The sequence below is a fragment of the Erythrolamprus reginae genome, chromosome Z, assembly GCF_031021105.1.
Source record: "Erythrolamprus reginae isolate rEryReg1 chromosome Z, rEryReg1.hap1, whole genome shotgun sequence".
Classification (NCBI taxonomy): domain Eukaryota; kingdom Metazoa; phylum Chordata; class Lepidosauria; order Squamata; family Dipsadidae; genus Erythrolamprus; species Erythrolamprus reginae.
This window is the reverse complement of record NC_091963.1, coordinates 42,092,964-42,222,192: the sequence shown is the minus strand read 5'-3', so window position 1 is coordinate 42,222,192 and position 129,229 is coordinate 42,092,964. Positions and strand designations below refer to the sequence as shown.

The 129,229-nt window shown below is 39.9% G+C and overlaps 2 protein-coding genes and 1 long non-coding RNA gene across 6 annotated transcripts; 2 read left to right on the top strand and 1 right to left on the bottom strand.

Annotated features, from left to right (window-relative positions):
• The first annotated feature begins 8,056 nt into the window (after window positions 1-8,056).
• TMEM196 (transmembrane protein 196) lies at window positions 8,057-31,445 on the top strand. 3 transcript variants are annotated; one of them, XM_070767375.1, is made up of 6 exons: window positions 8,057-8,390; window positions 21,294-21,350; window positions 27,004-27,258; window positions 28,833-28,906; window positions 29,953-30,034; window positions 30,876-31,445. In XM_070767375.1, exons 1-6 carry the CDS (start codon window positions 8,238-8,240, stop codon window positions 30,933-30,935), a joined length of 681 nt encoding a protein of 226 aa, XP_070623476.1. In that variant the 5' UTR covers window positions 8,057-8,237; the 3' UTR covers window positions 30,936-31,445. The 3 variants fall into 3 exon arrangements, with proteins under 3 accessions (XP_070623476.1, XP_070623475.1, XP_070623474.1); XM_070767374.1 differs by having other exon boundaries at window positions 8,057-8,408; window positions 29,956-30,034; XM_070767373.1 differs by having other exon boundaries at window positions 8,057-8,408.
• A 6,857-nt stretch (window positions 31,446-38,302) lies between these two features.
• LOC139154396 (uncharacterized) lies at window positions 38,303-46,642 on the bottom strand. The gene is made up of 3 exons (XR_011556901.1): window positions 46,553-46,642; window positions 39,124-39,232; window positions 38,303-38,464 (listed from the first exon to the last, which is right to left on the bottom strand). It is a non-coding gene; the product is annotated as an uncharacterized lncRNA (long non-coding RNA).
• Window positions 46,643-46,923: 281 nt separating this feature from the next.
• On the top strand, window positions 46,924-54,791 carry POLR1F (RNA polymerase I subunit F). Of its 2 annotated transcripts, XR_011556727.1 has the most exons (5): window positions 46,924-47,281; window positions 50,889-51,030; window positions 53,304-53,512; window positions 53,926-54,346; window positions 54,599-54,791. XR_011556727.1 is itself a non-coding variant. In XM_070726259.1 (4 exons), the coding sequence occupies exons 1-4, from the start codon at window positions 47,007-47,009 to the stop codon at window positions 54,263-54,265; spliced, it is 966 nt and encodes a 321-aa protein (XP_070582360.1). In that variant the 5' UTR covers window positions 46,924-47,006; the 3' UTR covers window positions 54,266-54,791. The 2 variants fall into 2 exon arrangements, 1 of the variants encoding a protein (XP_070582360.1); XM_070726259.1 differs by having other exon boundaries at window positions 53,926-54,791.
• Window positions 54,792-129,229: the final 74,438 nt, after the last annotated feature.

Here is a 129,229-nt window from a genome sequence, read left to right as displayed (position 1 = left end):
TGTCTATCTATAAAACTTTCTGAGAGTCTTCAGCCACTCAGTATTTCTCAGTCGAAATCTACCTTATGCTTGTTGTGAGCATGAAACTGCAGAGGCATACAAAATATTTGTTGAGATCATGAAGAGAGACTGCTAAATAAATATAACAAATATAATAAATAAAGCAAAATTAAGAAATTAACCACATCCACTGTACTGCAAGCCACTCAGGCTGAAAAAAATATGTAGCTATTTTTTTTTTCTAAGACTACCTCTTTTCACCAGAAGACAAAATATGGCTGTTGAGGATAATGTACTTTTGATTACTTCTAATGTACTTCTCCATGGAAAGAAGTGTATAAACCTGTCATAACTCAGAGGGAAAGAACCAGATTTGCTTACAGAAAATTCTTAGATAAATTCCTGGCATTGTCAGGATTGCCAGCCTGCTATGCCATGCTTTGCTTACTACCTTACAGTCTAGCATACTCAATGGAGAGGTGAGGAACTGTGAGGTGGAATAATATGGGGATTAGTAAAAGAGGAATTCAAACTAAGCATCTCATGAGAGTCATTGGCAGTTCCAAGGTCACACTATGGAATGCTGCACCATCCACACTGTGAAGACAGGGGTTGTTACCAAAAAGTATGCTTGAATCCAATTGAACACTTAAAGATCAAATGCCGAGGTGGCGCAAAGATAACGACAAAGAGCCGAGGTGGCGCAGCAGGTAGTGTGCAGTACTGCAGGCCACTGAAGCTGACTTCTAGATCTGCAGGTCAGCGGTTCAAATCTCATCACTGGTTGACTCAGCCTTCCATCCTTCCGAGGTGGTTAAAATGAGGACCTGGATTGTGGGGGCAATATGCTGGCTCTGTTAAAAAGTGCTATTGCTAACATGTTATAAGCTGCCCTGAGTCTAAGGAGAAGGACGGCATAAAAAATTGAATAAATAAATAAAATAAAATAATTAAGGTGGGAGAAAGGAAAAAGTGAACCGTCCATATGCTTTGGGCATGAAAAACTCAGATAGAGCTGCTTCGTACCAATGTGGTTTTTGTAAAGTATATTTTTGCTAACAATGGATTTGAGAGTCTTTCTTTTCTAACTGACCAAATTGCAATTGTTGATAGGCATCTTCAGATAATATTGGAAATCTTCTTTTTATAAATGTCAGAGACTACCACAGCCAATGTTAGTTGCTATTCACTAATAGGCAGCTTCCTGAGATTTATTGTTAATTTACCCAATGCCAGTTCATAATGTATTGATGCAGAGAAGATCATTTAGATTTTCATTCATACATGAGCATATGATTCCTATATACCCTTTATATTTTAAGAATCTTATAGCCATAATAACTCAACTACTTGGAGTACTAGAAACTTTCTCTCCTTCCAAATTACTTGTAATGTCTGTTGTTTATATCTTTTGAGTGGAAAGAGCAAGAGGAACGTTAATATTATACATGAAGTATAAGGAATATAATATTGGAGCAAGAATACGATCATTAGGGTGTAAGCAAACCATCTGTCAGCTTTGCTGCTGCTTAGCAATAAAGTATTTAGAGATTTAGAGAAATAGGAATGGACTGAATTAATGAATGTCCTTACTGTATATTGATGTAGGGGGTGAATTGGAATTAACATGAGGATAAAAATATGTTGCAAAAGTTGTTTAGATAAATGAAAATCTTTGACTTTTTCACTCAGCTGCAATATAAAAATATGTTTAAAACCATTAGAAATTGGAGTCACGTTGTAACGGCTGCAAGAATGCGTATGTGCAAAAATGGAAGAACTCTGGAACTGCCTGCTACCGCACGAATCCCAGCGACTGATAAGGTCCCACAGAGTTGGCTTTCTCCGGATCCCGTCGATCAAACAATGTCATTTGGCGGGCCCCAGGGGAAGAACCTTCTCTGTGGCAGCCCTGGCCCTCTGGAATCAACTCCCCCCGGAGGTTAGAACTGCCCCCACACTCCTTGTCTTTCGTAAATTACTCAAGACCCATCTATACCGCCAGGCATGGGGGAGTTGAGACACCTTCCCCCCAGGCTTTTTTATATTTATGTTTGGGTATGTATATGTTGTTTGCTTTTTAAAATATGATAGGGTTTTATGTGCTTTTTAATATTAGATTTGTTTTTCACTGGAATATTGTTTTTATTATTGTTGTGAGCTGACCCGAATCTTTGGAGAGGGACGGCATATAAATCTAATAAATTGAATTGAATTGAACTCACAGATACCCAACAATAAGGAAGTAATCAAAAAATATATGAATGAGCAGAAATGGACAGATTAACTATGGAATTAAATGATCACAGATTCTGATTATTATTCAATCTGGACAAAGTAGTACACATGGATACAAAAAAGAAATGTAAATTTACAATAAGAGATGGAATAGTATATCATATGCACAAATGTACAATTGTAGAAAATATTGAGACAAATGTAAATATATGATGATGATCCACCTGTAAGCATTAACATGTAAATATTTAAAAAAGAAAAAAAATCAATCAATATATTTTTTTTAAAAAAGAAAGAAACTGGACTTACCTCTGTAATGAAAGAGCATTTTAATGTAATTTTGAGAATGTTGACCTTTTCCTCAAAGGGATGGTATTTTCCTTGCAGTGGAAAACCATCAATGAAGGAACTAGTTGATCTTCTCTCACAAAGGATTCCTGGAATCTAAGCATAATTACCAACAACTTTTTAATATTCCAAATGTCCAGTCTACAGCAAGGATGATCAACAAATAATCCTAGGACGGCATGCACAATGTCTTTGGCTCCTTCCTTGTCATTCTTGGTTTAATTTCAAAGTTTCTATGAAAAGACATTGGTATTATAATTACCTGTTTACACCATTGGATTCTTGGGAATGTCAGAAAGAAAAATAAGTTAAGAAAAGGAAAAAAAGATATTAGACAGAAGGAAAGTCACTAGCTTGTTTTGGCTCTGATCATGCAGACAACTTTCTTCAGTTTGGTCAACCAAACTGAAGACCATTTTATTAAATACAAACCATTTTATTAAATATATAACAGAAAACAAATCCTGAGCAACTCACTGCTGGTCTCACCTTATTAAATATTATTGTATACAATAGGTTATAGTCAATCATAAAAATAACCATATTTTTCATAAAAATATGTAAAAACCCAAGTTTGCAGAATATTTTGTTCATTTACTTCCAGGGATCAGTGCATTATGTAACAGAAACAATGGAATTCCATTTGGCAGAACAGAAGAGAAATACAGGCACTTTCAACTAAAAAAATCCTCCTCTAACCAATTATTTTTTGCTTTGAAATATAAAGAAAATATTTTAGAAGGCAAAGGAAAGGGAGAAAATTGCATCTTTTGTCTTTTTCACTTTTAACCAGTGAGCTTACTATGAAATCCCAGCAAGCTTACTATGAAATCCCATAGCAGTAACCAGGTTATTCTAGTTGATGAAAAGCAATTAATAATAATAATAATAATAATTTATTAGATTTGTATGCCGCCCCTCTCCGAAGACTCGGGGCGGCTCACAACAAGCGATAAAACAATATTGTACAGCCACAAATCTAATATTAAGAAAAAACTAAAAACCCTATCAATTTAAAAAACCAAACAGCACATACATACCAAACATAAATTATAATATGCCTGGGGGAAAGGTGTCTCAAATCCCCCATGCCTGGCGGTATAGATGGGTCTTAAGTAGTTTACGGAAGACAAGGAGGGTGGGAGCAGTTCTAATCTCCGGGGGGAGTTGATTCCAGAGGGCCGGGGCCGCCACAGAGAAGGCTCTTCCCCTGGGGCCCGCCAGACGACATTGTTTAGTCGACGGGACCCGGAGAAGGCCAACTCTGTGGGACCTTATCGGCCGCTGGGATTCGTGCGGTAGTAGGCGGTTCCGGAGGTATTCTGGTCCAATGCCACGTAGAGCTTTAAAGGTCATGACCAACACTTTGAATTGTGACCGGAAACTGATCGGCAGCCAATGCAGGCCACGGAGTGTTGTAGAAACGTGGGCGAATCTGGGAAGCCCCACGATGGCTCTCGCGGCTGCGTTCTGCACGATCTGAAGTTTCCGAACACTTTTCAGAGGTAGCCCCATGTAGAGAGCGTTGCAGTAATCGAACCTCGAGGTGATAAGGGCATGAGTGACTGTGAGCAATGACTCCCTGTCCAAATTGTAGACTGGCATTGTTAAACTGATGTTATAAAAGTGACTATTGTTGAACCTGGCCAGCATTTTCCATCCATGCTACTTTCTGATAATTGCAAAGGAATCAGGTTGCAAACACCAATGAATTAGAAACGGTATAGAATTCAGAGTTTCATATCAAATTATTACCAATTTATTGGAGAAAGGAACAGGGAAACCTGGTTTGAAATAGTAGCATGTTCCATACAGCATATCTGGGTTGTTCTTGTAATGTTTTTATTTTGCTTTACTTTTGTTGTTCTTTATATTCAGCATACCATTGGCATTTTAAATAAACTACTACTAGAAATTGAATAAACATTATATTAATTTATTTCTGTCCAAATGTTCAGTGGAACTTGGTAGGATCTTCCATCCTAGCCCAGATATGCTTTCTTTTTGTAAAGTTGTTACACGTATTCTGATCATTACAACTAACCTAGACGAACAACATAATGCCATGCAAGATATGTATATTAACTGTTCAAATATTGTTTTATGTATCTGAAATTAAACATGAGCAAACCATTCAAATTTGAAAATATTCAAATCTGAACCGTTTCAAATTCCTTTTGAATTCTGCACACCTAATAATTGGACGATGAGTGAGAAATGGAAGATGAAAGCCTGGATTGATAAAAAGTACAACTTTGTTAATGTAAAGTTTAAACAATGAGAAAAATAATTTTGCACTCTAGCTTAATCATTTGTGAATGTGAATAGGCTTTGTTACATTACCAAAATCAGTGTCTTTAATCTGCAGAGTAGTATCATAGTGTACCTAGATAATCAAATTAAGTAGACAACAATCAATCTATGTGTTAGCTTGTTTCCTTCAAAGCTTTTCTTGGGGAATGGAATTAAAAAAAAACCTGCCTTTGAGTCAATAAAAGATGCAAGCCCTGCCTTGCTTTATTTGAAGTTTATAGCATTTTTCTGCCAAGTGATGTAACTTTAGGCACTGATTTAATTGAATGTCCATCACTGTTCTGTCTGGGTGCCCCCAGACTTCAACACCAACTGGAAAAAACAGCCAGACACGCTGGTAAAAGCAAAGGCACTTTATAGTTTGAAAAATAAACACAGAGAAAAACCTGTTCTTCCCAACAGGCAGGCTATGAGGCTTCACAGCAGAGTCCTGACGGCCAGACAATATAGCAGACTTCTTGCTGGCACACACACCACTGTAGAGAATAAGACCCACGCCTTTCCCCCCAAGGTTTCAGCCTTCAAGGCCACAAGCCAGAATCAGAGACGCCAAAGATCACAGCCAGGTCCCAGGACTCCCAAAGATAATACTCCACAATACAGGAAGGGTGGGTCTGCCTTTTCAGCCTTTCTGGGGAGAACCACACCCAAACCCAGCTGTTGCCTATTTAGGGCTGGAAATACCTGGCTAATTGTCCCCTTCGTTGTGCTGCTCTTCTCTGCCTGAGATCGATGATGGCTTGTGCATTTTCATCTAAGGACTCCAGGCTGCTTGCTGGGGAGAGCTCCACCCCGGGGGACTCAGGCTGTTCTCCCTCTCCCTCGGTCTGATATTCCTCCTCCCCGTCTGCCTGGGCCTCCTCCTCCTCCTCCTGTTCCTCATCCTCCCCCTCTGAGCATGGATCCGGCAGAGGTTCAGCTGTTCCCTGAGGAGCCTCAGACGGAATCACAACAATCACTAAATCTAAGCTATTTTCTGTACCCAATTTTTCTAAACAAAAATTGAAATTAAAGAGAAAATTACTTATGTCAAATCAGAAACTTAATTCTGTGTTGGGCTGGTAATGGAGACTAAATGCATTTCCATATGAATTTTCCCATGAGTTCCTGAGCATTGTTTTGTATTTTTCTATCAAAAGTTATCTGGAAAAAAGAAGGAAATATAGCAACCTACAGACCTATCTGAAAAACCTCAATTTTCATTCTGATTACATTAATCAAGGCTATGGCACTCCAATCCTTCTGCACATAATATAAAATGTCAGGGGAAAATTAAGTTAAATGAACCATTCTATATGAATCTTATGAGTGGAAACATTTTTCAATGCAGGAAGTACTACATTTTTCAAATCTTCCTCCTCCTGTGTGATATGATATTTTCCAGTTTGTGACAAACTATGCTGTGATTTGGTGGTAGGTGATAGGTATCTGATAGGTTAGGAACAATATATCAGTTGTAGCATCAACTAATGTTATTCCCCACTTTTTATCTTTGATTAATCCTTTATTTGGATATTGTCATCTCTTGCTGGTCAATATATTTTACTAATATATACCTATATAGATCACCAGAGAAATGAAGCAGGGCAAATGCAACAATTCAAATAAGGTATTAAGTCCATCTGATTTTGATTTTGAAATGGTGATATGGTTCAGCATGTAACAAAAAAGTTATGACCCTGACAACAACAGAATAGATTTGTGGGAATAGATTTGTGGGAAACTGTGAGAATGTTGGCTTTTTAAAAGAGATTACCTATGTCCATACTAATCACTGCCAACCAATCTTAGTTTCAACAGTCCTTCAATAAGGACTGCATGTTGTGAGTCACTCCGGGTCCTTGGAGAGGGGCGGCATACAAGTCTAATAAATTGAATTGAATAATCTTACCCCTCCTTTCAGTGAATGCTCTGAATATTATGTAACCACATTTATGAAATAAGTAAATAAATAAATGAAAAGTATTAAATAAAATAAGCAAAACAAAATAAAATATGGATTCATAATATTGCAAACAAATGAGAAATGGGAAAAATCACATTATCAAATTAACTTTCTTGATTTCATTGAAACAATTTATATTTTAAGGATGCTTAACATTTTTCTATCAAAAAAATTGCCCCTCCAAATGCTTGTATGCAATGTAGAGGAAGCACATGACTGCAGCCATAACATTTTATCTTCCCCAACATTTTAACATTGATACTATCTCTTGCTTCTTAATTGGACAGCTAGTATCATAAAGTCACATTCTATGTCACTCTGCTAATTGTTTGGAATATTTTTTTAAAGAAGTTATTAGGTCTTTGCTGAAATCAAGGGAAATGATGGGGTGAGAAGAAACAACGTGTGTGGATAGATTTTCAGTTTGAAAGTTATAGATGTGACAGTAACACAGGTGCACATGGTGGAGCTAATGTTGCTTCACACATTTTTAGTCCTGTGATGGCATTGCTATGTAAATCTTTGACTCCATCAGAGTAGTAGTGCCTAACCCTTCTAGGGGTTGGACTTTCTAATTCAGTCTCCAGTCACTACAGTCAACTCTTTTCTTATTCCAATGAGAAAGAAGCAGGCGGTGATCAGACAAGATTGACATCTGTCCTATATCTCTTTTCTGTGTGCTGAATTTAATTTGCCTCTGCAAGGGCTCGGGGATATTTTTTGTGTTTATTTTTGTTTGTTTATTTAATTCATTCATTCATTCATTTATGTAACACGTGTATATGACTAGCCATATAATAAAAACGTGACTTCATTAGGACATCAGCAGTGGGGTTGGGGGAAGACACGTGCTTTCAAGAGATCGAGCTTGAAAGACCCTTGTAATCACAAGGACCTGAAGAGGACGCTCATTGCGAAAGCTCGGGAAGGAGGGATCAGTACTGCGGACAGCTCTCCACGAAGCCCTCATTAGCCCTGAATCTGCGAAGCAGCGAACACCTCTTCGCTCCCCCATCTTCGCTCTCTTCCCGGGACGGGGGACAAAAAAAAAAAAGGCTGCGCGCGCGGGGGTGGGTGGGGGGTGGGGTGGAAATTACGTCCAGATCCAGGCTGCTGCATACATCATCTAGACGACGCGCGTCAAGCGTCCAAGTCGGTACTGCAAAGCATAGAACCGCTTTTTATTGGATCTCCAACTGAGGCAAAAAAAAACCCACGCCCTGTCCTGGAGCGCCGTGGCCTTATGGACTGTGGATATCCCTGGCTGCTAACGAACAGAGAAAAGTTTCAGCGGAGGGGGGTGGGGAGGAGAGCGCTCCTTGTCTCCCCACCCCAGAAAAGGCGAATGTCTGGCTTTAGTAGCTGAACTGGTAGGAACGATGACCGAGAGAGGATGTGCACCAGCAGCCAGATCATCGGAAGCCTCCTGGTGTTATCCATGCTGGAGATAGGGCTGGGAGTCTCTAGCGTGGCCGTGGGGGCAGTCAGCTTCAGCTTCGTTCTTGCAGGTTCTGAGCGTTCAACTCAGCTGGGAGACTCTTCTCCGGTATGGAGCGGGGTGTGTGTACGTTAGTTATTTCACTCTCTTTTAACTCTTGGTGGTGAATGCAGTCTGCTCTCGAATCCCCCTTCTTTTGTGCAGCTCTCTTTCGTTTCCTTTCCCTTGCTTTCCTTGCATGCTTTGTGTAGACTTGACCGCATGATCCAAGCTTAGAAGCTGCATCTCTAATCCCTTCAATGCATTTTAGAGCAAAACCTGAACTTTATTTGAGCAAGTCAATGGAAGGCTAACCCCCACATCCCTTCAAGAACACTGGAGCTCACATATTGTAGGGCCAAAAAAATGGGGGTGTCAAACTCTGCCCTCTCTGACCACACTCCATTGGGACGGTATAAAATAAGCCTGCTCCCAACATCTGATAGTTTCAAGTCAGAGTATATAAATGTCTATATGAAAAGTATACATTTTTGGAAAAAAATGGAAGATCTGAGAGCTCTGAAGCACTGCATTATATGCTTGTGCTGAGGCAAAGTTCCTATATCTTTTATTTAAGGTTTCAGTAGCAATTCAACAGGCAACTTTATATTTGAGAGAATTCATTTTTCAATGTGGCATCTTATATTGTTGATCAATTTTTGGTTTAAAAAAAGCAAATAAAATGCTGGTGTTTACATTGTACAGTTTCATTGTATTCAATTTCATGAGCTGAACACTTACAGCATTAACTTAGATAACCATAATCTTAAACTCCTTCTGTAAGGACTAAAGTAAACTATAAATTCAAATGGCTTTTGTGTAAACAAAGAATATTCTGTGTAAACAAAGAATATTCATTTCCATAGATATTAATTTAACAGTAAATTACTAGTATTAAAAATGTAAGATTTTAAATGAGCTTAATTTTCTAGAAAGTGCTCAGTACTGTTTAAGATTACCGTGATGGCAATAATAATTAAACAGTTTCTTTGAAGCATCAATGGAACTTTTCTCCCAAAGAGGAGGGATAAATCGATTGAAGAATTTTTTTCCCAGTTATATTTCCTGTAAATATAACATGAAATTCACAATTTTAGTTCTAATTTGCTAGAACAAAATAAAAAGAGATATATTTTCATAACCTAACCTGTTTTTTAAGACAATCAAAAGGAAATAAATGGAAAATTATTTGTAAAATTTCTGCCTCTTTGATAGAATGAAAAGTTGTGCAGGAATGCTTATGAGTACTTATACTGTACTCTTTTGTTTTAAACCAAAAACTTGTTTGTGGTTTTGTTTTGTTTAACTGTTCACTTCTGTATGCATCTATACAATTACTGACATTTATAATAATGGAAAACAGTAACATCCAGATTAATTTTGTGGAGCTGAAAAAGTATCTATAGATAATTATGATAACTAGAACTCACATCTTCATATTTTTAGATTATATCAAATATTTTTGTGCAACTGAACCGGGAAGTATTCAGGCCACCTGGAAGGGGAACCAAGATGGCTGTTGAGTTACTTACTTTTTTAAATTCACAAATTGGGCACAAATATTGTTCTATTAATATTATCCTATTTGAAAATGGACCCTACATCTGTGGGAATATGCTAGAAAAAAAAAGAATAAGAACCCGGATAAGACGGAGTGGCTGTGGGTTCTGCCTCCCAAGGACAATTCCATCTGTCCGTCCATAACCCTGGGGGGGCATTATTGACCCCCTCAGAGAGAGTCCGCAACTTGGGCATCCTCCTCGATCCACAGCTCACATTAGAGAAACACCTTTCAGCTGTGGCGAGGGGGGCGTTTGCCCAGGTTTGCCTGGTGCACCAGTTGCAGCCGTATCTGGACCGGGACTCACTGCTCACAGTCACTCATGCCCTCATCACCTCGAGGTTTGACTACTGTAATGCTCTCTACATGGGGATACCTTTGAAGAGTGTTCGGAAACTTCAGATCGTGCAGAATACAGCTGTGAGAGCAATCATGGGCTTCCCCAGGTATGCCCATGTTACACCAACACTCCGCAGTCTGCATTGGTTGCTGATCAATTTCCGGTCACAATTCAAAGTGTTGGTTATGACCTATAAAGCCCTTCATGGCATCAGACCAGAATATCTCCGGAACCGCCTGCTACCGCACGAATCCCAGTGACCGGTTAGGTTCCACAGAGTTGGCCTTCTCCGGGTCCCGTCAACTAAACAATGTCGTTTGGTGGGACCCAGGAGAAGAGCCTTCTCTGTGGCAGCCCCGACCCTCTGGAACCAGTTCCCCCCAGATATCAGAGTTGCCCCCACCCTCCTTACCTTTCACAAGTCCTTAAAACCCACCTCTGTCGTCAGGCATGGGGGAATTGAATTTTTCCCTTCCCCCTAGGCTTATAGAATTTATACATGGTATGCTTGTATGTATGGTTGGTTCTTTAAATTGGGGTTTTTTAGATTATTTTTAATATTAGATTTATTTGCATTGTCTTTTTTATTGTTGTTAGCCGCCCTGAGTCTTTGGAGAGGGGCGGCATACAAATCTAATAAATACAAAAAAGAACAATATTGTTCTATTTATAGTTTTTAGATTTAGCCCTGCATCTATTATGTTACTATATAGTTTAAGAAAGATATTTAACTTTTTTTCCTTTCTAGATCACTTGTCTCTGTGAATACACATGTTCAGAATTGTGTGTCTCCTACCTAAGCAACATGTGGATTGTTGGACCATATTCATTTCCATTGTAAAATGGCTTTTTGTAGATGACCTATATGTATTTTTCTCCATGAATACTATATCCTTAATAAGGGGAAGAAAAAATAGTGTGACTACCAGATGGCTTGTAAATTTAGCATTTTTACCAACTAAAACTGCTGTTCTTATGGACCTCCAGTTTTTATCTTCTAAATTGTTATTTTCAAGGAGTTTAGGAAATTGCCAGTCTCTATATTGTAGTAAAGTATTCTTAGTATTATTTCAGATGTAAAGCTCTAGTAGTTGCTTGGGACAAGAAAGGATGAGTTTATTTATATAACTAAATGTCTCCTAATCTCTGGCTTCTAAAGGACTGGTTAATGTGACACTTCATATGAATGGCTAGTCTTACTTTTTATGACCCTAGTGTAAACCCAATGCTTTTATAATTAGGGTCAATAATATTTTAGTTTGTATGACTTCATGTGTAAGACATTCTTAAACTGTGATTTCATATAACATACCAGGCCCTAACATAAATGACTGTAAACTTTGCCTTTAATCCACTGTCTCTAGTCTAGGAATTCAATATCTGAAGAACCCAAATTAAGTTTAATTTTTTTTGGTGGTGGGGAGTCTGAAAGCCTATTCAAATAATAGGTTTGATTAACCTGTGCTATAATTTCAACTATGATAGACTGAAGTAGCAAAAATAGGATGAAGCAAAAATCCAAAAATGAATAACTTTTGAGGCATAAGCATTATGGCAAAGCTAATTTGCATCCACTTCTTTTCTAAAAATAACATAACATAAAAATGCAAAGACCTTTGACCCACTTCAGTTTCCAAATAGCTAGATAGAAGCCCAGTTTCATACCTAAGGGGTTAGCAGGAAGGTTACTATGGAAACCTTAACTCTGAATACTCCATTTTACATAGATGGAAATAATCCATATCTCTATTTCATCTACCTCCTTACAAACTACAATAATCTCTAAAACTATCATGTTTTCTTATTTATCTGCATCTTTCTCATCTGTCTTACAAATTGCTTTAGCAGACTCCATGTGATATAATCTAAAGGCCCAGAATAAAATTATAAAATACCAAATAACAATGCAATAAATCATTACAAGCTGTAATTGTTAAATGGCTCACTTTAGAATTATTAACATGGAATTAAAATCTAGATCACAAAAGGTGATATTTAAAAACTATGTGAATTTTTTAAAAATCAGACATGTTTTCCAAAGGCAAAGACAGATAAAGCTAGGTGGAATAATTTTTTTAAGCATAGTCCTTGTTGTTCAATCACTAAGACCACAGCTCACGAAGCATGGTCCTTACTTACCATTATAAAAATAATTCTTAACAATAATAACAATAGGATAGACAAAAACAACCATATAGCATGAAGGTATTCCAATTCTCAGTGTTATCCTGATGTTTTCAAAACCCTTCATTAATTAATCTTGATACTTTCTGAAAATCTTTGTATTAAAATAATAAATATTCATAAATAGAAATTAATTAACTGTTTAATTATGCTAAAATTACAAAAACTAATCGCATTAGTTTTACTAATAGCATTAGACAATTAACAAAGTCTTAACAAAGGTGGTTAACATATCCTGTTAGCCTTTATCAATATTCAAACTGGTAGGCAGACAATCTCTGACATTTAGAGATATAACTGGATGACTTAGAAATCTTAATTCTAAAAGCAAAAAAATCAGGGGTTTTGTTATCAGTAAATATAATCACATTTATTTATATAAGTGTGTATATTTATTTATTTATTCATTTGTTGGATTTGTATGACGCCCCGCTTCGTGGACTCTATATATTGTAATAATTGAACCACATGATATTCATAACTATTATGTCAAAATATATTCTGTACTGTCAGATTGGAGCCACTGTCCATGAATATAAAGATTTCCTTTTACATGCGTAAAGAATCATAAAATTGAAAAGAACATTACATTTTTGGGTACAGCCCTCTGTTCAATGTACAAGTATCCCCAATCAATAAATTGCTAACCTGTGTTTGAACACATTTAATGAAACACGTTGAAATGAATGTGTTTCAATGAAACTTTCAAGAATTGCTTTATTATGAAGAGTCTTCCCTCCCACCACCCACGTCAACATTTAAACTGCCTTCCTGTATTCAGTAATCCATGTCTTTTACTTGTATCTGGACTGCTACAAGGCTAGATTATTCTCCTGTGTGGTTTCTTTTCAGATATTTGAAGAGTCCTCCAGGGATAAAATGCTCCTGATTCGCTCGTGGCTGTCAGTCATCAGAGAGCCAGTCGCAAAGGGAGCTTTAGGCTCTTTCCGGACACAATCTGAGTTCTTTACCCTCTGCGCATATGCAAAACGCTTTGTGCATGCCCAGAGGGTAAAATAACCCAAATGGTGGCATCCTTGCAGGTGGAGGACCCTTGCATTCCCTTCACAACAGGCTCTTTGACAACCGACAGTCATGAGCATTCCACCCCTGGACTCATCCCTCAGTCCTCTCAAACTATACATTCTGGCTCTTCCAATTTCCTTTTATAGGAATTAGATCATTTGAACTTCTTTATTGCTTGTGTTAGAACATTCTTCACTTTGATATGGTCCTTGAAACACCATTTAGGAGTTTTAGCAGAGCAGAATGGAATGAAATAATGATTTCCTGTGGTTTGGAAACCCTTCTTCTGTTGATACAGCCTACACTTCAATTTGCATTTTGGCAGCCTTGACACATTGCTGACTCATACTCAATTTAAATCAACTCCTTCTCTGGGATGTTTTCTTCAAATATTTTTAGGGGCCAGGTTAACCCCAATCTGTACCTGTACATTGATTTCTTTTTCTTAATTGAAGAATTTGGTATTTTCTATTTGCATTCCATTGTGTAATTTTCACATAATTTTTAATTATATTTATTAGCGTATACATTTTCTGTGGTCTGAAAAGACTGAAGAAAAGTCCATCAAAACGATTTCTGAATTCTCAACAATTTTGCATATTGCACTAAAAGATCAAATTCAGATGAATTTATGGAGCTTGTGAACCAGATCAATCTAATATCTCAAAATATAAATATGTAGAATAGAATGGAATAGAATAGAATAGAATTTTATTGGCCAAGTGTGATTGGACACACAAGGAATTTGTCTTATGCTCTCAGCGTACATAAAATAAAATATACATTTGTCAAGAATCATGTGGTACAACACTTAATGATTGTCATAGGGGTCAAATAAGCAATGAAGAAGCAATATTAATAAAAATCTTAGGATATAAGCAACAAGTTACAGTCATACAGTCAACATGGGAGGAAATAGGTGATAGGAATGATGAGAAAAATTAGTAGCATAGAAGTGCAGATTTAGTAGAAAGTCTGACAGTGTTGAGGGAATTACTTTTTTAGTAGAGTGATGGCGTTCGGAAAAAAACTGTTGTTGTGTCTAGTTGTCTTGGTGTGCAGTGCTCTGTAGCGACGTTTTGAGGGTAGGAATTGAAACAGTTTGTGTCCAGGATGTGAGGGGTCAGTAAATATTTTCCCCGCCCTCTTTTTGACTCGTGCAGTATACAGGTCCTCAATGGAAGGCAGGTTGGCAGCAATTGCTTTTTCTGCAGTTCTGATTGTCCTCTGAAGTCTGTGTCAGTCCTGTTGGGTTGCAGCACCAAACCAGACAGTTATAGAGGTGCAAATGACAGACTCAATGATTCTGTTTCTACAATGTACATTGTATTTTGGGGGGTATAAAACACACATTATTTTTCCCTAAAAGAGGCTGAAATTTGAGTGTGTCTTATACTCTGAATGTAACTTTTCTCGAAGCTTTTTTTCTCAGCCCCAGATAGGTGTTAACAATCTTCCCAGCTCTTATGAAGGTTATCCAGAAAATAGTTACAAAGCACGTAGCTCTCGTGAGTAATGTTCGCGGTGAAATTGGTATTACTATCGTGTAGCAGGAAGTCAGTGGAAGAGAACGAGCAGTGCCAGTGGTCGGTAGATTATCAAGTGGTGCTGTGGTGAAGGTTAGAGATGAGGATCCTCATTTCATTTCCCTCCAAGTGCGAAGTGCATGCTGTAATGCGCTACCTGAATGCCTAGGACATGAACGCTGCTGCAGTGGTTGCCAAGATTTGTGCATGATAGGGGCCCAACATTTTTCTTGCAAATTGCTGAGTTTTGGATTTTTTGGCTGAAGGAGAATGGGTATGGTGCCACTGTATTGACTGTTTTTAGCTGAAATATATATATATTTCCCTTCTATTTTATTGAAATTAATAATAAAACAAAACCAAAATCTATTACTATTAAAACTAAAACAACCAGCAAAAACAAAAACAAAACTATTAATAAATTTATGCTTTAAAATCCACTTAAATAGTTGAGCTAGTTTCAAACTAGATTTTGATTTTCTTGCTCCCATTCTTTTCTATCTGTTTCTGTCTCTTTTCCTCTCTTCCTCCCTCCCTCTCTTTCCCCCTTCTCTTCTTTCTCTCTCCCTCCCCCCTCCATGCCTCTCACTCTTTCCCTCTTTCTCATCCTCCTTTCCTATTTCTCCATCCCGCCCTTTCCTTCTTTCTCTCTTCCTTCCTCTCTTTTTTCTCTCTGTCTTACTCTCTTCTTATTTTTCCTGCCCTGCAACACCACTCACTCGCACAAATATGTTTTTTGGGGCCAGAAGCACGGGGGCTTCCTGGGAAACTTTCCTTTTTCTCTGGGACCCGGAGAAGGCGGCCGTCGGATTTGGGGTGAAAAGGCTCGGAGGCAAGAGTCCCGCCATCACCCCGAGCAATTCGCATAATGAAGTAGACTGCTGAGGCACCGGGCAGTACCCATGGGAAGGTTGGGGGAATTGCGACAGGGCGGCGGCCGGGCTTGGGCGGTGGGGGAACCGCGGTAGGCTGGCGGCTGGTTCTGGGTGGCGGCGGGCGGGCGGCGGCAAGCCGGAGAAGCCACGGCGGCACGGGAAGCCGCGGTAGGCTGCTGGTTGGGTCTGGGCGGCCGCAGGCGGGCCGCGGCAAGCCAGGGAAGCTGCTGTAAGCTGGCAGCTGGGTCTCGGCAGCGGCCGGTGGGCCGCGGCAAGCCAGGAAAGCCGCGGGAAGCCGGGCAAGCCGTGGCGGCGCGGGAAGCCGCGGTAGGCTGGTGGCCAGGTCTGGGCGGCGGCGGGTGGGCCGTGGCAAGCCATGGAAGCCGCGGTAGGCTGCCGGCCGGGTCTGGGCAGCCGCGGGCGGGCCGCGGCAAGCCAGGGAAGCCGCGGTAAGCTGACAGCCAGGTCTCGGCAGCGGCCAGCGGGCCGCGGCAAGCCAGGGAAGCCGGGGAAGCCGCGGCGACATGGGAAGCTGCGGTAGGCTGGCGGCCGGCAAGCCGGGGAAGCCGCGGTAAGCTGGCAGCCGGGTCTCGGCGGTGGCGGGCGGGCCGTGGCAAGCCGGGGAAGCCGCGGTAGGCCGGCGGCCGGGTCTGGGCGGCGGCGGGCGGGCCGCGGCAAGCCAGGGAAGACGCGGTAAGCTGGCAGCCGGGTCTCGGCAGCGGCCAGCGGGCCGCAGCAAGCCAGGGAAGCCGGGGAAGCCGCGGCAGGGCGGGAAGCTGCCGTAGGCTGGCGGCCGGGTCTGGGCGGCGGCGGGCGGGCCGTGGCAAGCCGGGGAAGCCGCGGTAGGCTGGCGGCCTGGCCCAGGCCCCCCGGTCATCACCCTCCACCCTCGTTCCCACCCCCTCCCCATGGATGCTTAGAAGGCTTGGCAGCAGACCGCGCCGCCAGACCCAGGGACCCCCAACGCTTTTCTTACCTTACCGGGCCAGCAGCTAAACAACCATTTGACTGCGGGGTGTGTGTGTGTACGCCGAGAACGTCTGGGATTTAAGGGGCGGGGAAGAAAGCGGGCCTATAATTGGCCCCTTTCTTTCCCGCCTTTACTTGAAGGAACTGTTGCTGCAAACTGTTGTTTACAGAGCAGCGGCAGTTCCTTTAATTTCAAATTCCGGCGCAGCAATCGGTCCTGTGCGCTGGAATTTGAAATTCCCGGGCTGGGGGTTAAAAACCTCTGTGCTATAGCGCGCTGCGCAGCTTAGAGGGAACTATGGTCGTAGGCCTTCCTAGGCATGTCCATGTTTCTCCAACAATTCACGGACTGCATTGGCTGCCGATTGGTTTCCAGACACAATTCAAAGTGTTGGTAATGACCTGTAAAGCCCTACATGGAATCAGGCCAGATTATTTGTGAGATCACCTTCTGCCATATGAGTCCCAGCGACCGGTGACGTCTCACAGAGTCGGCCTTCTCCAGGTCTCGTCAAACCTTTTGCCAGACCCATCCTTGAATACAGTTCATCTGTCTGGAACCCATACCACATCTTGGACATCAACACCCTTGAAAATGTCCAAACATACTTCACCAGAAGAGCCATTCATCCCTCCACTCAAAACAGAATACCCTACGAAAGCAGACCATCAATCCTAGGTCTTGAAAGCTTAGAACGACGATGCCTAAAACACGATCTAAGTATTGCCCACAAGATCATATGCTGTAACATTCTACCTGTCAATGACTACTTCAGCTTCAATTGCAACAACACAAGAGCACGCAACAGATTCAAACTTAATATTAACCGCTCCAAACTTGACTGTAAAAAATATGACTTCAGCAACCGAGTTGTAGAAGCGTGGAACCCATTACCTGACTCAGTAGTGTCAACCCCTAACCCCCAACATTTTTCCCTTAGACTATCCACGATTGACCTCTCCAGCTTCCTTAGAGGTCAGTAAGGAGTGTGCATAAGTGCAGCAGTGTGCCTTCCATCCCCTGTCCAATTGCCTCTCCTTATCTCATTTATCTTTTCTTCCTTTCAAATATGTTCACCTGTACTGTACTTTTATATCTTTTCTTCTATTTTTAATTTATTTATATTACTACGTATCTATTCTCTTCAATGTGTATTATGTATTGGACTAAATAAATAAAATAAATAACTAGACAATGCCGCTTGGCAGGGCCTAGGAGAAGAGCCTTCTCTGTGGGCCCCAGCCCTCTAGAATCAGCTTCCCCCAGAGATTCACACTGTGCCCAACTTCCTCATCTTACGCAAGAATCTTTAGACTCATTTATGCCATCAGACTTGGGGCGATTATACCTTAGCCCTCTGACTGACGAATGTTATGTATTGTTGTTGTCTGAATGAGTATGATTGATTTTTAATATAATGGGGAATTTTAGACTAGTTTACTTAATTTTAATTAATTGGATTTAGCCTATTGTATTCTATTGTTTCCTTTTATATGTTGTAAGCCGCCCCGAATCCTCAGAGAGGGGCGACATAGAAATCCAATAAATAAATAAAATAAATAAATAATGAATAAAAGCCTCACCTTCAGTCTTTAAACGGTCAAGAAATTCTCAGATGGCCCTGACTCTGTCAATTTTTTTGCGCTTCAGTAAACATCTTGGACACCCATCGCAGCAGTGTTCATGCCCTTAGCATTCAGGTAGGAGATTACAGCATGCACTTCTTACTTGGATGGAAATGGAATGAGGACACTCATCTCCAACCTTCACCACAATACCAGTTGATGATCTACTGACCACTGGCACTGCTCGTTCTCTTCTGCTGGCTTTCCACTGCATGATACTAATACCAATTTCCCCTGCGAACAATCCCTGCTCTGTCACATAAATAACAAAATATGAAACTTTTTGGTATTTGGGAATGTTATCTTCTTTTCTCTTTGCTTTTAAATGCCTTATTTCCTGGTTCTGTAATTGGTTTTTTGAGTGGAATACACATACTTTCTAAATTTTTGAAACAACCAAAGAGTTAATTCTCCATAGAAACAGAACAACCAATCACCAGAGTATGTGCAATACTGAGATATTCACTGTTAAGATGACAGCATATCCACCCTGAAACAAAGATTCATAAAAAAATAAAGAATACTCTTAGTAAACAAGCCTGTACTGCAACAGCCAACTAGAAATGAATTTATAACATAATTCTGGTTAAATATGTTTATTAAACATAAATAAATATAGGGGGTGGGTGGGTTGGTATGTAATTTTCCATACAAAAATTCCTAGGCTCTATAGAACAATTTTCTAATTTAATATAGATACTGTAATTAGGAAGGATTTGGAAGCTATTTTATGTATGCTATTCTGTTTTACTTAATCAGGGCTAACCTCTAGTACAGGATGTGGGATTTCTAGCTTCTTAAGAATATTTATGGAAAAGATACTGGGATAGTGGCTGACTATATACTGAGTATGAGTCAGCATTTGATGTGGCTGCCAAAGACAAATGCAATTTTAGACTGCATCAACAGAATAAAGTTTTGAAATCATGGGAAGTGAAGTTCCATTATGCTGATGGCTGAATGTTGTGTTCATTTCTGGATCCTATCCTTTAAGAATATCCTTTAATTTGGATTGGTGCACTAAGAAATGAATGGCATCTAGTGGCCAGACGATTTCCTCAACGTCTATGATTCTATAATTATATTTAGAAGAGATCTTGGATTTCCATTCTTATATTGATTCTCAAATAAAGATTCAAAAATAATTCTTTTTCAAACTCACAATTACATAGATACCTGGACACCTGGTTGCAACCCCTTTAATGATTAACACATTTAGTCTGCAATCTCCATCTTAAATGTCTATGGAGATTCTCAGTCTTAAGTCTCCATCTTAAACTTTAAATCTCTATCTTTAATATATGAATCTAATGATTAAAACAATTGTTTCATTTTATGCATTGTTTTCTTTAAACTATTTGGTGCCATGCCATTTTTTTCTATCAGAAATCATTCTGATGAATGAAAAAAATACCCTAGCTTTCTGAAGTAACAGCACCTGGAAGCTGGGATCCAAAGTACATAGGTTTGACAAGACAGAATGAGGTCCCCCCGGAAATTCATACTGCCCCCACCCTTCTCGCCTTTCGTAAGAGTCTTAAGACTCAGGCCGATAAGATCTTAGCCCCTGCCCCCTGGCCAATGAACAATTGTAGGGTTGCTGTACGAATGGGTATGGCTAATTTGGTGAATTATTGAGATTTTAATTGGTCTTTCCCCCCTTGATTTGCATATTGGAAGGTGTTGGTGTTTTTATCTTTATTTTTTTTAATTCCTTTTATTTTTTTAAAATTACTTTTTAATGGGCATTTACTAATAAAAAAGGTTAATAAATATCCATGAAAATTGAAATGGAAGAGATGTGGAGAAACTTTACATTAGTGATTTGCAATCACAGAATGCTTGCAAATTATTTTACAGAAATAAAAAACAAATTCTGGGCAATGCACCTACTATACATGCTGTAGTATATAGTTAAGAGAGATCTTGCTATACCTTTGAACTTGAAAATAACATTAGATGATTGAAGAGTATTCTCAAACATCTGATCTGTTACAGTTTCCTAAATATGAAAATTATTATTCTTATATGTTCCTGAAATTTTTTTTGCTACAAATTCTCTTTTTCCCTGTTTGAAAATTTGTATGTATATATGTGTTTACATATATATAATGTATATAACTAGTGTTGGACGAACTTCATGAAGTTCGGGTTCGGCGAACTCACCCAAACTTTGCCGTGAAGTTTGGGTGAGTTTGCTGAACCCGAACTTTACCCGAACAGCAGCAGCGCTTTTTAAAACTTTCTTAAAAGTTTGGGTAAAGTTCAGGTTGGCGTGAAGTTCGGGCAAAGTTCGGGTTCAGCGTTTGGCCGAACACCGCAAAACGCCACCACCTGGGAGGAGAGTGCGAAATCCCATTGTTTTTAAGGAATAAATAATTATTAATCAAAGTTTGTTTGGAGCTTTGTTTGCATCTCTTGACTTTTCATTATACCCAGTAGACACTCCTATCTTTTAGTGTTTGCTTTGCTTTGTTGCATATTATCATGAATATTCTTACTACTTGACCAAGTTTGAATTGATAAGTGAAAATAGTGCATTACATTAGTGATTTGCAATCACAGAATGCTTGCAAATTATTTTACAGAAATAAAAAACAAATTCTGGGTAATGCACCTACTATATACATGCTGTAGTATATAGTTAAGAGAGATCTTGCTATACCTTTGAACTTGAAAATATCACTAAATATACAAAGGTTTGGTGAAATTGAATTTTGACAGACAGAAATTATAATCTGCACATCACCTGATTTGATAAGGATATTCTGTTACTATTTATGTACTTAAAATACAGGAAGGTTTCAACTATTGTCCTAGACCTAGACCATAAAAATATCACATATGCCTTTCTTCTCCTTACAGTTTTTACTTTGTGGAGTATGCGGAATATACTGTGCCAAAAAAAAGTCAGGACTTATTGTAAGTGTTTTACTAAACCTTTCGTAAGTATTCATAGGTGACATGTAAGCTGTGCATATCTTGACTCTTTATATTTTTTTCATTTCTGGCATCAGACTCAAAAAGTTAGATATAAGTTAGATGAGAGGTCTTTAAACTTGGCAACTTTAAGACTTGTGGACTTCAAGTCCCAGCATAGCTGGCTGGAGAATTCCGGCAGTTAAAATCACAAATCTTAAAAGTTGCCAAGTTTGAAGACCTTTAAGTTAGGTGGTTATATAAGAAAATATATTGAAGTTAAAAATGGCCACAATAATTAAAGCCATTAGATAAAATGAAGTCCTCAGCCTATACCAGTGATGGCGAACCTATGGCACGGGTGCCACAGCTGGCACAGGGAGCCATATCTGCTGGCATGCAAGTAATTGCCCTAGCTCAGCTTCAATGTGCATATGTGGGCCGTCCAGATGATTTTTGGCTTGCACGGAGGCTCTGGGAAGGCATTTTTGGCTTCCAGAGTCTCTTGGGAAATAGGGGAGAGTTTGTGGTGTTTCTTTCATGCCCTTCTGTTTTTCTGCAAACAACAAAACAGACGCTCACAAAAGAAAAACATCTTACCTCATGCTGCACTGCCGGTGTTGGGATTCCCTGCCTCCCACAGGCCAACTGGTTTTTGGGTCTCTGCAATTCATGCACGTATGTCTGTGCATGCATATGTTGACACATGAACACACATGGGCAGATCCATGCATGTCTGCACATGCACACATTCACATGTCCATGTGCACTTTTCAGTTTGAGCATGTGTGTGCACACAGTGTCTAAATGGTTCGCCATCACTGGTTCTTGACATTATTCCAGTTTTGGATTGATAGCAAATACTGGACACAACATTCAGTGTTTCTGAACTATGAGATGAATTTATAGATTTCTTAGGGGCAAAGATAGACTTGTTAAGGCTATAGAATTTACTGAGTAGGTAAAACTGCTTAGGAGTCATCCTTTAATTAGAACAGAAATTGAGCACGGATTTATTTTAAGTTAAAGTTCAGTTAATTTATTTTAGGTTATCTTAAATGGGTCGGCTGGTTTTATGTGATTACAGCTGATTTTATGGCCGGTTTTTTTGCAGTGATCAATAAGCAAATGTGGTAATCATTAAATGAATATGGTGGTCATTAAATGAGGCTGTTTTTCCCAATGGGTGGGGCTTTTTGGAAAGGCTAAAAAAATCAGTCAGATGATTGTGGGATACTGCAAATATCCATAAACATGAGCCACTTGCCAAGAGTTCAAAATGCAATCTGATGACTGGAGTCACATTAGAATTCTAAAATGAGTTCTAAATAGCTCATAACTTCAAGTGGTCATTAAAGCAATTGGTCATTAAGCAAGGACTACCTGTATATTATATATTCATGACAACTAGATAGTAGTTTAGATAGGACACAAATACAAATTAAAAAGAAATGCAATAGTTCAATATTGATGTTGATTGAGGGAGAGGTTCAAAAGATAATTTGTATCTTCCTTTATACTTACTCATCATTCTACAGGTTTCTACTGTTTGGCTCATTTTTCAAAAGGATTGTTAATGAAACAGGCCTAAGTAAGATTTAAGTAAGCATCTAATAGTGGTAGATTTATTCAGCTTCTCAAATTAATCCATCTTTAATCATTACAGTTCCATATGGTCAACCAATGCTGCTAATAAAATTTAAGCAATCATTGAGGGGGGGGGGAACAAGACACTGAAACTGGTAGATATACCCTACTTTCACTTTTCGTATCTTCTTCCTTTTCAAGTACAGTGTTCCCTCGAGTTTCGCGGTGGATGGTTCCAGGACCACCCGCAAAAGTCGAATTTCCGCGAAGTAGAGATGCGGAAGTAAATACACTATTTTTGGCTATGAACAGTATCACAAGCCTTCCCTTAACACTTTAAACCCCTAAACTGCAATTTAACTGCAACCATTTAGATTATTACTCACCATGTTTATTTATTAAAGTTTATTAAAAAAAATATTTATTAAAGGTGGACGAAAGTTTGGCGATGACGTATGACGTCATCGGGCGGGGAAAAACATGGTATAGGGAAAAAACCCGCAAAGTATTTTTTAATTAATATTTTTGAAAAACCATGGTATAGACGTTTCGCGAAGTTTGAACCCACGAAAATCGAGGGACCACTGTAGTTCAGAATTGAAAATCTTCCAAGTGTACTTGATGTTGGTTGCTTTGGTGTGGTGTGATATGATGTACTCCAAACTGCTGTTGGTTAGCTAGTCCAATATATTATTTGCCTGAGACTTATTGCTGCTGAACAGCACGGTTCCTAGCATAGGATATGTTTGACCACAAAAATCATTATTTCACCATTAGAGCAAGTAAAAAATGAATACAGTGATCCCCCGGTTATTGCGTCCCCGACCATTGCGAACAGGGTAATTCGCGATTTTTCAACCCGGAAGTCAAAATACCATCTACGCATGCGTGCCGGGCACGCATGCGTAGATGGCAGCGGCTTCCCTGGGTCTTCCCCCTCTTGCTGGCGTCAGCGAGGAGTTTCCCCACCACCCACGCAAACTCCTCGCTGCCGCTCGCCCGCCCTTCGCCTGCCCATGCCGTTCGCTCCCCCCTCTTGCTGTCGGGAGGGCGAGAAGCCCTCCCCAGCACCCGCTCGCCCGCCCTTCGCCCTGGCAGAGAAATTCCAGCCCCCACCTGGTCCCGCCCGATCCTCCTCCCTGAGGCAGCTCGCCCTCCCATGGCCGCTTCCTCCACCCTCTATTGCAAGCCTCTCTCCTCCCATATTCTGCCCCCCTCCCAGCTTCCAAGCCGCATTCGCCTTCCTCCGCCACCACCAGCATCCAGCTCCCGGCCAAGCAGCCAGGAAAGCCGAGCCGGGCGTGGCGGGGAACATCGGCGCGGGAGGCAGGAGACGGCCGCCATCACCGCCATACGCGGCTCGGCTTCCCTGGCTGCTGCTCCGGTCGCCCGATCGTCTCCTGCCTCCCGTGCCGATGTTCCCTGCCAAGCCTGGCTCGGATTCCCTGGCTGCTTGGCCGGGGGGGGGGGGGGGCTCGGCCGAAAGGAGCTGGAGACGCAGAGCTGAACACACCCCTTCATCCCCAAAGGCCGGCCTTTTTGTCTGGGAGGGAAGATGACGTGCCGGTGGCACAGGGGCGAGGGGCGGGAGGCAAATCGCTGCGTCTCCAGCCCCTTTTGGCCGAGCCCCCCCCCTCCGGCCAAGCAGCCAGGGAAGCCGAACTGGGCTTGGCGGGGAACATCGGCACGGGAGGCAGCTTCTGCCGGACATGGGCAATGGGCGGGACAGAGAAGCGGGGAGAATCAGGAGGCTCCTTTGGCAGCTGGGGGCTGCCTGGCTTTGTTGTTTTGGCTGCAGCGGGTGCCAGGCAGCCTCCAGCCGCCAAAGGAACCTCCTGATTCTTCCCGCTTCTCTGTCCCGCCCATTGCCCGTGTCCAGCAGAAGCTGCTGCCTTATTGCTCTTTGCCGGCGGGATGCAAAGTGCTGGGGTGGGAGGGTGTCCTGACAGCCCCCCCACCCATATGCTTCGCCTCCCGCCGGGCAAGAGCGCTCGGGTGGCAACTTCTTCTAGATACGGGCGATGGGCGGGACAGAGAAGCGGGGAGAATCAGGAGGTTCCTTTGGTGGCTGGAGGCTGCCTGTCACCCGCTGCAGCCAAAACAACAAAGCAGGACAGCCCCCAGCTGCCAAAGGAGCCTCCTGATTCTCCCCGCTTCTCTGTCCCGCCCATTGCCCATATCTAGAAGAAGCTGCCACCCGAGCGCTCTTGCCCGGCGGGAGGTGAAGCATTGGGGTGGGGGGGGCTGTCAGGACACTCCCCCACCCCAGCACTTTGCATCCCGCCGGCGAAGAGCAATCAGGTGACGGAAGGCAGCCGCTTGGGCCGAGAGGAGCCGGCCTTGATCCGCCAACGCACGCTACGATCTTCCGGGCCAGCCAGGCTCAGCGGATCAAGGCCGGCTCCTCTCGGCCCAAGCGGCTGCCTTGATCCGCTGAGCCTGGCTCGCCCGGAAGATCGTAGCGCGCGTTGGCTGCAGCGGCGAGCGATTTCGCCGCCGGTGCAGCCAACGCGCGCTACGATCTTCCGGGCGAGCCAGGCTCAGTGACGGAAGGCAGCCGCTTGGGCCGAGAGGAGCCGGCCTTGATCCGCCAACGCGTGCTACGATCTTCCGGGCCAGCCAGGCTCAGCGGATCAAGGCCGGCTCCTCTCGGCCCAAGCGGCTGCCTTCCGTCACTGAGCCTGGCTCGCCCGGAAGATCGTAGCGCACGTTGGCTGCAGCGGCGAGCGATTTCGCCGCCGGTGCAGCCAACGCGCGCTACGATCTTCCGGGCCAGCCAGGCTCAGCGGATCAAGGCCGGCTCCTCTCGGCCCAAGCGGCTGCCTTGATCCGCTGATCCTGGCTCGCCCGGAAGATCGTAGCGCGCGTTGGAGACAGGCTTTGAGTTTTGGCTGCGGGGCGAGGGAGTTAGGAAAGTCCTACTTCTCCCCCCGCAGCCAAAACTCAAAGCCTGTCTCCTGCTGCCCGGTTTAGCCAGGACACGAGCGGCGAAATGACTTGGAGGAATGGTTTCAGCTTCACATTCCTCCAAGTCATTTCGCCGCTCGTGTCCTGGCTAAACCGGGCAGCAGGAGACAGGCGGTGGGCTGGGAGCCGCAGGCGAAAGGAGCTCGGGCATTGTTCTCCGGACCCCGCCCGCAGCCTGGAGAGGGAAAGGGCCGCCACGGGGCTGAGCGGGCGGGGTCCGGAGAACAATGCCTGGCGCCGCGCTCCGATGCCCGAGCTCCTTTCGCCTGCGGCTCCCAGCAGCACTTTGAATCCAGCAGCTTCTGCTGGATACGGGCGGTGGGTGGGACGAGCAGCGCGGAAGCCAGGGGCTGTGGCAGCTCGCCCCCCCCATCGCCCGTATCCAGCAGAAGCGGCGGGATTCAAAGGGATTCAAGGCTAACTTCTGCGCTTGGCTTGAGGACTCAGCTCGGAAGCTGCACGGGTGTTTTAAAAGGTCTCCGCCGGCATTGGGGGCTTCCTACCACCTCCCGAACCCCCAACTCGGGTTTGGGGGGGTGCTAAGAAGCCCCCCATGCCGGCGGAGACCTTTTAAAACACCCGTGCAGCTTCCGAGCTGAGTCCTCAATCTTCGGCTCCTCGCTAGCGCTGCGGAAGTAAAAATACCATCTGCACATGCGCAGATGGTGTTTGTACTTCCGCAGCGCTACTTCGCAAAAACCCGCTCGTTGCGGGGGTTCCTGGAACGGAACCCTCGCAACGAGCGGGGGATCACTGTACATATTTTTCTTGCTATGAAGTTTCCAAATAACAATTCTTGTCTACCAATAAAAACATTGAATAGAAATGGGAAACAATGCCACATTGCTTTAATCAGGCCATATTTTGTAGGTAAGCATTAAAACAGTGACACTCAATTTTGTCAGCTGAAACACAAGAAATATAGTAAACAAAGGTAGTACGGTAATTGAAAGGTTTGCAGTTGCTACTCTCATTATTCAAATGTATTTTTATCAACATTAGATTGTTTTGATGTGGCAGTTGAGTTCAAATGAATACATAACCTCAGTTGCTTTTTTCATCTTATCATCTCACAGTAATGTGAATTTTTGTTTCCTATCAGATGATACTTTTCTCTGCTTGCTGTATCTGTGGGTTAATTGGAGGAATATTAAATTTCCAGTTTCTTCGAGCTCTAACAAAGAAATCCTCATCTCTCTATCCACTGCATCTTACCTCCATGTCTCTAGCATGCATTGGGATTGGTGGTTGTACCCTTTCTTCATGGTTAACTTGTCGACTAGCCAGTTATGAACAAAGAAGAATGTTTTCAGAAAGAGAACATTCTTTACATCACTCTCATGAAATGGCTGAAAAAGTAAGTTCACAATTTTTGATTTGTTATGCTGTTTTTTAAAGCACTTTTTCGAATATATACAGTCAACAATACAAGAAAACTATCTGATCAATTTATAAGTCACTGAAAATTGATGCACATCTATGTAATATCAACTATATTATGGATAAAAAGTTACCTTTAGATATTCCAGCTTTTCCAGTACTCTCAATTCAATAAAATGCATCCACTAACTACATAGCTTCATTGTGTAACTATAATGCTTTGCACTAAATATAGAGCTCCTTGGCCTAAATAAGCTAATGGCTGCGTAATTGTATATCTGTTCCGCTTCCTGCATGAAAATACATTTTATAGTTAGTAGAGCTGGAGCTTACCAAAGATTAAGATCATGTGTAGCTGGACAAGCAACATAATCTGCAGATACACACAATGAATATGTCATTGGATGATACCACTTTAGATTGCTAATGGGACAGCCAATGATTATATCCTGATTAGTCCTTCGTCAAGATTGGGCAATCTACCTTTAGTATAGCTAAGGATACAGAACTACAGTGATCCCCCGATTATCGCGAGGGTTCCGTTCCAAGACCCCTCGCAATAATCGATAACTCGCGATGTAGCGGCACGGAAGTAAAAACACCATCTGCGCATGCGCGCCCCTTTTTCCATGGCCGCACATGCGCAGATGGTGGAGTTTGCGTGTGGGCGGCGGGGAAGACCCCTTCGGCCGCCCAACAGCTGATCTGCTCCGCAGCGCGGCAGCAGCGAGGAGCCGAAGATGGGGTTTCCCCGTTGCCCAGGCAAAGGGGAAACCCCAAGATTGCTTGCCGCTTGCCCGTTCACCCACCCGCCCGGCTGCTCGCTTGCCGCTCGCTTGCAGCGCGGCAGCAGCGAGGAGCCGAAGATGGGGTTTCCCCATTGCCCAGGCAACGGGGAAACCCCATCTTCGGCTCCTCGCTGCTGCCGCGCTGCCGAGCAGATCAGCTGGTGGGCGGCCGAAGGAACCTTCCCTGGGTGCCGCCCGCCGCTCGAGAGCAAGAGGGGGAGAGATAGAGAAAGAGAGAGAAGAAAAGAAAGAGATGAGAGAGGGAGGAAGAGAGTGTGAGAGAGGAAGAAGCAAGATGGAGAAAGAGAGAGAGAAAGAAAGATGAGAAAGGAAGGTAGTGACGTCATCGGGTGGAAAAATCGCGATATAGCGATTCGCAATGATCGGGATCGCGAAACTCGGGGGATCACTGTATTTTGAAAAAAAAAGACAATTTTCTAACTCTTAAGCTTAGTAGGTATTTCAGATAACTATTTTTTCTCATGTTTTTATTGGAAACTTGTGTATGTATGAGACCTGAAACATTCAGCTTTCTAAATACCTACATTTTGCTGCTGAATTTTAGAAAAAGTATCTGAAGGAAGTCTGAAGCTGTCTGCAGATTATGTGCTGCCTATTCTTGCCCTACTGAGGAAAGAGTAGGATGTTAATTTGAAAGCTGAAAAGTACTCTGTTGAATAGGAAGTACAACTTTGTCTAATACTGATATGCACCAAAACACATGCAAATGATTGTGCTTTATTTATAATTTATTTTGTATTAGAGATTAAGGGGTATTGAAATAATTGAACTGCCCAGCTGCCCAGTGATACCCCCAACACCAGAATTACCTCCAAGGTATGCTGAATTCTAGGGAAATATGATGAATTTGAAATATTGCTTTTAACAGAAATGCATAAACCAACTTTATTTTATGCTTTTAAAGAAAATTCTTAACTTGATGATTATTCCCAGAAATCTTCATCCATATTATAGGAAAGACTTTCTTAAAATCTATGTAGATTAATGCTAGAGTTGGAGGCTTGTCACTTAATATTTTGAATATACAAATAGTTTGTTTACACATATGCAAACACATTTTATTTATTATTATTTTTTGGATTTGTATGCCACCCCTCTCCGTGGTCAGTAAAAATGATGATTTGGGTATAAATATACAGTACATAATTAAATATAAGTAAGTAATCAAGGGAAAAATCTAGGGGTTGATTACTAGTAGAGAAAAACTAAAAAAACTACCACTATGAAATTATTTGTTCACATAATTATTATACTTCTTCAATTATTCTATTTTACACTTAGGCTATTTAGCTCTGTTCCTGTCATTTGACTGGCCCAAGATCACCCAGACTATTTATTTTCATACACACGAACACGTACAGAGATAGTTATTTTTAAAGAAAACGTATCTATTTTGTATGAAAATTCTAAAACAAAAGAGGGAACGGTCTTGAAGACCAGGGGAGCCACTGCCAAGGTGCAAAGGTAGATAAAAGGGGTTCAGGCCTGGACCAAGAAAGTAACCTGAGAAAATGTCTCAAAAACCTCTTCCTAGTTCACACAAAGATAAAAGGAGAAAGGGGAAGAACATTTAAACTTTTTTTTGTTTGATTCGTTTTTGAAGCTTTGTTGCCCTAGTTGTTACAATAAAATAGTCCTAAACCAATCTAAATGGCATTAATTTCTTAGTTTGGATTACATTGTATGGCACACACTCTTCAAGTAAATAAGCATCATGATTCTCTGTTCTATATTTTGGGACAGTGACTTGGGTGAGTCATGAACTCCCCTGAACTCATTTTAAGAGACCAACTTCCATTATCTCCCTCTATTGTTTCAAAACAAAAAAAAGGTGAATTTATGCATTTCACTCTGTTTCACAGCAGACAGGTGTCTACATCACCACACCCTCACCTCAATCAACATTATCTGGCACCTTATCTGGAAATACCAGCTGAGTCCAAGGTATGGGCATTGGAAAATGTTCTATCATCATCTCTTTTGTCAATGAACATGTAGTTCATTTCCTTAGATTGTGATAAAAGTGGAGATAGGATAAATATACAGAAAAAACAGTGTATCGCAACCAATTCCAATGCTGCTTCTTACAGGAAAAAAAGATCTTCCTAAATGTGTTGCTGCTTAGGAATATTAGTTGGTGTATGAATAATAGTTGTAGACAAGTACAACACAACCAGGAAAGGAATCATGCCAGGAAAGATTCAAGATCTAGGTTTGGTTAGGCCCACTTTGAAAAGGAACATGAAATATAAATAAAAGCTGAAGGGAGAAGTAATCCAAGAATTTAAAAAAACCTACCATAAATGCCTCAATCAATGAACAAGTCTGAAGATCAATAAGCCTATTTTACTTCAATGTCTTTTGCAGGCAATCAAGAATGTCTTCATTTTAATATTTTGTATATGTGCTAGAATGGCTAAGGTCAGTTTATGAAAAAGATTGTGCTCTGCATACTTTATAATTTTCTGGATGAAGCATGGCTTTCACTAATCTCTCATATTTTCATTATATCACATCGTATTGTAGATATGTAAGTTATAGCTAGCTCAACATTGGCCACTGTAAGCAGTCTGAAACTTTGGGGTTGCATAAGACCAAAGCTTTCCCCATAATAACACAATTTATCATTGTACATCAGTTTATTTACAGGTTCATTCTTTCATGGAAAATGATCCTTTAAAGTAATGCTTATAAGGGCCAGATGTTAGCTACAAAGGTGTGCTGTTTAAATCTGGGCTAGGTTATAGCAGTGTAATTGATTTTGACTACCCTTCGATTCTCACAGGAAATGACAGATATGTGTAATGGAGGACCACATCTAATTTATAATGGAAGAGCATACTGAAATATTTACAATGTTTAAAGAACAAGTATGTTTAGGATTTTCTTCAAGAAGAAGAAGAAGAAGAAGTCAACAGCTTGCAGACAAGGTCTTAAAACATTATGGCTCTAAATTGCAATAATTTCACAACTTCAAGACACCAACAGCACAGTCACATTTTCTTTCAGAGATTTGCTTTTATTCCCATTAACTGAACTTATACTGTATAACTGCACATTTGGAAGATAAATACATTTGATTTTTTTTTTTGCCTGAGTAATTTTTAATGGCTGGGATAATATATGAAATTGACTTTTCAGATTTTACTCAGATTTTTTTAGGAATTACTTTTCGATTTAAAAAAAATCCCACTGCTATATAAAAAATATGAGGGTTTAAACATTAGATTGCACACTAACAGGAAAAGAATTTGGAAATGAAAATGTTGTCTTTCCTATGCAGATTGTAATGAATTATGAGCATGCAGCTCTTTGCACTGCTGTGTTTTGAAAAATGAGAGGTTTTAAGGATATTATGAGACAATGTTATCAAACAATGTTATCAAACAATGTTTTGCTATTAAAATATGTAATTTTTTCCCAATTTATGAGGTATATTTCCTAATTTATTCATGAAAGATATAAAATGAAACAGGAATTGGATTATTTTTAAATCATCCTACCAATTTTTACAATGATCTACAAATCCAAGTGAGACACAAGAAGTTGTAGTTTTCAATCAAATTTAAGGCAAGTGTTCAGAAAACTTTCAGAACCTCTTTATTTAACTACAGTTCACGCAATATATTCTTGTTGTTTTACTACTGTATGGTATATTTGCATCACTTAGCAGATGATACTTTGTCATCAATATTATGCATTAGAAATAAATGTAACAGTCTATTATTATATAATATTAATAATACTAATAGTACTATAAAGTACTATGACCTTTCTCACAATCAGCTGAGATACTCACCAATTACATAATCATAAAAAGAACAAATACAAAGAAAAGTACAAACATTGATGATACAAATATGCAGAAGGAGGATGATATAAACTTTGAACCTCAACTCAATGGTAAGACTTTCAAGATGCCAACCTGAGAAAGTAGGGTTATGAACAGTAATGATGAACCTATTAAATGCTTGTTAAAGATGCCATACCACGACATTTTGGGTGACATTTCAGCATCCACCAGTATCTACCATTATTCTTGAAAATATGCCCTATTCTCATGTGATTTTAGATGACTATAGAAGCACCTGAGAATGGGCCGGGCTCTTAAAGTGGCTTCTGAATTCTCTGGAAGGCATTTTTGTGAAGCTTATGCAGAAAATTAAATGAGAATAGGTGTGCTTTTGCAGTTTTCACAAAGTTGTAAGTTAGAAAAATCCTCCATATTTCTCATTAGGTGATTGCTCCAAAATCCAAACCTAACATCCGTACCCCAAATTGCAAACATCCTGGATTTCTTCCATTTTTCCACTGGTTGGGTCAGAAGTCACCAGTTTTATGGAGTTCTGTCATCTTTCTAAATTAGTTACTGCAAAAGCTCCTATTCCAGCATCGCTGCTGCTACATTGGGAAATAATTGTCCGGTAAACAATATCTGGAGTGCTTGAAATTGCTCATGGAGAGAAGATGGTCTGACCTACATCCAGTTTGTGAATTGCAATGGCATGATTGCTGTTACTTTTTGGGACAAACAAATCTTACTATGTATGTTTGTAAAAGCAGGATAAGAGCCAAGGACAATAAACTTAGTATAATTAAATTACTTTTTCAGTCACAGCTGCCAAGTTCATATAATATAGATAAGTAGGCAAAGGACTTTGTAATTAATTTCATCTTAGCATAGAGACTTTGCTAAATTAGAAACTCCAAAAAGAATATTTATGTGACACCCTTTGATTAAATGTAGATGTGTGTTTCATAAATATATTGTTGTAATTTTATTATTTTCCCCATTTTCAGAAACATAATATTGTCTCCTTTATTAGAAATGCTAAGCATATTTGATTGCCATGGTAAGTATAATCTAAACTGTGAAAGTAAAAGGAAGCAAGAAAATTAATTAACCAAGTTCCTTGTTTTCATTTCCATTTTTATGGTCACTATTACTGTTTTTCCAACTTGCATCGACTGAAATATGCCATTATTATTTGTTGGTATCTTCTATAGACTTTCTCCTACTGTAAATAGGAATGGATCTCACACAATTTTTCACAGACAAAATCGCTCAGATCCGGACTGACCTTGACTCCAATTGGAGTGCAAAGTCAGCTGACAATGAGTCATTCGAGGTGACAGGGGCCCGTCTTAGTCCACTTGTTTAGAGCAAATTTGACCTGGTGACACTTGATGAAGTAGACAAGGCCATTGCAGCTATGAGTTCCGCCACCTGTTTGCTGGACCCGTGTCCCTCCTGGCTGGTCTCGGCCAGCAGGGAGGTGACACAGAGCTGGATCCAGGTGATTACCAACTCTTCTCTGAGGGAGGGGTCCTTTCTGGCTCCGTACAAGGAAGCACTTGTGCGCCCCCTCCTCAAGAAGCCTTCCCTGGACCCAGCTGTATTTAACAACTATCGTCCTGTCTCCAATCTTTCCTTTATGGGGAAGGTTGTTGAGAAGATGGTGTCACTCCAGCGGTCCTTGGAAGAAGCCAATTATTTAGTCCCTCAGCAGTCAGGATTCAGACCTGGCTACAGCACAGAAACTGATGGATGATCTCTGGTGGGTCCGGGACAAGGGCTTATCCTCTGTCTTTGTGCTTCTTGACCTCTCAGCAGCTTTTGATACCACTGATGATAGTATCCTTCTGCACCGACTGGAGGGGCTGAGAGTGGAAAGCACCGCTCCTCCTACCTCTCTGGTCAGTCGCAGTTGGTGTTAGCGGGTGTGTGTGTGTGTCAGAGATCGATTCCTAGGTCCCTACCTTGTGGGGTTCTTCAGGGGTTGGTTCTCTCCCCTCTGCTGTTTAATATCTACATGAAACCGCTGGGTGAGATCATCCAAGGGCATGGAGTAAGTTACCACCAGTAAACTGACGATACTCAGCTGTACACCTCCACTCCATGTCCACTCAGTGAAGCAGTGGAAGTAATGTGTGGGTGTCTGGAGGCTGTCAGGGTCTGGATGGGTGCCAACAGGTTCAGACTCAATCCAGACAAGATGGAGTGGCTGTGGGTACTGCCTCCCAAGGACACATCCATCTGTACGTCCATTACCCTGTGCGGGGGAACAATTGACTCCTTCAGAGAGAGTTTGCAACTTGGGTGTCCTCCTCGATCCACAGCTAACTCTAGAACACCATCTTTTGGCTGTGGCAAGGGAGGTGTTTGCCCGGGTTCGCCTGGTTCACCAGTTGTGGCCCTACTTGGACAGGGAGTCTCTGCTCACGGTCACTTGTGCCCTTATCACCTCGAGGTTCAACTACTGCAATGCTCTCTACATGGGGCTACCTTTGAAGAGTGTTCGGAAACTTCAACTCGCCCAAAATGCAGCCACATGAGCAGTCTTGGGCCTTCCAAGAAATGCCCATATCTCACCATCACTCCGCGGACTGCATTGGCTACTAATCTGTTTCCAGACACAATTGAAAGTGTTGGTTATGACCTATAAAGCCCTACATGGCATAGGACCAGACTATCTCCGAGACCGCCTTCTGCCGCATGAATCCCAGCAACCGGTGAGGTCCCACAGAGTTGGTCTCCTTAAGGTCCCCTCGACCAAACAATGTCAGCTGGCGGGACCTAGGGGAAGAGCCTTCTCTGTGGGGGGCCCAGCCCTCTGGAGTCAGCTCCCTCCAGAGATTCGCACTGCCCCCACCCTCCTCGCCTTATGGAACAGTTTAAAAACTCATCTTTGCCGCCAGGCCTGGGGTTCCTTAGATCTTCCCCCCTGACCAATGAATGCTTTAGTTTGATTGTTGAATGAATGATATTGATGGTTTTTTGGATTGGAATTTTAAAGACTGGTTTTTAATGTATTAATTAATTATTGTTTCTTGTTTTTCTGTACATGCTGTGAGCTGCCTCGAGTCCTCGGAGAGGGGCGGCATACAAATCCAATTAAATAAATAAATAAATTACCGTACTTCTCCATATCAGTCATGCAATAATCCAAGAAATAGAAAGCAATCTCTTTACGGCAGACCAAGTTGCATCTTTTTCTATATATAGCTTTTCGTGATGCATGCCTTTTCATATGCAACTGAATAAATATGTCTTTATACATTTTTGGAATTGACCACACTGGGTACCCAAATTTTGCAATCTGAGCAACAGGTTTAATATATATATATATTTATAAACATTTATCAGATAAATTGCTTAACTCATTCTTAGGTTTAAAAAAATCAAAATAATATTAAGTTAAAGCATAGATGTATTGTTCATATACTGAAAATTTTTATAACATTTATGTCTAATGTTAATTTAATTATTTAAATTAAATTAAATTATACATGATTCTTAGCTTGACCCTTCTCCCACTTTTTATCCTAGTGTCTAGTAAATTGTAGTGGATGAAAACTTTTCATGCCTTTAATCTTTTATTTAGATTCTTCTCCACTCTTGTCAAGTTCTAATCAAAATAATAAAATTATTTCAGTTCATCTTGTCTTTTGTGTAATTTTTTTTTGCACGCAGCTCAATTCTTTTTCTCCCTGGAATCTACCTTTTCTTCCACTGTCTGCTTGTTTTTCTTTTCCAATTTCCATTTTTTGAACTGATTAATTCCTTGGCAGTTTCACTTTGATAGTCTTCTAACCATCCCTCCTGGAATTTGGGAAACAGAAGGAAGTAGAATATAACTAGTTAATTTTAAATGCTGGGCTTAATTGTCTTAAGTACAGATGCTGTACAGAGGTTTTTTTGCAGAAATAAAAATTGTGTTTAAACATAAATAATTAAATCATCATCCATAATTAGCAATCTTTAATGCTATTCATGTCTAGCACACTTCTAACTAGAGCAAGAATGTTGCATCAACCATTATCAACTAACACTTCTAACCTAGAAGCAAGAATGTTGCATCAACCATTATCAACTTGTGAATGAGTCAACATTGACATTGGCTTTTTTGGGTAATCATCTGAGATATTCTTGGTGTCAAAGCCCTAGACTTTGACCCTGAGATCTGCCATAAATGCACCACTGCTAGAATGACCCATTCAATAGCTGTCACCCTGGGATGTCTACAGAGCAATGGTGCATTTGACCTCATTTGCTGTATTTGTTCAAGCAAAAGCCATCAAGGCTGTTAAAATGGAACAAATAACAGCACAGCCATTTACCTTACAATCTGCTTGAGGCACTACTTTCCGGATAATTGGCCTCACTCTTAAGCTTTAAATAGGATTATCTGATCATTTTGCACATGAGACAGAAAATCTCACATTTAAAAAAACCCTGTCACTATAATAGCAAGGTTGTTAGTAACAAAGTTTTAATTTAAAATGTTTTAGGTAACATTAATTATTATTTTTTTGTTAAACTGTTTAAGGCTAAATTTGGATTTAATTTGTACTTTGCTTATTAGAGTCTTTATAAAATAAAACTAAATGAATAAAATTAATAGAAAGACCTTTGCAATAGCCAGAAGTTAGAAATCCCTACAAACATCTCCCATTCATGAAGCAAGGGTGATAACAAAGTAAATAATTTATCTATAGCTACTGCAAGATGGGCATTGCTTTAACCATGGGAACACAGATGTGAGGTACTCTAATTGCCTCATTGTGAGATAAGTTATTTAAAAATTTCAGCAGGATCCAGCATGATTCTTATGGTATAATGATTGTTTAATTTTAAGGATATATGTATAATATATCTTTAAAATATTATTTTATGAAGCACTCAAAATTGGAACAAGTTGCATAAAAAGAATTTAAATAATTTTTAAAGGCTAGAAGGTTCACTTTTCATTGTGTGGATTAGTCCTAAAATGCTGATTATTATTCTAGTCACAGGTGGTCTACAAAAGGCTTAATCAAATAAATTTCAATGTGTCAGAATGATTTTAAAAATTCTCGCCCCGGTGTATATTAACATTTAGACAAGCCATAGAATATTTATGCCTAATGTCTGATGGAAAATGAGTTATGCATTTTTACAAGACAAGATGGTTTAAATTTTAACAATCAGAAGAGAAAGTTCCAGATTACAAGAGGCAAATTGGTTTTTGTGATTTATGCTTAAAATTTTACATTGATATGTCCTGAATACATATTTATGGCATTAAGATGAATTAGCCCAGAACAAGATTTTCACAAAGAATTTCATTAATTTATACCTATGTTATGCATATCCAGAGGCCTGGGTTTTGCCTTAAAATGTTATTTCTGAGCTGCAAAACTATCAAGAATTGAAACACAATTGGATGCTGACTAACACATTTTATAATATCATGGTTGGTCAAGTTTTCCATTTTTAGATGACACACTTTAACTATAGTTTCAATGATAGCTGCATCACCACATGATAGATGGGACTTTGAACAGAATTTATTTTGGGGACTGAAAGGACTGAAATTTTTAGAGGCTGCTGTCTCCTATTTATCCCAGCTAAAAATCATTGTTAAATGGAAATTCTGTTGTTTTCTTTTTGAGAACACAGTGTAAAGAAAAACTTTGTATCAATTTCAGGTTCTATCTGACAATTGTCACTTTTCTAGGTTTTTTCTGACAAAGCCCTTCTTTTTTATGGAATGAAAGAAACATATTAGAGGCCTGCGTTAGTGTTCAGATCCATAAATGCTCTCAAACCAGAGCTTCTCTACAGATACAGGCAATGATGGGCTACCAAATTTTTTAGTAGCACACTGTGGGCGTGGCTTATGTTTATGTTGTTTGTTTATTTAGATTTGTATGCCGCCCCTCTCCGCAGACTCGGGGCGGCTCACAACAAAGTGAAAAACAATTTACAACAAATCTAAATTTCTAAATTATGCAGGATGCCCTGCATTTTCTTTCAACTTTCAGTGCAAATTGTGTGCCCTGGGGTTGGGACTCCATTTTCGCTAACCCACTGCGTTCCCCCCCCCCCCGTCCGGGCAGCAGCCCATCCCTGGATACAGATAATAGTGGCATGAACTTTATTTTATCAATGCATTTGTTTCCATTCCTAAAATTTTCTTGTATAATCAGCATCTCTATTTATTTATTTATTTATTTATTTATTTATTTAAATTACAAACATATATTTTTTCAATCACAGAAATAACTACACTAGAAAAGGTATGGTTCATATTTAATGTGGCTTGTTTGGCAAGCATTTTAAATAAACAATTAGTGATTTATTTAACAAACCATGGCTTAACATTACACATACGTATCCATCTTAGTGAAATATTATCTATGTGGACATAAAACTGGTCCTCACCTTGATAATCTTTCCAAAGCTCTTGAAAATGTGTGGTTTTATCATGGGGCCTTGGATTTCAAAATGATCTGGAGCTCATCCAGTGGTTTATTTGATTGTGATGGCCATGATAGATTTTTGTAGTTTTTTACTTTTGTTGTTTTCTTTCTGTAATCTGTCAGTAGTCACTGTAAAGTGAGTTGGGCAGACATATAAATTTCCAGAAAGAAAGAAAGAAAGAAAGAAAGAAAGAAAGAAAGAAAGAAAGAAAGAAACAAACAAACAAACAAACAAACAAACAAACACAGTGGCACCTCTACTTACAAACTTAATTTGGTCCGTGACCAGGTTCTTAAGTAGAAACGTTCGTAAGTAGAAGCAATTTTCCCACAGGAATCAATGTAAAAGCAAATAATGTATGCAATCCCAAAACTCACCCCCTTTGCCTTATTACTGCCAGCATTCTGATCCTTGTTCGGGGGCAGGTAGAGGAAGGGGGGAGAAACAGCGGAGGCTGCCCGGACGGGTGGATTGACAGCGTGGGGAGATGCCTGGCGGCTTGTCAGCCGCTGGGGCTTCTGCCCTCCTTGACAGCCCTGCTGCCTGCTTCTCCTTTTCCTCCCCATTCTTTTCTCCTCCTCCTTTCTTCTTCTTCCTTCCCTCCTCTTCTTCCTCCTTCTTTCTTTCTCTTCCTCCTCCACCGGCATTCAAACAACCGCCTCCCCACCTCCTCTCCCTCCAGAGGGCAAAGGGGAGGAAAGGAATCCCGTAACCAACCCCTCCGCCCTCAGCCTGGCTTCTACACAGGCCGGGTAGGAGAGACTGAAAAATCCTGCTATTCAAGTACCTCTGAAGCCGAGGGGAGTGGGATCAACAGGAGGAGGGCGCGCATCTCTCCTCCTCGCTTCCACTTCTCCGTTCGCCACTTCTTCTTCCAATTAAGAAATTTCTCGAGCCTGCAGGGGGAGGAGTGGAGAATTTGGTGTGTGTGCATGTGCATGTGTTTGTGCCGCCACTGTCCACTGGGGAATCCCGGCGGCAGCAATCACAAGGTAGGGGAATCCCTGCGGCAGTATGAGCCCACGCACCCAGGCTCAAGTTTATAAGTGGAAAATGGTTCAGAAGTACAGTAGAGACAAAAAAATCTTAAACACCAGGTTCATGTCTCAAAAAGTTCATCAGTAGAGGTGTTAGTAAGTAGAGGTACCACTGTATTGCGTTATTATTATTATTAAATAATAATAAAGTTCATAAATTCAAAGCAACAGTAGTATGTCAATAATAGTTAAAATAATGAAAGGATGAATAATTAATAAAGGTATTTCCTACAGATAAGAAGCAAAAGTGATAATTGATAGTAAAACTCGAAATTGATTATTATCCAATGTGATTGTGGATTAAAAAAAACTAATAAAAGGGGGTGATTTTTTTTCTAAAGAATGAACAAGCAACTAAAAAGGCAACTGTCTATTTATACCTTGCTCTGGAAAGCCATTGGATGACTGCCAATATACAACAACTCTGAAGACAAACAAGGAATTGTGCCATGTGATAGTAGACTGTTCTTCTGGTAGGGAAGGTAACTCAACCAATGGCTGGTTGTATAGTTTCATTCTGCTTTATGATGGGCTTTGACATTCATGTACACTGTCCTGACACTGTCCAATATGACACTGTCCTATTAATGGCATGGGACTTGCTCATCAAATGAAGAAGAATGAGGAAGGATTACCATTATTTTCTTACCCAGATGCTAAATGGTTAATTTATGGAAAGATGGTGAAATATTTTCATGGCTAGCAAAAAACCCACACTTCTTGACTAACATCTGCTCATTTTGACTTATTTTTAAAATGACTGTTTATCTTATTAAGGGCATCAAATGACTAAATTTATTTGCTGGCAATGGAGAATGTGGGCAGTGGTGTGGACTGCTTTCAGCAAACTTCTTTCCAATTTATTTTAAGTTTTCATTAATTCTTCTAACCAATTATTAATCTTCTATTATTAGTTAATAATTAGTTCAAAAAGCCATATACTATTACTCTATTGCTAATCTCAGCACGCTATGAATAACTATAGCCCATAGAGAAACTAGTTTTTGGTGGTTATATATGCGGAATGTTGAACTGTATATTTTGGCAATGTATTGCGGGAAATATGATATTATTCAATGTATTTGAATCTTTTTACTCACAAGATTCTACCCTCATGCTTCTATTAACTTAAAAGAAAAGAAATAAACATTTTTAAACTGAAGAAATATGAATACCTAGCATAAGAATATTTTTGACTACCTAGAATGTCTTGGTTGCATGTTTTGTCTGGGTTCCCCCAGACGTCAACACCAACTAAAAAGGGTAGCCAGACACGCTGGTAAAAAGTAAAGTCATTTAATATCTTTGAAAACAAACACAGATAACAAAAACTGTTCTTACAAACTGGAATGCTATGAAGCTTCACAGAAGAGTCGCGACGGCCAGACAATACAACAAGCTTCTTGCTGGCACACACACCACTGTAGATAATAAAACCCACGCCTCCTCCAAGTTTTCAGCCTTCGAGGCCACAAGCCAGAATCAGAAACGCCAAGGATCGAAGCAAGGTCACAGGACTCCCAAAAGATAACTCTCCACAATACAGGAAGGACGGGCCTGCCTTTTCAACCTTTCTGAGGAGAACCACACCCAAACCCAGCTGTTGCCTATTAGGGATGGAAATACCTGGCTAATTGTCCCCTTCATTGTGCTGCCCTTCTCTGCCTCATATCTATGATGGCTTGTGCGTTCTCATCTAATGACTCCAGGCTGCTTGCTGGGGAGAGCTCCCCCCCGGGGGTCTCAGACTGTTCCCCCTCCTCCTCGTCCTGACATTCCTGTTCCCCGTCTGCCTGGTTCTCCTCCTCCTCCTGTTCCTCGACCTCCCCCTCTGAGCATGGAGCCGGCAGAGTTCCAGCCGTTCCCTGAGGAGCCTCAGACTGAATCACAACAGTTGCATATACATACAACATATGTATACATGCATATACACACACACATCAAATCAGCCTTGATTTCTGGCCACAGACTTGACTAGTCCCTGAAGTTTTCTTGGCAAGGCTTATTGGAAAGGGTTTGTGATTGCCTACTTCCTAGGGCTGAGAGAGAATGTCTGAACCCCGGCTTTTTGCTTAAGGTGTTTAATGAAATCCTTAATGCATTTCACTACAGTTCTCATAACAATCAATCAGTACACTTTAGAATAAAGGTAGTTTGTTTCTTGTAAGAATAAAAAAGGAATTTTGTCACTGAATCTTGCTGAAAGCAAATTTAGATCTTTTATTACAATAAACTGATTGCAGTATAATTGCTAAAGGGACTTTTTGCTTCAGCAGGAAAAATATCCATGATAGAAGAAGGCAGATCTTTCTCAATAGCAATATGAAATGATTGTTTCTACTCCTTAAAAAATAAATGTTTAAAGAACAAAACAAAACTTTGTTGGTGCTTCTGGAATTGCTCATGTGACAATGCAACTTCTTTTTTTTTACTCAGGCTTATTTTATTTTGCTCTTTGTAAATGAAACTGAAGTTTATGTGACAATTCTAATAAAGATTTTAAAAAATGTAAGTGAAAGGGAAAATTACAAAGTTACAATATGTTACTCAAAGCGACTTCTAATTGAACAAAAAGTGAACAAAAACTGAAATAATATCATTCTCAAGTCAGCTTTGTACAGTGACCACTTTGCTTGTGAAATTATCAGTCCCAATTTGGATAATCTTTCTTCATATGATAGGTTCTAACAATTAATGCAATTTATGTTATAAAATTATAATCTTATGGTTAAAGATTAAAGAGAATGGAAGGATTTATATTCCTTGCAGACAGCTGGTAATCTGCATCCTTTTTAGCAGGTCTTGGAGGTTTATCTGTGTCCTCAGGGTCATCTGAGTGGTGCTTCTAGTTCCTGTAGTCTGGAATTTTTTCCTCTGGAAATCCACAGCGTTCAAAGGGTGTTCATCCCAAATTATACACCTAAGTCTGTAGATTCTCTGTCATCCAGGCCATGGTTGTCCCAGAGGTACTTTTTCAGGAAGCAACTGGACTTTCTTTTGAAGACGTCTTGCTTCTCATCCAAGAAACTTCTTCAGTTCTGACAGGATGGATAGTGGTATAGCTATACAATTTGGGATGAACACTCTTTGAATGGTGTGGGAGTGGATTTCCATGGGGAAAATTGCAGGCTACAATAACCAGGAGCACCACTCAGGTGACCTGAAGACAGATAAACATTCAAGTAAGTGCTTCAATGAACCGCTAAAAGGAATGCAGATCACCAGCTGTCTGCAAGGAATATAAATCCTTCCATCCCCCACTATCCTGTCAGAGCTGATGATGCTTCTTGGATGAAAAGTGAAATGTCTTCCAAAAACCACCCCAAGACAGTCCAGTTGCTTCTTGAAAAAGGACCTTTAGGTCTGTCTGCCTTGGCTAAAAAAAACAGAGATGAGCACCATTCCGTAGAGTAAGGAAACACTGGACAGGGAAACCTTTACTTTTATCTTTTAAAAAGTTTAAACTTTATGAAATGTTTTTAGCGGACATAAAGTGTTTAATGTTTAATAGATTATTTTATTACTGTTAAAATCCAAACTCAATAATATTATGGTGGTAAGAACGAAGGATACAATCTTTTCAATAAATTAAGATTTATTTGAAGAAGTTAGAATCAACACTGTATCTTTCCCAAAACATTAAGTGTGTATCTTAAATAAGTATAAATACATTGAGAGAGTTGATGAAAGTTCCAGTGTGAAGTATTTTCAAATAGAAAAAAGATGTAAGATTATGAAATATATTTATAAGTAAGCATAAAATTTCAGAGACTTTCAATTTCCAAATGCTAATGAAAATGGTTTGCAGATTGTCTAGTTCACAATATTTAAAAGGTTCTTTTTGGATGTTAACATTGCCTTACCAAATGCTATTAATATCAACAAAGTGAATAATGTAAAGGTGTTGCAATTTCCTTAAGATATCTTTGTTTTCCCGAAAAGATTTTTAAAAACCCTACACTACCGTGATGGCAAACCTACGGTATAGTACATGTGCCACAGATGGCATGCAGACCCATATTGGAGGGCAAACAAGGCGTTGCCCTATGTCAGCTCCAGCATGCATGCCCATGCTAGCTAGCTGATTTTCAGCCTTGGGGAAGCCTGTTTCATCTTCTGGAGGCTTCAGGGAAGTTTCCCTTAAGCCTGGGAGTGCAAAAAGCAGCCCAACAGACAAACCAGAAGTTCGGAAAAAAGACTTCCAGTTTGCCTTTTGTGCTGCTTTTTGCACTCCGGGGCTTCAGGAAGCTTCCCTAAAAGCTCCAGAGTGTGAAAAACAGCCCGACAGGCATGCAGGAAGTCCGTTTTTTCTGAATTTCCAGTTTGCTCATTTTTTCAGCATCCCAGGTTTCAATGAGGCCTGTGTGCATGTGTGGGGACCGTGGGGAGGGAACTGTGCATATGATCAGGGGCAGCATGGGGAATGCGCATGCACATGGGGGAGAGAATGAGTGTGGGCGTGTGTGCTAGCACATTCACACATACCTTTTTGGCATGTGAACCAAAAAAGGTTTGCCATCACTGCTATACTACAAACAGAAACAATTAGAATAATTTGAATATAAATTCAAATTATGTTCATATTCAGTAAAACATTGTTCAGAAGTGTAGAACTGAGCAATTTGATATTATGGTGGGAAATGGTTTACTGATTTCCAAGAATTGAATATCCATCCAAGGTTTAAGTGTGCCACCCGGTGACACCTTCTTATATTACAGCTATTTACTTATAAAGGTTTTATTTCATCTATCCACAAAAGATTAGAGACATTTGAAGAAAAAAAGAGGAAAAATTCAAATACTCCAACTATTTATTCCATTTATATATTCCATTTATATTTTTATAAAAGGAAACAAAATATTTTTTTTCATCCATAGAATCAAATGTTGAAAAATGAAAACTTAAAAAAAGTTTAAAAGTGCAGAGAATATTTAATTGGGAAAGGAATAAAAAAATTAGGCTGTTTACACAAATATAAAAAGAAAATTATAAAATTAGAGGTTGTGAATTTGAATTTAGTCATTTTCACCTTCCAGTTCAGAAAATCTGGGTGATAATATAATTGATTTAAAAAGCAATTTTGGTTGAATTATTTAATGAAAATAATCATCATTTTAACACTAACAGAGTTGGAAGGAACCTTGCAGGTCATCTAGTTCCTGCCCAAGCAGGAGATCCTACATCTGCCTGTACCTAGGATCAAACTCACAACCTCCTGATTGTAAGGCAAGAGCTCCGCCTCTAGGGCACAGCAGCTCAGCCATTGTCTATCCACTACATGATGAATGTCTCTTCCACGTTTCCAACCAATATAGTCCTGAGTTTTCTTTTGCCAATTGGGCCCGCAATACTTGCTGGTTTCATCCATCCATCTTGTTTTAAGTCTCTTTCGTGGATTCTTTTTTACTAAGTGGGACCAATTCTACTAATGCCTTGGTCCACCTGCCATACGTTCTTCTTGTAATGTACCAGCCCATTTCCATGTAATATTGCCCCTTAAAAATTATCTGTATTTATATCTATTCTCTTATGTTCTTGAAAATCCTGTAACTTTAAGCCTAAAATGCTGATATACTTTTTGTTTGAACATCTTTTTAACCCCAGTATTTTGTTACAGGTGCAGGTTGTTTGAGAATACAAATACCCAGTAGCTAAAGCTCAGTTAAAGTTCAATGGATATGTGAAATAGCCTTATACCAGTAACAGGCTAAATCAAATGTGATGACATTCAAAGTATCTAAATTAGTACAATGATGAAGGGACTGTTTGAACCTTTTTCATGGTCTCCTGTTCCATTCCATACGTATGAAATAATATTGGCTTAAACTCCTGAAGGAGAAACAACTACAAATGTAAATATTGTTATTGTATTCTACTTCAAAATTTCTGAAAAAGCAAAAGTGAGTAAAACTGGGACAATTATTTATCAACAAACATTATTTACAAGTTGAGTCCATGATTAATATATAACAACAGTATTTTTATTTTGCTTCATGTATCCTGTCTCCAGTATAAAGTGACCTACAATCTTTGTCAGAACAAAAACTACATAGAATGTGTATGCAGCCCTGGACAGCTAGGAATGCGGTCCCAACAAAATAATAGGTAAAATAAAGCTTATTATTTACATACACTAATGATATTATATACTGTGTGTTTTTTATGCAGCACAAGACCATTCTTCTTCACTCATGGTGGCGATGGTGATGGTGAACCTTTTTTTCCTTGGGTGACGAAAGAGCATGCTTGCATGTTATCGCTCATGCATGAGTGCCCACACCCATAATGCCTGGGGAGGGCGAAAACTGCTCCCCCATCTTTCAGAGGCCCTCTGTAGGTCAGATAACGGTCTGTTTCACAACTTCTGGTGGGCCCAAGAGGCTCACGTTTCATCCTCTCCAGGCTCCAAAGGCTTTCTTGGAACTGGGTGAGGGTAAAAACGCCCTACCCCATCCCCCTGGAGGCTCCCTGGAAGCCAAAAATGCCCTCTTGGAGCCTCTGTTTGAGCCAAAAATCAGCTGGCCAGCACACACATACAAGTTGGCGTTGAGCTTGGGCAGCGTCTCACGTGCCAGCAGATATGGTTCCGCGTGCCACCTGTGGCACTTGTGCCATAGGTTCACCACCACTGGCCTAGGGAAACCAAATGTTTGGTCTGTCATGACAGAGAATTTGGCTAACCAATTAAATACAATAGCATAGTTGTAAAATTGGGTTTACTAAGTTTTAGCCCCACATTTACATATTATAATATATTGCTACAGTCTAATCTCAAAGAAAAAGGGTGATAATACATAAATCATGTCATATTTCTTCTTTTGAAACTTTAACAGGAAAATTCCTTCAAAAAGTGTGGAAGGATACTTTGAAAAACAAATGGCCTAGTATAGGATACAAGTTACCATTTATGATCATTAATGACCAAAAAAGTGGTGCAGGAAGGATTTTTATTTGGAGCATAACCTTTTTCAAAAGTTGTCTATGTGGCTGTGCTAAGAGTCGAAAATAACTTGATAGCACATAACCAATTGTTAAAACCATCCAGAATTGAAACAATTTAAGCCCTGACAACCAGTAGACCAGACCAGATCACCGATCCCTAAACTTGGCACAATAGATTTTCATATAAACTTTTAAATGTTTTCATTATGTCTATTATGTACTATAAGTTTTAAAACCTTTAATAAAATTCCAGTGCTGATCCTTTGAGCCGTCTAGATTACTGGATTCGTGTAATATCGGTTTACATATGTGATGTCAATGATTTCCCCACCTTTCCGCCTTTGTCCGAGATCTATTTCCGGAGAAATAATTTCGGATTAGTAACACGGATATCGTTAGAGCGCCACCCACTGGTTTAAGAAACTCCCTCGGTTTGAGGAACCGGAAGAGCTTCACTCTCGCACGTGCAGATGGTAGGAAGCAAAGCCACCACACGCAGGATGGACGCTGAATCACATCCGGAAATGGAAGAGCCCCGTTTCCTTTTCTATTTTCAGCCATTTGATAGGTTAGTCCCAGCCAAAAAAAAAAAAAGCCCTCACACAAATTCCTTTATGGTAACGACGTCATCACCAAGTGACAACAAGGAAAGAGGGCGCCTTGGGACATAAGAGTGATCCATTTTTTTTCATGGCGGAGATGGAGGCCGGCTCGACTTTGGGAGCGACGGAGGTTGCAGCGGCTGTTGTGACCTCAACGGCGGCGCCTAATGGTCCGACGCCCCTTCCCACCTGCGTCGAGCTGCCTTCTTTTGAGGCTGCGCGAACACTGGCGGAGAACCGCTACTCTTGCCTTGTGGTGGTGCTGCACCGGAGGCATGTAGCGCTCCCGCCGCGCTTCCTGAATCGCAAGCGGACGGGGATTTGCGCGCAGTTAGATGCTGAACTGCGTCGTTACTCAGATAGGTATGTGCCATCGTCGTATGTAAAAATACTCATTTCTATACTTCAGGCTCTAAAGGATAAACTGGTGAGAAAGCTAGTTGTTTTAGAGGTTGTTCCATAATTTTCTTCTTATTGTTATCCCGTTCTAAAACTGAATTACAGGTTCCGGGGATCCTATTTCAAAGTATATTTCGGGAAACCTGAATCTCCCCCCCCCCCCCACACACACAAGGCAATTAACCAATTGCACACCCCTTCTCCGCTTGCCCCGCCGTGGATATTATTATATTATAAACTTTGTAGGCTGTTTTATACCTCTCAGTAAAACCTCTTGATAAGCCTCTTCCATATAGAGAAACATAGAAGATTGAGGGCAGAAAAAGACCTCATGGTCCATCTAGTCTGCCCTTATACTATTTCCTGTACAGTATTTTATCTTGGAATGGATACATATTTATCCTAGGCATGTTTAAAATAAGTTACTGTGGATTTATCAACCACGTCTGCTGGAAGTTTGTTCCAAGCATCTATTACTCTTTCAGTAAAATAATATTTTCTCACATTATTTCTCATGTTTTCTCCAACTAACCTCAGATTTTGCCTCCTTGTACTTGTGTTCACTTTCCTATTAAAAACACTTCTCTTCTGAACCTTATTTAACCCTTTAGAATAGAATAGAATAGAATTCTATTGACCAAGTGTGATTGGGCACACAAGAAATTTGCCTTGGTGCATATACTCTCAGCGTACATAAAAGAAAAAGATACATTTGTCAATAATCATTTAACATATTTAAATGTTTCGATCATGTCCCTCCTTTCCCTTCTGTCCTCCAGACTATACAGATTGAATTCATTAAGTCTTTCCTGATAAGTTTTATGCTTAAGACCTTCCATCATTTTTGTAGCCCGTCTTCGGACCCATTCAATTTTATCAATATCTTTTTGTAGGTGAGGTCTCCAGAACTGAACACAGTATTATAAATGTGGTCTCACCAGCGCTCTATACAGCAGGATCACAATCTCCCTCTTCCTGCTTGTTATAGAGCTACCCATCCTGCTGTTCCTTTTCAGCTTTATAAGCTACTTTATAATACAGAAGACAATTCAGAAATACCACCCTCCTCAATTAAAGATTGATTTGATAAATACCATTTTTTATTTCTATATTTTCTATTTTTGTCCTTGTACTTGCTGTGAAACATACAGAAACAGGGTGGGAGGGGGTTGTTTTCCAAAATACATTAAAAAGTGGTTGCAAGGGGAGCTCAGTGACTAGGAACATAATTAGCAGAGGTACCTCATGATTGGACAAGGGAAATTCTTGTCCTCTTTGGGGGGGGAGGCACTTGGGGGGGTGATTGGGGTGAGGAAGGGGGAAATAAGTAAACCAAGAGCAAAAGATGAGGGAAAAGGGGTTATTTTTGTATATTATGAGTGAGTGTGTTATAATGGTTTTAAATGTGAATGGTTTGGGGTCGGACTTGAAACGTTATAGAACAGTAATGGCGAACCTATGGAATGGGTGTCACAGGTAGCACGTGGAACCATATCTGCTGGCATGTGATCTGTTGCCTTAGCTCAGCTCCAATGTGCATGTGTGTGCCGGCCAGCTGATTTTTGGCTTGCACAGAGGCTCTGGAAGAGTGTTTTTGGCTTCCAGAGAGTCTCTGGGGGGTTGGAGTTCAGGGGAAAATAGGATTATATAAATCAAAACTGTCATCGTTATATGTAATAAATAGAGATAATGAAACAAATTTAAATAGTGTTATAGGAGAGTTGAAGGGAAGAGGGATAATTAAGATAGAACAGCTATATGAAAAGGATGGGAGGCCAAGTAGAAATCGTATAGAATGGTGGTTGGGTAAGGGAAGATAGCTACAAATAAATGCAATATGCAAATATCAATAAAAGGGAGAATAAAGAAGCACTATTTAGGGATGAGATAGAGTTAGAGAAAATAATAAGAGAAAAAAGTGAGGGTACCAAGGCGCAAGCAAGTAATATATATATAAGATGTTAGTGCAGTCAGATGAGTATGTGACCCAAGGATTGACTAAATGGTGGCAGAATGAATTACACGTAGATGTGCAAGAGATGAAAAATATAGTGGAAATATAAGGAAAATTAAGAATACAAGGGTTAGGGAAATGAAAAGTCTTCGGAGAGGGGCGGCATACAAATCTAAGTAATAAATAAAAGGAAAATATTACATAAGTGGTATCAAACACCCATTCAACTTGCATATTTCCAGCAGAATGTTAAAAATACTTGTTGGCATGGGTATGCTTTGGGAATGCCCGAACTTTTGCAGTGCAGAACTTTTGGCAAAAAGTGCAAGAGGATATTAATAGGATCCCACAGAGCTGGTATTCTCCAGGTCCCATCAGTTAAATAGGGGAAGAAGGATCTTCTCTGTGGCTGCCCTGATTCTCTGGAACCAACTACCCCCTGAGATCCAGACTGTCCCCACTCTATTGATCTTCTGGAAAGCATTGAAGATCTGGATTTTCTGGCAGGGTTGGGGTCATTGATCTCACAATTTTACGAGGCCCAGCCTTGAATGATATGTACCATATTTTTTTGGAGTATAAGACACACCTTAGTTAAGGGCTTTAAAAACAGTATTCTGAGAGATTAACAATGAAAGAGCTGGGAACATCATTAGCACCTGGAAAGAAACAGTCTGAGCAAGTGGAGCAATGAAAAAAAAACCTGCAAAGATTTAGGACTTGGAAAACATTCTTCTTTGCAGAGAGTAATAATGAAAGAGCTTGCAAGCAGGTAAGTACTGGGAACTTACTCAGAGCAAGTTAGAGTAATGAAACAAATCCTGCAAAGACTTAGGGCTTGGAAAACATTCTTCACAGAGGGTAACAATGAAAGAGCTTCGGTATACCTGGTTAGGGCTGGAAAGAAATATCTGGAGCAAGTAAAGCAATGAACCCCCCCCCCCCTACAAAGATAGGGTTTGGAATACATTCTTGGCAGAGAGTAACAATGAAAGAGCTTGCAAGGTGGTAAAAGCTGGGAACATTGTTAGCACCTGATTAGGGCTGGAAAGAAACATTTGGAGCAAATATAGAATAAAAAAAATAAAGACAGGGCTTGGAATGCATTCTTGGCAGAGAACAACAATGAAAGAGCTTGCAAGCTGGAAAGAGCTGGGTAGCACCTGATTAGGGTTGGAAAGAAACTTACTCAGAGCAAGTTAGAATAATGAAATAAACCCTGCAAAGACTTAGGGCTTGAAAACATTCTTCACAGAGGGTAACAATGAAAGAGCCTGCAAGGTAAGAGCTGGGAAAAATCTTCCCAGCTAGTTAGAGCTGGGAAAAAAGCTACATTCAGACACACCCTAATTATCAGCCTCTTTAAGAGAGGAAAAGGGTGTGTCTTATACACTGGAAAATATGATATGTATGATTTTTAATTATTTTTATCTTAATGTTTTATCATGTTTTAAAATGCATTGTATACCCTGTTGTAAGTTATCCAGAGTCCTTCGGGAGTTGGGTGGCATAGAAAACAGTCAACCAACCAACCAATAAATAATTTCTTTTAAATCTTAGGTACACTTATGCTGATTATATTGCTAAATGATTTATTTAATTTGTTTTGTCCTGTAGTTTTCAAGGAGTTCCTGTGGCTTATGATAATATTAAAATAACTAAAGAACTGGGTGATATAATTGATGACATTGGGGCCATCCACCTGGATATAGAAGCTACTTTTGTTGTCTTTCAGCCTAAACCAGGGAAAAAACTCGTGGTATGTATATACATAACTCAGTTCTTTTGTTTGTACAGTTCTTCTCATGTCAACTTACATAGTAAGTTCATTTGCTTATTTAATTACTTATTGGGTTTATCCTGCCATAATAATGATATCAACAGTAAATAGCAGTTTACAATACAGTCAAGAAAATGGTAAAGCATACATGGTATAATTAAAAATACAGTAATACCTCATGATACGAACTTAATTGGTGCAAGGAGGAGGTTCGTAAGACGAAAGGTTCGTAAGACGAAACATTGTTTCCCATAGGAAACAATGTAAAGTCAATTAATCCGTGCAACCAAAAAACCCCCCGCAAAAAAACAGCTTTCGGCGACTGCTGGGAAGCTGCGCGGCTGTTTTAAAAGGTGACAGCCGGCCTGGGGGGGCTTCCCAGCACCCCCCCGAACCCGGGTTCGGGGTTCGGGGGGGTGCTGGGAAGCCCCCCAGGCCGGCTGCGACCTTTTAAAAGAGCCGCGCCGCTTCCCATCTATCTCCTGAAGCCGAACGGCAAAGCCGAACTTCCGCGTTCGGCTTCAGGAGACAGCTGCGAAGCGGCGCGGGTGTTTTAAAAGGTCGCAGCCGGCCTGGGGGGCTTGCCAGCACCCCCTCGAATCCGTAAATTATTACTGTTGTTACTATTTGACCCTGCATGCACATCCGCACGTACACACATTTTAATTCTTAATTTTCCCTTTAACAACAATCATGTGGGGTAAGTTGAGCTGAGACGTCCATAATGTTTTAGTTTTCTTTCATGTCTAAGGAAGATCAAGAATTTAGTCACCTGGTTTCTAGGACAGTACCTTTACTCTTATGCCACTCTAACTCTTTAGACTCTGGGTATAAATAATATCTTAGATTTTTATATTACAATCTTTAAGAAATTTTAATTATAATTCATTGTACCTAAGCATGTTTAAATTTTACATTTTGTGATTTATTAGGTTATAACAGGGGTGCAAAAAGTTGTCTCTTCTATGACTTGTGGATTTCAACTCCCAGAATTCCGGAGTCAATCATGCTATCTCAGGAATTCTGGGAGTTGAACTTCACATGTCATAGAAGAGCCAACTTTGCCTACTCCAGGTTATAATAATATTTACAATCCTTGATCTTTTTCAAGTATGGTTCTTTAGTTAATTATAGGAATAATGGGCTAAAATTATTTTATATGAAAATATATGAAAATATCTTAACATGTTTTAGAACAATAACAAATGGTCTTGTTCATAACTTTTGAAACATTCTGGCTGGTAAAAATTAATTCCATTGTTGATCTGTTACAGAAAAACAGTTTCTGCAGTATTAGTCATCTGAGCAAAAGCAGAACTAGATTCTGACCAATTCGGGATGAAAAGAGATTGGACCAGTTGAAACCTGAAAACTTAAAAATAAATTGTTTATGTATATTAATATTCAAAATATATAACAATGCACCCTAGTTCCATATACGGTGGTACCTTGATATTCGACTGCTTCAAAACTCATTCAGTGTGATACACAACACATTTTGATGTGAAAGTATTGTCCCACTATTTGTAGTTATTGCATGCTTCAAGATAAGATGGGGATATTTGTAAAAAGCTGACAGGAAGTTGCCCAAGCTAATAAAGTTGCTGCAAAAGGAAGAGGAGGATGGCCAAAACAAAGGGTTTGTCATTTGGTTTGTTTGGCACCCATATTTTTTAGTTCCCATCATGCCTCTCAACCTATTAACGTCAAGTATCGAGGTATGATACATACAGTGATACCTCATCTTATGAACCCCTCATCATATGAACTTTTCGAGATATGAACCCGGGGTTTAATGCCTCTGGACTTCCATTGCCAGGCGAAGGCTCCCCTCATTGTGAAACCCCACCTCCGGACTTCCGTTGCCAGCGAAGCACCCGTTTTTGAGATGCTGGGATTCCCCTGCTGAGATTCCCTTGCAGCATTGCAAAAACGCGGAAGTCTAGAGGTGGGGTTTTCCATGGAGCGAAGCCTCAGGGGAATCACAGCAGCGCAAAAACGGGCGCTTCGGCTGGCAAAAGGGGTGAATTTTGGGCTTGCATGCATTGATCGCTTTTCCATTGATTCCTATGGGAAACATTGTTTCGTCTTACGAACTTTTCACCTTACAAACCTCATCCTGGAACCAATTAAGTTCATAAGACAAGGTATCACTGTACTTGGTATGTACTTGTGTTGATTACTGACTTAGTACAGTATTTCCCAAAACGCTATGTGGTACTAACATTTCTTTTTTTCCTTTCTTTCTCTAGGGTACAATTAATAAAGTGGCACCTAGTCATATTGGTTGTCTAGTTCATGAGTGTTTCAATGCTTCTATCCCCAAACCAGATCACATATCAATAGAAGAATGGAAAACCTTTGGTTTTCAAATAGGTGTTAAACTGGTTTTTAAGGTGCTACATTTTGATTCAGACGCTGCTGGAGTATTCTGCATTCGAGGGAAACTGTGTAAAAACAGGTAATACATATTTTTTACAAGATAAAGTAGTTTGATTATAGAATGTAAGGCTTGATAAGCAAGGTTCTTTTATTATATATCATACCACAAAAATGTTAAGATCTCATTTATGAAAAGTTTAATGGAAAAATATGTGAGATCTATCAGAATTTGAAAAATAAATGTGGAAAATAATAATAATAATAATGGTTTGTGTCCCAAAATGTCTGTTTATTGATAGCACTTTTGTCTTCCATTTAAAGGATATGTCAGGATAATCCATTTAAAAAATAAAGAATAATCTAGATATGAAGATACTATTACAGTCGAAACAGTCAGACGTGAATCATTTTTGAATTTTGCTTCTGTATTACTGTAGGTATTTACTAGTCTTGTAAAAGTTGTTTTTTCAATATTTTTAAAAAATTTTTTAGCCTTGGAGAAGAGATGCTGAAGGAAAAATGCAAGAAAAAATATGAAAAACATTGTGATGTGCATACTGGCTCAGAGGAGATGGAAGTTGATATATCAAGTGTTGGGATAGAAGACAGAGAAATGCATAACGGTGATGATGAAGATGATGATGGTATATATGATAAGCCTGAGACAGAGAATGGGCAAGATGGAGCAGAGGTGGGAATGCATGCCAGTGACTCCAGTGGTTACCATAGTGATCATGGCAAATCTAAGAAAAAGAAAAGAAAACTTTTTGAGGAGGAAAATGGACTCTCTGGTTCGTTAAAATCTAAAGCTAAAAAGAAGAAAAAAGAATGAAAATGTCTGAATAATACCAATGTGCCTTACCTGCAGTGCTGGGCTCACTAGCTGGAACGCTAAATTGCGCTCACCGCCGCGGCTCCTAAGGGCTTGCGGGGCCAGCACGATTTTGCTTCTGCTCCTGTGGAAGTAGAAAAATCACGCATGGAGCTGCAGTTGAGATGCTTTCAGAAGGGCGGCATAGAAATCTAATAAGTAAGTAAATAAATAAGGTGCGCCCGTGATTTGGCATGCGTGGAAGCAAAAAAACTTGCTGAAGCACGGGCGCACCTGCGGCTCCATTTTGCTACCTCAACAGGTGCAGAAGCAAAATCGCGCTGGCCCCGCAAGCACTTACGAGCCACTGCGGCGAGTGCAATTTAGCGTGCCGGCTAGTAGTCCACCGCTGCGTGCCTGTATTCAGAACTCTTCTGTCAGTAATATTTTGACATTTTTATTTCATAGCAGTTGATGTCTGAAGAATTCTATTGTAGATGCTGGACTTTAATAATGCCTAAAAAAATAAATAATATGAGAAAAGAAATTTATGCTATTGTCTAGCCTTTAACTAGCAGTATGTATATATGTGTGTGTGTGTGTGTGTGTGTGTTTTTGTAGATTTTCACGGGTATATGTATGTAGATTGTTCTGAGTTCAGGTTTTGGCCCATGTAATATTTTGCATGTCTATGCGACGTTTCGGTGAAATCACATTCACCATCATCAGGCTTAAGTTGTAAGCTTCGTGCTGCTGTAAATATAGTTTGTTTGCAACTGCCATTTGTTCCTTATAAATAGTGGTGGGGGTGGAGATTTGGTTTGAATGTAGCAAATAGATTGGGTGGCTATGTTTTAATGATTTGATTGGTTGATGGAATCACATTTAGTTGAAGGATTGACATGGTGATGATTATGATATGTTTTTTTGTTTAGGGCTGGTTTCTAAATTTCTGGTAGGCGGGATGTGTCCTCACGTTTATTCATACTGAGGGGGTGTTTTTCTATTTATTTATTTTATTTTATTTATTTATTATTTAGATTTGTATGCCGCCCCTCTCCACGGACTCTATGGCTTCCATGATTATTCTTTTATATATGTGTTCTGTTTTGGAAAGTAATTTAGTTTTTTTGAAGTCAATTTCATGTCCTGTTTTTTTAATGTGCTGGAAAAGGGAGGAAGTTTTTTCTTCTTTTTTGACTGCATTTTTATGTTCTGCAATGCCTGCCTACAAACGTCTAAACACAGATCCTACCACCTACCTAGAAAAAACCACCAAATACAAAATAAAAGCCTCTCTCATCAGTGAAGAGATCCAACAAAGAATCATCCCCAGAGAAAAATCTTCCATATGTCCAAAACTCTATGGCCTCCCAAAAAAATACATAAAGAAGGAATACCTCTCAGGCCAATAGTCAGCTCCATAGGCTCACCTCTGCAAAATCTCACCAAATTTTTAGCCAAATATCTTCAGCCCTATATAGAAACTATCACCTCATATGTACAAAACTCATTCCACTTTATAGAAATAATTAAAAAACAAAACCTACAACCCAGTGACCTACTTGTGAGTTTCGATGTCGTATTCCTTTTCACCCAAATACCAATTAAAGAAGCCTTAACAGCTATCCAAAACAAATACAAGCCCCCCCCCAAGTATATCTTAGATCTGATCAACCACTTTTTAACAAATACATACTTCATCTATAACGAACAAAGATATAAACAAATAGAAGGAGCTCCCATGGGATCACCCCTCTCACCTGTCATCGCAAACCTCTACATGGAACATTTTGAAAACAATGCCTTGGAGAAATCTAAACAAAAACCCAAACTTTGGCTGAGATATGTAGATTACTCTTTTGTAATTTGGCCACATGGGAAAGAAAAGCTGGACAATTTCCTCACACATCTCAATAGCCTACACACCAAAATACAATTCACTATGGAAACAGAAGCCAATGATCAACTTCCCTTTCTGGATGTCCTAATCTATAAAAAACCCAATGGCACCCTAGGACACACCATCTACCAAAAGAAAACACACACCAACCGTTATTTAAATGCACACTCTCACCACCACTCTGCACAGATCACCTCAGTAGCCAAAAATCTCATCACCAGAACCAAACGCCTAGCTGACCATGGCCACTTAAAAACTGAATTGAACAAACTCAAAGATGTATTAATTTCTAATGGATTTGAAAGAAAAACAATTACAAACCTAATCAAAAAAGAGACATCCCCAAAAATCAAGACAAAGAACAGAATAATGGTATCACCCTCCTCCCTTACATTAAGGGCACCACAGACAAAATTAGTAAAATTCTCCACAAACATAATATCAAAACTTCATTTGTCACTAACCAGAAAATATCCAATATCCTAAGAAACCCAAAAGACAAAATCCAACTCGAAAACCAAGGAATCTATGAAAATACTATGCAAAACGTGTGCAGCCACATACATTGGACGAACTAATCGAAGAATAAACGCACGCATTGAAGAACATAAAAATGCATTCAAAAAAGAAGAAAAAACTTCCTCCCTTTTCCAGCACATTAAAAAAACAGGACATGAAATTGACTTCGAAAAAACTAAATTACTTTCCAAGACAGAACACGTATATAAAAGAATAATCATGGAAGCCATAGAGATAGAAAAACACCCCCTCAGTATGAATAAACGTGATGACACGTCCCGCCTACCAGAAATTTGGAAACCAGCCCTAAACAAAAAACCATATCATAATCATCACCATGTCAATCCTTAAACTAAATGTGATTCCACCAACCAATCAAATCATTAAAACATAGCCACCCAGTCTATTTGCTACATTCAAACCAAATCTCCACCCCACCATTATTTATAAGGAAAAAATGGCAGTTGCAAACAAACTATATGTACAGCAGCACGAAGCTTACAACTTCAGCCTGATGATGGTGAATGTGATTTCACCGAAACTTTGCATAGACACTCAGAACAATCTACATACATATATCTACATACGTATATACATCTACATACATATATATATATATCATGTATAGATTATTCTTTATTTTTTAAATGGATTAACGTTTTTGGGGAAAAGTCCAAATCCTAAATTAAGTTTTTTCTCTGAGTTATATATTTACTTTTAAATATTTGTTTTCAGAGTGATATTAAAGTATCTTCCTGAAAAATTACTACATGAGAACTTATTTGTTGTTGTTGTAAGCTGCGAAGTCGTGTCCCACCCATTGCGACCCCTTGAACAACATTTCTCCAGGCCTTCCTGTTCTCTACCATCCTCTGGAATCCATTTAAGTCTATTGCTTCAGTGAGTCCATCCATCCAGCCACCTCATTCTCTGTCACCTCCTTTTGCCCTCAATCTTTCCCAGCATTAGGTTCTTCTCCAGTAAGTCCATCCTTCTCAGCAGGTGGCCAAAGAGCTTCATCTTCAGGATCTGGCTTTCTAAAGAACAGTCAGGGTCAATTTTCTCTAGGACTGACTAGTTTGATCTCCTTATAGGAGTCTTCTCCAGCTGTGTTAAAATCACCGTAACTTTCAAGACTATTTTATGCCAACATAGTGAAGGAGAAATTGATCCCTAATTATAGATGTAAATATATAATTAGAAGTGAGACTTGGCATTTCTAATTTGGTGTTTTTGAACTTACCTGGATGCCACTACATTCTCTCACCATCCTATGAATAAATAACCAAGTAAATTGGCATATTGCAAACAAAATTCCAGTATCATCTTTATATACAAGGATGGTTTGGGGCTCAAATAGATCCATTAGCTTTATTTAAAAATAAAAAGAGTTTAAGATTGTATCCATGGACCTTTTTTAAAAGTTTCCATTACTACAAAAAATGTTCTTTGATAGTCATGCCATTTCAATTGCTATTTTATGAAAATGCTCACAATGTTTCAAATTTCTAATACGGCCACAAGTTTGTAAAGAATTAGTAGTCTTTTAAAAGTATTTATTATTACAAAAACATTTGAAAATGATTCATAATAACAGAAATCACCACCTATTTTTGTAATGAAAGATGGAAGGGATTGAGATTCTTCTGAGGAAAGATAATTGAGGATGACAATACAATTTTTAATGGTTTTACAAATCACACAAATGAATCTATACATTTTTTACAGTCTTTGAAGTCAGGACTTTAATCAATGGGTTTAAAAAAAATATCTTAAAAGTTGGGTAATCTTTCCTACAAAATGTTTAAATAGTAGAACGTAACATCTTGAAAGAAAGTGGACAACATTTCATTAAATGTTAGATAGCCACTTTGGAGTACTTGCACCAAGAACTTAAAAATACTATGAACTATAGTATAAATCATATACAGTGATCCCCCGCTCGTTGCGAGGGTTCCGTTCCAGGACCCCCCGCAACGAGCGGGTTTTCGCGAAGTAGTGCTGCGGAAGTAAAAACACCATCTGCGCATGTGCAGATGGTGTTTTTAACTTCCGCAGCGCTAGCGAGGAGCCGAAGATTGGGGGGCAGCGCGGCCGCCGACATGGGGGCCTCGCTAGCACCCCCCCGAACCCCCAACCCGGGTTTGGGGGGGTGCTAGCAAGCCCCCCATGTCGGCGGGGATGTTTTAAAACACCCGCGCGGCTTTCCAATGAGTCCCGAAGACAAACGCGGAAGTTTGCCGTTTGTCTTCGGGACTCATTGGAAAGCTCCGATCGTTTTAAAACAGTTGCGCCGTTCTCCGCTGACTCCTGGCGAACTTCCCCGCTTTAGGAGTCAGCGGAGAACGGCGCGCCTGCTTGGCTTCCCTCGCCAGCGCAGCCAACGTGCGCTACGATCTTCCGGGCGAGCCAGGCTCAGTGACGGAAGGCAGCCACTTGGCCCGGGATGCTGGGCCGAGAGGAGCCGGGCTTGATCCGCTGAGCCTGGCTGGCCCGGAAGATCGTAGCGCGCGTTGGCTGCAGCGGCGAGGGAAGCCAAGCCGGCAGCAATGTCACCGCCGCTGCAGCCAACGCGCGCTACGATCTTCCGGGCCAGCCAGGCTCAGCGGATCAAGCCCGGCTCCTCTCGGCCCAGCATCCCGGGCCAAGCGGCTGCCTTCCGTGACTGAGCCTGGCTCGCCCGGAAGATCGTAGCGCGCGTTGGCTGCAGCGGCGGCGACATTGCTGCCGGCTTGGCTTCCCTCGCCGCTGCAGCCAACGCGCGCTACGATCTTCCGGGCGAGCCAGGCTCAGTCACGGAAGGCAGCTACTTGGCCCGGGATGCTGGGCCGAAAGGAGCCGGGCTTGAAGATCGCAGCGCGCGGTGGCTGCGGTGGCGAGGGCTTGCGATGGAGGGTGGAGGAAGCGGCCATGGGAGGGCGAGCTGCCTCAGGGAGGAGGATCGGGCGGGACCAGGTGGGGGCTGGAATTTCTCCGCTGGGAAGAAGTGGCCAGGGCGAAGGGCGGGCGAGCAGCGAAGGGCGGGCGAGCAGCGAAGGGCGGGCGAGCGGGTGCTGGGGAGGGCTTCTCGCCCTCCCGCCAGCAAGAGGGGGAGCGAACGGCGTGGGTGGGCGAGCGGCAGCGAGGAGTTTGCGTGGGCGGTAGGGAAACTCCTCGCTGATGCCAGCAAGAGGGGTAAGGCCCAGCAGCTGATCTGCCCATAGAAAAAAGGGCACGCATGCGTAGATGGTATTTTGACTTCCGGGTTCAAAATTCGCAAATTACCCTGTTCGCAATGGTTGGGGACGCAATAACCGGGGGATCACTGTATAGGAATACTTGTACTGTGGATATTGTGTTTTTGTATCATTTTAATACAAAAGTGTAAAAGAATTCACTTCTTTGAGGTAACTTTTAGGAGACAATATGCAACCAGTTTTGTCCTCTGAGATTCTTCAAAGTATACACAGTGATCAATTCAGCTGTACAGTTCAAACTTTTATCATTGACTGATGATTATGTACCATATCAGGTTTGAGCAAGCAATGTTTTTTTCCCCTGTGAAAAGGAAGTTGGGTTTTGAAGAAGCAGGATGGAAATAATATTGATGCTTTTGAAATTGGTATTGGAGAAGACACGAGAATGTCATGGAGAGCCCAGGAAACAAATAAATGGGTGGTAGCAGACTCACAAATTATTGTGTTTTGAGCATTGATATATACTATCTTCTAGTGGTGAATATATATAAAATAATGTAAGATATTCACTGTATAAAGACAGGGAAATTCCCTCCTTCCAGTCTAAGGAAGGAAGGTCTACGGATAAGTAGGTCAGATTAATGTATAGGGGTGGACAAAAAAACGGAAACACCTTGAAAAATCATCAAAATATCTTTTAATATGGTGTTGGTCCACCTTTTGCGGCAAATACAGCCTCAATTCTACATGGTATTGATTCATACAAATTGTGAATTATTTCCAAAGGAATTGTAGCCCATTCTTCAGTTAAAGCACCCACCAGTTCTTTTAGAGATGATAGTAGTGGAAATTGACTTCTTACTTGAATCTCTAAAATCAACCATAAATGCTCAATCATGTTGAGGTCTGGTGATTGTGGTGGCCAGATGAGATGCTGAACTTCATTAGAATGTTCCTCGTGCCATTTAACAATTCTTGCTCTATGGATTGGTGCATTATCTTGAAAGATGGCATCCCCCTCTAGAAACAGTTCTTGAACCATAGGATGAATTTGGTTGGCCAAAATTCCTAAATAGTGATTGCTGTTCATTCTTCCATGAAGGGAAATCATTGGCCCGGCAGATTTCCAAGAAATAGCACCCCAGATCATCACTGAACCCTCGCCATGTTTGGTGGTTGGGAGAAGGCTGTCTGGATGAAATGATTATTTTGGCTATCCCCATACGTAAACACGGACAGAGGTCAGAAAAAGGGTAAACAATGATTCATCGGAGAAAATCACATTTTGCCAGTGCTCAAGGAACCATTTCTGGTGGTTTCTACACCACTCTAAAGCTTTGAAACATTTGTCTTTGAGAGCGGACGTTTTCTAATTGCAGCTCTTCCGTGGAATCCAGATTTGTGAAGCTCCCTTCGAACAGTTTTTGTGGAAACTGGGTTCTGTACATGTCTATTGAGTTCTGCGTGATTTTAGGAGCTGCGGTCTTGCAATCTGCTCCAACAATTCTCTTTAGAGTCCGACGGTCTCTCTCAGACAACTTCGACTTTCGACCAGACCTGTGCTTGGCTGAGGACGTTTTCCCTTCTCTTTCAAAAGCAGTCATTACTTTTGAGACATTACCTCTTGAAATGCCAAACATTCGGGCACTTTCTGTTACACTAGCGCCTGCCATTCGAGCACCAATTTGGCCTCTTTGAAAGTCTGAGAGGTCTGCCATTTCTAGAAGGTTATAACCAATTTCCTTAAATTTCTGTTTAAAAAAGGTAGTTTAAAAAAACGTATCAAATAACAGAATTTTAAGAAAAACATTAAAATATGCCAAGTTTTGATTGATTTGAACATGTTCAAACATGATCACAAAAAGTCAAGTGTTTCCATTTCTTTGTCCACCCTTTGTATGTTATAATGTTATATTGATAACTGGCTTAAAAACTTAAGAAAAGGAGGATAGACTTATCAATCATGCCAGCTAGGTGACTGGGCTAGTCACTCATTATTAGCTCAAATCACTATATAGGATTGTTGTATGAAAAATAGGAGGAAAAAGTATTAGGTATTTTCACTGTTTTGAGTTACAGTGTTCCCTCAATTTTCGTGAGGGATGCGTTCCGAGACCCCCCGCAAAAGTCGAATTTCCGCGAAGTAGAGATGAAGTAAATACACCATTTTTGGCTATGGACAGTATAACAAGACATCCCTTAAGACTTTAAACTCCTAAATTACCATTTCCCATTCCCTTAACAACCATTTATTCACCATTATTACTGGTACTCACCATTGAATAAGACACTTAATGATCCTGATATTTATAGACATAATTATTTATTAACAATAATTTTTTTTTTGTTATTTATTTGCAAAAATTATTAACATAACTAAGGATCTTCTTCAATCACCACTTCATCAGGCACTTCTGCAATGGACGCTGAAGGTGATGGCGTGACAGCCCTCTTGGTTTTCATGATGAACATAGTTATGGGTAGTTGTTGGTGCAGTTTATTTTTCTGGGCTAACATGGCTCTATATGGTGCAACGATGTTGTCAAGGGAGGCCTTAAATTGTATAGAGCGAGTCATGTTGGGATCCCAAAGTTCCACAATCTGTTGGAGATGTGCAGTGTTTCTGTGCACTTCTGCAAGCTGTTCAAGCGTTAGGCCAACCTCTTCTTCCTCAGTTTGTTCAGCTTCCACATCTTCCTCTTCTTCACTCGCTGATTTGGTCAGCTTCTCCAGATCTTTGTCTGTCAGCGGTAGGCCATGCTCATCAAGCAAACCATTGACTTAATCGGATGTCATGTCACTGAAGCCTTCTCCATCCAATAACTGTGCCAGTTTCACAAATTTCTGGACTGCAGCATGTTGAATTTCTTCGGGAGCGAATCCCTTGTAATCGTGCACCACTTCTGGCCACAACTTCTTCCAGCAGTCATTCATTGTCTGTGTCTTCATATCCGTTAAGGCATTCTGAATGTTCTTCAGACACGATTCAGTGCAATGCAATGCCATGGTATCCAATGCAATGCTCTTCTTGCAGCAGTCTTGTACTCACACGGACAAAGCAGCTTCCAATTGCATAAGCCGTTTATTTCTAGGCGTCACCATCCTTTTTGCTTCCTTGTTGAATGTGATCACAGCTGTTTGTCTTCTTTTCATTCTTTCAAATGTATCTCACACTCGATTCGTTTATTCCATAATGCCACCCAACTTCCGCATATGAGCGCCCCCCTTTTAGCATATCTAACAGTTCAGTCTTCTGTTTAATCGTCAGCATCTTCCTACTCTTTTTACTGTCGCTGCCTCCACTCCGCATAGAATGTTTAGGAGGCATCTTGGGCATGTCTTCTAATAAGTGTTAATAGTAAAAGTACTAATGCATGCTGGGATAACACCGCTGATTGGCAGAGATTTCGGGCCATCAGCAATGATGGGTGAAATTTTTGTGATAACAACGCTGATTGGCCGAGATCTCAGCCAATCAGCAATGGCAGATGAAAGTTTGGCGATGGCGTATGAAATCATCGGGTGGAAAAAACCATGGTATAGAAAAAAACCCACAAAGTATGTTTTAATTAATATTTTTTTAAAAACCGTGGTATAAGCTATTCGTGAAGTTCGAACCCGTGAAAATCAAGGGAACACTATTTATAAAATTAATATAAGGATAAAAAAATCTTTAAAAAGTCTAACGATAGATACTTTCTATAGGATAAATATTAAGTGCTCTGTTTTGCACTTAAAAATGCTCCGCTGAATAAGATGAACAACAACTTTAGTCTGTTACTTCACATTGTCAACACAGGGTGCTCACAAGCCAAAGTTAGAGGCTTGATTTGTGCATTAAAATATTAAATATGCAATGTAGACATTTTCCTGCCAAAGGAATGCTGTTGGCTGCCATCTAAAATGACCCAAAGTTTATATTTTTATTGTTACCATGGGTTTAAAAATTCAGAGTGAGCAGAATCCAATCAGTTGGATGTAAAGCTCTGTGAAAACACTTGAATGAACTATATATCATCTTCAACTGTAACTGTGAGATTATAGTCCACTGTGGAAAAAAAGAAATTACGAGTTCTCAGTTCCACGTAAAATTGATGACTGAAACGTGGCAACTCAACTGAGGGTTGGTGTTAATGTGAAATAAATGTCTTTTAAATGAATAAAGATCCTTTCCACAGTGTAAGGTGGATTTGTGATTAAAGGGGGAAAATACCTGGCAATCTCAGTGGAAATGTACAGAAATCCAGCTTTTACCTCCCTTACTATATAATCGGGGTTACTATATAACCTCTGTGTTCAATGGCGCGGCATTGCTAACTGCACATTCCATTGAATCCCAAGTGGAAAATCCTCCAAGGCCTTTTTTCCCTTCTATATCAGCAATGGTGGACAGTCAGATATTTTTTCTTATTTTCAAATTATCTTCCTAATCCACCCATCATCACAAATAACTTAGAACACAAATTCAGAAGAGACATGATTATATCTGTAAATTACCTGAATATAATAGGTTAAAAACAAGATCGAGAGATAATTATAAGCAATACTGGAATGCTGCAGACAACAAATAGGAAATAAAGACTTGCCAAAGTTGTTAGTACAGTGATCCCCCGATCATTGCGAGGGTTCCGTTCCAGGACCCCTAGCAATGATCGGGTTTTCGCGAAGTAGCGCTGCGGAAGTAAAAACACCATCTGCGCATGCGCAGATGGTGTTTTTACTCCCGCAGCGCTAGCGAGGAGCCGAAGATTGGGGTTCCTGTTTTAAAACGTTGCCGCCGGCATGGGCGGCTTGCCAGCACCCCCCCGGACCCCCAACCTGGGTTTGGGGGGCTGCTAGGAAGCCGCCCATGCCGGCGGCGACGTTTTAAAACAGCCGCGCGGCTTTCCAATGAGTCCCGAAGACAAACGTCAAACTTCCGCGTTTGTCTTCGGGACTCATTGGAAAGCCGCGCGGCTGTTTTAAAACGTCGCCGCCGGCATGGGCGGCTTGCCAGCACCCCCCACCGAACCCGGGTGAGCGGCGGGTTGCCGGGCGAAGGGCGGGCGAGCGGCGAAGGGCGGGCGAGCAGGTGCTGGGGAGGGCTTCTCGCCCTCCCGCCAGCAAGAGGGGGAGCGAACGGCGTGGGCAGGCTGCGGACAAGCCGTTCGCTCGGGCCGCTTCCCAGCTGAGTACTCAGCTGGGAAGCGGCCCGAGCGAAGCGGCAGCAGCGAGGAGTTTGCGTGGGCGGTGGGGAAACTCCTCGCTGATGCCCGCCAAGAGGGGGAAGACCTAGGGAAGCCGCCCAGCAGCTGATCTGCCCGGCGCCATCTACGCATGCGTGCCCATAGAAAAAAAGGGCACGCATGCGCAGATGGTGTTTTGACTTCCGGGTTCAAAAATTGCAAATTAGCCTGTTCGCAATGGTCGGGAACGCAATAACCAGGGGATCACTGTATTACTATTTAAATCCTGGTCCAAAACTTGAATAAAAGAAGACAGTAAATTGAGAAATTTGGCAAGGATCATGTTCCAAATTGAACTGCTATATGTTCCACTGATTTAAACCCTTAGACCAGGGGTGTCAAACTAGGGCTGGATGTGTCATATGCAGGCCATGGCCACCCTGGCAGAAGTCTGACACTTGTGACTTAGATGTTTATTCGGTAAGAACTTATCACTTACATACTGAAAAGACTAAATTAAATGATATTACTTTGGTGAGAGAAAGCTTTTACTGTAAGAATCAATATGGTATCCTGTTAGAGCCTAGATGAAGAACATTATTTTAAAAAACAATTAGCTTTCCTTAATCACAACTCATCAGTTTTGATTACATTAATTTATAACACTGGTCCCCAATCTTTCTGACTCCATGGATTGGCAGTGGCGATGGAGTGGGACATGGTTTGGTATGCACTATCAATAGAATAGAGCAGAACAGAAGAGTGGCATGGCATAGAATAGAATAGAATTCAATTCTTTATTGGCCAAATGAGTGGACACATAAGGAATTTGTCTTTAGTGTATATAAAATACATGCATCAAGAATAAAAAGATACAAACACTTAGTGATAGTCAAGTTATCAAATCATTGGAAAACAAATAAAACAATATAAATTGAAAGATACAAGCAAAATGATTATAGTAATAAGTGGGAAGAGATAGATACTAGTAAGGAAGAGAAGAAGAATAGTAATACGTCTCAGTAAAATATTTGACAGTGTTGTGGGGATTAGTTCTTAAGCAGAATGATGGCATTTGAGAAAAAACTGTCGTCATGTTTGGTGTTTTGGTGTACGATGCCATATAGCGTCTTTTTGAGGGTAGAAGTTGAAACAATTTATGTCCAGGATGTGAGGGGTCTGTAGATATTTTCACAGTCCTCTTTTTGACTTGTGCTCTATACAGGTCCTGAATGCAAGGCAGGTTGGTAGCAATTGTTTTTTCTGCAGTTTTGATTATCTTCTAAAGTCTGTTGGTCTTGTTTGGTTGCAGATGACTGAATAATTCCTCAGTAGAACTGAATCAGCAGCTCTTTTGGCAGTTTGATCTTTCTGAGCTGGCACAGAAAAAACATTCTTGGTTTGCTGTCTTGATGTTAGGTGACCATTTTAAGTCTTGAGATATGTTAGAACATAGAAACTTGAAGGACTCTACTGTTGTGTTGTCTAATATTGTAAGAGCTGGTAGTATAGGAACTTTTCTTCTAAACCCACCAGCATTTCTATTGTTTTGAGTGTACAGTATTTAGTTCAAGATTATTCTAGTTGCACTACAAGGCTAGTTGTTCAACCTCCCATCTGTATGCAGATTCATTGTTGTCTCGAATGAGACCTATTATTATTATTATTATTATTATTATTATTATTATTATTATTATCATCATTAAACATATTTATATGCCGCCCAACTCCCGAGGGACTCTGGGTGGCTTCCAGCAAATATAAATCATTTCTAAAACATTAAAAACAGATTCTAAAACAATAAAAACATTCATTAATACCCCCAATTAAAACATACATACTCACACTAACATTCCTCATTCAATGGTCCCAAGCCTACTGGAACAGTCAAGTCTTTACAGCTTTGTGGAAGGCTGGCAAGGTGGGGACAATACGACTTTCCAGAAGCAGTTGGTTCCATAGAATCAAGGCCGCCATTGAGAAAGCTCTCCCCCGGGCATCACCAGATGATATTGTTTGGCTGATAGGACCCAGAGAAGGCCAACCCTGTGGGTTCTTACTGGTCACTTGGAGGTATGCGGCAGAAGATGGTCCCAAAGTAATCTTGTCCTAAGCCATGTAGGCCTTTATAGGTGATAACCAACACCTTGAATTGTGTTCAGAGATTGACCGGCAACCAGTACAGCTCACAGAACATCGGTGTTATATGAGTGTACCTTGGTACTCTCATAATTGCTCGCGCAATTGCATTTTGCACCAATCACTGTTGTATCATCTGAAAACTTCAGTGTTTTAACAGATGGATCTTTTTAGATGCAGTCATTGGTACACAGAGAGAAGAGAAGAGAGCACAGAGTCCTGGGGGGCTCCTGTGCTAATTGAGCAGGTAATTGATGTGATTTTGCCTAGCTTTACCTGCTATTTCCTGTCTGTTAGGAAGCTTATGATCCATTTACAAGCGTGTTCAGATACCACTAGCTTGTTTAGTTTAGTTAGAAGAATGTCTGAAATGATGGAATTGTATGCTGAGCTGAAGTCTACAAAGAAGACCCTTGCATAGGTCTTTGGAGATTCAAGATATAGGATACAGTGCAGACTCATATTAACAGCATCATCTATCAATCTTTTTGCTCAGTAGGCAAATTACAGGGGGCCTAACAGCAGATCTATGATAGTTCTCAGGTGGATGAGCACTATCTTTTAGCACTAATGCCCTGCACATGCACAAAGGAAACTACTGCACTCATCCAGCCTACCTATACAATAAGACTATTTCTTCAACAATTAAACACTCCAGTTAATCAAATTCATATATTTTAAACATCAGAACTGAATGTTCTTAATCTACTGGCCATGACTAACTGGTCATGACTAAGGTACTGTATTGGTCATAACTAAGGTTTCTACTTGTTACAGAAAAAAGATACAGTACAGTATATTGTTCTGCTCATCTTTATCAAGAATTAATTCCCAATTAGTGAAATAGATTTATACTTAATCTCAGTAAACATGCATAAACTTCTAGCTTTAATTTTCTTTACAGCTATGAAATCTGTTTTTAAAATTACCAAAATGTTTACTGCATAATTCTAAAGAGGAAAATATAGAATGTAAATAGGGTTTTATATAGGATAAGAACAGGAAAAGAAACATTCTGAATTTTGGGACCATTCTTTGAGAATTACTTTCTTTTTGAGGATTACCTATCAAAAATGAGTCCTTTTCACAGGTTCTATGCTGATCAAGTTTGTTATTTTCCTAGAATAATGATGGTGAACATTTTTTTCATTGGATGCTGAAAGCACATGCGTGCGTGCACTATTGCACATGTGCAAGTCCCCACACCCATAATTCAATATCTGGGGAGGATGATAATGTTCTGTCCCCACCCCCCCGGAAGCCCTCTGGAGGCCGTAAACAGCCCATTTCCTGACGTCTGGTGAGCCTGATTGGCCCATTTTTCGCCCTCCCCAAGCTCCAAAAATGCCCTCTGCTGTCACCTGGAGGTCCCCTGGAAACAAAAAAAGCCCTCCCAGAACCTCTGCGCAAGCCAAAAATCAGATGGTTGGCACACATGCATTCTAGAGCTGAGCTAGGACAAAACTTGTGTGCCAGCAGATATAGCTCTGCATGCCATCTGTGGCACATGTGCTATAGGTTCGCCATCACTGTCCTAGAATGAGGAAACAGATGGGCATAGTTCCAAACAATGGGAGGTAGGCACTAAACTTTTTTTTAAAGTTCTACAAATATCTGTATGACTTCATAATCACTTCAATAAATAATATTTTGTAGCAATATTTGAAAAAAATTATGAGCAGCAGAGAGCATGACGGACCCTAGTTTTCTGTTTACTGGCTTCATTGTGATATTTGAATGTTTCCCCATCTCATTATTTCTGTCTGGTTTTATATGGCTCTTTATTTGATTCCCGGAACTGGAAATGCCAAAAAGCTCCCTGTGGGACTTTCTGATGAAGAATGCTCCTCTCCTAAGGAGTAGGCAAGCTTATTGTATTTACTTATATTTTTCTAGCAGAAATTTTAAAAATGCTTTTAGGATTTATTTCATTTTGAAACTTTCTCAAAACATTTGTATGGGGGAATATACATCCCCAAACTATTTCTACTTATTACTCAGTAATAAGAATGCCAAACCATGTGTATTGAAATATTCTAAAAGACTGTTTTATTTTGCTTTTGTATAATGCCACAGGGTGGAGTATTGTTTTATATATTAATAATAGATCCTATGCTTACATAATAAAAATTGTTGAAAAGTCATCAGATGTTTTTCATTTATAAGCCACATGGAAATGAAAGGACTTTTACTGTACACCCAGTGTGTGGAGGAGGTGTCAGAAATAGTAAGCCAATTATATTAAACTTTTATAGGAAAAAACAAAATTAAAATAATTACATCACCATCATTTACACCTCTATTTCTGTTCTTGCAAATAATTCTTATTTGTTGAAATATTTTCACTATAATCATTTTCTTGTCTTATTTGTTTTTAAAACTTTTCACCTCACTTTCTCAAAATCTCAACTTTATCTAAGAATGCAATAATCTTTTCTTATTTTTGACAATTTAATCTTTTTTCATATATGTGGTCCCCATTCATTTTTTAAATTTGCCACAAACTATACCTCTGCCACAAACTATACTTGTATACTTTTATAATCAGTTCTCATTTATCAACATCTATTCATGTTGGATCCCATTTCTTCTCTTTTTATCCCCTACCTACTTCTTAAGCATCCCCTTTTTCCTGTATTCAACTTTGTTTCTCTGTTTATATCAACTATTATTTCCATTCTGCAAAACTGCCAGTTATATGTTCTTGTGTATTGCCATTTTATATAATTTTAATTATTGTAACAAATTCCTTACAACGTCCACTCATACATTTTTACTAACTTTCTCTATCCATTCTCTTAACTTTAATAATCATTCTACTAAGGTATCATAATTCTTTCTCTACCTTTTGCCATGTATTTATAACCTGCTACTGTTTCCTCACTTTCCTTGTCCTGCTTGGTTTTAGATATATTGATTTTCAGATACATACTGTATCTTTGCATTCTCAATAACATAGAATCATTGCCATATTAAAATGCATATACCTTTGTCTTCAGTTACTTGTAATAACATCACAAGCATTTTTATTCATTAATACATGGAACTACTAAGATAATATATGCATCCTTATTTCACACCTATTTAATGTTAACTGATTGGTTGGATATTGTATTTCGTCTCACACATGCTTGAATTCTGTCATATTGCTCTTACTGCATCTAGCAACTAATTTTCAACTGAATCATTATAGCGAAACTTCTACAATTCAAGTCAATTCACTTTGGCATATGCTTTCTCTAAATCAAAAAATGCACAGTAAACTTTCTCACTTTCATACATTTGTAAATGATGTGAAGAGAAAAACCTTTTATCTAATAAAAAAGAGCACTCTTTTTGCAAAAAATTAGGTCATACTCCACAAACTCTACTCTACAAACTTCCAGCAGCCTTCACAAATTAATCCCACTTTAATTTTGCTAGCATTTTCTTATTATAAGGAATAATGTAGTTTTGACATGTGTTATACAAGTGGCATAGCAACTCCAGGGCAACAATTATATTTTAACATTTACATTAGATGTCTTTCTTCTTTTTCTGCTGTCCCATAACATGCTTCTCTTCATCATTCCACAAAGCATTCTTTGCTTCCCATGAAACAAAGTCTTTTCAACCTGTTCCAAGTGATTTTATATCTATGGTGTTGAGACATGTTCTCTCAGCTTGATGACTAATGTTCCCTGCAGACATTTCATTGCCAGTCTAGATAACATCATCTTTCCACTAACATTGTTAGTCTTTACTAGCTTGCCTTACCAGTCTTGTTTGGAGTGTAGTTTCTTCCTTGATTGTTGCTTGAATATAGTTTCCTCCTGCCTGATTGTTTATTTGGACTTTGGCTGCTATGAGTGATGTTTGTTTTCTTACTTGTCTTTAGGTGCTATGTTTTAAATGGCATGTGGATGGAGTTTATTTCTATGTGTCTGTTGATGATTGATTTATTGGAATGTCAAGCCTCCAAAAACTTTCTATCTTATTTGTTTGTTTGTTTGTTTATTGGATTTGAATGCCGCTCCTCTCTGAGGACGCGGGGCGGCTCACAACATATCAAAACAATATACATATCTAAAAAACCCAGTTAATATAGCTACAATAGAGAGAGATTAAGGAATTTGTATCCTGGTTTCTGACTACTACCGTGTTTCCCCGAAAGTAAGACAGTGTCTTACTTTCTTTTTACCCCCAAAAGCCCCACTACGTCTTACTTTCGGGGTATGTCTTACATTGGAAAGGAGGCGGGCGAAGGAGGGCGCAGCTCCGGCCGCTCGCCTCGGAGCCGGTCGGCCTCGCTGGCCGCTTGCAGCCGAGCCACCGGCGCCACCGCCTCTTCCCCTGCCGAGGCTCGGCTGCAAGCGGCCAGTGAGGCCGACCGGCTCCGAGGCGAGCGGCCAGAGCTGCGCCCTCCTTCGCCCGCCTCCTTTCCGGCAGCTCGCCGCGGCGCCACCGCCTCTTCCCCTGCCTTGCTGGCCGCTTGCAGCCGAGCCTCGGCAGGGGAAGAGGCGGTGAGGCGAAGGCGAGGGGCGCGCGGGGAGCTTGGAAGCGACGTCATCGGGCTTCCCCCCCCCCCGGCAATACCCCCGTGTTTCCACGAAAGTAAGACATATGTCTTACTTTCGGGGTACGGCTTATATTAGCCGACCCCCCTGAAACCCCCGATACGTCTTACAATCGGGGGTGTCTTACTATCGGGGAAACACGGTAGCTGATATTCATGGATATGTCATGGTTTTAATATGAAAGGGCAGAACATAGATCATGGCATCATGATGCATCATTCTGATGTCATCATAATTAGGAACAGGCAAATTTGCACCAACGGAGCAAAGGAATATATGCAATGTATTACATTTGTAGGCATGTACCCGAGATGAAGAGCGTCTTTTTGAACAATTGAAAAAACTATCAAACAAGGAGATGTGGATGAAAAAGTTTAACTTTATATTAATTAAGAAGTTCCAGTCTTCCATATTGCAATGCAGCTGTAGGGTGTTGGTATCTTAAACATCTTTTACTTAACTGCCAATATCTCAACACACAGATTTGGCAGCTTGTCTTTGATCAAATGCTTTTTTCTGCTCTGCTTCTTCTCATGACCTTTTGAACATGATAGGCTCTTCCTTTGCTTCCCTCCCTCACTTTGCACATCTTTTCCCCTATGGAAAATCAATCATCCTGTCTAGAGTATTTTAAAATGATGCCAAGCTTTTCAAGTGCACCTTCCAGCTCTCTTGTGTTGATTTATAATTTTGCATGCCACTCTGTTCTCTACACTTCCCCACTGTCTGTTATTTCTTAAGAATGGCTAAGGACAAATTCTGTGTTAAATTAATTCACACTTTCAGTAGCCTTTCCTGCACTTGTAGGAGGTTATAGTTTGCAAATTCCCTTGATACATTCCTTTAAAAAGTTCCATATGATTCTCTTAGCTTAACACATTTTTTAAACCATTTCTGCCTCCTTAGGTTGACTTTTACAAGTTTGGAGATTGATGGCAGCTACTTTTGATTAATGACTTCCCCAAACATTTAAACAAACATTAAGATGTTTGAAAAGAAGAAAAAAAGCCCTAACCACAAATATATTTTTTCTGAGAGAACCTGTACATATATGAACATGCATATATACATTCTACTTGTTTTCCAGAGCATAATAATATGTGCTGGAACACATCATTATGCTCTAGAAAATATAGAATTGGGTATAATTTTGAGGTCCCATTTGGGGACTGATCCCTTAGACGGTCATTTTTTTCTGCAGAATCTTCTCAAAGTAATTATTAGTCCCATGATCATTAAAATACCAAAGGAGAAATAGTTTCCTATAGTAAATAAAAGTTGTCAGAATATGTTATCATTTTATAACAGGTAGAAATTAGCACCTGTAGGAGGTTTTTGCATTTAAAAGTAAAAAAGAATGGAAGTTCGAAGTTGGAATTTTTTCTTTTAATTATCATCATAGCAAATTTTGAAACCTGATTGGAGTCATGGAATCATCTTTTTTTAATATACAGAGGATGACATTAATTTTGAATATTATAGTATAAAATCTGAAATAGTAGTTTGTCTCAAAGATAATTAATAAGGTAACCTTAGGGTAAAAGATGGAATGTTGAATTATAGGATATATAAACCTCGTTATCCCAGGCATTCTTGAAAATAAAGATGAAGACACAGACTAGCATTGGGCCATATTTTGGCTTCTTGATTTTGTGTGTGTGTGTGTGTGTGTGTGTGTGTGTGCTTGATATAGAGTAAAGAACACAGTAGGACTCAGACTTTCTACTACTACCAAATTATCATATTCTAAGCCAAAGGTCTTCAAACTTGGCAACTTTAAGACTTGTGGGCTGCAAAATATGAATAGCTGGCTGGAGAATTCTGGGAGTTGAAATCCACAAGTAGTGATGGGCGAACCCAACGAAGTTCGGGTTCGGCGGAATCGGGCGAACTTTGCAAAAAATTCTGGTGATGTCACAAATCCCAAACCCGAAACCGAACCAAACTCCGAACTTTTAAAAATAGAACTGCGGAAGGCAGCCCTGCGGTTGCCCACAAATTAAATTTGCAGGGGGGTGAACGGGGACAAAGAGTACTGGGAGGAGGCGGTGGTGCTGCTGCCGGTGCTGCTGCTGCCGGTGGCGGTGGTGCTGGTGATGATCCATCATTGTCCCTTTGGGGAGAGACAGGTGACCTTGTTGTTGGGGGGGCATTGGCAGTGGCCGAAGCAGCCACAGCAGAAGAGGAAGACCCAGGTGTTTGAATACTTTTAAGGTATTGTTCCCACCGAAGATCATGTTTTGAAATCAGGTGCCTGGTCATGCAGCCGGTGCTGAGATTATTAAGATTTCTCCCTCGCTTCAGAGACTGGTGGCAGAGATTGCAAACAACCTTTTTCTTGTCTTCTGCTAAATGCCACACTGGTGATATTCTTCGTGACACATGAGGTGTGTTCGGCCCCTGGACATGGTGGGCAGTAGTACCAGCAGACTCAGCACTGAGGGTTTGCAGCCTTCTCCCTCCACTTCTGCTGGCTGCCTGGGGCTGTGGGACTACCACAGCTTCTTCCTCCTCTGAACTCTGTCGGCCTTCGGTCCACGTGGGATCTAGCACCTCGTCATCTTCCACCGACTCCTCGCTAGCCTCCTTCTCAGACTCTACATTGCAGTAAGCTGCAGGAGCGGGGATCTGGGTCTCATCATCATCAATCATGGTCTTCCCCCGATGATGCCATGGACACCTCCTCTTTCTCCGGCAGAAGCTCCTGGCTATCCGGAAGCCCAAGGTCGGCAACTGCCACCACCAGCAGCACGGCCATGTCCCTTTTTCATGGCTTTCTTTATGTTTGAAGGCCTGCGGTGACACTGGTCCAAGGAACAGATGAAGGTGTGGCATTCAGGTGGAACTAGAATTAGAGAAAAAATGCCTTGTAAAACTTAAATGCCCACCCAGTAGTAGAGCCTTTGTATTAGACAGAAAAACATCAAAATCACAGATACATGAAGCCGCCCCGTGTTTGACCCAAAATTAAATTTCAGAGAGCACTAGTGGCTTCAGATTAGATAGAAGAAAGAGATGCAGAGATAGGAATTGGCCCTTGTTTTACCCAAAAATAAATTGACAGAGCTCTAGTGGCTTTTTTATATATAGAAAAAAAAGGAAATGCACAGAAAGAAATTGAAAGAAAGTGGCCCAGAGGTGGACCCAAAGTACGAGTGCCAGCGGTCAGTAGCGAGACAAAAGTGTCTATCCAGCCCTTTTTAAGTATTTATTTATTTATTTATTTGATTATTATTCCTCGATTCTCAAAAGAGTCAGGGCAGAACAGGAGTCCCCCTCCCTCTGGATACAGGACATGGCTTTGGCCCCTGAAGCAGGTGTTTCTTTCCGGGACAAGAAGTTCCCCAAACCGCACTGGGGACCTTTTCTTCACACAGGAACAGCAGGCTGGTTCAGACTCAGCAACCTTTTTTTTTTTTTTTTGGCTTACTGAGTGGCAGTCTTGCCGCCCACAAAATAAAAATGAATGAAAGGAAAAAAATGTTTTAAAAATTTGTAAGTGGAGGTGTAGGATAGAGAAAATAAGTGGAAAAATACCCACAAAGTAATATTGTTGTTCCCAGAAATGCATTTGTAGACAAATGAATGAAAGGAAAAAAATTGTTTAAAATTTTTAAAGTGGAAGTATAGGACAGAGAAAATAATTTGAAAAATATCCCCAAAGTAATATTATTGTTCCCAAAAATGCATTTGTAGACAAAATGAATGAAAGTAAAAAAATTGTTTAAAAATTTTAAAGTGCAAATATAGCAGAGAGCAACTGGCCCCCTGCCTCCCCTCCCCTGTTCTTTTCTTCTTCAGCCCTTCCCTGTCTGGTTGCTCACCAAAGTTTTGTTGTCTCTTCAACTTATTTTATTTTTATTTTTATTTATTCATTTGTCCAATACACAATACATATGGAAGAGAATAGACATGAAGTAATATATATAAAGATAATATGTAAAAATAGAGGAGAAGATATATGAAAGGAAGAAAATATATTTGATATATGAGATTGTTGTGATTCCGTCTGAGGCTCCTCAGGGAACGGCTGAACCTCTGCCGGCTCCCTGCTCAGAGGGGGAGGAGGAGGAGCAGGAGGAGGAGGAGGAGGCCCAGGCAGAAGGGGAGGAGGAATATCAGGCCGAGGGAGAGGGAGAACAGCCAGAGTCCCCCGGGGTGGAGCTCTCCCCAGCAAGCACCCTGGAGTCCTTAGATGAAAATGCTCAAGCCATCATCGATCACAGGCAGAGAAGAGCAGAACAACGAAGGGGACAATTAGCCAGGTACTTCCAGTCCTAAATAGGTAACAGCTGGGTTTGGGTGTGGTTCTCCCCAGAAAGGCTGAAAAGGCAGACCCACCCTTCCTGTCTTGTTGAGTAGTATCTTTGGAAGTCCTGGGACCTGGCTGTGATCTTTGGCGTCTCTGATTCTGACTTGTGGCCTTGAAGGCTGAAACCTTGGGGAAAAAGGCGTGGGGGCTTATTCTCTACAGTGGTGTGTGTGCCAGCAAGAAGTCTGCTGTATTGTCTGGCCGTCAGGACTTTGCTATGAAGCCTCATAGCCTGCCTGTTGGGAAGAACAGGTTTTTCTCTGTGTTTATTTTTCAAACTATAAAGTGCTTTTGCTTTTACCAGCGTGTCTGGCTGCTTTTTCCAGTTGGTGTTGAAGTCTGGGGGCACCCAGACAGAACAGAGATAAAGGAAAGAATTGGACAGGGGACGAAAGAGTCTTTGAGGTTTCTCTTTCTTTGCAGCAGAAACCAAGTGAAACCTAATCTACCTCTCCCTCTCAGTATAAGTAACACAGGCTTCCCCTCCCTAGCTTGTATCTCTTACAATGGGGCTGGACAGCAAGATGCTGCCTTTTATAGAGGCAGGTCAGGTGTCCTTGGGAACCAATCCAAGCCATGCATACTGCTGGCCAATGAGTGGTCAGCAGGGCACATGGCCAATCCCAGCCTTTCATTTACCTTGATATCCGGAGACTGCATGGCTTCAGGTAAGAAGAAGGCTGTCCATTGGTCCTCTGCTTTGCCACGTCGCCTGAACCGAACTTCGGCACAAATTTTCAAAAAAAATCGGGTTCGCGTCCGGGATACCGAACACCGCAAAATTCATTACGAACCCGTATTGTGTAAGTTCGGTTCACTCATCACTATCCACAAGTCTTAAAGTTGCCAAGCTTGGGGACCCCTGTTCTAAGCAAATAGGAATTGGAATATTTTGAATTCTTGAACTAGAAACAAGCACTGTATTCCCCCTTTTCTATATTGAAATATATTTTAAGAATTGGTATGATAATAAAAAAGCATGGCTGCTGTGCCAATGGCTGTTTGATATCTGAAAATGCTGATATGAAAACAAAGTGAAAGAACCCTGAAATGCTTTGAAAGGCTCCTGGCCATTGCTACTGATCATATACCCTGACATATGCAGTCCCTGATGCATCTGTTTATCTGATCTAGATTGGAAAGAGACAGAAGAGAGCTAATGTTGCACTTCATAAAATTGCAGCCAGACTGATAAATCTGTTTATTTGTCTCAGAACGCATCCTGGTTTCTTTAACAGAGACGTCTTGCATTTGTGCTGATGGCAACATTGCTCTCCTCTCCCCACCCCCTGCCCTAACCCCTTTGGGAGAGTTTGCTGAGAATTCTTTAACCTCAACCACTCACCCCCCACTCCTAATTCCTCCATGGCAACTGAAAACTTGCAACTGGCTTGGTTTGAAGTCTGTCCTGGTGATTTCAGTACAGCTTTTGCTTTGGTGGCGAATTATGATCTGGGGAATGATTGATACTGTGTGGGAGTTGATGACATAAATCTGCTAAAGTGTGCCTGATGTACAGCTTCCCAGACTTCAGCTGTGGAGCCATGTTGCTGTTCTTAACATAGTGACACTAAACAGATTGTAGCAAATAAAAAGGGAGGGAAAAAAACCCCCTCCCAAGTCTTTTTGTGCAATGGGTTCGAATAAAGTTTATTGCCTTGAAACCAGGAAAACATTCAAGTACTGTTAAATGATTTGTCATTGGTAAGGTGGGAAGTGATGAATGAAGAATGGTAAGATTATTTTGTTCATAGGTACTAAAAAAAAACTTAAACAAATAATGATTTAAAAAACCCAGGAAATTCGAGATAAAAAATCCCAAATTAAATATTCTCAGGTTTTGTGGTAAGGGATCAATGTTGCATTCTTACACTTGCCTGATCCATTTCATTTTTAATCTCAAATTAAATGAATTTAAGATTGACCCCTAAATTTGGGAAGAAGCCCACTACTCTGCATTTATATGCACTGAGTCATATATTGCGGATAGCATTTGTAAATCTTTTTGAAATCTAAATTATTAATGAACACTTTTGGATAAAGTTCATTATATAAGAAGGTTGCGTGAGATTGCATCAGAGACTAGTACAATATACTACTTAAGAATATATTAGTGTTCTATAATATGGTTGCATCCTTATTCACACAGGCAATCAAAATATATGTAAAGATAGATTTTTGATTGCTTTAGTTTTGCATCACAGCTTTTATTTTGCAACCAATAAAAGGTATTGAAAATTAAATAAAATTATTCTATTACAGTATACCTTATTACTAAGTATAAAATTGTACAATTATGTTATTTACATTAATATAACTTTTAATATAATAAATCATATTAAATTATTACATAAAATAATAAAACTATAAATCAATAAATTAAGGAGGTTAGCCATATAATCTCTAAAGCACTATATTTTATTATATACTTTGGGTAATTAAAATATTGTATAGGGTAATTCACATGTCTGTAAAAGCTTTAAAATGAGAGTTAGTTTATTGGCAAGTAATAACTGCTGAAATCTATTCAGAATAGAAGAAATCAGCATTGTTAATTCAGAACTTGAGCCAAAAATGTTGTGGCTATATCACTGTCATAGGTTCAAGAATTATTATTTTTCTGCTCAAACATTATGGCAGGTAGTTGATATACCGTAAATTGAATGCCCAGTAAAACAATAAAGTATTTTATATTCAGTCTTCCTTTGCATTTCAGGAGACTGTCTCAACTTTTTCCAAATGTGCAACATTTCTTACAGATCCCATCTCATTAACACATCAATATATCTATCAGCCAAATTATTATTTTTTTTTAAAGTTCACGTTTCAGAGAATATGCTAAGCCTGCATTCTTCATTTTTCAAGAATTTTATTTTGGGATAGCAAAAATGAAGTGTGGGCAGATGAAGGAAAGTTTTGCAGGTTTGTATGTTCAGAGATATAAAACAAATAAAGATATACAGAAGTAATAAGGGATACATGTTGCTAAGGGAATTTGTATGTATTTGTTTGTATGTTTGTGTGTGTGTTTCTACATGTTGAATGTGTCCATTGCCACAATAAATAATATCTAGGGTTTATACCTGATGAAGAGACCAAAGTAAAAAAATAACGTGTAAAACAGTGTATTATTAAGGCATTAGTATAGGTTACTAGGTATTCTACCTATTGCTGTTTTAACATATGATTTTGAAAATATATACATTTAATGTGTATTTCCCAGATTGTCAAAGTAAATCTGTCATTTTGCCATCAATCATGCACATTTAGGCAAAATTATGCCATTTAATGAAAACCTTTTGCACTAACAGTAAATATCAAAATATTAAGTAACAATATTTTTCCTTGAATCTATGCACAGGACTTACATTTCATTAGAAATTATATTTAGTCATTTACCAAGCATATTAGGTTTGCTTTGAGATAATTTACTAATAGCATAATATATTTCTTGTTGGATCATAAAAAATCTTATGTACCAGTAGTTAATATGAATTTTCCCAACATTTCTGACATTTATCCTGATATTCCTATCAACAAAATGCATACAAAAATGTAGACAGAACGTACAGCTGTATTTCACTTATTTTAACAACTATGTTCTAACAGGATTAATATCAAGTGGCTTTATCAAAATGATGGGCTATAAATTCAGCATACTAAAAAAATGTGTGGAGAAGAAAAATAGGAATTTTATAATATCCACAAAACTTTGAAGTATTCAAACCTGTAAATACTAAAATATATTTTTCTTTCTGGAGAACAAATCAGATGTTGCTATTAATCAACAGTCTGGTCATTAATTCAATTTATTCCACTGAATTATTAGCCGGACCGTTTTTTCGCCTATTCCACACTGTGGAGAAGGATAAGCGGTTAGGGGGTGCTTGCACCTGTTAGGTTAATTGGCTTACCTTTGGTCATTTGGGTAGGCAGGTTAGGGGCGGAAAACTGGGTGGTGGTTTAGCAACTGCGTGTTCTCCGTTGGGCATCTTTGGGGATGATTGACAGGTTCTATCCAATCTTGTGGTGGTGACAACCTGAGCAGTTGTCTTTGGGTCCCGCACATTTAAGTCCCCTGTTAGGGGTTAGCCGGCGGGACCTCCCACATGCAAGTGCATGGCAGGGGCTCAGGTGAGGGAGGGGTCCCTCACCTGGACTAGCATGGAGCTACGCCCATATGTTGCCCCAGAAGTTTATTTTACGTCATTTTCCGCCGCGGAAGCAATTGTTTGACCCTGCAGGTCCATTGTTAGGGTCATATTTAGTTATGTTAATTATGCTAATTTAATCAAATAAATTATGCAAATTTATTTTAATAAAAATGACCCAGTTTTAAATCCAGCTCTTGTGTCCGTGTCGTTACTCCGTCTCTTCTGCAATAAGAATGGGTAAAAATGTGCATTTCCTTTCAGATAAGTAGATGAGTAGATATTTGGCTATGCTTCTTCTCTGGTGTGTTGCAAAGAAATCCATTTCTGTTTTAAGTCAGAAACAGCATCAAATAACATGTAGAAAGGTCTAAAGTTTGTTTAACTCCAAAATTCTCAATAAACAATTATTCAGTCTTGGATAGTTGGGACTAAAGGGCAAGCAAGGAAATGGTCCTATCATTGTATCCAGACACTTTTATGAGTACATCAGATGTACTTCTTCAATATTCTGTGTAATTCAAGAAGTTGGAGTAGAACACTGTTTTTCAAACTTGGCAACGTTAAGATGTGTGAACTGCAACTCACAGAACTCCCCAGCCAACATGCTAGCTAGGGAATTCTGGGAGTTGAAGTTCACACATCTTAAAGTTTCCAGCATTTAAAAACACTGATTAGAATTCTCAAGTCTTCTGTTATTATTTATTTATTTTATTTATTAATCAGATTTGTATGCCGCCCCTCTCCGCAGACTCGGGGCGGCTCACAGCAATCGCCATACAATGTAAACAAATCCAATATTTAAATTAATTTTAAAACACCACAAGTTAAAACCAATCATACACACTAGCATACCATACATAAATTTTATAAGCCTAGGGGGGAAGGAACATGTCAATTCCCCCATGCCTGACGACAGAGGTGGGTTTTAAGGAGCTTACGAAAGGCTAGGAGGGTGGGGGCAACTCTGATATCTGGGGGGAGTTGATTCCAACAGTGTAGTTTCCAATACCATTTGTATGCTAATCTTTTCTAACATAATATTATAAACTGTTTTTATTGTGTTGTGAGCCGCCCCGAGTCTACGGAAAGGGGCGGCATACAAATCTAATAAATAAATAAATAAATAATAAATTGCATATTTTAGAATTAAATACGAATGCTGGGGGTCTCAAATCTCTGATGAGTAGAAGATTGGAAATAAGTTATAGCTCCTTAGCCTGCAAATTTTCAACCCAAATTTCAGAATGATTTCTCAGAACATTATTCCAGTATCTACTTTAAAACGTTGACAAGAGTATTCTTTAAAAGAATCCTGTTACCCTCAGTGAGCTTATTACAGAGTTAGACCAAGTTAGGGATTCTTCTTTGGTTTCAGTGCAAGATTTGTGCTTAAGTTTAATTGAGATTTTCTATTTATTTTTAAAAATATTTATATAGCTGCCCATCTTAAATAACCGTTGGCTTATACAGCAGTATAATCTAATAACTTAAAATATAAACCAAAAAAATGACAAAACAATAAAACGGAAACAAAAAAAGGGCACCATTAGCATCCCATAGAGGGATGTTCCACAGCCACATCCAACATTTCATTCTGCCTATTCTTTATTATCACAGTGATTCACTAAAACAGACTTGGATGGTCTTCCAAAAAGCTAAAAGGTTGGGGCCTGCTGAATCTATGGGGAAGGGTGACCATAAGAAAGGGAGATTTCAGAGGTCTCATCAGATCTCAGAGGAGGGAACTGGATCATGCCTATACTATGCATTCTGGGCAGATGGACAGAAATTCTTAGGAAGCATCATGATTAACTTAATTTAATTAATTAATTTAATTTAATTAATTTGACTTCTATGCCACCCAATCCCCATGGGATTCTGGGTGGTTTACAACAGTAAATAGTACATACAATAAACAGTCAAAGAATTACTAATAAGAACAGTAAAACCCGTAATAAATCTTAATGAAGTATCCAATCGAACCCACGTACATACGAAAGCAGTTACAAATTGGATGGGGTAAGATGTTACATTCATGGCCCCAGGCTTGCTGGCAAAGCCAAGTCTTCACAGCCTTTTGGAAGGACAGTAGGGTGAGAGCAGTATGGACATTGGAGGGTAGTTGGTTCCATAATGTCGAGGCTTTCTCCCATGGGCCCATCAACTTGCATTGTTTAGTCGATGGGATCTGAAGGAGGCCAACTCCTTGTGATCTAATTGGTCTCTGGGAGGTATATGGCAGGAGACGGACTCATAAATAGAATGGTCTTAAGCCATGTAGGGCTTTACAGGTAATAATCAATACCTTGAATTGTGACCAGAGACCAATTGGTAGCCAGTGCAACATTCGGAGCATTATGTTATATGCTTGTATCCAGGAACATCCATGACAGCCATGCAGCTGTATTCTGGACTATCTGTAGTTTCCGAACATCTTCAAGGGTAGCTCCATGTAGAGTGTGTTGCCATAATCTAGACAGGAGATGATGAAGTCCTGAGTGACCGTGCACAGAGCCTCCTGGTCCAAATAGGGCCTCTATTGGTATACCAGGCGAAAGCAGGTAGAAGTCCCTCTGGCCAAAGCCGAGAGATGGTGGTCAAGGCTTAGCTGTGGATCTAGGAGGAACCCAAGTTACAGACCCTATCTGAAGGGGTTAAAGTTACCCCCCCCCGAACAATTAATGGACAAATGGAGGTGGGCGTTTTTACCCTCCCCCGGCTCCAGGGAAGCCTTTGGGGCCTAGAGAGGGTGAAACACCATTCTACTGGGCCCACCAGAAGTTGGGAAATAGACCGGGCCTCCGGGGGGGGAGCTGTTTTCACCCTTCCCAAGCATTGAATCAGAGGTGTGGGCACTCTGGCATGTGTGATAGCATGCATGAATGCTCTTTCGACACCCAAGGGAAAAAAGGTTCACCATCACTGTCCTAGGACATAAATAGAACAGAACTCTAGCCAAATAAATAAGCAAGTGAAATAAAATGCTCCCCCAAAATTGTAATTGCTTATTCATAGATATATAGTGGTACCACTACTTAAGAATGCCTCTACTTAAGAGCTTTTCTAGATAAGAACTGGGTGTTCAAGATTTTTTTGCCTCTTCTCAAGAACCATTTTCTACTTAAGAACTCAAGCCCAGAAAAATTTCCCAGGAAATTTGAGAGCGGCACGAAGGCCCGGCCAGTTTCTTACCATTCCCCCTGGGTTTCTCTCTCTGGCGCAGTGTATGGGAGGTGTGTGCTCTTCCTCGCCGCCTCAGAGTCCCTCTTTTTCTTTTTTTTAAGCCTTAAAGTTTTGGATTTTTTTGATTCCCCTCGGCAGCGACTGTCCTCCTCCTCTTCTTCCTCCGCCTCCTCCCATCCAAATTCCAAGCTTTTATTCCTTTCCTAATGAGTTTGCTTTTACATTGATTCCTATGGGAAAAATTGCATCTACTTAAGAACTTTTCTATTTAAGGATCCGGTGATGGAACGAATTAAGTTCTTAAGTAGAGGTAACACTGTAATTCCTAAGAGTTTTTCTAGTCAGTGAACCAAAGTCCACCTTTAAATAATGAGATGTTATTTAAAAAGTTGATTTCATTCTAATAATAAAATAAAATAGCACATAGAAGGAAGAAAATAACAAGCAGGTTTAAGAAGATAGTGGAACTTTAAGCATTATTACAATTTCATTCGATAGACGTTCCCACTAAAAAGGATATATATATTTTCATTCAAACATTGTTAATTAATAGTTTGCCCCTGATTTTTTTACATTTAACATGAGTAATGCTTCTAAATTTCTTCAAAAAGACATGATTTTGACATTAATCTTATTCTAGTTTTTAAAATCTGTATCAACATATTTATTTATATTATCATTTCTCTAATATTATTGGATACTTTAAAGGAACACAAAGAAGAAAATGAAGCCCATTATTTTCTATCTACAAACCTGATGACTAAAACATATGGAGTTTTCCAGGTGTCTGATCAATGCCATAGATCTAAAGCTTGATGAATAGGCATATAACAAAGTCATCACCTTTTAAAGAAGGATAAAGTGTGTGTGTGGGGGGGGAAACTAATTGGCTGAAGGGTGTATTAGAGAATGTTTAAATTGATTCCACCATTCTACAAAAAAGAGAATGTGATTTATAATTAATTTGTTATTGGTTTTTTACGAATGATTTCACAATTTTGTTATATTTTATTGAAAAATGGCAATTAATTTGAGGAACACTTCTGCAGGAACTGATTGATATGGACTGAAATCAATACATTTTAACCTGTCTTAAACAAATCATCGCAGAACAAAATTCATACTAATATGATAAATAGTTATGTATATCCAGGAATACTACAAAACTATATAGTAGATGATGTGGGAGACCAGACATCATAAAACAGTTGTTAGATGGGCTAGGAAAGCTGTGAGAATGTTCCAAGTATGGATGTGGACATATCTTGTAATTCAAATGTAGATTGAACAAAATGAATAGCTTTTAATAGCAAAATACTTTCCATTGATTCACCTCCTATTTTATGCCTGCTGACTTTATAGATGTCTATTCTGAAATAATCCTTGCTTCTTGAAACTGGTAGTTTGAAGATTGTATTTCAAGCTATTATTCTTAAAACAGAATTTAGCATGGGAGGGGCTTGGGCTTATTCTGATAGCTTGGGTGACTTTTTGCCCTCTCTTTTACTTGGCTGTGTTGCTTATAGCCTGCTCTGCAGAATGTCAGAGAACATAATGTGTAACTAAACTATTCTTCATTGGGGCCATAAAAAGTTTCCCACTCTAACAGAAGTCCTTAGATACCTGCCTACAATGCACTAGATATAATCAAAGACTTTTTTGAGCCAAGATATGTCCACATCCATACTTGGGACATTCTCACAGCTTTCCTAGCCCATCTAACAACTGTTTTATGATTTCTGGTGTCCCACATCATCTACTATATAGTTTTGTAGCATTCCTGGATATACATAACTATTTATCATATTAGTATCCTGTGTCCTCTTTCTCTAGGTGTGCGGGTGTATGTGCTTGGCACACAAGCAAAATAACAAAATAATAGTTATATTAAAACAATAACTATCCTTATCTATCAACATTTATAACAAAGAACCAAAATACTGCTTGTAATAAAATATCAAACATGAGTAATTACATTGAAAAAAATGCATTCTAACTTTTCAAGAGAAAACAGGATTGGCACTCATTGGAAATCCAACAATAGTGCATTGACACAGGAGAAGGCTCTTTCCTGCATTCCTCCAAAAAGTATTACAACAATCTCTTCTGCAAATCTTGGAGGAGAAAGGTACTTCCTTAGATAGCCAATTTCTGGGCTATTAAGAGCCTTAAAATTTGCTCCTCCTGCTTGACATATTAGAAAGAAAGTGGAATGCAGTTGGCAACCAATTCATTTTTTTTTTTGTGGTATGGGTAAGGTTTGATCAGATTTCTTGAAAGCTATAAGTTTCTGAATGCTCCTTGGTTTTAGGTGTAGGGCATTGAAGTTGTAATATCAAAGTAGAATAATTGCCAGAAACAACTGGTTTAAGGGATAGGTAGGTCCAGCAAACTTGGCTTTATCCTCAGTTTTAGTTTTCATGAATTCGGGACAACTTGAAAAATGGTAAACAACCATGGGATTTGTAATCTACAATAGTAAAAATGCGAGGTTACTTATTCTTTTTCATGAGAATCCCTTGTTAATATATTAGAGGGTGGGTCATTCATTACATAAAATTAGGGACAGTGCATTATTTTTTTAAAAAGAGGATCCAAATTTGGTAATTTTGAAAGGCACACAATTTTGGAAAGGCACACTTTTTAAAATAGATACTATAATAGAAATGCAGACTATGGTTGTGACAATATTTATTGTACAGTATGCCTGCTCAGTTAGCTTTCCAGGTATTAAACACTTCTATGCAACATTAAGGGCCTTCTTTTTTCTAATTATGACCACCCACCCCACTCCAGTGATGAGAAAAACAAACTTGAAATGGAAGCCAATCAGAAATGCAGAATTGTTTCTTGACAAACCATCCAAAAGAAAGATAATCCTTTTAAGGATAAGTTACATTTAATGTTCAAATATGACGTAGTTATGTTGACCGATGCTTTACTGAATAAACCACAACATGCTATGTCATAAATTATGGTTAGAACAACATGCTAATCTGAATCCAAACCAAATACATAATGGCTTAATCTGACATGTGAGCCAGATTAATCTTAAGATACTTGATCACATGCATTGAAGCTAGAAATTTTGCTGAGGAATCCAATGTAGGTCTGATTGAGTTCAATATGACTTATCTTCTATAGATAGTACATTTATTGCAGCCTTAATATGGTTGAACTTTCATTCTCTTCTGTTCAATGAACATTTCTGAGCAGTTCAATGTTTGCTGATCTGAATACTAGATGATAAAATATATATTTTAAGAATTCATATAGGATTTGACATGCAAATTATCAACACAAAGTATCTTGCTCTATATCTATTGAGTTATCCTGTTGCCGAAAATGTTAAGACTTGCACATGCTTTAAAAATAAAGCCCAGATGTACAGATATCCAGTTTAAACGAGCCAGTGATGAGATACATTTTCCCATGACTGTTTCAGCTTTTCCTTATTAAAATATTTATTTGTAATACAGTAGCAATTACAGTGTATTTTGTGGTAAAACACAATATGATCCCTTCATTTCAGATGTAATGGGATTTTTTTTCACCATGCAAGTACCAATGCCATGCTAGAAACAATAAACCAATAAAATAAATCTATATTTACAGAAAAGTATCAGAGATCATAGATAGATTCTTTAAGGAGATGGATAATGTATCCAGATCACAGTATTTCTGCCTTTAATCATCTGAATCAGCTTTTTATTCAATTTATTTTTTAGCAAGAAACAACCAAAAGATATATAGGATTTTTTAGATGACATGCTTCAAATATTGTTGCCTTGTGATCTCATTTTCTGACCATAAATGTTAGGCTAGCAATTTGGGAAACTACAAAAACGATCTCCTCCTGATTCCCCACTGCTGGCTGAATTTGCCCGCTACAACTCATCCTTTAATCTGCTGAAAATACACCATGTACTAGCATCTAACAAAAAGAAAATCGATAATTGATATAAAAGTAACTGCAGAATAATTACTGAGGTCAGTGGCTTGGTGACTGGAACGTTCCAGGGCGAAGTGAACACTCTGCTAGCTAGGCAAGTCTACATATAAACAAGGCAAAAACATTTTACTTTCCCAGGCTGGAGAAGCAGATAGGATGTAAGGAAGAATGAAGGTAGAAGTGGACTGTTTGTTTATTTTAAAATCTGTGCTACGTTGATTTAAGAGCTTATACTATAATGAGATCATGTCAAAATGGCAGGAAACTATTTATTGCCAGGAATTGGCATCAGAAAAAGCTCTGTAGACCACAGGCACGTGGTGTGGGGGGGAGGGAGGGAGAGAAAGAGAGAGAGAGAGAAAGAGAGAGACTGAGTCAAGGTCCACATGTGGTCCCAGGATCATAAATTGCCTATCACTGATTTAGGTAATAGACTAAATATATAGTAATTTTAACTAATACTTAGAATACCCCTTTTAAGAGCAAAGGGGACATAAGGTATTTACGGCTTTGTTAAGAAGATCCAGCTAAGTTGGCCTAATGTCCCACTATATTCAATAAGTAGTTCAATAACTCTTGAAAAGACATGTTCTTCATCAAAGGTTACATTTTGAGCATTAGTAGACAGCTTTATTTTATTATTTATACAGGATTGGTTACAAACAGTAAAATAAATAAGCAACTAATAATTCAGTTTTAGAGCAATGTATTGTAACAGAAAGTCCTTGTTAATATTTAGTTCCTACTGTGATAGTAATGGAACACATAGCCATAATCATCAAAATTGGGCTGCATGAACCAATGACCTGGTTTAACAGTTTGTATTTTTATATGCCTAAACTATAAAATCTTTCTTTTTATAAATTGAATGCTTTAAGCAGGATACAATTGTCTAACAAATATTTGCACATAACTTTTAAAGCCACAGTTTTGAGCACACCTACATTCATGGAGCATCCTGTTAATATTCTTACTCTTACTCTCTCACACATACACACATACAGTGAACCCTCGAGTTTCGCGTCCTCAAGGATCGCGAAAGGGCTATTTCGCTAGTTTTCAACCCGGAAGTAAACTCCACCATCTGCGCATGCGTGCCCTTCCACGCATGCGTAGATGGTGGAGTTTCCCCGCCGGGCAGAGGCTTCCCTGGGTCTTCCCCCTCTTGCCCCGGTAAGACCCCAGCGGCGGTGGGCTGGAGCGCGAGCTTGGGGCAGCCTAGCTCCGCTTCCCAGCTGGGAAGCGGAGCCGGCAACAGCGTGGGCGGGCGGGCGGCGCGCGCGAGCTTGGGGCAGCCTAGCTCCGCTTCTCAGCTGGGAAGCGGAGCCGGCAACAGCGTGGGCGGACGGGCGGCGCGCGCGAGCTTGGGGCAGCCTAGCTCCGCTTCCCAGCTGGGAAGCGGAGCCGGCAACAGCGTGGGCGGGCGGGCGGCGCGCGCGAGCTTGGGGCAGCCTAGCTCCGCTTCTCAGCTGGGAAGCGGAGCCGGCAACAGCGTGGGCGGACGGGCGGCGCGCGCGAGCTTGGGGCAGCCTAGCTCCGCTTCCCAGCTGGGAAGCGGAGCCGGCAACAGCGTGGGCGGGCGGGCGGCGCGCGCGAGCTTGGGGCAGCCTAGCTCCGCTTCCCAGCTGGGAAGCGGAGCCGGCAACAGCGTGGGCGGGCGGGCGGCGCGCGCGAGCTTGGGGCAGCCTAGCTCCGCTTCCCAGCTGGGAAGCGGAGCCGGCAACAGCGTGGGCGGGCGGGCGGCGCGCGCGAGCTTGGGGCAGCCTAGCTTCGCTTCCCAGCTGGGAAGCGGAGCCGGCAACGCGCGCGCGCTTGGGGAAACCCCGGCTCCGCTCCCCAGCTGGGAAGCGGCCCCAGCAATGCGCGCGCGCTTGGGGAAACCCCAGATCCGCTCCCCAGCTGGGAAGCGGCCCCAGCAACGCGCGCGCGCTTGGGGAAACCCCAGATCCGCTCCCCAGCTGGGAAGCGGCCCCAGCAACTCGCGCGCGCTTGGGGAAACCCCAGATCCGCTCCCCAGCTGGGAAGCGGCCCCAGCAACTCGCGCGCGCTTGGGGAAACCCCAGATCCGCTCCCCAGCTGGGGAGCGGCCCCAGCAACGCGCGCGCGCTCCCCAGCAACGCGCTGCGGCGGTGGAAGTAAAAACACCATCTGCACATGCGCAGATGGTGTTTTTACTTCCGCACCGCTACTTCGCGAAAAATCGATCATCGCTTGGGGTCCTGGAACGGAACCCTCGCGATGATCGAGGGTTCACTGTACACATTTACGTTTTTACTTCTGAGTCTTTGCTTGAACCCTGAGTCTTTGCTTGATTTTTTCGCTGCATTAAAAAAAAATCTCATGGAATTTTGGAGTTCTTGTTCCTGAATAAATATGTTAAACTGTGAGTTGTAGATTTAGATTTTTTTTTTTAAAAAAAATCTTTTATTTACCTTGTATTTGACATTTACACTTAACTGACTCTTTGCTGCTTTGCTTCTCTGCTCAAGATGAACAAGATTTTGTTTGGGATTGCAACGTGCTCCCTTCTACAGCTCTGCAAAAACAACATAAAGGAGCAGTTGGTAAAGCCATCAGTGTCTCTCACTCAAGCGTACAGCAAACATGGACTGTGACCTTAGCCCTTCTCCTTTGATTTACAGCTGCAATGGAAGGCAACTTAACAAGGTGGCAGGGAACTTCAAGAGCAGTTGAAGTCAATTTATTGTCTAAGTGTTATGGATGTTAATTAGATTAGGAATATGCTGAGACTATTACAGTTCTTTTAGGGGAAGAGAGAGAGAGAAGAAAACTTTCTGAGACACCCTTTTTGTGGCATGAAAACACAGGAAAAGGAGAAACCCTACACCGAAGGAAATTGTAGGGTTGCTTTGGAGTCCACAGAATTGTAAAAGCTCCAATAATAATAACATTTAAGAAGGAGCCAAGAAAGTACCACACATGTTTTAAAAAATAAAAGACCTCTATTATTCTTGCATTGTTTTTGCTATAATATTGATAACCAAGAGACAACTAATGACAAAACAAGTTAAAGCATATTTTCTGCATATGTGGAAATGTGTTAAAAAAGGGATCAGTGGAGAAGATAAAAGGTAGGAGGAAAGAAGAGTAGTATCTTAGCTGTAGCAGCCTAAAATAAACCAGTTACGTTGTGTGAGTGTGTGTGAGCGTGCGAGAAAGACTTTGTACACTAAAATAATTGTTCAGGAGTCATTTAACACTCATAAGCAGCTTTAAGCAATTATTTTAAAATTTTGGAAAAAATATGCTTAATTCATTAACTGTGACGATGTAAGTGTAGCTTTAAGGCAACAGCTGGTTAGTTTGAATCAATTATTTAGAGAGCTTTTATATTTGGTGATGGTTGCTCACAGTTTGCAGGCTGTATCTACCATGTCCTAAAGGTATAGGATATAAGTACTTTTTAACAAAATCAAAATTGTTTTAGAGGAGACAGAAGAAGAGGAAATAGTAGTGGTAGCTTTCCATTTTCCTGATTGGAAAGATGATAGAATGGAGTGCTCGGTTACCAGGACAATGGACGTTTCTGCCTGATACTATCTATTCTCCCCTCTTTCATCTTTCTGTAAGATTGGAGAAAGCACTAAGCTGATTTGAGAAAATAATTTGCATCATGTAGGATGTAGTAGTGACAAAAGTAAAGTCCAGTGATGAGAAAAAACAAAGTCCTGCACTTAGGTAGGAAAAATTAGACGTTTAGGATAGGCAGTACTACTGCTTCAACAGTAGTAACTCTGAGATCAAGGAATCCTAGTGGAGCACCATTCAAAAATCAATAAAATGCAAAAAAAGCCAAAGTAGTGCTAGGTTATATCAACTGAAGGATAGTATCAAAAACAGGGAAGCGATTACAACCACTCTATACTGGATTAGTGAGGCCACATTTTGAATGCAGGTAGTCCTTGGCTTATGATCAGAAACTAAAAAATGTCCATTGCTAATCAAGACAGATATTAAGTGAGTTTTGCCCCATTTACATCTTTCTTGCCACACTTGAACAACCATTTAAATATGAGCCAGCAGTGTGCAGCAGCTGCCAAAAAAGCCAACAAAGTTCTAGGCTGCATTAACAGAGGGATAGAATCAAGATCACATGAAGTGTTAATACCACTTTATAAGGCCTTGGTAAAGCCACACTACATTCAGTTTTGGTCGCCACGATGAAAAAAAGGATGTTGAGACTCTAGATAAAGTGCAGAGAAGAGCAACAAAGGTGATTAGGGGACTGGAGACTAAAACATATGAAGAATGGTTGCAGGGACTGGGCAGGGCTAATTTAATGAAAAGAAGGACCAGGGAAGACATGATAGCAGTGTCAGTCTCGGGGGTTGCCACAAAGAAGAAGGAGTCAACCTATTCTCCAAAGAACCCAAGGGTAGAATAAGAACCAGTGGGTGGAAACTAAACAAGGAGAGAAGTAAGTTAGAACTAAGGAGAATTTTCCTGACAGTCAGACCAATTAATCAGTGGAACAGCTTGCCTACAGAAGACGTGAATGCTCCAACACTGGAAGTTTTTAAGAAGATGTTGGATAACCATTTCTCTGAAATGGTGTAGGGTTTCCTGCCTAAGAAGGGGTTTGGACTAGAAGACCTCCAAGGTCCCTTCCAACTCTGTTGTTGTTATTATTATTTATTAGTTGTTAAGTTAACAACATAGTTGTTAAGTGAATTCCCCAGGGATTTTGCTTGTCAGAAGGTCACAAAATGTGATCATGTGACCCTAAGGCACTGCAGACATTATAAATACATGCCAGTTGCCAAGCATCTGGATTTTAATCACATCACCACATCACCTGCAACAATTAATTCTTAGTATGAAAAACGCTCATAAGTCACTTTTTTCAATGCTGTTGTAAATTTGAAATGGTCACTAAACAAATAGTTATAAGTTGAGGACTAACTGTACTGTGTTCAGTTCTACCACACTACAACAGAAAGAGGGCATAGAAGATGATAAGTAGCCTGAAGGCTAAATCTTATTAAATATAATGAACAGCTAAGAGAACTAGGTATTTAGCTTAACAAAGAGAAGTTTGGGAAGACCTAATATCAGCTTTCCAATAATTGAATGCCACAGAGAAAAGGAAGCCGACTTATTCTCCAAGAGCTTGAAGGCAGGGCAAGAAATATTATGTGGACATTCATCAAAGGAAGATCCAACATGGAAATAAGGAGGAATTTTTTGACAGTATGAATGATTAATGAATGGAACAGCTCTCAAAGCTCTGGAGTTATGAATGCTCAATTACTGAAGAGTATCCAAGCACACTTGGCCAATAAAGAATGAAACACACAGAGAGAGACAGACAGACAGACAGACAGACAGACAGACAGACAGAGGCAGAGGAAAGGAGAGGGGGAGAAAGTGGGGAGAGAGAGTTGCGTTGAGTTCAGTTCAATCACTCCCAAGGCCCCTTTCTTTTACCCCATTTCTTCCCTTCCCAGTGCAGGTTCAATTCCCTTTCCCTTAAAAGGCCATTTCACCTCCCAGAATTACAAAGTTTAGAGACTCCTACATTAGGGTATGAGAAAGGGGGTTTGGGAGGGTCCCTCGGACATTACAAAAGGGCTGCCTCTACTGCTCCTAAAGCACTCTTTTAGTGGGAAGAAAAGTGACTCCTAAGCCAATTAGACTTAGAATAACTTTATTGTTAAAAGTAACAAACAAGAATTTTTATTGTTAAAAGTGACCTGTAAATCTCATCTTTAGAAGATTGGTTGAGGAGGGTTGCGGAGGGGGCTGGCCCCTCTTTGAAGAAAATGGTTCTTTGCCTGCCGGGGATGTGGACTCTGCCACTGCCACCGCAGCCACACCCCCTACTGGAAGAGAGCCTGCCTCTTCCTGTGCCTCCCTCCGGGTCCTGCAGCCCCTGCTTCTAGATTATGATGAGAGAAAGAAAAAGGGAGAGGAAAGAGAGAGAAAAACAAATGAAAGTGAGAGAAATGAGAGGAAAAAGGGAGGAGAAACAAATGAGAGAGAGAAGAGGGAGCGGGAGAAGTACACAGAAATGAGAGAGACCTGGAAGGAAAGAATGAGAGAGAGGGAAAAGAGAGAGAAGTGGAGAGAAAGAAAGAAAATGGAAAAAGAGGGAGGGAAAGAGAGAAGTGACAAGGAAGGGATGAGAGAAGGAAAGAAGGAGAAATGGAGGGAAGAAGAAAGCACGGAAAGAAGGAAGGAAAAATGGAACAAGGAAGGGAAGAGGGAAGGAAGGAAGGAAGGAGAAATGAAGAGAACAAGGAAGGAAGGAGGAAGAATGAAATGAATGGAGGGACAGAAAGAGGTTTTTGGGGGGGGGAGTAATTTTTTTTATTTTTCTCAATACCATCTAATTTTCCATGAATAAAATGCAGTATTTTATTAGTAACTAATATCAATCATCCAAAAAGTTGCAAACTTTTTTTTCTAATTTTGTTATCTAGTTACATACATCCGAGTCCACGGAAAAGGGCAGCATATAAATCTAATAAATTAAATTAAATTACATTAAATTAAATTTCCTTTTAATTAAATTCCCTCCTAAATGTTCCTTCCAAAAGTACACCAACAATTATATTTCTAACTTATTAACCATTATGCCAAAGTGCTTCCTTCTTTCTTTATACATTTTTCTATAGCCAATCAGATGTTAACAAAAGAAAATTAAAAACAAAACATAAACACATACGAATTTCAGGCTTCTTCCCCCTCCCCTCTAAATAGTACATTTTTCTAATCCCAAATTTAAAAATTATTTTAGCCCATCTAATATTAATCCAAATCAGTATCACCTACTACGTATCTTATTATAATTTATTTTATTTATTTATTTATTAGATTTGTATGCCGCCCCTCTCCGTAGACTCGGAGAGGGGCGGCATACAAATCAATACTTCTAACTTTATTAAAACATATCAGCAATTAAAACATATCAGCAATTCCTAAATTCATATATCTAAATAGAAAAAATAATTAAACAAAACAGTACTCCAAGCTTAATCAACCCTTCTCAAACTCCAATTTCTTTAATTTGAGCAGAACTTTGAACCAAACCCTTTTCTTTTTTCTTTTTTGTATCCCCCTTTAATCCCTTTTTACAGTTTATTCTTTCTATTCTTCCTTCTAGGAAGGAAGGACTTTGTTAGAAAAATAAAGGGGTTATTGGATCAAACTTTGGATACTTGACAACTGGTCCGTAATTATGATGGTGGCAATGTCCTAGGGTTATGTGAACATCTTTTGGGATCTTCTGACAACCAACTGCAGGGATTCACTTAACGACTGTGGAAAGAAAGGTTTTAAAGTGAAGCAGAGCTCACTTAATAACCGTCTTACTCAGGACATAGAAACATTGGCCTTCATTGGGGTCAGAACAGAAGTTGAGGATCTGTCTGACCAGTGCACTCTTTTAGAAGCAGAGCAGGAGCCTATTTTGAAGCTCCACACAAAACATCTAGGGAGAAGGCAGGTTGTCTTGACTTACAACGGTTTGTTTACTGATCGTTCAAAGTTGGAACGGCCTTGAAAAAAGTTACTTATGCCCCTTTTTCACACTTACGCCCTTCACAGCAGCCCCACGATTGCGTGATCAAAACTTGATTGCCATTTCATATTTATGACTGTTGCTGTGTCTTGAGGTCACGTGACCCCCTTTTGCGATGGTCTCACAAGCAAAGACAAGGGGGGTGGGTGGAGAAGCCAGATTCGCTTAACGACCGGGTTTCTAACCGATCCACACCCAGGCATGAAAATGTGCCACTCAGACATTATAGTTTTCTGCCCACACCGAAAAGAAATTACAGGGAACATTGATGGAGACCCTTAAGTCTTTTATCTCTTATGTCTGATTCTTAGTAAAATTCATATTAAGAAGACAAAGGAGTAAACCTTCACATAATTTCAAGAGATAATTTAATTTGAGATGTGTCATCATATGTTTTATAGGAATTAAAAGATAGTGAAAAATAGCATATTGGGTTTTGCCCGGTTGTATCCTCATTACAGGACAATATTTTATCTGAAGTCTTATCCAAATTTCTTTTGAATTGTTCAATATCTTTGTATCCTATCAGAGAGAAGCTTTTGGCTGCCATAATATAACAACTTTTATGACTCTTAGTAGAGCGTAATTGAGCATTTCTGAGTGAATTGTTCAATTTGCAATAAATTTGCCAATGAGTTTTCATAATTAAACAGAGAATTCTAGTAAGTTAGAACTGAAACTGTTTTGTCTCTTTTAATAGTAACCTGAATCCAATAAGAAAGTGATATTATCTATTTAAACATTCTGATAATAAGCTTTATTTTATATTTGGTGGAATATTTATTAATTATCATAGACTGTTTATGGGACTATATTTCATCCAGTGTGTTTATGCTTGGTCCATGAGATCTAGCAGAGAGGAAATGCTCCAACTCACCTCTGCTAAACAATGTTGTCTTGTGGATCTAACAGTTGTGCCTTCTCTAGGGCATCGCTTGCTGTGTGGAACAACATTCCCACCAAAATCTGAATAGACTCACTCGACCTTGTTAGATTCTCTTAAAACTCTGAAGATCTGGCTGTTTACCCAGGGTTTTAGATTCAATATTTTAATATTGGAAGATGACATTTACCATAAATTCTATTAATTATTGTTTAATTGTTGGGTTTTAGTATTGTTTACTGCTCAGAGTCACTGTTATAAAATGGGCATGAAAATTATTTCTACATCTTTTAATGTATATTTTACATTGAAATGCAATAAAACATAAAGGTGAGGCTATTGTCCTGGAAGAATTCTCTACATTCTAGATTTTGCCAAGCAGAGATTGGGGTATTTCCAGAAAATATGCCTAACAAACACATAAAAAGTTGCAAATAGAATGAGCACTTAAAGTCATAATGTCAAAATGTGGAACCACATAGCTTGTCTTTGCAAATAGCGCCGGTCGACTTACCTGCCGGCAGCATTTGCCGAAGGGACCGGGCAGACACCGGACTCCCTCATGGCGGCCGCCATCTTGTTTTCGGCCGAAATCTCGTGAGATGAGATTTCGGCCGAAAATCAGGCCTACGAGGCCTGACGTTGCTGCCGGTCAGGGGCGGGGCTTGCTGGCCCTATTTAAGGGCCTGCAGGCCCTGGGCCAAGCCTTTTCACTTGGACCGGCAGCTGGAGCAGACACCCGCCCGCCCTCCCTATTTTGCAGTGTGCTACTCTTGGGTCGCCCCTCGGGGGGCCGAATGGGAATTTTTTGCGGCTTCGCCCATTAGGCATGGCCGTTTTTTCGCCCATTCCACACTGGGGAGATGGATGTGCGGTTAGGGGGTGCTTGCATTTAATAGGTTGATTGGCTTACCTTTGGTCATTTGGGTAGGCAGGTTAGGGGCGGAAATCTGGGTGGTGGTTAGCAACTGCGCGTTCTCCCTTGGGCATCTTTGGGGATGATTGACAGGTTCTCTCCAAGCTCATGGTGGGGTGCTACCTGAGCAGTTGGGGGGAACCTGTCTTTGGGTCCCGCACATTGAAGTCCCCGGGTAGGGGTGCGCCGGCGGGACCCCCCTCATGCGAGTGCATGGAAGGGTCTCAGGTGAGGGAGAGGTCCCTCACCTGGACTAGCATCAAGCTACGCCCATAGTTGCCCAGAAATGTTGATTGCTACGTCATTTCCGCCCCGGAAGTATTTGTTTGACCCTGCAGGTCCACTGTTTGGGTCATAGTTAAGCATGTTGATTTTATGCTAATTTATGCTAATTTAATTAAATAAATTATGCAAATTATTATTAATAAAAATGACCCAAGTTTAAATCCAGCTCTTGTGTCCGTGTCGTTACTCCGTCTCTTCGGCAAATTTGATGGCTCATGAACTGCAAATCAAAACCGAATAGAACTGCTGCTTTTCTTCTTGGGAAAAACAATCAGCATTCCAAAAGAAAGAAAGGAAGAAAGAAAGGAAGAAAGGAAGAAAGGAATTCTGAAGTTGATCTTTAAAGGATGAACATTTAAAAATAATTATTCTTAGACCTAATTAAATAAATGAGACAACATTTTCTGTGTGTATTTAGCTAGGAGTTTGGGCCTGTGTACTAAGTTAGGACTTTAGAATTTTCCTTCCCTTATGCTGTATTTCATCAAGGCATTCTGTTTACAAAGCAAAGGGCCTCACTTAAGCTATGTTTGCTGAAAAAGAGTGCTGTGCTGAGGAAATGTGAGTGGGTTGAACCGGGGATCCCTGTAGAGCTCACTTGGCAGGATTAGAGATCCTGGCTCTGCCTGATATTAAAAGTGAGTCATCAGTTTATCCACCCAGCAGGGCTTCTCTCTGGCTTTCTCACAGCGAGCAACTTGACAGAGATCCAGAAGTTTATTGTGTAATTAATTTTTAAAAAACTATCTGAAAGAAGCTCCTTGTTAAAAATTGCCGGCCTTCGGTGTGTGGCTGCTGTCAGGAACAACCCACTGATAAATAACTAGAAGTACAAATCCAACTTATCACTTAAAAGGAGAGTTTAGATGGCAATAAAATGCACATGTATAGGAAATGGACTGAAAAACACACCTGAACTTTCTCTGTATGATTATAAATCTGTTCCTATAAATGGGTTATAAATATTTCAGAATTCAAAATAACTATAGGTTGGTTAGTTTTTTAAACCAGGCCAGGGAGGGGTCATAAAGGTTAGCACAGGAGCTGTGGTTGCACAATCAAATTTTCCCCTCCTCTTTTTTCATACAAGCTTTTCATGCAGGGAATTCTGGTTGTAAAGCAAGATTTAAGTAAACGTTTGAGACAATCATCTGGGAATGAAAAATTCTCAATGCTCCTGCCTCTTTGGAGGAAAATTCCTGGACCAAGAACACTATTTCTGTAAAAATTGTAGAATATACCTCTAAATGAAAAGCATTTGTATTTGGAAGAGGAAAACAAGAAAACAATAATTTCAATAAATTAATTTATTATTTAATCATTTTATTATTCCCCTTTTCTCCCTAACCTACCAAAGATACAGTAAGCGTAGTTCAGAAAAACGCATTTCTTCTTTTGATATTTTTAAAATCCCAATACAGTGGTACCTCTATTTAAGAACTTAATTTGTTCCGTGACCAGGTTCTTAAGTAGAAAAGTTTGTAAGTAGAAGCAATTTTTCCCATAGGAATCAATGTTAAAGCAAATAATACATGCAATTCCCATTAAGAAATAAATAAAAGCTCGGAATTTGGGTTGGAGGAGGAAAAGGACATTTGCTGCCGAAGGAAAAAGGGGAGGTGAGGGGAATTAAAAAAATCCAAAACTTTAAGGCTGAAAAAAAAAGAGAGGGACTCTGAGGCGGCATGGAGAAGCATGCGCCTCCCATATACTCGGCATGAGGCTGCCTCGCAAACACTGTGCCAGAGAGAAAAACCCAGGTGGGCGAAAGGAGAGAACCTCCTGCTCCTTTGACCAAAAGACTGCTGCTACTGCTGCTGCTACCTGCTTCCCCTTCCTTTCCATGCTGAATGGCTCCCCTCTCCTCTTGCTCACTCCACTTTGTGAGCACCCAGAGAAAGGAAAATGCTTTGTTCACTCTGGACTGCCAAAACCTCCTTAAGTGCCACCGAAAGACTTCTCTGGCAGCCCAAAAAGCCCGAGATTGTTGTTGTTCTGTTGTTCTTGATGGAAGATTGTTCTTGATGGAAGAATATTTAAAATGTTTTAAGTTTTTTCCCGATGGAACATACCTGATAGAACATACATATGAAGCTGTTCTATTCCAGGATGGAACAAAATGTTTTGGGTTGTCATTGTGCACAACCTAGATCATGCTTTAGTTTAGCTTTCTTGTAGCTTAATTTTAACGCACATCTTATCTGGGTACAAGCATCATTTAACTTGGTAGAACTTGCTGTTCAGTAGATATTATATAGAACTGTTTAACTCATCAGACAAGGAATTCTTTTCAAGGAATTTCAAGTTTTATTTTTATTTTGAAGGATTGAAACATTTTAGCGAAATTAAAAAGGATTGAAAAGTCATTCAGTTTTGAAATAATTACAAAATAATGTTTCTCCACGTCATCTTTCTTTTTTAATTTAAGCAAGTTAGAAGAAAATGCTAAATAAACATTTAAGATGCAACTCAAAGAAATAGAGATGAAATCAATTTGAATGCATTTTGGGAATGTTATAACATTAATGCATTTTTTTTGTAGGGGATATTATGTGTATTGACTATATTTTTGAAGTATAGTTGAACATAGTGGTGATGTTCAGCTGGTTCGCTTGAACCGATAGTTCTTTGTGTGCAGTTTGGCAAACTGGCTGGTTCACCATGCCCATCCCTGCCTCATGGTTCACCCCTCCCAGTCACTCCTTGTCTTGCCTGGCTTCTCCTGATGCCATTTTGGGTAAGGTAACCAATCATCCTCCTTTAGGGAGGACAGTCTTTCTTTTGTAGGTTCTGTCCTTCATCGAAAAGTGTCCTCCTACCTGTCCTCCTTTTCGATATTTTTAAAAGCAATCTGTTAATCTCTGTATTCCGAGATGCCATGCCAAACTGTTACACGTCATGTGACAGGGCACAGAAGAACTTCACATGTCTCGCACTTGTCTCCCACCATTGCCTCTATATTATACTTCATGTTTACTTCTAACAGAAATACGAAATTATTTCTTTCTCAGTGAATATTATACTCAGGTAAGTACAATTCAAGTTTTATTAATTCATTAATTCAATTTTATACAACCCTGTTTTCAACACTAGTGTAAAATAATTTAAATATAGATGACTAAATCTATATTTAAATTATTTTACACTTGTGTTAAAATTTTTATCATTTTATTAACATTTTAATTTTAATTATTAATTTTATTTATTCATAAAAACATAAATGTTTCATTTATTTACTTTGTACTTTATTTACTTTCTTAATTTTTTTTTGCCCTACTTTTCATTGCAAAAAATTGGTCACCTTAATCTTGGTGTTCTTCTAACCAGTCACCCACTCCAAACAAGCAAAACCCCAGAACAGCTCTAATGTGTCTCTGGGAGAGGCTGGATCTACTAGACAAGCTAAGTGCCTGAAGGACCCCATCCATCATCAGGAATCCAAGTGTCTCAGTGAGTGGCAAGAAAGGCCTTGGCTGGGCACCTTGACAGACAACGACTAGCAGTTCCAGTTCAAAGAGCAGTTCTAGCCCAATCCCATGATCCATGAGTTGCTGGCACTGCATGCTCCTCGGGCGGCCTCTTTGTGGGTGGCAGACTGCAGGAGTGTGTGGTGGCAGAGCGATGAGTGTAGTCATCACTTCATCTACAGGCCCAGCCCTGTACCCTTCCTTCTCCTCCTCCCTCATAGGTGTCCCCAGAGCTTCTGTCATTCCTGCACCCAAGTGAAGCTGTCTTCCCGGCCTGCGTCTGATGGCTGGGAGTGTTCTACATCTGCATGCACAAGCTCATCAAGCAGTTTGCTGAGCACACCCAGTCACTGCTACTGTTGCCCCTGCCCCCAAAGAGAGAAAGAGGGGGGGGGGAAGATGAATGGGCGACTGGGCACATGTTGCCTTTCATTGGGATGCATGGAGTAAGATGTGGGCCCTCTTGCCATCTCCCCCCCCCATCTTCACCAGGCATAGCAGAGTTTCCTGCCTATCACTTAGTCACCTGCTCCCCCTTTATCAATGCAATTTGGGGATGGCAGATGGGAAAAGTGGGGCAGGAGAAGAAAGCTATTCCCAACTCCCAGGCCAACTGTCTTCATCCAGGCAGGTCTTTCTCTGCCTTTTGACAACAGCCGTCAAAGATGAGAATTTTGTGGGCAAAAGAGTTTGTCCCACCCATCATGCCGAGATGCCCTCGCTTTCCCCCAAGCATTTCTTTGCCTACCTGATTTCCAGCTCCACTGCATTTCTCCAAAGGGTAAAACAAGCATATCCTAGATTCCTAAATATTTTGTTCTTAAAAAAATAATCAATGGGTTAGCTGAAAATGTTTCAGAGTACCGGTGTTGTGATTCAGCCTGAGGCTCCTCAGGGAACGGCTGGAACTCTGCCGGCTCCATGCTCAGAGGGGGAGGACGAGGAACAGGAGGAGGAGGAGGACCAGGCAGACGGGGAAGAGGAATGTCAGGACGAGGAGGAGGGGGAACAGCCTGAGACCCCCGGGGGGGAGCTCTCCCCAGTGAGTAGCCTGGAGTCATTAGTTGAGAACACACAAGCCATCATAGATATGAGGCAGAGAAGGGCAGCACAACGAAGGGGACAATTAGCCAGGTATTTCCATCCCTAATAGGCAACAGCTGGGTTTGGGTGTGGTTCTCCTCAGAAAGGTTGAAAAGGCAGGCCCGCCCTTCCTGTATTGTGGAGAGTTATCTTTTGGGAGTCCTGTGACCTTGCTTAGATCCTTGGCGTCTCTGATTCTGGCTTGTGGCCTCGAAGGCTGAAAACTTGGGGGAGGCGTGGGTTTTATTATCTACAGTGGTGTGTGTGCCAACAAGAAGACTGTTGTATTATCTGGCTGTCGTGATTCTTCTGTGAAGCTTCATAGCATTCCAGTTTGTAAGAACAGTTTTTGTTATCTGTGTTTGTTTTCAAAGATATAAAATGACTTTGCTTTTTACCAGCGTGTCTGGATACTCTTTTTAGTTGGTGTTGACGTCTGGGGGAACCCAGACAGAACAACCGGTATATTTTTCTTTAAATTATAGACAGCAAAAGGCTACATTTATTTATTTGTATTTGTCTTCGGGATTATATCTTGTCCATTGTACTCTCTTGAGTACATTTGTATTTGTCTTCAGGATTATACTTTCGTACTCTGTTGAATCTTGAACACAATGTCTATAATGATTATGGACCTGGACATGCCTAACAATTAAAGTTGACTGCCAATCTGTTGCCATACAGATTTTTGCAACTCAGAAGAAGAAGCAAGAGGCAGATGGAAGACTTTCATATCCCAACAACACTGCTTTACTGTAGCATCCACTATTCTTGCCCTGGATTCAGCAACACTAAGTCAGAAGAGTTACTAGACAAAGCTGTTGACACTGGCAAAAAACTTGAAGCATACAGAGGTATTTGGGACTAACCTGGAGGGATTTGAGGTTTGATATGGACCAGTTGTGTCTGATAGAGTCAAAGGTTGGACTATAATTAGAGAGTGTCCAGAAGCATTCTTAGAAATACATTTGAAAAGCCTAACTTTATGTTTAATAGAAAGTATAGCAAGAAGCCTGACAAATATCAAGGAAAATGATTTGGATAAACTGATGTGCAAAAGTCTTTTTTAAAAAACATGTGTTCTATGCCTCTAGCTTTCAGAGGAATGTCTAATTCCAATATTTTACCATTTGAAAATAATAAATCCTACTTTTAAATATTTCTGATTTGCTTAATTACATCCTACAAGGCACAGGCAAGTAGTTTGCATTACAGCTATAGGAAATTTGTAAGAAATTCTGCAGAATATTGCAGACTTCTAGCAGAGTATTTAAGGAACTGCAGATCAAATATATCTGATGCTAGTTTGGAATTCTGTTGTGTTAACATGGGGTAATTACAACTTCCACGTATTTTTTCAGGATAATTGGGTTTTCATCTCACTTTCCCTTTTCCCGCAATTCTATAATAATATACATGCATGAATCTGTTTTGTATTATTAAAATTAATTGATTTCTGATATACTTAGCTTTTGATGTACAGTCACTATATTTCTATTTTAAAATAGAAACATAGTAGATTGATGGCATAGAAACATAGAAGACTGACGGCAGAAAAAGACCCCATGGTCCATCTAGTCTGCCCTTTTACTATTTCCTGTATTTTATCTTACAATGGATATATGTTTATCCCAGGCATGTTTAAATTCGGTTACTGTGGATTTACCAACCACGTCTGCTGGAAGTTTGTTCCAAGGATCTACTACTCTTTCAGTAAAATAATACTTTCTCATGTTGCCTTTGATCTTTCCCCCAACTAACTTCAGATTGTGTCCCCTTGTTCTTGTGTTCACTTTCCTGTTAAAAACACTTCCCTCCTGAACCCTATTTAACCCTTTAACATATTTAAATGTTTCGATCATGTCCCCCCTTTTCCTTCTGTCTTCCAGACTATACAGATTGAGTTCATTAAGTCTTTCCTGATACGTTTTATACTTCAGACCTTCCACCATTCTTGTAGCCCGTCTTTGGACCCGTTCAATTTTGTCAATATCTTTTTGTAGGTGAGGTATTGACAAAATTGAACGGGTCCAAAGACGGGCTACAAGAATGGTGGAAGGTCTGAAGTATAAAACGTATCAGGAAAGACTTAATGAACTCAATCTGTATAGTCTGGAAGACAGAAGGAAGGCAGAAAAAGACCATCTAATCTGCCCTTATACTATTTCCTGTATTTTATTTTAGGATGGATATATGTTTATCCCAGGCAGGTTTAAATTCAGTTACTGTGGATTTACCAACCATGTCTGCTGGAAGTTTGTTCCAAGCATCTACTAATAAATTACCACTATTATGTTTATCTATTCAAGCAACTCCTATTTAATTGGAAAGATTTATTTCCAGGCAACTATATATAGGCTGCAAGTCAATGGAACTTCTGCATCAATATGCATTGATTTAAACAAATTATTGGATATTGTCTTCCAGAAATAAAAAATTCTAAAGGAATTAAAATATGTTCAAAAATATAACAAGTTCCTGTGCATTTCAGTTGGAAAATCTGTCTTGCACAAGCTACTAATATGACTGTCCTTAAATTACTCCCTAATTTAAGTTAATAAAACTTGGATGAGTCTGTTTTAGAAAACATGAGCAGATTACAAGTCAAGTACCTCTTGACTCTTTAAGTGTGCTGTGAAATATAATCACTTTAAACTGATTTGTCTTTCTGCACTCTGTTCCTAACAGCAACCGTTCCAAACTTAGATATTCTATTAACCCTCCAGCACATATATCAAAAGGAGCTGGCAGATTCTGGTGCACAGCATAGTCCCACCTTCATTACTTGCAGAGCTGAGAACATGATTTCAGTTTTCTTGTCAATATCTCAAGAAACCTGGATTCTTAATTTATTTCGGAATGGATTTCAGTTCAGATTAAATAAACAAACTTATTTTCTAAGGTTTAGGAATATAATTGAGATAGTATAATGCAGCCCTACATGGCTGCCGATTGTCTCCGAGACCACCTTCTGCCGCATGAATCCCAGCGTCCGATGAGGTCTCACAGAGTTGGTCTCCATAGGGTCCCGTCGACCAAACAATGTTGGTTGGTGGGGCCTAGGGGGAGAGCCTTCTCTGTGGGGGGCCCGGCCATCTGGAATCAGCTCCTCCCACTGGAGATTCACACCATCCCCACCCTCCTTGCTTTCCGAACGAGTTTAAAAACACATCTTTGCCGCCAGCCCTGGGGACCTTAGATCTTCCCCCTGACCAATGAATGTCCTTAGTGTGATTTATTGAATGAATGCAAATGAATGTTTTAAGTTAGGATTTTAAAGAATCTTTTTTGTATATTAATTGGATAAATTGTATTGTTATGTTATTTGGTATATGCTGTGAGCCGCCTGGAGTCATTGGAGAGGGGTGGCATACAAATCCAATAAATAAACAACATTACAACAACAATTATCTTTGACATGATAATGTCCTTGAGTTTAAATTAAGTGTACATTCACATGTAGAACTACCAGTTCCCATAACATTATATTCCCACACTTTCCCAAGCAGATTTTCAAATGACCACCAAACTACCAATCCCCTTTATCTCCACTGTTGGCAGCCCTTCCAATCTTTCCTAATATAATGTTTTCACTCTCATCACCTTCACTTTGACTTTATTCTACCCTCTATTTACCCTCTATTTACTGCATTTCCATATATCTATATATTTATATATTGCAAGTATATGCAAATATTTTTAATTACCAGGTTATCACCATATAACCTTGATGATACCAAATTGATAAATATATGATGTGGCAATTCATACAGTGCTTAAATGTTTTCCTTCCACATATCCCATATAATACTTTTTCTTTGTATTTGTCTACAATACCTATCTGTCCTTTATAGAATAACTTTGAAATTCTGGTTTTCATTATTCATTGCCACTGATAAAGACTTTAAAGTTTTGTTATCAGATTATCCTTTTTAGCATGCTGTCCAGCTCTGATTACACCCTAAAGGTATTTGAATCATATACTATAGCTGCTCTGAATCCTGTTATCAATTGTTCTAGTTCCTTATTATTTTCTGGGTAGTCCAAGGCATATTTGTTCAATTTTCAAGATTATTCCATGAAAAGTTCTTATGATATTTATCTAGCATTATATTTGCACTATTAAATCCATTTTAGGATAGAATATAATAGAATATAATAGAATTTTATTGGCCAAGTGTGATTGGACACACAAGGAATTTGTCTTGGTGCATATGCTCTCAGCGTACATAAAATAAAATATACATTTGTCAAGAATCATGTGGTACAACACTTAATGATTGTCATAGGGGACAAATAAGCAATGAAGAAGCAATATTAATAAAAATCTTAGGATATAAGCAACAAGTTACAGTCATACAGTCAACATGGGAGGAAATGGGTGATAGGAATGATGAGAAAAACTAGTAGAATAGAAGTGCAGATTTAGTAGAAAGTCTGACAGTGTTGAGGGAATTATTTGTTTAGTAGAGTGATGGCGTTCAGAAAAAAACCTGTTCTTGTGTCTAGTTGTCTTGGTGTGCAGTGCTCTGTAGCGACGTTTTGAGGGTAGGAGTTGAAACAATTTGTGTCCAGGATGGGAGGGGTCAGTAAATATTTTCCCCGCCCTCTTTTTGACTCGTGCAGTATACAGGTCCTCAATGGAAGGCAGGTTGGCAGCAATTGTTTTTTCTGCAGTTCTGATTATCCTCTGAAGTCTGTGTCAATCCTGTTGGGTTGCAGCACCAAACCAGACAGTTATAGAGGTGCAGATGACAGACTCAATGATTCCTCTGTAGAACTGTATCAGCAGCTCCTTGGGCAGTTTGAGCATCCTGAGCTGGCGCAGAAAGAACATTCTTTGTTGTGCTTTTTTGATGATGTTTTTGATGTTAGGTGACCATTTTAGGTCTTGAGATATGATTGAACCTAGAAATTTTAAGGTCTCTACTGTTGATACTGTGTTGTCTAGTATTGTGAGAGGTGGAAGGGTGGAAGGGTTTCTCCTAAAGTCTACCACCATTTCTACGATTTTGAGTGTGTTCAGTTCTAGATTGTTGAACAAGGATAGTTGTTCAACTTTTCGTCTGTATGCGGATTCATCATTGTCTCGAATGAGTCCGATCACTGTTGTATCATCTGCTAACTTCAGTAGTTTAACAGATGGATTGTTTGAGATGCAGATAGAATCTCTTCTTCCATGGTCTCTTGTTCTCTTGCCTAGGTAGATCCATTTGTCTCTTGTCCCATTTTATTTTTTGTACTTATTGCACCCAAAGCCTAATTACACACAATTGCAGTCATTTACAGGCAAATTGTTAAACATTCTTGAGCAAGAACAGCCATTTGGTCATCTTCTAAATGACTTTTATTACAAATTGTAATGGTTTCATTTCTACATAAATTAATTGTACAAGAATAACATTTGGCTATACAGTATTTCTTTACAAGAGGAGATGTTGAGAAATAGCCACTTGTTTTATGTATCAATCAAGTGTCAACCCTGAAAAGCTGACCTGGCTGGAACTTCAATGTTGTCACACAGGAGCTGAGGGATTGGAAGGAGGAATTAGAGATCGCTGAGGTTTTGTAGGCACAATAAAATACTTTCTCTTTGGAACCAAGGATGTTCTCACACCTCAATGAGGAAAGAAGAGTGAGATCACTAGGCAACCAGACAACATTTTTATTGGACCATATGACATAGAAACATAGAAGATTGATGGCAGAAAAAGACCTCATGCTCCATCTAGTCTGTCCTTATACTATTTCCTGTATTTTATCTTAGGATGGATATGTTTATCCCAGGCATATTTAAATTCAGTTACCAACCATGTCTGCTGGAAGTTTGTTCCAAGCATCTACTACTCTTTCAGTAAAATAACATTTTCTCACGTTGCTTCTGATCTTTCTCCCAACTAACCTCAGATTGTGTCCCCTTGTTATTGTGTTCACTTTCCTATTAAAAACATTTCCCTCCTGAACCTTATTTAACCCTTCAACATATTTAAATGTTTCAATCATGCCCCCCCTTTCCTTTCTGTCCTCCAGACCATACAGATTGAGTTCATTAAGTCTTTTCTGATAAGTTTTATGCTTAAGACCTTCCACCATTTTTGTAGCCTGTCTTTGGACCTGTTCAATTTTATCAATATCTATTTGTAGGTGAGGTCTCCAGAACTGAACACAGTATTCCAAATGTAGTCTCACCAGCGCTCTATACTGCAGAATCACAATCTCCCTCTTCCTGGTTGTTATACCTCTAGCTATGCAGCCAAGCATTCTACTTGCTTTCCCTACCGCCTGACCGCACTGTTCACCCATTTTAAGACTGTCAGAAATCACTACCCCTAAATCCTTCTTTTCTGAAGTTTTTGCTAATACAGAGCTGCCAATACAATACTCAGGTTGAGGATTCCTTTTCCCCAAGTGCATTATTTTACATTCGGAAACATTGAACTGCAGTTTCCACTGCTTTGACCATTTATCTAGTAAAGCTAAATCATTTACCATATTACAGACGCCTCCAGGAATATCAATCCTATTGCACACTTCAGAGTCATCGGCAAATAGGCAAACCTTTCCTACCAAACTTTCCCCTATGTCACTCACAAACATATTAAAAAGAATAGGACCCAGAACAGATCCTTGCGGCAGGCCGCTTATAACCTGTCTCTGCTCAGAATACTTGCCATTAGCAACAACTCTCTGATGTCTACGCTTCAGCCAGATGCAAAACCATTGAACTATCCAGGGATTAAGTCCAATCTTCACTAATTTATCTATCAGCTCTTTATGTGGAACTGTATCAAAGGCTTTGGTGAAGTCCAAACAATGTTTCCCATAGGAATCAAGGGAAAAGCGATAAATGCGTGCAAGCCCAAAATTCACCCCTTTTGCAAGCCAAAGCACCCATTTTTGCACTGCTGGGATTCCCCTGAGGGTCCCTTCCATGGGAAACCCCACCTCCAGACTTCTGTGTTTTTGCGATGCTGCAGGGAAATTCCAGCAGGGGAATCCCAGCATCGCAAAAGTGAGTGCTTCGCTGGCAATGGAAGTCCAGAGGTGGGGTTGCCCAGCGAAGGGAGCATCAGTGAAATTGCAGCATCGCAAAAACACCAAAGTCCTCGAAACCCCACCTCTGGACTTTGGTGTTTTTGCGATGCTGTGATTTCACTGAGGCTCCCCTTGCTGGAAAACCCCACCTCGAGACTTCTGTTACCAATGAAGATTTTGCACTGCTGGGATTCCCCTGCTGGGATTTCCCAGCAGCGCAAAAACAGGTGCTTCACTGGCAATGGAAGTCCAGAGGCAAAAAAATCTTAAACCCTGAGTTTGTATCTTGAAAAATTTGTAAGACGAGGCGTTTGTAAGACGAGGTATCACTGTATTGGTACTCTGTCATATATGAGTTAATACCTAAAAATGAAAATGTGATCTTGGTTGAAGAAATGAACATACTTGATATAATGTTATTTTAGCTATGAGATAGTTGCGGACATCCTCTTCTCATTTAACTTCAATTACTTTCCTTGTTGGAATTTGTAGTAGTAATTATTAATATTATTTAATTGCACTATATGCAAATGTCTTATCTAAGATTTGCCTCTAAGATATGCAACTTTAAGTCAACATTTGTCTCCTAAGTGTTCCAGAACTTGTTACTCCATAAGATCACGTTATAGTTATAATTAAGGCACAACGGAAAGAAAAAACAAGAGAAAAGAACCCACCAGGCAAAAAAAACTTAAATGCCACAATATATTAAGACAAAAACCAGAGCACACTTTCCACTTCTGAACTGGCATTTCTATTTGTTGCAAAAAACAAAATAAAGTCAATACATTTTCTGTGTGAGAGTATAAACAGACGGATAAACCATTTTAACAGCCAAAATATGTTTCCTGAAATTCATAGAAGACAATTACATTTTCCTTCTCAATGTGCAAAATAGATTATGCATTTTAACAAGCACTTGTTATATACTACATAAACCAGAAATCTATAGATTTTCTTTAAAAGAATTTTAGAAAAAAAATTAGAAACACATTTTTTCCTGACTTTTAATTTTTTACAGCCAAAAAAAAGATGAATTACATATATGTCTACTTTTTCTCCATCAAACTATTCTTGCATTCCCTATTCATCATATTGCTGATTGTTGCTTGTTATATTTGCTGAATTTTGATATCTCTTTTACTTTTTTCATTGGTAACTATGAATTCTAACAATGTATAGAATAGAATAGAATAGAATTTTATTGGCCAAAACATAGGAATTTGTCTTTGTGTATATAATCTCAATGTACATAAAAGAAAAGATACATTCATCAAGAATCATATTGTATATGATCATAACAAGATGGAATGCACCAAACTCAAATTGACTATATTACTGGCATTAGGACTTGGAACAATAAAGATGAATGGCTGTGCAACAGATTATGAATTGCTTGTGTGCAAGTTTGAAGTCTGAAGTAAAAGAATAAAATCAACCACCATTTACACCATGATATTGAGCATGTACCCACTATTTCCAAGGAAATATGAAAAACTTATTTCAGGTTCTGCAGCTTATTGATAGGGAACAAAAATACACCAGGACTATTAATAAACATGAATTTGAAAACATATTTAAGACTATGACATGTAAGACAGAAAACTAAGTTCAGAATAAATCATTAAATTGCCAAGAAAAATTGCCAAAGTCTAGAGAGAGAAACATTTCAGAAAGGAACCTAATGATGGATTTCAGAGAGCTGTTAAAAGAGATAAGAAACAGTATTTGCACTGACATCTGTAAATATATTCAAGATAAAAACAGATACAGAAAAACAAAACAAAAAACTTCCAAAGATCTTTGAACTCAAAAAAGAGGTTTCAGCCTTAGATTGGTTTGCTGAAGTATACAATTTGAAAGCAAGCATCTAGTACATAAAAGATCAAAGTTTTTTTTGGGGGGAGGACAATAAAATTCAATGTACTGCAGGAATCAATATCCAAGGTATGCCTATTATCAAGAACCTCTAGTATTAGAAGATGAAATTAGAAAATAGTACGCTACTAATTACAAAGTTGGAAGGATAGAATAGAATAGAATTTTATTGGCCAAGTGTGATTGGACACACAAGGAATTTGTCTTGGTGCATATGCTCTCAGTGTACATAAAATAAAATATACATTTGTCAAGAATCATGTGGTACGACACAATGATTGTCATAGGGGTCAAATAAGCAATGAAGAAGCAATATTAATAAAAAATCTTAGGATATAAGCAACAAGTTACAGTCATACAGCAATTTATAAAAGATCCTTGAATAATCAGCAACTGGAGAAGAATCCTGTGAGACGCCTTGACTTGCTATGTGCAAATAGGTGGCAATATAAATTTTCTAAATAAATACATAATTCAGTAAAGTTTCTAGCCAAACTATAGACATGGACAGAGTGGATAACATATCAAAAAAAGGTCAGCCTATGTGTGAATGACAACATCAACAACAACAAATCAGCATGTACAGCTACCATACGATCCTCTTAACCTCATCTGCCAGAAAAATAGTACTTAGGTCATCAGTATACATTAGAATGTACACTTTCTTAAATGTAAAGAAAGATGCCAGATATTTATGAGCTGTGGTAGTGCAGTGGTTAAAATGCAATACTGCAGGTTACTTCTGCTACTTCTACCTACCAGCAGTTAGGCAGTTGGATTCTCACCAGGTCAAGTTTGACTCAGCCTTCCATCCTTCTGAGTTTGGTAAAATGAGAACCCAGATTGTCATGGGCTATATGCTGATATGGTAAATCACTTAGGATGGAAAGCTCTGTAAAGCAGTATATAAGTCCAAGTGCTATTGCTATAGAAACATAGAAGACTGACAGCAGAAAAAGATGTCATGATCCATCTAATCTGCCCTTATACTATTTCCTGTATTTTTATCTTAGGATGGATATATGTTTATCCCAGGCATGTTTAAATTCAGTTACTGTGGATTTACCAACCACGTCTGCTGGAAGTTTGTTCCAAGGATCTACTACTCTTTCAGTAAAATAATATTTTCTCATGTTGCTTTTGATCTTTCCCCCAACTAACTTCAGATTGTGTCCCCTTGTCCTTGTGTCCAGTTTCCTATTAAAAACATTCCCTCCTGGACCTTATTTAACCCTTTAACATATTTAAATGTTTTGATCATGTCCCCCCTTTTCCTTCTGTCCTCCAGACTATACAGATTGAGTTCATTAAGTCTTTCCTGATACGTTTTATGCTTAAGACCTTCCACCATTCTTGTAGCCCGTCTTTGGACCCATTCAATTTTGTCAATATCTTTTTGTAGGTGAGGTCTCCAGAACTGAACACAGTATTCCAAATGTGGTCTCACCAGCGCTCTATATAGCGGGATCACAATCTCCCTCTTCCTGCTTGTTATACCTCTAGCTATGCAGCCAAGCATCCTACTTGCTTTTTCTACCGCCCGACCACACTGCTCACCCATTTTGAGACTGTCAGAAATCACTACCCCTAAATCCTTCTCTTCTGAGGTTTTTGCTAACACAGAACTGCCGGTACAATAAGAAAAGGCCAAAGTACATGAGACATAATTGCTGATGTATGCTGGGTAAGTTAAAAACAACAAAAATAAATCAGTATGTGCTTAATTTATATACTCACAGAAATCCATTTGATTACGTGGACAGTTTTAAACTGTGGACTGTGTTTATGAAAATGGAAATGTTGGGTAAAATGTGGTATAAAACTGGAAAGGGAGTGAAACTGGAATGTAACATTCTCTATTTATTAAATCCAAACCTATAATATATATTGAGCAAGGCTGGATTGGAAAATAAATATAGTTTTTAAATTAGTGAAAGAACATAAATAACCTACATTTTTCTGAGATTATTTTGGTAACTGAAAAGGCAGATAATCTGAAAGCTGTAGTAATTAAAATCAAACACTTGATAGGCTTTGTTACAGATACTCTGTTGCTGTGACACATTTACAAAGATAAGAACCATGAATTAGTTTTTCTTATGATATTTTAAAGTGCTTCATGGCATCAGTCCAGATTAGTTGCAGGACTGCCTGCTGCCTTATGACTCCTATTTTTATTTTCCTCTTTTTTCCTTTTCTTCTTTAACTTTTTCTATTATTTTATCTTTTTTAGTTTTTATTACCGTTTACTATTGTAATTATAATCTTCGATAAAATTACTATATAAAAATGGAGTCCTGTCCAATTTTTATTTATTCACTTATTTGCTTGCTTGCTTGCTTTATTTGTTTGTTTATTTGTTTGTTTGTTTATCTATCTATCTATCTATCTATCTATCTATCTATCTATCTATCTATCTATCGATCGATCGATCGATCGATCGATCTACCTACCTACCTACCTACCTACCTACCTATCTATCTATCTATCTATCTATCTATCTATCTATCTATCTATCAGTATCTATCTATCTATTTATTTATTAGATTTGTATGCCACCTTTCTCCAAGAACTCGTGGCCACTCACAGCATATAATATAACAATACAGTACAACGGCAAATCTAATTAAATCTAATTAAATTTAAAATTACAATCTAAAAATCCAATATTTAAAAACAATCATACTAATAGAAAAAGTTAAAGAAGAAAAGGAAAAAAGAGGAAAATAAAAATAGAAAATAAAGGAAAGTAAGCAATATATATAAGTACAGTATATATATCTATATATCTATGCAGTATGTGTATGTGTGTATGTATTTATATACGTGTGAGAGAGAGATGTATGCATGTATGTATGTATGTATGTATGTATGTATGTATGTATGCATGTATGATGGTATATTTAGGTGTGCGATCTACCAGAGTGATTCAACATATATATAGACATATATATATATATATATATATATATATATATATATATATATATATCACTTTTCAGTTATCATCAAAAATATGACACACACATACACACACATATGGTATTCACTTTGATATATCCAAATATGGAAGCATACTGCTTCCTTTTTGCCAGGGACTATCCAGGCAGTTAATTTTATAGCTGACAAACTATTTTCTATGTGTATAACATATTTTTGCTGATAATGAAAATTAAGGGAGACTAGTACAGATCTATTTCAAGCTATTAAGCTCCCATCAGCTAGCCATACCCTTACCAAGCTTTGAACCTGGCCGGCCTGCCTATAAGGCGGTACCTTTAACTTTAAAGAGACAAAAAGAAAGCAGTATGCTTCCTCCCATATTTTAGTATACCAGGGTGATTCGACAGAAGAAAAAACATAGTTTTCGGAGAGGGGCGGCATACAAATCTATTATTATTATTATTATTATTATTATTATTATTATTATTATTATTATATAACTCTTCCCTCGTGCAAGCTGATACAGGAGGAGAGCCTGGCTTAGAGGTTAACCCTTCTTCCTTGTCTCATGAGATTCTTTAAAATGTAAATGCCTCTTTTGTGAATCCTATATAGGAATATTATCCCGGTCACTGTCTTATGTATTACTTGTACATACATTTAATTATTAAAATATCAGTGGTTTCTTTTGTATCTCAAATGTAACATCCTTTTCCATTTCATTGTTGCAATCTGCCATTTATAAATCCATTTTGAACTCAGTTTTGATCATGTGTCGGGCGTGAAAGATCGGGCCTGCATGTGAAGGTTTAATTAATTTGAAATGATTTATTGCTAGTCACATTTTGGAATATTCTCAACCAACAGTTAACATCTGCTAGGAATTAGAAGGGGGTCAAGGGATTTCAAGGGGGGGTTGGATTTAGATTGCTTGTGGCTATGTAGACATTCTAGGATGATCCTTCTTCTAGCTTTTCCCCAGGTTCTGACACTCCTTCCCCAATATTGTATTAAGAGTTGTTCCTCTTCCATAATATTTTTTAGACAATTGATAAACATAAAGGCAGATTTCTCTGTAGATACTATTATTGTTGTTGCTGCTATTATTATTATTAGCTTCTGAGTTCAGTTTTCAAAAATATCCCTCAATATATCCAATGTTAGAATATTTTGTTTCATTCTGTAATTATAAGTAGAGTTTATGTATTCTTGGTTTTTAATTATAATCTTTAACTTACTGCCTAATTTTTAAATTTTTACCTTATTTTTAAAATCAAGACATACACATTTTCCCATGGGAAAGAGTCTTCACAATTTTAAATAATATAATTCCAATTTCTAATAATTTATCTGAACCCTTAGTCTATTTGTAACTTTCCAAAATAAATTTTAATCACCCCTCTACTGTTTTCCAAGAAGAAAAATGTTCTTCAATTTGTAGATAAAACTACACTAGGGACCAAAAGGAAAATTAGCCAGTGCCATCAAATTTGTCAGTTCAAAGATTTTTAATAGCTGAAAACCAATTAACAAGCAACTTCCAAATGTGATTAGAAAAAGAAGTCTGTGAATATACTATATTTTCCAAAGCACTGACTGTGGTTTGAGGGAGATGGCTGTTCCTTCATCTCCTAGAGCTTTGAATCCACTGGTGACTACAATCTTATGGTACTTTTGTGAGAAGCAGTTGTCTGGAGCACTTGTTAGTAATCTCAAGTCCTCTCCTTCTTCAGAGTGTTTTGAAGTGGCTGTTCACTTGTTGGCTTTTCATTCTTCACTGTGATTGTTGGCTCCATTTTTTTGGGTACACCCATGTTTAGTCTGCTATATGTTCTCTGTAAATCGTTAAAAATGATGCAGGACAAGATTCCTCAAAATACCTGGATAGTCAATGAAACAAGCAGATCATAGAATAATCAATCACAAATTCTAATATAAGGAACAAAATGACCAACTCAAATTATTCCATTTTGCACCCATTCTTCAAATACCTACCTATCTTGAAAATGTATAATGCTGGGAAAGGTGGAAGGATAGAATACAAGAGCAAGAAGCAAGATAAGTAGACTCAATTGCAGTGGCAATATATGTACCATTGCAAGACTAGAAGATTATCTGAGAAAGTTCTATTTATGTTCTCCCTAAGAGGCGACATTCATAATAACCAAATCCCTTTGGACATGAAAAATATTTAAAATATTATTTGCTCAATGATGTTTCTTCAACTGGTCAAATGCATTTAGTGAAAGCATAAGAAACGTAACGTTCAATGTAGATTTGTACTAAATGGGTGTAGTTCTGTTTACATGTACAAATATAAAGTTGCATATGAATAAAATCCCAATGCATGTTTTAGATGACAACTGAACTATTCTGTATCAATTTCTAAAGAAGGAAAATTATCCGAGCCACATTATTAGGTTGGCATAAAATAAAATATTTATTTTCAAACTTGGCACGATAAAATTATCTTCTGCAGTGTTCTGAACACATAGTTAAGAAACCATGGGCTAAGATGTGTTTTAATTAATTGAAACCTGGCTTGCCTCTCTGTTGTCTAGCAAGCTTTCCAGACCTGAACATGAAAGCAAGAAATATTTATTGCAATCTGTAGCAGGCACACTTTGTTGTTCATCTAAACATATTGCTGATATTTCACTCCATAAAATAATGAACATTGAAGCTGTCTTTTCTAAACTAGGCAGGCAGACTTATCTAATTTTAATGGCAAAAGGTAATAAGGATCAAGAGTTCCAGCAGTGAGAGTAACTCTGTGATTGCCTTAAAAGGTTTGCTTTAGTCTTGGCTTTTACACTAGGATATAAGAATATCAAAGGACAAATATGAACAAGGACCCATTCTAACAATATTATAATAATATAAAGAGTAAGTTCTCTAAGAATTATAGGTTATTTGTTAAATTTGGTTGCCCAACAATCTATTATCTTTTTATACACGCACACACAAAACCACACAAAAATTTTAAAAAAGGAAGATAAAAGTTATTCCTTTCTCTTCTTAATCAACTTCAACAACTATCTTTTTAAAGTCAACTTAAGCACTGAGGTTGCCTCCTTCTTTGCAAAAAAAAGCCTTTTCTGTTCTCCCAGCTTGCTTGTATAAAGTTTCCAGCACTGAGCAGCCGCCGAAGAAAGAGAGAAAGTGGTTTACAATTTCATCCTCATTTCCCCCATCATGAGTAGCATGGTGCCAGTCTTCTCCTTTGGGGAGAATGAGCTCTTCAATCAAGTCTCCAACTCACAAGGCTCCGTCATCCGCAGGCTATAGGAATGGCTTCGGAGGGTCATTGGCTTTAGAACTGGGAGGAAACTCGTCACCGACACCCCTTAAACCTGGCTTTTTTTACAAACTGGGAGCCAGCGGGGAGCAGCGGATGAACGGAGAAGCTTTGTCCCCTATCAGTGACATCCCCATGATCCCCTCCTTCCACGAATAACTTGGAGTAACCCAGGAACAGCTTGGAGATTTTGGCTGACTCCAGGTAACACACAAGGAGGCTTGTGGAAGAATTAAAAGAAGAAACACAAAAATAACCGTTTGCCTGTTGTGGTGCCTGTTTGTTTCCCCAGTCTGAGCCTTCTTGTCCCCTTTCCCCCACTGGAGGAAACTAGTTCAGTATTCTGCAGGCCTTGTTGGAAAGGACATGTTTCATTGGCAAGCCACAATTATGGGTCCTAATGACAGTCCATATCAAGGTGGTGTTTTCTTTCTTGACAGTTCACTTCTCTATTGATTACCCTTTCAAACCACTTAGGGTTGCAGTTTGTTTGCTTGTTTGTTTGTTTATTGGATTTCTAAGCTGCCCAATTCCTTACAGACTCTGGGCAGCATACTGTATAACAATATTTTTTTTTTTAAATCGAGTTTCAGGGAGAACGAGAGAGCTGGAGGCAAAGAATGGAGCCCCCTCTACTGAAGCAGAAGCAGATGGGCACTCAGATATAACCCTCGGCTTGGTATGAGTGGGAAGCCTGGCCTGCCCAGAAGGAGGAGGGCTGTGGGAGAGGAGATCTCTAGGGTATTTGAGAGCCGGAGTATTATGGTCGGAACAGGGAGAGATAAATATGGTGAGAAAGGGGTAGGACTAGGACTCACTGTTTCAAAGCAATTACTTGTTTCAGCTCCTCTCATATAGATGGTGACTTGAGATGTGAGGGCCCTAGCCTCAGACTGCTGTTGCTTAATGCCTGGTCTGTTCTTAACAAAATAAGCCCTCATTCAGTATTTAATTCTGCAGGAGGAGACTGACCTGGCATGCATAACTGAAACTTGGTTGGGCCAAGATGAGAGTGTTCCCCTCTCAGAGATCTGCCACACGAATCCCAGCGACCAGTTAGGTCCCACAGAGTTGGCCTTCTCCGGGTCCTGTCGATTAAACAATGTCGTTTGGCAGGACCCAGGGGAAGAGTCTTCTCTGTGGTGGCCCCGACCCTCTGGAACCAACCCCCCCCAGATATCAGAGTTGCCCCCACCCTCCTTGCCTTTTGTAAGCTCCTTAAAACCCACCTCTGTTGTCAGGCATGGGGGAACTGAGATATTCCCTTCCCCCTAGGCTTATAAAATTATGCATGGTATGTCTGTATGTATGATTGGTTTCTTAAATTGGGGTTTTTTACATTATTTTTAATATTAGATTTGTTCATATTGTCTTTTTACTGTTGTTAGCTGCCCCGAGTCTATGGAGAGGGGCGGCATACAAATCTAATAAATAAATAAATAAATAAATAATAAATAAATAAAGGGGTTTCAGGTTTTAGATCAACTGCAATTCCAGGGAAGGGATAGTGGAGTGGCAGTCATTGTCTAGAAAAGTCTTTGTGTTCATAGGATCCCTGCTCTGGAGATTGTTGGGTGTGAGTCTCTCCTCTTGAGGTTGGACACGGGTTTAGTTGGGCTTGTTAATGTACCTGCCTCCTAGGTGCATTATAACAGCCCTGCCTGCACTGCTAGAGGCGATAGCCAGGTTGGTGGTAGAGTTCCCCAGGCTTATAGTGCTGGGGGACTTCAATTTGCCGTCACTTGGTGATCCCTCAGATGCGGCTCAGGAGTTCATGGCCAGTAACTCAGAGTCTGACCAAACACTTTTAAGAGCCTTTATTAGGACTTATTTAGTGGCAATATGGGCTGCAAAATATTCACATGTTTCTGCACTTATTGCATCCACTGATTCATGCCCATCTGCCCTATTTAGGGTGACTCATTCCCTCCTAGTGTAGGGGAATGGAGGAGCCCCTTCAGGGTAGAGCTGAGGAGTTTGCACAGTTTCTATTGGATAAAGTTGTTCAGATTCAGAGGGACCTGGACCATAGTTCCCTCTAAGCTGAGCAGTGAGCAATGGCTCACTTAAAAATCATCATCAACTCAGAGTTTTTCAAACCTGCCCAGAAGCCGAGAGGGAAAGAGTGAGAGGGAAAGAGTGCTGCCCAGTCCCGAAGGGACTGCCGCTCAGACACTATACTTTTCCGCCCACCCCCCAAAAAAATTAGAGGGAACACTGACCTGGACTCTGATTGGGCAATTCTGACCAGGATGACAGGTGTAGGTCTTAGTCCTATTATATGGGATGAACTTGAGCTTGTGACACTTGAGGAAGTAGACAGGCCTGTGGGAGCAATGAGGTCCTCCACTTGTCTGTTGGACCCGTGCCCCTCCTGGCTGATTTTTGCCAGCAGGGAGGTGATATAAGGCTGGCTTCAGGCTTTAGTTAATGCCTCTATGAGTGAGGGGTCCTTCCAACAACCATTAAATGAGGCAATGGTGAGACCCCTCCTCAAGAAGCCTTTCCTGGATCCAGCAGAATTAAAGAACTTTCCTACAGTCTCCAACCTACCCTTTGTAGGAAAGGTTGCAGAAAAAGTGGTGTCACGAAAGGTTGCAGAGAAAGTGGTGGCACTTCAACTCCTACAGTCAATCTGGCGATAGGTCTGGCTATAGCATGGAAGCTGCTTTGGTCAGGCTGATGGATGATCTCTGGTGAGCCCAAGATAAGGGTCATTCCTCTATTTTGGTGCTACTTAATCTCTCAGCGGCTTTCAATACCATTGACCATGGTATTCCTCTGCGATGACTAAGGGAGCTGTGACTGGGAGGCAATGTGCTACAGTGGTTTTCCTCCTATTTCTTTGGTCATTCATGGTTGATGTTGGCAGGAGGACAGAGGTGGTCCCCTAGACCCCTTGTTGGTGGGGTTACTCAGGACTCAGTCCTCTCTCCCCTCCTATTTAATATCTACATGCAACCACAGTGTGAGGTCATCCAAAGTTTTGGAGTGAGGTATCAACAATATGCTGATGATACCCACATGCCAGTGCCTGGAAGCTGTGGGGGTCTGGATGGGTGTCAACAAGCTCAGAATTAACCCAGACAAGACCGAGTGGCTGTGGGTACTGCCTCCTAAAGAATGTATCAACTGTCTATCTTTGGCTCTAGGAGGGAAGAAATTGTCTCCCTCAGAACAGGTCCACATTTTCGGTGTCCTCCTAAACCCACAGCTAAGATTGGACCAACATCTAACAGCTGTGGCTAGGGGCCCCTTTGCACTAGTTCGTCTGGTGCACCAATTGCAATCTTACTTGGATCAGGAGGCTCTCCTCACAGTCACTCATGCCTTTATCACCTCATGGTTGGATTATTGCAACACGCTCTACATGGGCTACCCCTGAAGAGTGGAGACTATAATTGGTCCAGAATGCAGCCGTATGAGTGGTTGTGGGTGAGCCTAGATATAGTCACATTGCACCAATCCTCCACAAGTTGCACTGGCTCCCAATTGGTCTCTGGGCTTGGTATTGGTGATAAACAAGTGCAGAGATTTAAGACCATATAGGCAATTGGGCTCTTTCTTTTTTTGTAGCAAAGGCCATCTTATCCAGAATGCTTATTATCAGATTAGGATTCCATAATGCTGAAGTCATTGTAACTTTCCTGGCTCAGAAACATACATGCTTCTTCCTGAATCATGACTTTTTTGGTAGCTAATTAAATGTTTCTTCTGCTTTTCAACCAAGAGAAAGATCAAAAGCAACATGAGAAAATATTATTTTACTGAAAGAGTAGTAGATCCTTGGAACAAACTTCCAGCAGACGTGGTAGATAAATCCACAGTAACTGAATTTAAACATGCCTGGGATAAACACATATCCATCCTAAGATAAAATACAGAAAATAGTATAAGGGCAGACTAGATGGACCAGGAGGTCTTTTTCTGCCGTCAGACTTCTATGTTTCTATGTTTCTAAACAAGTCATCTGCAATATTGTCTTCACCAAGCAGCCAATATTTTAAAAATATTTGAATCTCTGGTTTTAGTGTGGCTATAGAAGCTGAATGGGGCTGATTGGATAAAAAGTTAGCAGCCAACCTATGAATACTGTGAGATGGCTTTGAATTAATATTTATCTCTGAACTAAATAAACTAGAGATCTCTGGAAGCTATGCACTATAATTGTGTTTCCAATTGTCAGATTTCCCCAGTGATGATAACCACAAACCCATAAGTGGAATAGGAAATGCCTCATCAACATTAGAAATAGGATCATTGAATTTTACCATCATTTCTGTAGCACATTTCTGCAGGTAGAGTTTGAACCAAGGACAAAACAATCAACATGAAAATTTTCACAATTGACATTGCTGCGTAAGGTTCTGATTATTTCCGATTATCCATAAATAACGTTAGATCACCACACAAATAAACTGTAAGCCATCAAATAAAACATTGTTTGATTTTCTCATTATAATTGATTGAAGTTATAAGTATCTGTGAGTATTATTTCATAGAAATCTTAACTGTTGCTAGAATATGAGAAGGTCCTAGTTTGGATGTCTATAGAGATTCTCAGTCATCCAGGTCATGGCTATCTCAGTGGTGCTTTTTCAAGAGGCAAACATCTTTCTTCAAAGATGTTTTGCTTCTCATCCAAAAACCCAAAGAAGCTGAATGTCTTCAAAGAAAACCCAGAAACTCCAGTTGCCTCTTGAAAAAGCACCTTTGGGGTATCTTAGATTGGATGTGAATGAAGCTCAGTCCAGAAAAAAAAAAAGTGCTACTCCTGAATCAATAAGGAAAGAAACCAAAGCAGCCAAGAGGAATTTGGGTGATGTAACAACCCTTTGAAAAATTATTGTTGAGATTTTCCATTTGGTTCTGCATACAAAATATAATGGTAGCACCTTTTCTGGAATAAGATTTCATGAGTTCTTTTTTTTTTTACTATCATAGACTAGCACAGCTGTCATCCTACAATGCATATTATTATTTTTCTTTCCAGGCAAATCTCTATGTGGCAGCTATCGTACTCATCTATGTCTGCCACACTCATTATTTTTAGAAAGCTCAGTACCTGGGAGGAAGATAAATTTCATCATTATTCAACCTATATTTAAAAAAGTAACTCTCATCCCATTCCAATTTCCTGTGAATCTCTTATGATAAAAAATTGATCTATAACTGCTGGATTGTTGTAAGATGCCTAGTTAAAATTGTTTCTACCTTGGGAAGGCCTTTGGCTTGCCATAGTTACCTCCCTATTGGGGTATTATTTTTAAAGTCTAGAATGTAATTTTCCTTGTGTTATTTTTCTCTCTGGCTGTCAAAAAAGACAGACCACTTTGGTTATTGGATCCATTAATTATATCAGATGCTAAAAGACTGATTGGAGAAAAAAAAATATTTTGGAGAATAGAAAATGGATTTTAACAGCATTTTGAAATGTATATAAACAACATATATAATATATAAGGATTTTTCATTCCAACATTTCACTCCAAGACTATTCATACACTTTAAAATTTTGTTATGGATGTTAATTGTTGCTTTGATTTCAGAATTACTAATTAGATATTTTTTTGAAACAAATGTCAGAAATAGTCACTGGTGCTCCAAGTGCTCAAATAACATTTGGATTATTAATCCTTTAGAAAAGGAAGAGGTCATTTTTAACATCATCATTTGAAATCAGGTAAAGATATATGCTAAGTAATCCAAACAGGATCTATAGGCTAGGAAAAATACATGAATTAAACGTTAGTGAAAATATTTCTTAAAGCAAAGAAAAATAGAGTCAGTTGCTTTTATTTAAAGCAAAAGGAAACAACTAATTAAAATGTATTAGGAATTTGAATCATTAGACATATGTATTTTATCACCGCAGTTTGAAAGAATTCGTTGTTTTGATTCCATAATGAAGTAAGAGTTTATACTTACTGCAAACAAAGGAAACTATCATAATACAAAGAGCAAAAGAAATGCAAATTCACTAATAATACTTTGGATAACTTCTTCATATGTCCTGATGGTGTGTTTTTTCAGGTACTGTTTTACTTCAGACTGAATTTTAGTAAAAGACAACTTTGAATGTGTAAAAATTAAGATTTTATAGGCATAACCTCATTTCCATATATAACTACAATTAATATCAAAATTGAAATGAATGAGACTCAGACAAAAAGTACTAGATGGTTCCGTTTATTCAGCTCTCTCGCAAGTGACTTCAGCAAGGAACGCATCTGAGCTGTCAGTGTCAAAACAGCCCTATTTATACTTTAAAGGCTCGCGCCTAAAAGAAACGGCCGTGCGTCTTAGCCAATCAGACGCGGCCAAGGTTTATTCATAGTTAGAGACAGTATTTACAAAATCTTTCTTTTACAGAGTTTTACATTGGTTATACAGACTTAACACCCCTCCCTCATTAGTTGAATCAAACTGTCAATCAGTGAGCCAAGTAACGTAGTCCTCCAATCGATTGGGCCGGCGTGACGTGCGCTCAGACCTGCGCAGATCATTACCGGCTGGTATGTCTATGGTGGAGGTTGGCTCGCAGTTGTCTCCTGTCCGCGGCTGGGCCCAAGTTGGGGCTCTGGCCTGCGGAGATGAGTATGCTGGTGGCGCACCGTGCCCTGAAGAGGAGGAAGGCTCGGCGTCGCTGGAGGATGCATCTGGCCGTGGTAAGTCCTTTTGTAATTCCAAAAGTTCGAGTTGCGAATTAATGTCTGCTTGGGGGGAAGAATTTCCGTTAGCGGCCGGCTCTTCATTTGGTGTTATGCGCCCTCTTAAATGATCGATGTGCCGCCTCCATGTGCGGCCATCTTCCAATTGTACCACATAAGATTTTGGGGCTGTTTGTTGCATTATTTTTCCTTTCAGCCAACTCAACCCCCCGTCAAAATTTCTAGCAAAAACAAGTTGCCCTAGGTACATGCTTCTTTCAGGTGCTATACATGTTTCATCATTTACATTTTGAGTACAATAACGAGGGTGCAACCTGTCCAGGGGGGACCTTATTTTTCGACCCATTAAAATCTCTGCAGGGCTTTTGTTTGTGATGGAATTTGGGGTGATATGCTGCATTAATAAGAATTGATCTAATTTGTGTTGTATTTCCCCTGGGCCTGCCCTGCGCAAGGCTTCTTTGGCCACACGTACGTAACGTTCTGCAAGGCCATTAACCCATGGTGAGTAAGGGGATGTGAGTGCGTGTCTGACCCCTAAGTTGCTTAAAAAACACTCAAATTGTCTGGCAGTCAATTGTGGCCCGTTATCTGAAACTAGGATGTCTGGGCACCCATGTGTGGCAAACAAATGATATAATGCCTTAATGGTGGCACAAGTAGTAATGTTTTGCATAGCAATGATTTCCACCCATCCGGAGAAAGCGTCTACCACAATTAAAAAGTTTTGAGTTCCAATAGGCCCTGCGAAGTCAATGTGAATGCGGGACCATGGCCCAGTGGGTCTTTCCCATTCCAGAGGTGTTGTTTTCGGGGGATTGGGTCGTGACTCCTGGCAAGGGTCACAGTTTGCTACCCATTGCTCAATGTCCCTATCTAAACCTGGCCACCACAAGTAACCCCTGGCTAAACCCTTCATTCTGACAATGCCTGGGTGGCCTGCATGCAACATACTTAGTACCTTCTGTTTTAAGGTATTGGGGATGACCACCCTGTCACCCCATAACACACATCCCTTCAAATATGATAATTCCAACCTCTTTGACTTAAAATCTGACAGTCCAGTTTCCTCAGAGTCTCCCAACCATCCTTTTTTAATACAATTGATTACTTTTAACAATAGTGAATCCTTCTTAGTGTGCTCAGCCACCTCTTTGGCAGTTGTCAGGCAGTTTTCCTCAAGGTCAATTAGTAGAACATCCTCTGTGGGGGTTGGATCTGATACTAACTCGGGCATGGGGCATCTGCTCAGGCCGTCAGCATGGTTTATTGATTTCCCCCCCTTATGTGTTAGTTGATATTGATATCCTGACAGGAATAGAGCCCATCTTATTAATCTAGGGGACATGAAAGGAGGAGTTGGTTTGTTGGCAGCTAGAAGACCAAGCAGGGGTTTATGATCTGTTATTAGTTCAAAACTCCTCCCACACAGATAGTAATGAAATTTCTTAACGCTAGAGACTAGGGCCAATGCCTCTTTGTCTAATTGGCTGTAATTTCTCTCGGCCATGGACAATGTTTTAGAAAAGAAGGCGATGGGGGCCTCTGTATTGTTTGGCATTATGTGAGCTAATACCCCGCCAACCCCATACGCCGAAGCATCGCACGTGAGCCTTATGGGCAAAGTTGAGCTATATTGAACCACTACGCTTTTAGAGGTCAATAACTGTTTTATTTTATGAAAAGCTTCGCGCTCCATTTTGCCCCAGGTCCAGGGAACTCCCTTCTGCAGCAGTCGGTGTAGCGGTTCTGCTGCCGTTGCCTTCTGTTTCAGAAAGACAGAATAAAAATTAAGAAGGCCCAGAAATGCTTGGAGTTCTGTCTTATTATTTGGCTCGGGTGCTTTGGTTATGGCCTCTAATTTATCTGCTGTGGGGTGTATTCCCTCACTGTCTATTCTATAGCCCAGAAATTCTATGCTATTGGCTCCCCACACACATTTATCTGGTTTTACTTTTAACCCCTTAGCTTGAAGTCTAGCCAACACTTCTCTGATGCGCATGTTTAATTCTGCTTGGTTTTTTCCTGATATAAATATATCGTCAAAATATGGGGAGGTTCCTTTTATACCTGCTAATAATCGTTCCATGAAACTTTGGAAAATGCCTGGGGCGGTACTGACCCCAAATTGCAGGCGGGTGCACCTGAAAGCACCCCTGTGGGTCACTATGGTCTGGGCCAGGGATGTGGCCTCATCGACCGGAAGCTGTTGGTACGCTTGCGCCAGGTCGATTTTTGAAAAGACTCTCCCTTCCCCCAGGGAATGTAGCAACTGTTGGACTACTGGGATCGGGTATGGATGGTGTTGAAGGGCTTTATTGATAGTGGCTTTGTAGTCTGCACAGACCCTTAAGGAGCCATCAGGTTTAACTGGGGTGACTATGGGGGTTTCCCATGGCCCTTGTTCTACAGGGACTAAGATGCCCTGGGCAATAAGTTTGTCCAATTGGATGTCTAGTTTAGGTAATAGTGGTAGGGGTACCCTGCGAGGCTTAAGTCTGACTGGGGGTACCTTGGGATCTAAAGAGAAGGAGATAGGGGCCCCATTATAGGTGCCCAAAGTAGGGCTGAAAACCTCAGGGAATTCTTGAATAAAGTTAGGAATATTAGGTTCAGCATTTATATGACAAAGACCCAGTATTTCAATACCCAAAGGAGACATCCATGTTAGCCCCAGGAGGGAGTGTTTGGCTCCCTCAACCACGATCAGAGGAAGAAAATATTCACAATTTTTAAATTTTACAGGCACATCTACTTTCCCCAAAACAGGTATGACATTACCTTGAAAATCCCTTATTACTAAAGTTGAGTTAACAAAGTCAGTTTTAAGAAAATTTGGCATATACATTTTGAATTTGTCCCAAGGCATAATAGAGTGCTTAGACCCTGTGTCTAATTCTAGGTCACAGGGTTTGTTATTTAAAAGTAGCGAGATGATAATCTTGTTCCCTCCTTTAGTAGTTGCGCAATTTACGTAAGTTTGTGCTTTACCTCGTGCGTAGTCACGGTTAGCGGTGGAGTCGTTTCTGCGATTGAAGCCTCTGGAAAATTTGTTGTCCCGCAGTTGTTGTGCCTGGTTGTTGAAACGTTGTTGGCGGGGTGTAGAGAAGGACTCCTCTGGTAGGGGCGCTCTGCAAGCCTCGGCGATGTGCCCGCGTCGATTGCAGCGGCGGCAAATGGCGTCCCTGAAGGGGCAGCGCTGTCGTGGGTGATTTCCTCGGCATCCGGGGCATGGGTTGGAGGGACGTTGGTATCTGGGTTGTCTGGGTTGCTCGGATGGCAGCAGGAGACAGGTGTCGTCGTCCGTGGCAGCTGGGCTGAGGTCATCTGTGGTCTCGGCGCGGGAAACAGCAACGGAGATTTTGGAGACGGTCTCCTTCTTTTCGTGTTCCTTTAGTTCTTTGGCGGCGGCATCAGCTACTTCGGCTGTTTGAGCCAGCTTGATAACTGACTGAAGCGTTGGGTCGTCCTCTGTGAGGATTTTGTTTCGCACCGTCGCATTCTTCATCCCGAAGATTAGAGCGTCTGTGAGGCGAGCTTCTGGGCTGTCAAATTTGCACTTTGACAGTACCGTGCGAAGTCTCGTGGCGAATTGATTGATTGTCTCAGACTCACGCTGGGTCATTCTGGAAAATTGATGTCTGTAGACTACGGCAGGCTTCGTTGGTTTGAAGTGGTTTGCAAGTCTTGCTTGGAGGTCGTCCCACGGAACGGATTTAGCTGGAAGCGGGTCGGTGAGTGTTTGGACGAGGTCAAAAATCTCAGTCCCGCAATAGTTCAAGAAGATCGCCCGCTTCCTGTCGTCTTCGGCTTCTCCCATTCCTGCCGCTTCTAGGAAGATTTCAAATTTCGCCATGTAGGCGTCCCAGGACGACTTCTCGGGGTCGAAGTAGTCGGGAGCCCGGCCGATCTGGAGGTGATTCATGCTTGACTCGTGGATTCTTCGTTCTCTCGTCGCCAGTGAAATGAATGAGACTCAGACAAAAAGTACTAGATGGTTCCGTTTATTCAGCTCTCTCGCAAGTGACTTCAGCAAGGAACGCATCTGAGCTGTCAGTGTCAAAACAGCCCTATTTATACTTTAAAGGCTCGCGCCTAAAAGAAACGGCCGTGCGTCTTAGCCAATCAGACGCGGCCAAGGTTTATTCATAGTTAGAGACAGTATTTACAAAATCTTTCTTTTACAGAGTTTTACATTGGTTATACAGACTTAACAAAAATAATGTTCCATTGTAATGTCACATCCTGGTATATAAGAGGGAGAGTTGACAACATAGTGGAGAATTAATAACTTACTGCTTCTTGTCCTCCCCCACAATGCATCCATGAGCTAAAATTTGGATCCAGCCTTATTATTATAAGTTTCCTATGCTCCCTGCTGAGCCATCAAAGTAACTTACAAAATGTGTTTCACTAATGGCTTCTTCAGATCTGAAGGATTTCACAATTGCCTCTTGTGAACTTGAATTTCTGGAAACTGAAATCCACATAAAGTTACCAAGTCTGCAAAACAGAGTTCTAAAGTCATATCATAAACTGTTGCAAAACCTGATTATAACATATTTTCTATTTTGTACAATGCTTCTTTTATTTTAGTAGCAGAGATGAGCTAAATTATTATAAGTATGCAGCGGATTCATGTTTAATGTTTTTATTATAAAGCTACCGCCATGGAAATAAAACTTCTAACTTAAAAGGGTAAAAAACACTCCAGTGCTCAGATGAAGGCTCTTCTGAAGGATGGAAGCTAGAGGGCGCTGTCTTTCTTTTTTGAAGCTGATGCTACTGTAATCACCTTTGCCAAAAGCACAAAACATTCACGAGGAAGATAGTAGAACATCTTTCTGAGATGATATATCACATCTGGAAAGCTGCCAGAATATGATAGAGCTTGTGTGTGCATAATACCGGAATGGCCATATGTGAACATGTAGCACAGTCTTCCAAATCTTTCAGTAAGATCTATGTCAGTTACCTTGCATTTAGTCAGTTTGGTACTTCAAAGGCCTTTGCATCTGAGTATTTTCTGACTCTTTCCAAGGGTGTGTTTTAGAACTATGTTTGCCAAAGCTATCTAAAAGCATCTGAACTTGGAGTGAGGCGAGTTTTAACAAAAACTAAAGTGGTTTAAATTAACAGCAGAGTAAATAAGGGGCAGATGATTAAGTAGTTTCTCTTCAATTATGCACATGCATTGAGTATTTTTCCCAATTTTCTACAAATGCACCAGCATTAAAACTACATTTTAAATTTTCTAGATACATGTTATTGATTGATTAATTGATTATTAAATGAAATGTAAGTCCTAAAGAGGAAAATAAAATAGCAATGATGTTAACACACGTCTTTCCAGATACACTTTATTTATTGCTTATTTAAATTAAGCAGAGCAAGATAATAAAATAATTATTGTTAACAATGGAATACATGCTAACGTACATAATAAACAATATTATTGGGGCTCTTGAGATGTAAGTATCTGTGCAGCTGACACCAATTATGCACTGCCTCCTCGTGATCAATGCAACCATATCACTCTCAGACAGCTGCTTGGAGCCATCGACTAACTCCCCTCTTGACACGTCTGGAACTGGGACATCTTCCCCCAAGCTGACATCTGGAGAGACCGTCTGGATCAAAACAGCTAGAGGCTGGGATCGCAAGTGGCTTTTGAAAAGGAAAGGGGAGGTATTATGAACTTTTTACAACTGGAAAACTCTACTAGCTATCACACCATGTGCCTCTTCCTTTGCCTGCTTTAGGCAGTGCTGCAAACTGTCCTCTTCTCATTCTACCTGCAGACATCCACCTGAGCTGTGGAGCTCTGGCTCCAACCTTTCCCACACTGGTTGCTCTTCTCTTCCCAGTCTGCCTGCTCTTCAACACCAATTGCCTCCTCATCCTCTACTTCACCAAGGAAACAA

Bases quoted from the DNA above. Each gene is read 5' to 3' on its own strand.
- POLR1F (XM_070726259.1), top strand. From the start codon at position 47,007: ATGGCGGAGATGGAGGCCGGCTCGACTTTGGGAGCGACGGAGGTTGCA. The intron at 47,282-50,888 runs GTATGTGCCATC...TTTGTCCTGTAG, and splicing joins CTGCGTCGTTACTCAGATAG to TTTTCAAGGAGTTCCTGTGG. The intron at 53,513-53,925 runs GTAATACATATT...AAAATTTTTTAG, and splicing joins GGGAAACTGTGTAAAAACAG to CCTTGGAGAAGAGATGCTGA.
- TMEM196 (XM_070767373.1), top strand. From the start codon at position 8,238: ATGTGCACCAGCAGCCAGATCATCGGAAGCCTCCTGGTGTTATCCATG. The intron at 8,409-21,293 runs GTACGTTAGTTA...TTCTCCTTACAG, and splicing joins CGGTATGGAGCGGGGTGTGT to TTTTTACTTTGTGGAGTATG. The intron at 28,907-29,952 runs GTATGCTGAATT...TCTGTTTCACAG, and splicing joins ACACCAGAATTACCTCCAAG to CAGACAGGTGTCTACATCAC.